This window comes from Phacochoerus africanus, chromosome 1 (assembly GCF_016906955.1).
Source record: "Phacochoerus africanus isolate WHEZ1 chromosome 1, ROS_Pafr_v1, whole genome shotgun sequence".
Lineage (NCBI taxonomy): Eukaryota > Metazoa > Chordata > Mammalia > Artiodactyla > Suidae > Phacochoerus > Phacochoerus africanus.
In genome coordinates, this window is record NC_062544.1 from 150,400,487 (window position 1) to 150,542,968 (window position 142,482).

The following is a 142,482-nucleotide window of genomic DNA, read 5'->3' on the forward strand; positions in this document are numbered from 1 at the left end:
CGAGCAACGCCTCCAATCAGCATGAAGAGGGCGGTGCTTCACTCCCGCTGACGACGGGGCTCAGGTGATTGGCTGAGATCTCCCAGAGGCATGGGGCGGTGGTGCAGGATCAGTAGAAGCAACTGCACCGTGGGTCGTGGTCTGTGGACCTGGTTGGGACTCCGGACTCTTTCGGGGGCTCTGCGGCCAATCACCTCCCCTCTGTGTTTCTGCCTCAGTGTCTCCAACTTTGGAGAATAACACCTCCCTCTGAGGAGCCCCCCGGGGCAGGACTGAAAGCCCTCTGTAAACTGTAAAGTGCTTGCCAAATGTAAAGAGAAACAGCTGTGTCAGAACAGAAGGCACGTGTTTGGGATTTTAAAAAGGAAATGTTTATTTTCATGTTATAAGGTGATTACAAACTCTTCTAAAAAAAAAAGCAAAGATGAATTTAAAATATCGATATACGTATTTATCTAAAAAGCCAAAGAGGAAAGGAAAAACCCTGCAAAATACAGGGATTCATATCAGAAAACAGTTATACACAAAAGCTTGTATACTGCAAGAATGAATTACACACCAAAATTCTTATTCAAATACAAATGCTCCTCCTCAGAAGAATCTCATGTTGGTTGATTTTTTTTTTTTTACAAAAGTTTAAAATATCTTAAAAATATTTGAAGTTTAAAAAAAAAAAAAAGTCCTGATGAGCCAGACATATTTCTGGAAGGAGGCAAGACCCACGTTCTCAGCTTTCTCTTGGGCTGAGAGTCACAGTTGCTAGGGATTCAAGAATTAACTGGGTTAAAAAAAAAAATGGAGCCAACATCTCAGTTTGAAGCCAGACATACACCAAGATGCTCCAGGCCCTCAGGGAGCATGTCTGTAGTGAAACCGTGGAGAACAATGAAACACAGCTTGGGAACTGCAGTCTGAAAGCCAGGCATTGAGAGGGAGGGACTGGGGAGAAATGCTGTTTCCTGGCTTCTGGCTGCCCACACTCCTCTCCAGGTTTTGGTATCTGAGCTTTGCTTTCCTGTGGTTTTGTGCTTGTTGGACTTTTGCACAGTGATGTTTACAGCATCCACGTGGACAGACCGGCCTGGGGCCATCTGACACTGGGTCTGCGGGCTGGATGGGCTCTTTAGCTGCCTCAGGTGCTTTGCTGGCCTGTGTCTGCAGCATGGGGAAGGGAGGCAGTCTGCCTTAGCACTCAGGCTGCCCAGAGCACTGTCTCATCCCGAGGGATGGTTCTGGGAGATGCTGGCTGGGCCGCTGACCACTGTGCCCTGGCGCCTGGGGATATGAGAACACCCAGTGCTTGGCTGAGGGGGGGGGAGGGGGTCCCTCTCCTCTTGTGCTTCCTCACAATCTTGGGGTGTCCTGGAGATCTGGGGTGAGAATGTGGGACCAGAGGTACAGAGGGGGAGTGTGTATTGTCCAGAAATCACCCAAGACCACTTCCTGCTGCATGGGCATTTCCCATGTGGCCTCAGGCAAAATTCTGTCCCAGGGGCTCTGCCTCCTACACCTCAACTGGCTTCCCAGCTTAACAGGGGTCTAGTGTCTCACTCCCAGAGGGCTGCGGGGGCAGGGGCAGGTGAACCAGCGCTGCCTGCCCCACTGAGCCACAGCTTGGAGTCCAGATGGCCCCAGAGGATAATCAGGGGGTGGGGTGCTGCTCTGAATGCTGGGGACAGAGCATGTCCTTTTTCATAAAGGCTGCTCTTTGGTCTTCAGGGAGAACAGGCCCATTTGACCACAAGGGCACTGACTGGGGGGCCCTGGAAGCCTGTCCTTCACTGACTGTGCGGCTCCATAGCAGGGAATAATAGGGCCAAGGCCCAGCTCAGTGGAGCTTCTCCCTGGGTGAGATTACCTGGGGCCTCACCCACTTCTGCCTCCTAAAAGCATCCTTTAAACATCTCCCTTGCATCCCTTGTAGATCTGGCTGCCAGCATCAGAATTTCCAACCCATCCCAGGCATAGTGCCCAGAGGAGGGCGGACCAGAGTCATGAGCCCCAATCACAAGTTTTCTTTATGCAGAGACATAAAAGTCACATCATCACACATGGTGCTCACAGAGCAGAGTTCTGAGGATACAGAAGAGCCAGGGGCTCAGACAGGAGACAGGTGCCCAGGAGACTGGCGAGGATCAGGCTCGGGGAGGTGGCTGACCTTCCTTCCAGGCAGGGCCTGGCGAACTTGGTCTGCATGTGTCTTTGGTCTAGAATTTGGTCTGGGAATCTTATAAGAAGAGGCCTCTCTCCGGCCTCTTCCAGAATGTTGCAATTTGCCTACCAACCCACAACACTGTGGCCTCTCACCCGGGGTCTGAGCCCCCAGGGCTCCCTCATGTCACCTGTCCCCAGTCATCGACAGTGGTTAGTTAACGAAAGTTCCATAAGACAAAGGAAAACAGGTCACATTGCTACTCAGTAAAATCAGGGGAAAAACCCCCGAAACAATAAAAATCAAATCAGACACAGTGGCAACCATAAATACATAGTACAACAGGAACACAGGCTCGCTAACGGTGTGGAATAGGATTGGGTGTTTGGCAGAGCACGTGGTTTGGAGACAGCGGACTGTGAATGCTCGCCAAGGACGAGAGGTTCAGAACTGCCTCTGCCCTTGGGGGGACACCCAGGGCCCCTCCGCTGCTGGGATATGGGGATGGGGTGCCAGGACTCGGAGCACCCTGCTCTAAACGCCTGAGCTGGACTGCGCGCTGCACACCCTCGAGGCAGTCGCTGCTGTTTGTGTGTGAAAGTGTTTCGGTTTACTTTAGACTCTGAACTTGGAAGTTTCTGTTTAAATGGCACAGCTTAGGTCCGAATGCGGGCTGGGGTGGAGGCGCATCCGAAGCTGGTATTTTAAAGGTGGAGTACCTTCTCTCCTGGTTCAGGAGGAGTGCTGCTCCAAACAGGCTCTGGGTCAGGCCATTGCTGGGGTGCCCGTCCCTGAACATCCTGACTCACCCCTCATCCCTGTCCCACAGAGCGCATGCCTGACCGCAGCTTTTGTGGGTTCGAGGGAGCATTTCCTCATCTCCCAGGTCACCACCAGGGTGGCACAGGTGGCTGAACTTGGAGGAGTCTGGGAATTATGTGACCCCAATCAGAGGTCGCTCGTGGCACTCCCTGCTGGGTGCTGGGGTGGCCCGGGGCTGGGATCTTGAGCAAGAGTCTCCGGGGGACCAGGGCCGAGCCAAGGGTGGAGCTCCCCACTCCTGACACTGGCTAGAGCACCTGGGACCCCTCCCTCGATCCCCCCACCCCTCGGGTCATGCCAAATATGTCATGATGTCGGCTGGGCAAGAAGTAGAACCTGACAGGACCCCACCAGGTGTGACAGGCCCATTGGTGTGAGCCCTCAGCACCTGCAGTATGGCTGCCACACTCTCCTGGGTCGCCCCAGAAAGGACACAGCTCCCTCGTGGGCCACTGGCTCTGACAGGCCTCTGACTCTCCACCCTCCACCTCAAAATTATAGGAACTCTGCTCCACACACTGCTCTGAACATTAGAACTTCGCTGTCAGGCCTCATCTGTGGATCTAAGTGAGCCCCTTCGGGGAGGGCTGGCTTCGCTCCTCTGGCGTCCCTCTTGTTGGCCAAGACAAGTGTCATGAGGTCTCCTGACCGCTCTCCTTTCTCCCTCCCCTGCCGCCGTTTGCTTCACTTGAACCAGGTTTGTGAGGTACTACACCTTTAAAATGGGTCTGCTGTCCCAGAAAAATTCTCCCCTGCATTTGCAGGGGGCAGAACTTTCTGCCAGCTATATAAGCACCAAAGAATTGCTTTTGAAAACGAGATCTATTGCTGGCAAGATCAATTCAAGTGGTAAAAGTGTATGACAATTTCTACATGTATCCATAGTTATATGCTTAAAAAAAATACAAAGAAAAATTTACCAAGTTCTCATAAAATACATCTAATTCCATATGAAAGCTCTGCCTCGCCCCGGACATCTGCCCGTAGGGTTTCTTTTTGTACAAAATATCCTCAAATCAAAACAAAACACACACATCCACATTACACCACACACACACCACTCTCTCTGTGTGTGTCTCTCTCTCACACACATACACACACAGTAACATTTTCTGTGACAATTAAAAAAAAAAATCCTAGTGCAAATATAAAGCTCTGTAAACCTGGTCCTATGAGAATCTAATGTTAGTAAACAGCAGGAAAGCAGCCCGGAGGCTGGAGAGAGCTCACATCATGGTCTCCACTATGATGTGGGTGGGTTTCCTGAGGGCACTGTTGATGGATGAGCGGGAGCTGTAGGGCATGGCTCCCTCACGCTCCACGGCCCAGCGGTTGGGTTCCCTCGGGGCCAGCAGGTACTTGAGTCTCTGCAGAAGGAAGGGAGCAGGCACAGGGAGGCATGTCAGGGCGCCCGGTTTCCCTCTTTACCTCGGGTCCTATCAGGGTGCTGTTTGGCCTTTGCCAAACTACTACCCCTCTGGACCTCCCGCAAATAGAGAAGCTGAACTCGGGCCCCTCCAGGTCCTGAATGAGGGCAGAGTTCTGGGCTGTAGTGTGCCTTGCCACGCCCTGTTTACACACCTCAGGAATGGGGACTCGCACCTCCAAATTCTGACTTATTTCACCCATTCTTTCTCCCAAGCAGCAGAAATGGGCCTCCCTGTTACTACTGTCCCCCCATTTCTCTGATCTGCAAAGCAGGCAAGTTTCTGCAACTTGCATGTTTGAGGCCGGACAACTGTCATGAGTCTCCCATGGCTCCCACCATACCCTAGCAGAGACTCCAGGCTCCTCGGTCTCCCACGCCCTGCCTCCTTACAGATGGCTCCCCACTTCCCTGCTGAGGGCCTGGAGACCACTGCCTGGGTCTGTGCTGCCCCTCCCAACAGAAGGGCGGGAGGCTGGACCTCGAGAGAGTCCTCATACCACTTCTAGGCACGAGCAAGTCTGTCCCCCAGGCTGTCTGGATGCAGGGTCAGGGCGAAAGAGCCCTCCCTGGGGTTCCCAGAAACCCAACAGCAGAACTGGGACTTGACCTCAGGTCTCCAGCTTCCCAGCACCCCTCCTGCCAAGTGTCCATCCAGAGACTTAAACAGGAAGCAGCCTCTAGCAAAGAACCCTCTCTCTTAGGCAATCATGGTCGATTAGGTATAAACCAATTTTTAAAAGCTGCTCATTAAAAGCTCAATATTTCATTTGAAAATCTCAATATCCGTCTGCTCTTTCAAACTTGCAAGATTTGGCAACCTCAGGCTCACATGACCTTGATGACAAAGGCCAGAGCAGAGAGCATCACCACTTTCCCTGTACCCCCACATCTGTGTGGGTTGCACCCCGCTTCCCTCGCCCCACACCTGGGTGGGCTGCCCAGGGCCCTGGAGGAACCAGACCAGAGGCCCCAGGGACAGGGTGAGGGGTGGAATGCTAGAAGGAGGGATGGGCCCTGTTCCCCATCCATTCTTTTGCCTCTCCAGACATCTGTACAGTGGGTGTGTGCCCTGAAGTGAGGGCACAAGGAAAATGCCTCTGGGGGGCCCCCATTTATGTGGGAGGCGCAGACGCAACTAGGAACCTTCCAGGACAGAGCTCAGAGAGAAGTTCATGGCTGGGAGGGCCCTTGGTGACCTGTGCAGGTGGTAGGTCAGAGGCACATGGCAAAGAGGCTAACTGGCTTCAGATGAGGGGGCACTGGCTGTGACTGGGGACCAGATGTGAATTCAGGGTAGAGTCGAATCCTCTGCCCTCACACCAAGCCCACTGCCCACTGTGCCCAAACCTCTGAACCTGGGAAGGAACAGTATCTAACATTATTCTTTGCAGGGACACAAGTGGGTAACTTGTTGGCTGTCCCCCTCCCCTCCAGAGTGGAAATATGCAAGAGCTGTGGGCATTGGCCCATCAGGACAGACATCCAGCACCTTCTGTTGTGACCCTGATTATCCCTTTAGTTTCTGGGTGGTAGGGACATTCTGGAAATTCCTAGGAAGGGGCTGGGTCTGTCCCAGGCCCAGTATTTTGACAAATGAGAGGGCCAGTCAGCATTCTGGCTGAATCCTGGGGTCCTTCCCTGTGTCCTCTGAGAAAACACAATGGGTCTAGTGCTGCAGACACACCCAAGGGCCATCCTGGCTCTGACAGACCTGGGCCTGGCTTCCTCCCTGGCACACCCCTGCCTACTTCCTCTGTCTGGGGAAGGCTGGTCTGCTCCCCTTCTGCCCGGCCACCCCCCACCCCCGACCAACACCACCTTCAGGCTGTTCCCCTGCGCACAAGGAAACCAGGCCAGCCCAAGGGGGAGCCAGGGCCCCAGGACATCCTGGCTCCAGAATTTTAAGAGAATAACAATAAAAAAAGCCCAGAACAAAACAGTGCCGTCTTGGAGCCAGCCCAAGCCCAAAGGTTAAGGGAGATTCTAAGAAAAGGATTTCTTGGAAAGAGCCCCAACTTCTGCCAGGGCTCGGAATCTTCAGCACTGCTGGAGGAATTTCTGCGAGGATCGTGGTGGGAGGGAGCTGCAGGGGAGGAAGAGGGTGGGCACCAAGGCTGGAAGCCAGATGTTCTGCCTAGAGCAGAGGTAGCTTCTGAGGGCAGCAGATGGGGCCCCATGTCTGGTGAGGGGACATCAGCACGGGCTGGGGTGGCCCAAAATTTGGCTCCGGGGTCAGGGAAGAGCTAGGGCTGGGGCTCAGCCATCCTCCTGAGCTCCCTGTCTCTGGTGTCACCCGGGATGCCGGAAACCCAGCACCCACTGCTCCCATGACAAAGCCCTGCTCTCAGCTTGGCATCCAAAACTATCCCCTGGGAGTCACACCACCTTGCCTGCAAACGCAAGGGGCCCTGGCCCTTCTGCCACGTGTTCTCTGCTTGGAAAGTTCCTCCCCCTGCCCACGGCCCTGCCCTGCAGGTCAGCACAGAGCCCTCTCCTGCCCACCACCTCCACCATTCCAGGGGGCAGTGATGGGTTTGGGGCCCAGAGAGGGCAAGCAACCTGCCCATGGCCAGCACCCTGCCCCCACCCAATCCACCTTCGGGCCCCTACATGCTCACCACGAGGAATGGCCCTTCCGTCTGGCAGAGGCGGATGACCATGACCAAGGGGACACACAGAATGGAGGACAGGGCCAGGCTCCAGCCCAGCCCGATGGCCCAGTCGGGGTACACATAGACTTTGTTGTAGGTCAGGGGTACATACTTGACAAGAGAGAAGATAAAGCATCCCTGTGGAGAGAAGGGGCTGGTCAGGGGTCCGGGGACCAGGTCAGGCCCCTGGACCCCCTAGGGGCTCCTGCCCCAGGGCAAACCCGGCCAAGGGCTTCCCTGGTCAAAACCCTTCTCTGGCTCCCTGGTGCCTTCGGGCCTCAGTCAAGCTTGAGTTCCTCTCTCACCTACCTCTGCTTCTTCCATCATGTCTACACTCCAGCTACCCTTAATTCCCTCCAGCTTCTCAGCCTCTGGTCTGGGGCCTCTGCCCAGGGCAGGCTATTGGCTCTGACTGAACTTCTCTTTCTGCATCTTCCCTTCATCTGAAACTCTCTCTGGTTAATGGTCCTGCCTCGCTCGCCCAGCGCCCCCTCTCCCCCAGGCTCAGTCAGGTGGTCACTTTCCTTCCCAGAAAGCGTGTGGTTACAATTCATTCTTCACTCAGCTCCCTGACCAGGCCTGAATCAGTGTCTGTCTTGCTGTCTTGTTCCCCTGACACCTGGGGCAGCTCCAGGGACACACAGCAGGTGCACAGTAAATGCTAGCCACATAGGTGGAAGCCTTTCTGCTGCCTACCTGCCTCTGTCCCAGAGCCCCAGGCCCAGCCCCCAGGGCAGCATGTGGGCCTGTGTCCTGGTCCTGTTGGGGGTCCGGCCCAAGCTACACCCTAGCCATTCGTCCATGAACTATGGGAGGGGGTGGGGTGAGTTCTGAGCCCCAAAGCCTGTGCCACACCCACAGGGCCCAGAGAGGAGCACACAGGGCTGGCTGGGGGCCCAGGGCTTTGGCTTCTAGTCAGAACAGCAGTCTCTCAGTGTGGGCCCATGATGGCCTGGGATTGCTTTGCAATGTGAAATGACTTGTCTTCAATATCTAATAGTGGGGGCTTGAAGGGAGGACAAATCAATCTACCTAAGTGAGAACTGGTGACCGGGGAAGGGAGAGCATGAGGCTGCAGACAGCCTCCAATAGGCACCTACTGCATGCCTGGCCCTGTGGTATCTGTCCTCACGTGTGGGCTGTAGCTTGGGCAGGGAGGGTCCCCACAGAGGGCTGCCCTGCTTTCTCTGCCATGTCCTGTCCCACTTCCCGCTAGGGTGACTTCTTCCTACCACCTCAGAATGCAGCCTTCCTCTGATCTTTCCAATCTGCAGGGAGGGAGGAGGACTCTGATGGTCAGAGTAGCGAGAGGAGTTGCCCATAACAAACGTTCAGTGAGGATGAGAACTCGGGATTTGAAATCCACTAAATTCATGACTGACAGTAAAGTCACCAAGTGTGATTAGTGGCTGCTCCAAATGACTTATGGGAAGAACATGCACCTCCATGAAAAGGCCATACCAGTAAAAGTAACAACCAAAGGCTGGGGCTGCCACTCACATCCCACATTGGTCAGTCTCCATGTTTTACAAACAGGGAAACGGGGGCCCAGAGAGAGAGAGGACACAGTGGCCTGGGAACAGCGGGCCCATTTATCCCTCAGCACCTGGGTCCTAAGCACAAGGGACATTTCTGCTGTCTGTGCTCCCCATGGTCTGGGCCGAGGCCAGCCCAATAGACGTCTGTCCCTCAGGACTTCCAAGCTCGAGCCTGCTTTCAAATGCTGGCGGGGGAGCAGCTTTTGGACATTCCTTTTGCCAGAGCCTCTTGTAGAGCCTAGTGGGTGCCTGGGCTCCAAGGCCACATCCCAGGCCAACAGGCATGGGAACCCTGGTGCCCTGAGGGACATGCAATCACTGCCCTCAGGTCCTGGTTCCTGGGAGAGTCCCTCTCTGATGAGACAATCCCCTCTCCAGGTGCAGCCCGCCCTGGTGTGGGAAACACTGCCTGTCCACGGTCTAGATGCCTCCATTCAACATCTCCAAGGCCCCCCAATATAACCAGTGATCCCAGCTGTGCCCATGAACACCGGCAGGGTTTGGGGCAAAGTCATGTGCTCTGTGACAGAGCCTCTGAGGTTTCTCGATGTGCCTGCTCACGTTCCACTGCCAGCAGTGCCCTCCCCACTCCCTCCTTCATGAGGGAACTGTCTGAAGCAGCCTGGCCCCCTCTCCCAAGCAGAGTGTCCCTGGGCTTGTCAGGGGCCAGCACTGAGTGATACTGAGTAGACTGTGGGTTAGTGGGGAAAACTGTCTAGCCCCATGGAGAAAAGGCTACTGCCCACGGCTAGGCAGGAGGGACTCACAAGACAGAGAACAGGTGTGACCACGGCCCAGCAGTACTTCATCCAGGGCCCAGGCCGATAGCCGATCATGTCCTCGATCCCGTCATAAAAGTTATCACTGCCTGCAAGAGAGTGAGGCAGGCAGATGCTGAGCCAGTGTCCCATGCAGTACCCACCCTGGGAATCTCACGGCAGGGGCTTGAGGGCCCCTCCCAGGCCCCTGCACCTCACATAATGCTGCCCCCCTGCCACAAACAGAGACCCAAGCCTTGGCAGATGTTTATATGAAATAATCTAAAATTCACATGTCACAAGGCATCTGATATTTTTCTGGCAACCTTAGGCAGATCCCAAATCCTGCTGTGCCCATTCCAAGGTCTCAAGAAGGTCAGAATGGACCATTTCAGGACCGCAGGGTAGCTCAAAGGCAAATCCCTGCGTGGCCCAGTTGTATGCTGGTCAAAGCATCCTTGCACACATTGCACCTTGAGCTTGGGGAGAACCTTTGGTGTGGTTGCAGTCGTATTACTTGTATAGGAAGATGCGGCCTTGAGAAGAAAAGTCCAGGCCGGGAAGGCTTTTGTGTTGGACTCAAAATGAATTCCTACTAGGGTTCTGTTTCTGAAGCTTCTAAACAGAGGAAGCCCAAAGGAGAGACTTGAGAAAGGGTATGCAAACCAGCTCTACTCACCATATATCCAGGCAATAGCAAAACATTCAAAGAATGCAACCCACAAAAGGCATACACCGCTAGCTGCATAGTAGTCAAAGAGTTGAAACACATACATGCCACCCTGTGAAGAAAAACCCAGAGAAGGTTTGATTTGTTACTTGGTCCTTAATCCCCTCAATATAGAAAGAGTTCTGGCCTATCAATAAGAAATATAAAACCCAAAGGGAAAAAAAGGGCAGAGGTCCTGACGACCAGAGACATGTTCAAAAACATGCTTAACTTCATTCGTGTTTGACGAATTTAATTAAAAAGACACACAGGTAGAAAAATGAAAGTGAAATATGTCCTGTTTAGCCACAAATGATGGGTTCACTGAAGGCTGCTTCCAAAGGAGGAGCTTAAAACCCAGTGTGGCCAACACCAAAGCCTTCCGTGAGGTCCAGGTGCTCAGTGAGTGAACCTGTGATCTGCCTTTCAGGGGGGTGTTTCTTTCAGACACTTTGAGAAAAGCATTTGTTTTTACCTCTCTAAGGAAAATGGCTGTTGCGAAACCCTGAATTAGGGGCAAAAGCAACCCTGTGCTGGAGTGTATGGGGAGAGGTGTGGGAGAGAAGGCCCAGGCCAGGCTCACATGTTCACATTATTTAGTCCGACAGCCTTTTCTCCCTGGCCTGCTTCTCCTAGACACGCTGGGCCACTGCTGCCCTTGGCACTCTGGCTCCCTTCCTCTCTTTGCATCTTTTTCTATCTTAATGGCCCCTGCCTGCCCGTTGACCAGTGTACACACTTCCTATCGAGCAGATGGGCCCCAGCACTGCGCCTGCAATGCCTACTGGGAGGGCTGTGCTGACCCTGGAGAACATTACCCTCTTCCCTGCAGGCCTGAGAGGGGCCACGGCACACAGTCGTGGGACAGAGCTGTAGTTAAAGTGGGTTTCAGCAGAAACACCCCTTCTTCAGTCCTCCTGGGATGAGGGAGGGTCAGAGGGCAGTGGGTGGCCACCATGTTGCCATGGTAACAGGGCAGTGGGGCGGGGCGTTTGGGTCAATTGCTGGGTCCTAGTGTCCCCAGCATGGGCTGAACCCTGGGTGGGGCAGGACCCCTGAAGCAGGAGGTTTGGGCTCAGCCAGCCTGGTCCTATCACCCAGCAACTGCCTCCAGTGGTGAGGGAAGAAGGGAGGTGGTATGGCTTTCCAGGAATCTTTGAAACATATTTAGAGAATCAAGGGTCCTTCCAGGGGAGGTAACCGGCACCAGGGGAGAGCCACATACCTCCGTCACCATCGTCAGCCCCAGCAGGTAGCTGATGCAACATATGAAGGCGATGAAGATTTCCCGGCGGAAACCCTTCCTTAGGAAGGATGGGTAAAGATCAACCAAGGATGTGATCTGTCCTTCCACTTCAACAAACTGGGGAGGAAAGGAGAGGGGTGAGTGGCAGAGGTGAGAGAGGAGGCCTCACCCTGGGGTCCAGGCCACACTGTGAGCGGGTCCAGGCCTGGTGAGCTCTCCACGTCTCCCCGTCTCTGACCACTGCTCTGAGACCCATGCTGACCCGCGGCCCCAGCACACTCGCTGGCGTGTGTGTTGACATGGCAACCTCCCACTTTGGTCTGGGTCCTCTCTGAAGCCAAGGGTGGTGCTCCCTCACTTCTGGGCCCTCCAGTGCCCAGCCGGGCCAGGAACACAGGCCGCAGCCAAGTTGGGCCTCACTTCCCCACCCGAGTCACCCAGTGGTTTTCAACCCTTTGGGGATCATATGGGCCTGTGGGAGAACTTTACACTTGTGTGTGCACATGACCACATGCCCATGAGTGTGAGCCAAATGCTGCCTGTGACCCCAGGCACACAGCCCTGGGATCCCAAAGGTGAAACAGCCCATTGAAAAGGCCTGTCCATAGGCAACATTCTAGGGTGACTCGTGAGATTTCTAAAACTTTGCACCCGGCGATTTATCCCGGAAGTTTTTCCACACTGACACATGGAGCTGCCTCATTTCCTAAATGGGGTGTAAAGCTCCAGCCTGTGGATACAGCTCATCATGGATCTAACCAGTGCCTGCGGATGGTTTCCAGCTTCTGAGGCTGCTAATCTGAGCAGGACTCTTCCTGTACATCTGTCTTGGGGAGCCTGTGCACAAGAACCCGTAGCACAGTCTAGACGTAAACTTCCGGTTTAAGGGATGCAGATGCATTTAATTTGGGTGGCAACAGCCAAACTGCTCTGCCAACCTGCACAGCCTCAGAGGCCATCTGATGCCTTTAAGAGTGGACCCCTCTGCTCTTTCATCTGGAAGAGGCTCTGGGCCAGGATGTTCCCCAGCCTTCCTACAAGACATGGCCAGCAGCTACTCTGAGCCTGTCCCAGGGGAATTAGGAACACACAGGAGCCGGTGCCTTTCACGTGCCCAAAGGGGCCGGGGAGTTGACTCTTCCTCACCAGGGGAAAGATGGTCAAGAGGCCTTTGGAAGGTGTCCAAAGACAACAGGGGGCTGGTGCTTTGAGCTCTGATTGATGCGTTAGCCAAAGGGGTCCTGAGTCTAAATCACAACTGTGTTACAGCAGACCCCCTGCAACTCTAACATGAAGCTTCAGGAAGAGTTAAAAACAAAGGTTCTTTCTTCCCCCTCCCCCTTTTTTTTGGTTCTTTCCTTTTTTGAGATTGGAAAATTAAGGACAGGAAGATCCAGTGTCACTGAGAATCAGGGCCAACTCCAGCACAAGCCCCTCAAGTCCACGTTCACTGCTGGAGGACATCGCCCCCAACCAGCTTCCCCAGGCCTCCCTCCCTTCACAGCCATGTGACCCAGACTTCTTTGAGCCTCAGCTTCCCTCTCTGTAAAATGGGAGCATCTTGCCTACTCAGCAGATGGGAGAAAGATGTGACATGATGAGAGTAAAGTAACAATTAGGTGATGGCTGTTAAGGCGTGTCAGGGGCTGGGATGGGTGAGTACCTGGGGAGGGGCCCCCAGCTCTCTTCCCCTCCTGCCATTTGTTCACAAACTGTGCCCCACTCCCTGGGCAGGCTGGCTGCTGATGGCATTTGCTGTTGGGAGGTGACATTCCCAACACCTCTCCCCAGGATGGGGCCAGCAATACAATGGCCCCTCAGCCAAACACAGTGCCCCCCAAAGGCTAGGACCCCCTCTAATCCCTGCCTGACACTGGCTGTGGATCTCAGCATAGCCTCAGGAGGAAGACCAACTAGCAGTGGCTCTGGTCCTTCACCAGCGGTGTGTAGTCTCTGCCAGGTCTGGTGCTCTCTTGGCCTCAGTTTTCTGGGCTCTGGGGATGGAGCCTATGCAGGCATCGAGACAGTGTGTGGATGCAGGAGCTGATGAACCAAAAAGCCAGGGTGGGGTTGGTGGGTAGGGAAGGAAAAGGGAGGGGCTTGTGTTTAATGAGTTTCAGTTTGGGCAGATGAGAATGTTCTGGGGAAGGATGATGGTGACAGTGATGTAAGACTGCGAGAGGACTTAATGGGCTCAATGGGACCCCTAGAAATGGTGGTGACAATCAGCTCTGCATGGCATGTGTTTGTCACCCATGACACAAGGCTTGGCCTGGAGCACAGCTGCCCTGACCCTGTCACTGCCCGTGCTGTGGACGCGGTCAATGGCATCTGCAAAACCCTCCCCGCCATGTGCCTGAGTTCACGGAGCAGAAAGATGCAGAGCAGGGTCCCCAACTACGCCCAGGCCCCAGCTTCCCGGGTTCCAATCCCGCCCTGCCCCTTCCCGGCATGCCAACAGGCTGGTGGTGGTTCAGGAGAGTGCCAGCTCCCTGCAAGGCTGGCTCTGAGAGCACTGAGGCCCCCCATGTGAGGACCATGGTGAGCCTGGCTCAGCCGCACACCCTCCACCAGGACCCCCGGCCTCCCAGGGAGAAGTCTAATGAATAACCACCTCCGCTCACTCGGAAGCAGTTTCACAGCCCAAGAGGCCCATGTGGGCCCAAAGAGATGCCACACTTTGTCACTGATTAACCTCTTTCTGTTTTTGTTTTTTGCTTTCCCTTGGAGCTCTGGAAGAAGTTATAAAAAGCCTTTTGCTTGGGGCCTCAGAAGGCCAAGCTCATTAACTAGGAATGATTGATGGAAGCCTCTTGTTTACACAGCTCAAGCCCATCAACACCCACACGAGGATTTTGTTTTCAGTCTCCCAAATGTTTTCCTTCTGTCTTCTCTGCTAATCCGGGTCCTCTTTTTGCCAAATCCTTCGCTCTGCTCTTGACCTTGCTAATTGACCGCCTCCTCTCTGCTGCCTGACCTTCTTAGACCTGGTTGTGAATCCTGGGGACACATTTTTGAACTGGCGGTGGGCAATGCCCTCTCCTGAAGGGGTATAGGCCCCTGCCTCTCACAAGGTCCCCACTATGAGGCAGCCTGAGCCCCTGCCTGCACAAGAAGCTGCCTTTCAGTGACAGACCTCAGATGGTGGCCCCTTGGTGACCCTGGGCCCACGAATGGCTGCCCTGCAACCTTAACTCTCACTCCCAGAGCCACCCCTGTGTCCTAAACCATCATTTCAAGAAGGCCGCAGTGAAAATCCACATATCTGCAGGGAAGGGTGTCCCATGGGCTCACTGTCACATCCCCCAAGCACCACTGACTCCTCCATGCCAGGCACTGTGCCTGGCACTGCACACAAGGCAACGTAAATACAATCATACCCGTTTACCAGATGAGGAAACTGAGGCTGAGAAGGCGCGGGGGGAACATGTTCAGAGACAAAGAGCAGCGTGGGATGTGTTTCTCCAAAGCCAAACACAGCCCCTAGGGGGCTCTCACGGACACTGCTGGGGAGGCAGTTAAGAACCCTGCTGGGCGGTGGGGGAAAGGCAGAAAGCCGGGATGCCCAGAGAGCAGCATGAGTTTGAGTGAGGCTCCCACGGCTGAGTGTTTACGAGGCACCAGAGGACCTCGGTTTCACTGTGGGAGGCAAGCTCGCCTACCCACATGCTCCAGGAAGCAGAGGGCATGGCGCAGGGTTCAGGCTTTTCTGGCCCCTTTTGGACTCTCAGTGACGGCCCGGCCAATGACCACCTTGAACCCTAGACAGAGGTATGAGCCCATTCCCAAACAGCCTATGTGATGTGTCACTCCTGGGCCTTCTGAGAGCTCCATGCCCCAGGCCAATGCCACTTCTGTTCCCAGTGCCCTTCCAGTCCCACCCATGGCTCCCTTTGGCCTGTCCCCTGTGGCTGTCCACCTCCCCTTGCTGAGGACAAAGCCTTGAGTGTTGGGACAGACAAGGTCTTCCAGGTGCCCTGGGTCATCTCCCCTCCCAGGGTCCTGCAGGAACACTTTCTGGCCAAATAGGTGGCAGGTCTGACGTGAGGGTGTGAAGGGCTCCCAGCAAAAAGGGAGCTTTCCAGATCCAGGTTCCTGGGGGGCAGTACCATCTGGGGGGCCTTCCCTCACTCTGTACATACCTGGCTATCCAGTCCAAGCAAGAGAAGCATAATAAAAAACAGGATGGACCAAAACGTGGGCAGCGGCATCATGGTCACAGCTTTCGGGTAGGCGATGAAGGCCAGGCCAGGACCTGCCGGGAGAGAAGAGGGGGAGGGGGTGGGAACGTCAGTGTCTGAGCAGCCTGAGCCTCAGAGCCACACCAGACACTCAGTCCAAGCCCCAAATGCAGGGTCTGTCTCACTCTGGACTGGGACACATGGGGCACAGGTGGGGCCCCGTTTTAGCATCTGTCTCCTACGCAGCAGCACAAGTGGCCTCCTCTCACACCAGATTCTGAGTGGTTATTGGGGTGGGAAATGGCGCTGAGCCTGGGACTCAGTCCACCAGCTTGGAAAAGGGGGGTCTCCCAAACCACAGAACCATACCAATGTTTGCTGGAAGGAAGAAAAAATGGGGAGTATTCTGGTCATCTGACTACTGACACCCCATTTGCAAAGAAAAGCTTTCTGCTAAAACACTGCATGAGTGGCAAGAAAAAGAATACAGAACCATGCCTTGTGGGGCCGACGTCTCTTCTAGGTGCATCTGTGCACCCACTGGACCAACAACACAGCCAAGGCCCAAAGCCAGAGGGCGGCAAGGGCGGGGCAAGACCCCAGGCTGGGAACCCCGGCCTGCAGCCCAGTCCTCGACCCACCACCTCCTAGCATCACCACGCACGCTGGCAGGGCGCAAGAAGCAAGGGGCAGGTTCCCATAAATGAGCCCCAAAAGGCTTCTGCTCGGATTCTCGGGTGCTGACCCTGCCTCCCTAGGAAAGTGGTCTGGTCTCCAGGAAGGGCCCTCAAGGAACTGGAGGTGGGAGCCCCACCAGCTCTGCAGGTACCTCTGGCTGGAAACAGCCTGGAAGCAGACGCGGGGCAAGGACTGAGTGTAACCGAGACCTGTGGGTCCACGAGATGGTTGGGAGCCATAAAAGAAAGGAGGCCTATAGAGCCTGGGCTGAAAAAAAGAAAGTAAAATCCACAAAAAAAAAAAAAAGTCAAGAAATGTGAAACAAAAAGGGCTGGAGGGTAGGCTATTCAAAACAGGTATCAGAAACCGAACGTATGGTCTAAGAATGGAAAAACAACAACAACAACAAAAAAAACCTGAAATAAACTGGAGCCAGAAACCACATCGCACAGCGTTAACGACACGTGTGGCGGCGAGAGCCAGTCTCTTTATGTCTGGAGTCCCCCCCCCCCGACGTGTCCGTGACCATGACTGTGACCATGACCGTGTCTTCGGAGGCGGCGATGGTGGAAACCCCCTAGAAGTGGTGGAAGGGTATTCGTCCCAACCACAAGGCCCTAGCTGGAGCAGGAACCGCATTTCCACCCAGCTGGGGCCCCCTGGCCGGACTGGTAGGCAGCACTGGTGAGGAATTGATCCAGCCGCAGCGAGACAGATGTAAAATGGGGCTCCCACCCCACCCCCGCCCTGGGCCTGAAGGTTCCGTTTCTGTATTTCAGTTTTGCCTTTCTTATGCCAGCCTCTGGGGGAAGGTTTGAGCGCCCTTCTCTGCAAGCACACGGGTGGGCGCTAGAGAAAGACGCTGGGAGACACCACAGCGGCTGGAGTCCCTCGGGCTGCAGAGACGCCCCAGCCCCGCGCTATGCTTCATTTGCACTCCGCTCGGCTAAATAATTATCTTGTTCCAATGCACGTCACTCCATATGGTGCTTGTTAAAAGCTTATTAGCGAAATAATCACCCTTGATGTGTCGGCTGTTCAGACATCACCGTGGGGAATAAGTGACAAGGTCTTTGAAGTGGACAGGAATAATCAACAACTTAGTTTAGTTTAGCTTGACGATGCATTCATACATGAGTGTCTAGCTGTCCACAGCGAAAGATCTCTTTCATGTATCGATAGGTTATCTCCCACTGCCAAATTCCCTCCATGCTCCTGGTGAGTCCCATCCATCAGATTGGTCTGCCAGCCCTCACTGAGAAAAGCCATCTGCAAAGGAGATGTCCCTGTCTCCCCTTCATCACACTGCCAGGGGCGTGGCTGTTTCACTTCTGGAACTACTTCCTGCATCCTCGGTCTCTGGCCCACCTTTGGGAGCACTCAGGGAAGGAAAGCTGCATTTGAAGGTTCGGATCTGGGCCCGGGGGCAGGGGAGGCTGTGTGGACTTGCCAATCCCCTCCTGTGGCACTGGGGCCGGAGGATGGGGCAGGGCAGCCAGCATCCTTGCCAAGGGAGGGGGAAGCTGCTGGGGCTCTGCAAGGTCAGAGGAAGCCAGGTCGTCTTACATGGGGAGGTCCAGACGTTGTTGCTTGTGTCCAGGGTGGGGTGGGAAGCTGGAGGGGAGACATTCTCAGGGCAGAGGGGCCTTCCCAGCACATGCTGGGCATCCTGTCCAGAAGATTCCAGCTCAGTCCCTAACCATCCCAAGCAAAGACCTTGCCCTCAAGCTGGTGGCCTTGTCCGCAGAGCCGACATCATAATGCCTGATTCTGAGGTATACCTAACCTCAAGACTAGAGTCCCTGGCTGGGGAACCAGGACCCTGGCCCTTGCTTCTGACAAGGGCAAGGGTGGTGCCATGTGGGGGCCACAGATATGCCTGACCCTGCTGTGATCCTGGATTTGGAGCCTCAGGCTCTCCTCTGGGCCTGGGAAGAACCTCAGCCCAGGGCCTTCATTGCCTCCAGAGGGCCCCTGAGAGGTCATGAGAAGTCAGGAGGTCAGGCTGGCAATGACTGTCCTCAAGTGACCTGAGCAAGAGGGGGGGAGGGCAGAGAAGCTGGAAGGGTCTGGGGCACCTAGGATTCCCCCTTCCACATGGGAGCCCCTGCAGCTTTGGAGCTGCGGGTGCAGCCCTGGGAGCACCCACAGGCATGTCTTAGAACCAGGGCACCTGTGCTTCTGAGGCTCTAGGGTCCTAGCAGCTGAAGACCTCACAATTCTCAGCTCCATAACTATCTTGTTGGAACCCCAGGATCCCAGCCTAAGACTCTGTGATTCTGACTCTCTCCATCTGCAGGTATCTTATGGAGAACAGCCCACAATGGAGCCCACACCCCAGGAGAGTGATGGCATCCCACCACCTACCCCCAACCTGGACCTGTCACCGTCCCAGAGGCTATCTGGCACACCCATGTCTCTCCCCACCAGGGACCTACGGTGGTGCCTGACACAGGGCAGAGACTTGGCAAATGAACACACATGGGTGGAATGAATGAATGGGTTTGCTTAGAGGGGGCGCGCTAGAAGCAAAGTGCAAAATACAGAAACCAAAGCTGAGAAGGTGGTGATGGAATGCCGATTGGTGGCTGACTTGGGCCTGAGTTAGGAAAGTGGTTTCTGTTGCTGAAACCAGGAGCTTGCTGGGGAAGGATGGGGGAGGGGGAAACGACCACATGAGAGCAGCTAAAAATTCCCCAGCTTAACCAACCCCCATGTTTGGCTGCCACTTGGGCAAAATTGCAATGGAGGTATTTAAAATTCAGCTTTTGAACTCTTCGATACTTGGGGGATGTCTTGGTGGTGGTGGGGGTTCATTTCGGAAACCAGGCTCATCCCCCCCAAGCCCCCTGGGGGTCTGGCTTCATGCCTGCAGTACTCGGCTTACACACTAGGTGGCAGTGCCCACCACCACTGCCACCGATACCACCATACCTGACTCAGCCACATCAGCAATGTCCACCCCTTGCTCTTGTGCCATGAAGCCCAGGATGGAAAAAATTGCGAAGCCAGACACAAAACTGGTACCACTGTTCAGGCATCCCAGCAGCATACAGTCCCTATGTTACACATATGTCAGGGAGCAAGTTAATTCACAACACAAGGAAGACACGCTCCCTACTTCTCTTTTTTTCTTTAAACATCATCATCATTCTAAGGTCCACAAGGCCCGCTGGCGCGACACTTGCCTGTACGAGTTGTACTTGTACTTGTTGTAGCTCCCCAGCGAGGTCATGGCCCCCAGGCAGATGGCGTAAGAGAAGAATATTTGGGTCCCAGCATCGATCCAAACCTAGGGCCGGAGGTGGTAAAGAGAGAGAGAGGAGGTGTTAGAGCTGGGTACCTGGAGGCGGCGGTGCTGGCCCTGAGGACTGTGCCTCAAAGTGTGCAGATTCTTGATGCAATTGGAGTGCCTGTGCTAGAATCCGAGCAGCAAGGAACCCCGGAGTCTAAGAAGCCCCTGGTCACTCAGCATTAGGGTTAAGAGGCTGGGCTTCTGAGGCACAGGGATCTGGATTCCAATGATGGGACAGTCATGGGCAAGTAGGTATGATGCCTGGAGCCTCATTTTTCACATCTGTAAAAGGAGCTCCACTGCAGGGCCCTATGGTGCTATTTTGCAAGTTCCAAGAGTTAAGATTCAGCCCAGTGCGAGACCCAGGGTGAGACTTTAAGTCAAGGCTGCCAGCATGACTGTAATTACTATTGTCTGGGGACCCCGAGTTGGGAAGGAAATTCCTGAATGGATTATGTAGGCAAAGCTGTTCTCCAGAAGCTTCATCAAGCAGCCCCTGAAGGTCCTGTGATGATGGTCAAGCCCCTCCCTCCTCCCCCTTCCTGGGACAAGAGGATAGAGGGGAGAGATGGGATGCAGCAAGAGCCCCTGGGGGCCACCACAGGGCTGAGGACCCTGGGGACAAAGGAAACCTCCCCAACCTGTCTCCACCCTCTGCGGTCATGTGGCTAAGTGCCTGGAGGTGGATGAATCTGCCCCCCAACCCTCCGAGAGGTCACCACCTCTGAATCCCATCCTTAGCTGCCAGGCCACCTCTCCCACCCTGAGACACAGCCCTCAAGGCCACTGCGGGCTGAGGAGACTTCTCTCCTTTACCTGGTGCAGCACCTAAAGGGGCCTCTATAATTTGCCAGCCTCAGAAGCCCTCGACACAAAATGATACACACCGCCGGAATGGTCCATGAGTGCTGCGAACAATCTGCCACAGCCCAGTGGAAAAGTACCAGGGGCCGATGGCCTGGCTAGATCTACATGCCGAGAACTTTAGAACCCGCTCCAGCTTACTCTCCCCGCCCCCGGCCCTGGGCAGGAGGGAGGCCAGGCTGCCCCGCAGTACCTGTGGGTCCTCCAGGCGGCTGATGTCAGGGTACAGATAGAACTTGATGCCCGCGCCTGCGCCCGGCAGTGTCAGCCCACGGACCAGCAGCACCAGGAGCATGGCGAATGGGAAAGTAGCCGTGAAGTAGACAACCTGAGAGGGACAAGAGGGTTCAGGGGGGCCTGTGGCACCTGCTGCTTTTAAATTTGAGCATCCGCTCCAAAGCAAGGGTTCTGGAGCTGAGCTTGATGTTTCACTTGCTGGATGACCTTGGGCCTATTGCTTACCCACTCTGGGCCTAAGGTGCCTCACCTGGAACTTGGGTATGATTCCAGGACCTACCCCTCATAGATTCACTGAGATTCTGTGGAAAAAAAATCCTATAAACATTTAGAAAATACAGTGGTGGACAAGACAGAGGACAAATTGCCCTGCCCTCACAGAACTAATATTCCAGTGAGTGAAGAAGAAAATGCACAACATAAACCTTAAGTGTGTGTGCAAAAGGCATAGGTCAGTCATTGGCCTATAGCACACAGTACAGGTTGGCTAACACTACACCTGCTAGTGTGATGCATGGTTCAGAATCAGTTAAGTGTGGGTTTTAAATTCCCACTCTGTCCCCTCATGTGCTGTGTGATCTTAGGCACGATGTTTAACCTCTCTGGGCCTGTTGCCTCATGTGTAAAATGGAGATAAGAATAACAGAAGGCCCTCATTAAGGGGTATGCTGAAGATTCAATGGAATGATGCTTGTAACACCATCAAAACAGCGCCTGCACGTAGGTGCTCAAGAAACGGGGCCTGTTGTTGGCAACATGGTTGTGCAGGAAGCACATGAACTTCAGGAGAGGAAATGAGGCCTCTAAAGCCTCGATGGGGTTGGGGGTGGGATGGGGAATACCTCCGCCTCCCTGGGTCATGTCCCAGACAGGCCTAGGTCAATGCAAGGAGGAGCTCAGAAATGACCTGGGCTGGGCCTTTCCATCCCCAAGGGCTAGCCCCACTTTCTCTCCTCCTCCTGTCTCCAAAGGCCTCGGACATCCTGTGGTCTCAGTTCATGGATGGATCTTCCCATCTCTTTCTTCAACATAAGTTTCCAGGCAGGGTTTATACCTGGGAGGAGCTCGAAGGGGCCTGGCTCAAAGGACAGGGAGATCCTTATGTTTCCAGCAGGGCTCTGGCTAAACAACGGCTCCCCTGGGTGCCGGCCCACTTCACGCTGACCACGCCCCCAAATCTGTATGCTGGTCATCTTGCTGCTGGAGGAGGAACTGTGGCTGGGTAGGGCTCCTGGCCTTGCTGGGGCCACCACTGTGCACAGGGCCTCTGCTCCAGAGCAGGCGGAGATCAACACCTCGCTAGAAGCCAAGGCAGGAGGCATGTGACCATGCTGGGCAGGACATGGTGACCGGCAGAGATGCTGAGACTGGCGCACAGATCTCCCAACTCCTTCTGAGGGTCTTGGGGGCTGGGAAGGAACCACTACAAAGTCAATGTGCCCGTTTTACAGGTGAGGAAACTGAGGCCCGGTGAGCAGGATGAAAGTGCCCATGGTGTTGAGAGGGCAGTGTCAGGACTCTGCAGGGTGCACTTCTGGGGCCCAGGCAGGTATCTGGCACCAAAGGAGGGTGACAGAGCCCTAAACCTCGCCCAGCTGTCAGAGGAGCCTGGATAGAACACAGGTCTCAACTGCTGAGCTCCCTTTGAATAGAAACAGCCAGAATGGGGCTCTGGAAAAGGGCCAGAAGGAAGATCTCAGGGTCCACCAGGCTCAGCTGCCCTCGGTTCATATCACCAGCCAGCACTTATTGAGCACTTACTATGTGCCCGATGCTACTCCAAGTGCAGGAACTTTCATATACACATGGTCCTGCCCTCACCCTTGGAATAGGTTTCATTACTATCTCCTTAAATGTGAGGAAACCAAGGCTCAGAGAACCCGTCATTTGCCTGTAGGTCACACAGCACTTAAGTGGTAGAGTGGGGACATCCCCAGAGCCTCCTCTAGTAGCAAGAGCACAGTAGTAAAAAGCCCTTCAATGTCTGGCAGTTTGTTCAATCCTCCCAAAGACCACAGGGAAGCCGGCCCCCCAGAGGCCTCCAGGGCTCGGGCTGGAATTCAGGCTCAGCAACAGGCTTGCAGTAAGACCTTGGGCAAGTTACTGCCCCTTTCTGGGCTTCATTTCCCCACCTGGGGGGGCTTGGGCCAGATGGGCTCTAAGGTTCCCCCTAGTCTTGCCGCTGGGCAAGAGGGGTGGAATCGCTGAGGGGCAGGGGACCACCCAGACGGGGGTTTGTAGCCACCTCTGCACTCTCCCAGCGGGATGGCATGGCCTCAGCCCCCTGCTCACACTAGCAGCGGCCCTTTTCCCGTCTCTCCCCTGGGCCTCAGTTTCCCCAGCCGCCCTTCCTGTCTTCTCCGGGGCAGATGTGGAGGGTGAGGGTGGGTCAGGAAGCCATAGATGGGGAGAAAGAAGAAAGAGGACCAGTCTGCAGGCCGTTCCTCCCTTCCTGCGGACAGGCCCCGCCTGGGAAGACAATGGCTGCTGACAGCAGGCTGAGCAAGGGCAGCCACTTCAAAGCTGGCGGGCCCCCACGCTGGGTGATTGGCTGTGGCCAGAGAGCTTTGTGTCAGGGACAGGACACCTCCGGGGTGGGGGTGGCTTCCCTAGTTTCCACGTATTTAATTTGTTTCACAAGCACTTATGCAGCCAGACGCTATGCTAACAGCTTTATGCATGTTAACTCATCCTCTTGGCTCAAGGTAGGACTGTTACCAGCTGCCTGTCTAGATGAGGAAACCAAGGCCCAGCAAGGTGACATCAGCTGCCTGGGGTCCTAGGGGCAGTAGGTGGCAGAGGTGGGATTTGGTCCAGGCTGGCTGGCTTCAGGTGTGTGTGTGAGTGTGAGTGTGAGTGTGTGTGTGTGTGTGTGTGTGTGTGTGTGTAGACATCTGTTCTTCCCCAAACACACAACAGGACAGCCCACCTGGTCACACCACCTCAGCTGCTTCTTTGGAAAGACACCCTTGTTTTGCAGAATTTTCCACTGAGGATAAGTCCCTGAGAGCCATTCTCTCAGCTTCTCTATGACTCCCCCGGGATCCTCGCGGGAAAGCGGCTGGTGCCAGCCGCCGCCAGTGGGCCTCTGGCAGGGGCCCAGCAGGCTTTGCCACAGGACATGGTATTTTTCCACTCTTGCTGGCAAACCTCTGTGGTTCCTCTGAGCCCTCGACCCAAAAGCCCTGTGGCTCAATTGCCCTGGAAACTTGCAAAGACACGGCTTCCTCATTCCCTAGGGCTGGTGGGGAGAGGGTGGCCGGCCAGGCAGGAGAAAGATGGGGCTGGTCTTCTGAGCTTCCTCTGTGGGGAAGGCCTGGGCAGCACAGGTCCCACATCCCAGAGACTCAGGGCCATGGGTCTGTGCCCTGTACTTGGGTGGGTCCCCAGAGTCCTCGCAGCACCTTGTGAGTGGGGGTGGGGCATCGCTGGCTCATTTCATACAAGGGGAAATCATGGTGCAGAGGAGGGAAGGGACTGGCACCTTGTCATGAGGGCTGTGGGGTAGAGCTGAGATACCAGGTCTGGCCCTGCCGGCTGCCCCTGCTGGTTTCTAAGCATGGCACTGAGGTGCTGCCCTGGAGGCTGGTGATGGAGAGGCCAGGTGGGATCCCATCCTCCTGGCATCCATAGGGCTACACTGCCCATGTAAAGGACTGGGCGTCACACCCAGCAGAGCAGGGACAGGCAGCATCAGGCCTGCACAGGCTGACGGCGGAGAGCAGGAGATGGGTAGGAGGTGGAAGGAGGATGCAGGGCACTGAGGTTGAGAGCTGGGCTGCCCGGGATCAAATCTCAGCTTGGCCACTAACAAGCTGTGTGACCTTGGGCAAGTTAATTAACCTCTCTGAACCTCCATTTCCCCATCTGTAAAATGGTAGTAGTAGCCATACATACCTCAGACGTGAGGAGATTAAATGAATTAATAATGAGAACAGTGCCTGACACACATGTGCCACAGTGTTTGCTGCCTTTATCATGATTTGTTGAATGAATTAAGCCACAGCATATTCTGGGCTGAGTTTCAGACCCTCAGAAGGCTATTACAAAAGAAGGAACTGAGACCCAGAGAGGCAAAGTGACCTGAACTGGGAATCTGAGCCCCCCAGGTCCGGGTGCTCCCTCCTTTCACCCCTTACAGGACCAAGGTCAGCCACTAGAGCAAGGCTGTGGCCAGGATGAGGCCCATCCTGCTGACCGTGGGCCCAGCCCCCCACAGCAGCCATGAACCTGGTCTTTGGCCAGGGCTGGAAGTCAGGGTGGGTGGGGGGCGGGCAGGCTGTGGCTTGAGGAAGTCCCCCCAGCCTCAGTGTGTTTGTCTTGGCTTCTCCAGGCTGGCCCTGGCTCTGCTATTGTTCTGGGAACCACACCCACCCCTGGGGGCCTGGGGCCTGTCTCTGGGGGCAGGCAGAGGGATCTCTAGGCAGTCACGTCTTCACCCCGCCAAAGGTGCAGCCTGGCACCCTCTCCTTTTCACTTTGACTATGTTCTCCCACCCCCTGCACTTGTCTCAAGCTTGCTCACTGTTGCCGGTGGACATCAGCCTCATCCGTCAGACTGGGGAGTCCCCGAGGGTCTGGTCAGACATAGCTGGGGTCTCTGCATTGGTTGATCTCTCTCTAGACCACACAACTCACCCTTCACTTCCTTCAGTCTTTGCCTCCAAGTCACCTTCTCGGTGATCCTTGGCTGGCCACCTAGTTTAAATTGCACCTGACACTCCAGTTTTCCTTCCCACATGAACCTCCTGGAGCCGTTGTCACCATCTGACTCCTACAGAGTTTACCCCTTCCCCTTGTTACGACCAACAAATCTATCAGCTCCTGAACAGTAGGGAATCTGTCTGTTCTGTGCCCCCTGGACCCCACCCCTACATCAGCACCTGGCAGGCAGCAGCATAAGTGGGCATCCCGCAGTGCTGCTGGGACCAAGTCACAGAACTCCCTGACAGGCTGGCCTCTCCGTGAGGAAAGAGGCAGAGTGAAGCAGGGCTTGGTGCTCACCACCCAGCCTGTGTGCCAAGCACTGTACTAGGTGCTTACACAACTCGCTTTAACCCCCGCCCATTTTCTGGATGAGGAAACAGGGAGACGTGACCTGGGACAAGTCCCTTAACCTCTCCCAGCTCAGTTCCCTCAAGGTTTAAAGAGAGGCGGTGATAAAATGGCTTGCACACAAGATGGAAGAGGAAACAGGACAATACTGGTGGACTTGAGCTCCAAGGAGCACGGGACTAACGCTCATCCCCTCTTCCTGCCTGGCTGGGTAGGTGATGTTAGCGGGGGTGGTGGTGGGGAGGTGTGTGTGCTGCTCAGACTGCTGAAGCTTGGGCAGCTTACTTTCTGCATGGGTTTTAGGGTTGCAGATGCTCTGCTCCAAGAAACAGGCAGACAGGGTAGGGGGCTGAATCTGCCTCTGCAACCCGGGACCCACATCCTGTCCAGCAGGTGCCTGAGGACCTCCTGGGATCTGTTCAGACCCATGACTTTGCTGAAGGGACTCTATTGGGAAAATATGGCCCTTAATTCTAAGTTCTGCTCCATCAAAAGCCCCTTTTCAGAAGGACTGCAGCCTCTGCCCATCACTGTCCCTCAAATGCCACCTTAACTTACCCTTTTGACCTCTAAGGGCTTTCTGATCTTAAGAGATTTTCCCCTATGGAAATTTGAATACTGGGGGTCAGGGATGATGGGGGGTGGGGTGCGCATGTAAAGACAGATCAGCCAACACCTTTGCTGTGACCTGGTGCCCTGGGTTCATACCTGTGATCCCAACAGAACCTTCTGCACAGACTTGTGTCATCAGAATGACCATGACATCAGCCTGTGTCTCAGTCACCAGGAAATTTCTCAGCTCTGTTAATGGGTAACACTTTAGTTATAGGCTAACATTTTCATTATTGATAATATACCAGCTATACCTAAAACCTGAATTATAAGCCAACACTTTAATTATCAGCTACCACCTCTGTTAATAGCTAACATCTCGGTCATCATGTAACACATTAAGCAGCAGCAGATACTCCAGTTACAGCTAACACTTGGGTTAACAACTAAATATCTTGGTTATGAGTGAAAGACTTAATCATCAGTGAAAGCTTTCCTTAATAACTCACATCTTAATTACCAGATGAAATGTAAGTCATAAGATAATTTAGTGAATCTGACTTAGCAGCAAAAATCCCAGTCAGGGCTGCTCAAGCCTCAGTGTGTACTTGGATTATCTGGGGATAGTATCCAAGAGTAGCCTGTGATTCGGTGGGTCTGAGGGCAGCCCACAGGTCCGCATTTCTAACAAGCTGCCAGGAGCTGTTGATGCCGCAGGGGTCCACGTGGTCAGTGAACAGCTGGTCATGAACAACAAACACAGCTCCCAGCTAACTTATCAGGAGCATCTCCACTCATGCTAACATTTGCACTACCGCCAGCTCTTTGATGTGGGAACCAGTGGAGTGCGGGAGCTTGTGTAGGCTCCAGAGAGCTGACCGCTCCGTTGGCAGGAATTTTTCAAAGTGGTTGTTAAACCATCGGTAACTTAAAGTTGGACCTGATGGAATGAGAGCATTTACATCACTGGATGGGCAAATGCCACAAAGCGGGGCTCTGTGATCTCTGGGAGGACTGGTTTATCAGGACCCGTTTCGTGCAGGGGGGCCTGCGGGGATGGGAGGCGGCCTCTGAGGAAGGCCAGTCTCCACGAGGCAATGTGTGGGGGTAGGAGCCCAACTCACCTTCCCCGTGGACTTGACGCCCTTCCAGATGCAGAAGAAGCAGACCAGCCAGACCAGAAGAAGGCAGAGGGCAAGATCCCACTTGAGAGCGCCCAGTTCACTGATGCCGGAAGACAGGCTGAGCACGTTCCGCCTTCAAGCAAGCAAAGCCACAGTGAATCAGGGCCCAGACCCCTCCAGGCTGGGGTTCAGATCCCAGCTCCAGTGCTGCCTGGGCATAGGACAACATGCCTCTCCCAGCCGTGGAATCCATGGTCTCAGGAAGTGCATGACATCTGTGTCACAGTTGTGGGGATGCCAGCCTGGGAATGGGTTTGGACTCCTGGGTCAGGCGAACCTGGGTTCTACCCAGCCAGGCCTTGGGCAAGTTAAGAAAACGCTTAAGCCTCAGTTTCCTCATCTGTGAACTGGGTACCAGCTCCCGCATGATTGATTCTCGGCAGACCCTTCCATAGCGTCGACTGGGGGCCAAACTCTGGGTTCAAACTGGGCTATATGGAACCACTGACTTGGGGCTGGTTACCCAACCACCCAATCTCAGTCTTCATGTATATATATATCATGTATATATATTTTTTTTGGGGGGGATGCATATGGAGGTTCCCAGGCTAGGCGTCCAATTGGAACTACAGCTGCCCGCCTATGCTGCAGCCACAGCCATGCCAAATCTGAGCCACATCTGTGACCTACACCACAGGTCATGGCAACACTGGATCCTTAACCCACTGAGAAAGGCCAGGGATCAAACCCGCAACCTCATAGTTCCTAGTCGGATTCGTTAACCACTGAGCCACAACGGAAACTCCTTCTCGTCTATAAAATGCCAATAACCACCTTCCCCCAACACGTTCTGTCATCTCCCTCTTTTATTTCATTCACCGTTTCTTATCTGGATCCCTCACTAAAAGGTAAGCCTCCAGAGGGGAAGGCATGTGTTCTACCCGTGGCTGCGGGGCACTCACCTGCCTCTACAGGGACAATGCTGAGGAGAAAACCCACAGAAAGTGCTAACTACTGGACCTGGGACACAGCCAGCACCGATAAGCCCCACTGATTGTTACTGTCATGGCACTGAGCTACACAGGGCAGCTCCAGGCACCTGAGAAGTGCCCCTTCCTCCCCTGTCCCCTCTAGGCTTGTGGCTCAGAGGACAGGAGTGGACAGTTAGAAGGAAAATCAGCAAAAATCAGCCACCAACCCTGCCAGCGTCACACAGCACCGCCTGGTCTCTGGAGTCCAGGAACCCTGCTCATCAGGGAGATACTCTCCTGAGAGGCAGGAGCCCCCTCAGGGCCCACAGGGTGCTGGTGGCCAGGAGACCACAAAACCTACTGCCATAAACTGTCCTCAAGGCCCCAGAGCTCCAACTGCTGTGACAATGATGAAGGGAAGCCATGTCAAGCAAGGGGACATTGGCCACCACAGTCACAGGAGATGGGGGCTCGTGCTCCCCTGGGAGCAGCTGGGTTCCCTCCAACGAGTCCGCTCCTGTCCGAGGCCCAGTCTCCAGGAGGGGAGGCAGGAGGGGCTGCAACCTCATGCCTGCTTCCTCTGTGGTAAAACACGACTGCCAGCTCCTGCCCTCAGACCATCCCTTGACCTCATCCAGTCTGTGGAGTGGTCCCCTTGGTCAGGACTCGGAAAGCCCATTGGCCCAGAACATTCTCATTGCTTTTCCTTTTTTCCCAAAGAAGCTTCAACATGAGGACCTAGAATAAATGCAAGATTTCCACCTCAACTGACATTCAAGCAAGGCCATTCCTTGGTTCATGGCCACTCGCTGCACCTACAACACCACATGCACATAGTAGGGACTCAATAAGTCGCTGGTGAGTGAACAAATGAAAGGACTCAACTGCAATGAATGCCAAGTTTGCATGTCAGTTCGGACCCGTCCATGAAACACTTCCACCCAAAACCTTAGGAATGGGCAGTCTCCTTCTGTCCTTCTCCTGCCAGTCACCCCAACATTAGTGGGCTCCCCCTACACCTAGGTAACATCAATGAGGCTTTCTTGATTTATCTCATCTGGTGCAAGGACTAGAAGTCATTTGCCCCATTTGACAGAGGAGTAAAACTGAGACTTGGAGATCCAACCGCCCATAGACACATGGCCAGCAGCAGAGATGCCATCCTACGCCCAGGCTCTCTGACCCCTGAAGCCAGTGCTCCCTGGACCCCACCACACTGCCCCTCTGATTAACAAGCTCTATAGACTCAGCAATGGCAGGGGTCATCTGCAGCCTCAGGGAAGGGGGCGTCCCTGCGAGGCAGGCTGTCAGCCAGCCATGTCCCCTGGGGCCCTGCCAAGCACAGGGATCTGGCGGTGCAGCAGCAGTTTTAGAACAAAAAGCCCTTCCCCGTGCAGCCTCCAGAGCTCGGTGCCTTCAATGAAGGCTGGGCAGCGGCCAAGGCTTCCTTGTGAATGGGCAGCATAAGGGAGGTACCTCGCGCCCTCTGCACCACAAGGGCGCCCTCCCTGGTGCTGGACCACAAGCATCCCTCTGTCTCCCAGGCCAACCTCTCACATTGGATGTCACCCTTGGGGGAAGGTCTGTCTTGCCTACCAGACTTCAGACGTCATGGCAGGCACACAGTAGGTGCTCAGCCAATGCTGAGCAGTCACCCAGTCACAGGCAGCCTTTCCTTCTCTCATTAAGGACAAGCTAGTCCTCAGCTTAACCCCCAGAGCTGAGATCCCTCCCACACGCAGCCTGCCCTCAGGTCACCAGCAACCTTCTGCCATCTCGCATCACAATGCTTGGTGAACCAGTGATGGGGGCTTAGCGGGCAGAGGAGGTGTGCAGTGGAACAAAGACCCAGAGGCTCCCTGAGCACTGGAGAGGGGTGCCATCCCCGGGCTGAGATAAGTGGTCAGAGAAGGACAGCGTTGTGGCTGCCCCACTGTGTGGATGGGGGCACAGAGCCCAACCCGCGGACTCTGGCAGGACACAGGGGACAGCAGTGCAGTTGCTGCCCATGGAAGTGGGGCAGGGGGAACTCCCTTGGCAGTGCATATGTTTAACTACTTGAATGTTTTCAATGTGCACGCATCACCTTTATAAAAATTACCTCAAATTCTTTTTAAAGCACTTGCAATGGGCCATGCAGATATTCTGGGAATGGAATAAGTGGGTCTCAACCATCAGGGGTTGTCATAACAGAGCCCGATGTGGGCTCGGGGCCAAAGTGACCGACATCCTGTCCAAAGACATCTCAGGGGTAGCCGTGGAGGCTGGAGAGTGTGTGAATCCATCTGAATCCCTTTTTGAAGGGACCCAGTTTGAAGGACCCTTTCTCATTGGACCCCCCCAACCATGGCCTCAGCCACAAAGCACAGATGGGTATCTTTTGGGCCTTCCCCCTCTGGTGCATGGGAAGGCTCAGTAAACTGTAGAGTGCCATGCCCCAGAGGGACTGCCATGGTGCACTGCCCCTCAGTGCCTCCTAACACCCACCCCCCGAGGCTGTACAAGTTATTCCAAATCCAGCCACATCACCTCAACACTGCCACCGTCCCTGTCCGGGCCCGAGTTGCTCCCCAGGGCTGTTTCAGCAGCCTTCTCACTTGTCTTTCTGCTTCCATGCTCGCCCCTGTCTGTTCTTATCCAGAGAGAACTTGGCAATACCTACGTCTGCTCATGCCCACCTCTGCTCCACATCCCCCCATGGCTCCCACCTACCCGCCCCATTCTTTATTGCCTCCCGAACAGGGCAACCAAATGCTCTTTCAGACCCAGAAGTCTTACAGCATGAAGGTGATGGCTGTTAACCCCAAGGCTTGGGCCACAGGCGTATATGGGATGTGTTCAGGACAAGCTCCATGTACAGTGGTCCCATCTCACCCCATAGCCTTCCCTTCTCCTTTAGCCACACTGGCTTTTGGTATGATCCCTGAATGGGTCCAGCATGTTCCTGCCTCAAGACCTTTGACCTGGCTATTGCCTTGGCTACATATGACATGACATGCCACTTCATCCTTTCCTGGTCTCTGTTCACATGCCACTTCACCAGATGACCCACCCTTGGCCTCTCTATGTAAAAAGCATTCCTGGTCACGCAGGTAGTACAGGCAGGGCCTGTGTCTGTCTTGACCACTGCTGGATCCAGAACAGTGCCTGGCACAGAGTAGGTGCTCACCAACAAGTAGTTGAGTAAATTAATTATACCCGTTTGCTTGATGGGGAAACTGAGGCTCAGAGAGGTTCAGGAAATCACCTGAAATTATCCAGATTAAAAAAAAAAAAAAAAGTCAAGGCTGGGCCTGGTTCCTTTTTTCTGATGCCACCCTGGGGATGAGCTACCCACGTGTTGGGTGCTGGGCTGCCCTTGAGAAGGGCCCCAGCACCCTAGGCTTCCCTGCATCTCTCATACAGGGAGGGGGAGACTCAGGGGTGAGCTGCATTCTTGTCCAAGAATAGTAATGATTCATTCCAGGGTGGGATCCAAAAAAGAATCGCCTGGATGTCTGTTCTGAGTCGGCCGCCCCGCTGCCGTCCAGCCGGCACTCAGAGATGTAAATACGTCCTCCGAGTGGGCCAAATCGTTTCCTTTTGACTGCCGGCCAGCCATTTATTGGCGATGGCTCTTCCCTGGAGACTGGCGGAGGCAACAATTATAAAAGAGCCCATCCGCCCAGAGTGTGGGGCCACACAGGCCTCTCCCTATCGCACCCCCCCCCCCAGACAGCTGCAATGGGAGATTGGCTGAGCAGGACTTGTTTGCAAATATGACTCATTCCTTTGATTCTAATAAAGTCTAATGATATGTGCCGAGCTCCCAGGGGGCCCTGGAGGAAGGCACGGCTCCAGGCTGATGAGAGCATTTGGGCCGCCTGCCTTCCAGGGTCAGGGGTGAAGTGGGACCTGCAGGACAGAGGGACCTCACAGTAGGGATGGCAGGATGAGGCTGCATGGGGGCATAAGCTTTGCTCCCCATCACAGAGTGACCCTGTTCAACTGCAAAGCCAGTGAAGTGACAGTCCGAGGGTCTGGGGCTTTCAGGAGGGAAGGGCATCTCACCGGCTCCTGCTGAGGATGGTGCTTTATTCTTTGCAGACGGGTTGAGTGTGGGGATCCAGGCCAAGAGAAGACCCCATGTGTAACCTGAGAGTGGGGCCACACACACATGGCACAATGTTACCTGTGACCGTGGACTTGCCCTACACGTACAGCTGGTGGGGACATAGACACTGGAGGGGTTGCCCAGTGCTGGAGATCAGGGCTCTCTGCTGCGTCCAGCTGCCTGTGCAACCTTGGGCAAGTAACTTAATCACTCCGGTCCTCAGGGTCCTTTGTCTCCTTCCTTCAACCCTAAGCCAGGCAAGGAGGTGTTGGGGCCACACTACCTCTGAGCTCTGGACATGGGGTGGCTGCCCTGAGGCCGTGCAGCTGGGACCCTGGGCCAGAGTCGCTATTGCTGCTCAGGGGGATGGGAGCCTTGCCAGGGCCCTCCACCATCTCCTCGTGTGAAACAAGAGAGGGAGGAGGGGCTGGCGGGGATGACCAACAAGGTCCTTCCCACAGGGAAGGCTCAGCTCTGTGCAACCTTGTCATCTCAGACCTAAGGTGGTTCCTGAGTGCTGGCGGGCCCTGTTTGTCAAAGGAAAGGCCATCTGGGGAGCCAGCATGTCTCGTGCAGGTGAGGGAAGCGATGCTGGGCCTGGTTGGGCTTTGGCTCGAGGGTCAAGGAGACCAGCCTGGAGAGGATGCTCACTGCTCTGCAGCCTGAATGGGTACCAGCCAGTGACACCTCAGTCATGTCCCCGCAAGCCTCTCCCAATGGAAGCACCAGAGCAGTCACTGTGGGGCCGGTGGCTGTTTCCAGGGGACATGATATAAGCTAAGTTTCACCCCAAAGGGAACCCACATACCGATGGCTATGCTCACTGAGGCCCTGTATACAGCTGGTGCTTAATATATGCCCCAGCCTCTCTCTCACCAGTGTGCTCCGAGAACAAGTCCAAAAAGCACAGATTCAAGCATGTCACTCCCCCTCCCTTCTCCTATAGCTTCCATGGCTCCCTCTCCTAGAGGACAGAGCTCCAACTTATCAGCCTGACATTCAAGACCTCAGTCCTTCTCCCTCGTCTCATGTGTCCCACCATCCAGCTAAACCAGTGACTTGTTCCCAATCAGATGCTTTCCAAATGCCTGCCTCAGATGGCTATTCCTGCTGTCCAGAATCTCTTTTTCTCTCTCCTTTACAGCCTAGTAAGCTCCTACAAAGCCCAGCTCACATGGCCCCTCCATTTGCAGATAGGGAAAGGAGGTCAGAGAGGGGTGGTGACCTGTTGTTCCAGGCTACACTGCCAGGTGGATGCAAACATGGAATCAAAAAAATGAGCACTCAGTGAGCAGTCGGTGTGTTGAACCCCTCGCCTACTCCTCCCTGGCCAGGCAAGAGCATATACGGAAAGGCCACAAGAGGGTTTGAGCTGAGAAGGGACAAGTCTGGATTCACAGCTGACTGCAGAGATCAAAGGTCAGGCAGGCAGAGCCATGACATTCAGGCTGGGTGCAGAAGAGGAGTGATGGGGTGCCATGGGAGGAGGGTGATAAGACTCTGGGGTGCATGTTAGAGGGGAGCCCAGAGGACAGCAAAAGGGTGTGGGGTTTGAGGTGGAAAGGGGTTTGGGGTAATTCCCAGGTATGATCCCCACCTAAAGGGCCTTGGCCAGGATGGGGTGAAGGGACGGGGGTGAGCCCCTGGTGCAGTGTCATGGGGGTCGGTTCTTTCCTTCCTTCTCCATGTGCCTCAGAGAAGGCAAGGCCCCTGTAAGCAAGTGGTAGGCAGGTCCTCTGGCCCCAGGCCTCCTCCCCTGTGTACCCCAGTCCTCCACAGGTCCTAGGAGGAGAACAGGGTCCCCGTGATGTTCAGGAAGACCGTGGAGCCCTGCGAGGGCCAGGGAGGGTGCAAAGGCTGCAGCAGGAGGACAGACAGGCAGGCGGCCAGCGCTCTCTTGGCCACACTGGGCTTGGGAAAGGGCTGCAGGACACACCAAAGGTAAATGCTGTGTCTCCTGGGCAGGAAAGGGAGCTGAGGTGCTAAGAATGGGAGTTCTAGAAGGCAGGGACCCTAAGATGCCTCAAGCTGGGGGACAGGCAGCAGCAAAGACCTCACTGCTCATGTCAGGTCCTTCTCAGAAGCCCTCGGGCCTGAGATAGAGGGGACAGCCCCTTTGTAACGGGGGACATGTGGGAAGGGGCCATTTTTACTCCCTCTGAAGGTGAGTCCCTCTGTCCCTGGGGACAGTTTTATTCACAATGAGGCCACTAAATGAGTAGTAATGGCCCACATTTATCCAGCAGACTCTCAGGACAGGACAGGCACGGTCTCGTTCCATTAGGGCTGCCCTACAATGCTGGGAGGGCGGGGTTATGGTCCCCCAAGTACAGCTGAGGACACTGAGGCCCAGGCAGCAGAAGGCACCTCCCCTGGCTGGAAGTGGCAGAGTGAGGGCTCGAACCTAGGCATCGAGGCCCCCTGGGCACCTGAGTGGCTGGGTGAGTGCCAGTGTCCTGGGTGGGGCAGGCTGTGCAGGCATAGCAGAGAATGGACTGGGCTGTGGTCTCAGGCCCTGTTCAAGTAAGAATGAAGTGCCTGCCTTTCTCTGTCTATAGACTCAGCTCTCCAGAGGCGGGGGGTGCAGGGGTGAGGGGAGTTGAATGGGCCTGTACTGGTCTTTGCTTGCAAGTGGAGAGTATGTACATATAAAGAGCTCCCTTCCCAGGAGCCCGGGGACCTGTGAGCATACACTGAAGGCCTGCATGGCAGGAGAGGGACACAGATCATCTAGGTAAGAACTGACTGACACTTTCTGGCCTAAGAGCCCCAGCCCTGGCCCTAAGACTTGGCTGGGACCAATCAGCAGGTAACTCCTGCTTCTGTGGGCCTGCTCCTGGGCCGGATTCTAAGAGGTGGAGGGACACCTTGAAACACAGGTCCACACTCAAAAGACGGGGGTCGGGGGGTCTCCTCTCATGATGATCAGCAACTACCTCCTTGTGCCCTGCCCCTGGCACTCAACCCCACATGAGGCCTCACCTCAGTTATCTCCAGGATTGAAGGGGCCACTGAGCCCCCAGTTTAATAGCTCATGAAGAGCAGGTAAAGCAATGCTCTCCAAGCACTGTGTTAGAAGGACTTTCCTGTACATCAGCTAAAAGTTACCCAAACTTCTGGTAATTCTGCCTTTCTGATGTTGGGCCTGTGTCTGTACCACTGCAGCTATTGACCATATTGTGGTAGACTGTAAAAATGCCCATAATTCTCCATTCCTCTCATAAAGAGACACAGCCTATTCCCTCACCTCCTGGGTCTGGGTTAGTCTTGTGGCTCTCTGTGGCTAAGGGGACATCAACAGAAATGGTATAAGCAGAACCTTGAAGAGTGCTCCATCTGTTGTTTGTAGAATGCCGAACTGCCTATGAACAAGCCCAGCCTAGCCCGCAGGGTGATGAGACCACAGGGACCAGGTGCCTGTGGCACTCCAGCCAATGGCCAGTGACTTCCAGTAAGAGCTACCCTGAGGTCCTACAGCTGACCTCCCCATGAGGGAGCCCAGCAAAGACCAGAAGAACTGCTCAGCCAAGCTCAGCCCAAACTGCCAACCAGCAGAACCATGAGCCAAATAAACTAAATGACTATTGCTCAAAGCCACCAAGTTTGGGGATGGGTGTTATGCAGCAAACACTAACAGATACATACTTTTCACTCTATCTACATACCTTTTCACTGGAGTAACTACTTCAGCTTCATACATGCATTCTTCTCTGTGCAATAACAGGTTTGATATGATAACTATATTTTTTTCTCACATACATTAGGACAACTATATAATTTTCAGACAACATAAGTACATATACCTGCCTTTGGGAAACAATCCTCACAGAGATCCCATGGGTGTAGGAATGATTCATTCCTCTCATTTAACAGTTAAAGAAACTGAGGCTCAGGAAGGGGCAGTGACTTGCCGAAGGTCAAACAGCCAGTAAAATGGCAGAACTGGGATTCAATTCCAGGCCTGTCTGAGACCAAAGGCATGAATTTGTCTCCAGATCTGTACCCCCCTTCCGCCCCCCTCCCAGATAGTGGCTCCCATGTCCCTGGTGAGAAGATGAGGGAGTGGGCTGCCCTCTGCCCCCACCCATACCCCCCATCCTCCAGCAATGCCAGCCTTACTCCCAAAACTCGGTGACTGGGGAGGTGAAGTTGGTGGTGCTGAGGGAGATCCACAGGCTCTTATTCCTGCGCAATGTGTCCTCCAGGCACTGGGGCGTGTTCCAGCTGTGGTTGCAGTGGGCCCAGGGGAGCTCCGACTGGAAGGAGTTGAACAGGTAGTATGTGGCCCAGGCCAGGATGATGATGTAGTATATGTTCAGGAGGGACACGATGACGATGGAGGCATAGCCGATACCTGCAGGTATGGGCAAGTGAGGTGAGCATCACAGGAAGCCACATCCTCAACAGAAGACCCTGGTATTTCCAGGCCTGGGGCCACCAGGGGCCCTTCGACAGTGACCAACAAATGAATAACTGGATGGGTGGATAGGTGAAAGAATGGATGGCTAGATAAATTAGATTGTTGGATGAAGTGAAGGATGTATGGAAGAGAGATAGACCAGTGAACAGATGGTTAGATGGATGGATAGACAGATGGGTGGCTGGATGGATGGATAGATGGATGTTTGTATAGACAGACTAACAGCTGTATGGATGGATAGATAGATGGATGGATGGATAGATGGGTAGATGGACAGATGAATGGATGGTCAGATGGATGGTTGGCTGGCAGGCTGGTTGGTTGAATAGATTGATGGACAGACAGATGGTTGGTTGGATGGATAGATAGATGTTTAGATGGACTGATAGCTGAATGGATGGATGCTGGATTGATGGATGGATATTGACTTGGTTGGATGGATGTGTGGATGGTGGTTCACTGGAAGGTTAGGTGGATAAATGGATGGATGAATGAGTTCATGGAAAGATGGAGGTTGGATGGATAGATAGACTGTCTTAACTATCAACCAGTTTAGTGAAAGAAAGGTTTAATGAACAGATGGATGAGTTGATTTACATGGAAGACTGAATGAATGGACTCACACATTCTCTCACCTCTGCCACTTACAATCATGACAATATTATCTTATGAGAGCATACTAGGCACTAGGCAAAGGACTAAATGTTATAATAATAATAAAGCTACCACTGATTTTGGGCTTACTACACGTACAAAGCACTTTGACATGGCTATGTCATTTTGTCTTCATAGCAACCCTAAAAGGAAGCATATTATTTCCATTTTATGGATGAGGAAATTGAGGCACCAAGAGACCAAGTGGCTTTCCCAACATCACAAGAATTAGCAAAAAGAAGTGGGACTTGAAGTCAGACAGAAAGCTTCCTGCATCTGAGGGCTTCCCTTCTGCACTGTGACAACCCAGAGAGGCGAGAAGAGCTACGTGGAATAAGCGGCATTTCACGTGCTGGTTGCAGCTTGCATCAGGCTTGGTGCCAAGTAACTTGCATGAGACGCCAATGGACCTGGCAAACCGAGCTCAACAAAAATGTGCTGAGCCCTGAACACTAGGCCATGGGCACCTTTGTCCATACTCACCAGCAAACAAGGGGCAGATCTTTTCCCAGCAGGTGATGCCCCCTTCAGAGGTATACTGGCCTATGATTACCTCCAGGAAAAACACAGGCAGGCCGCCCCCAAACAGGAAAATAAAATATGGTATGAGAAATGCACCTGCAGAGAGAACAAAGCGGGGGAGGGTCAGGTGACAGCTGTCACAAGGCCGAGGCAGCAGGTCTGGCTCCCAAGCCTTCCCGGCCAGTGGAATCAGAGAGCCCAGGTCGGGGATGGGGATGGGAGGGGACAGGCCAGACTCCCAGGCCTGCGGAAATTCTCCAGGCCCTGCCCACCTGTCCAGCTGGACTCCCCCTTCTGAGGTGTCCCTCTACCTTCTTCACATCTACCAGGTGCTCTAAGCCTGAGCCTTTGCTTAAGCTGTGTGCCTGCCTGCCTTCCCCATATCCATCCATCTGAACAAGGGCCGTTCAGCCTGGCACCTGTCTCAAACGGGCCCCCGTGTCACAGCCTTCACCTGGCCTTCCCCTAGCCCCCTCTAAGCCTCCCCCTACGCTCCCTCTAGCCTCTCCCCAGCCTTCCCCAGTCCTGCCTAGGGCAGCAAGCTGAGAAGAACTGGCTGGGAAAGGTGTGGTGATGGGAGGCAAAAGGTGGCCTCTCCAGCTGGGGGTGGGAGCCAGGGAACAAGGTGGGGGCGAAGAGTCGGGCGAGGGTTCCTACCTGGTGATCACTAATGGCTTCAGCGGGTCCATAAACCCCTTGAAACTGTGGGCACCTTGGGTCTATATGTATGTGCTTTGTTCTGGGGGGCGTCTAGGGCACTCATCAGAGTCCCAGAGGCACCTGAGACCTACAAAAGGTGAAGAAACCAGGATCGAAGGCAGAATTTCCCTAAAGGTGGTTCTCCTGATATGGGTGGCACACACACAGGCCGGGCTCTGCTGGCAGACCAGACCCCAGTCACAGCTGCCATGGAGGGCTGGGAGGGAACGGCTCCTCCTCCCCTATTCTTACTGCACCAGCAAGAAAGTCTCCACTGCATGCTGCCTCTCCAACAGGAGAGCATCCTAGCTCAGGGCCTTCAGCAGGTAAAAAATCCAAAAACCAAAACCCCCAACCAACCAGCCAACCAGACAGAGACCTTATGTTTAAAAAATGCCTTCACCGGGTGAAGGGCTCAAAAGGGAACAGCTTCAGGTTGTAAGATAAATTCGTCCTGGGCATGTCATGTACTTTGGACTGTATATTTGAAAGCTTTGGAGAGCAAAATCTTAACAGTCCTCATTACAAGAAAAAAAGGAGTGTAACTTGTGATGATAGACATTAACTAGTCATACTATGATTGTTCTACACAGAGACGTAAATCATATTGTAGCCCTTAAGCTAAGACAGTGTTTTATGTCAATTCTATCTCAATAAAATGTGGAAAAAAATAAACATTAAAACAAAAAGTTATCTTCACTATATTTTTTTTCCTTGATGTCTTTCTAGCATGGCAAATGACAGTGGTTTTTTATTTAAGGTGGAAAACAAAACTTGCTTTTGAACTCCATTTAGTGTACGTTAGAACAGCAAAAACAAATATTAGGAAAGATATGAAGTAAGGAAGACAGGAGGTGAGGAGATTGGAAGAAATTTACAAAGGGGGCGTGTGAACATCTGAGGCTGAGAGACATGGGCCTGGCCTCATTGCTCTCTTCAGAGATGGTAAACTGGAGGATCAGAGAGGGTAAGGGATCTGCTCAAGGTAACACAGTAAGACTCTGACAGAACACGACCTGATTCCCATATTCATTTCCTGCCTCTGAGATGGGGCAGGACAGGGATGCTGCAGGCTGATCGGGGGAGGTCAAGGTGGCAGGCTGGAAAGCCAGGCGTGGGGAGGCCAGCCATGCTGTGGCCCTTCTTCTGCATCCCAACTCTCAGTCCAGCCCAGGCTCACCTCCACCGTTTTTATAGCAGAGGTATGGAAAACGCCAGACGTTGCCCAAGCCAACGAAGCCACCGGCCACGGAGAGCACAAAGTCCATCTTGCTGGCCCACTTCTCCCTCTGCGGGGGCTTCCCCTCAGCCTCATCCTCAGGCCGTGTGCCTGGGCTCTTTCCTGGGGATGGCTTCAGGATGTCCTTGTGGAAGTCTTTCAGACACTGCAGCTTCTCCTTGGTGGCCATGTCCTCCTCGTTTTCTGTGGGGGACAAAACAGACCCGATTGTGCCATCAGTCAGGTACAGCCTATGTACACGTCTTCTGCACAACCCCATGGGCTGGTTTGGACCTGCCTCGGCCTGAGGCAGGGGGCCTTTCCCCAGCCCATCCCATTGTCTGTCCATTCTTCTGGCCCCTCTAGGTGGTCAGGGACCTAGGGATCTAGGGAGTGACAGGTGCCATCCCCCTAGAACCTGCAGGACAGAAGCACCGGACCCACACCTGTCGTCCCCGAATGTCACACCCCATCCTCCACCTGTAGCACAGAAAAGCACGCATCCACCCAGCCCTGGCATCCTGTGTAGAACATGACATCCTGAAGGCAGGTCTAGGGTACCTTCTAGACCACAGATAACCTGCCTGCATTTTCTAGAAATCATCTCCAAATTTCAGATTGGCATAGAAAGCTATGCTTCCCATCTCACTGACCACCCAGCACAGTGCCTGGACCATAGTAGGTGCTCAGCCCTCCCTGTTCAAAGAACGGGTAAGGATGACCTAGTGAGGAATGGGGTTTCAGGTGGGAATGGAACATTATTTGAAAATGGGGTTTCCATCAAAGTAAGAAAGTACAGTCACCTCTCTGCAACATAAGAAATAAGGGACCTGTAAGAGTGCCAGTGAATCCCATGTGTCCAGCACTTTCCATCCATGCTCTGGCTTGCTCAGACCCTGTATCACCCAGGACCCTGCCCTCTGACTACCTGTGGGTTCGTCAAATCTCTATGTGCCAGGAACCATCCCCCATCACTTGCAGCCTGCCCCTGCTGGGATGCCGTGCAGAGGAAGTCTGCCACCAGCCAGCGCAGAGCCCTCCTCTCTGATGTCTTCAGGCCTCCGGGTCCTCAATGCCCTGGCAGCTTGGCCTTGAGGGCAAGAACACCAAGAGTCCCAGCCCAGCAGGAGGTGCCTTCAAGAGTCTGCCCCAGAGGGCCACACAAACAGGTGCAGGATAGAAAGGATGATGGCAGAGGTGACCCACTCAGAGCCAAGCAGCTCTGGACATAAATTGCTTGTCTCTATAACCCAAATCAGTGGCCCACACTGAAATATCAGTTTCCAGAGAAAAGGGGATATGTCTAGGTCCTCTTGAAAAACTGGAAGGTGGGCCATGTTGGGTTCACGTTCCTTATATACAGGGACCATCACCCGGACACACCAGGGCCAGCTGGCCACTTGGCTCCCTGGACCTTCCATTGTCTGAGTGTGGCTTGTCACTGGCTGAAAATGCCCCCAAACCTTCGCCCCCTCGTTAAGGTCTCCACCTCGACTACAATAGGCTCTGTGGGACTGGGACCTGTCAACTGTTTTGTCCACGGCTGACTGCCCCAACCTGGCACACAGTAGGTCATCAGGCAAGGACTGCTGGATAGATGGTCCCCAGAGTGGGTCAGTAAGCAGCCGGGGCCAAGTACCAACCCCAACTCTGCCGTTTGCCAACCCTGGGACACAGACATGGCCTGGGCCTCGGAGCCCTGCGTGGCCAGGAGGCGGTCCAGGCAGTGCAAGGTGGGGGCTGTCTGAGGACCTGGGAGTGGCGAGCGGACACCCTGGCCTGGCTGCAGCAGCCGTGCTGAGGAGCAGAGGCACGCAAGCATGACAGAACCCCCGTTTCCCCCACACCTCCTTCCTCTCCCTGGCTCGGGGTGGGGGACCCCGATTGTTTCGCTATCTGGTGGACAGCAGACCCAGAAAAGCCTTCCTGGAGGCGCCGGGCGGTTCACTGGGCCTTCCTCTGTCTCCTGGAGTGCAGACCAGCGGCATCCGCACGGCCTTTCTTAGCCCTGCTCCCTCGGGGCGACGCGGGGGTTCTGCGAACACGCGGCTACTGTAAAAATAGCCCGAGCGGCCAGCATTGTTCCAGCCCTCATTTGTGCAGCCCCCGATGGTTATCTGGGCAGCCCATTGTGGGCGGCTGGACAGCAGCATAATTGGAGGATGTGGGGCTCCACTCCCTGCTAGTGGAGATGTTTTTCAGGGAATGACCCCTGAGCCTCCTCACCAAGAAGAGCTGGATCCGCCCTTTCAGGCCGTCCTCCGATCTCAGGGCTGAAGGCACCTCACAAGGGCAGCTGGGCAGAGGAGGCGGCAGACACTAGTGAAAGCCGCTCTGCGTCCTGGCTCTGCCCTCTGGGCCCCAGGCCCACTAGTCACTGGGGCCTGAGAACCCTCTAGAAACATGAGGTGGAGGCAGCAACAAGTTACCTGGGACCCTTCGTTCCAGACTCTGTTTCCATACAGGATGGGGCCTCCAGCCCCTTTCCACACTCAGGACCCTATTCTCCCGAGGCCTGTAGCCAAAACTAGGATGGGGGGGCGGAGACTGCCATGTCCTGCAGGGGGTGGGGGTGTTTCCCCACTCCTCCCTGCCAAGGTATACCTAAAGATGTGTTCCTCTGTCACCATCACCTGTCCTACCTGGCTGCTACCATCCTGGCCTTCAAGAACACACAGCCAAGCCAGCAGCCATGGCCTCATTAAGACTCACTCACGCCTGGATGAGGTCAGGCGGAGGTGCAGACACCCCAATTCTCCCTCAGGGGAGCTCGTTCCAAGCCCCTCTAGAGTGTCTAATGAGCCCTGTGCCTATAGAAGCCCACACCAGCAAGGCCCCTGGATTCTGCCTCTTACACGTTCCTGGCATCCACCCACCTCTCTCCATCACCATGGCAACCACCTTGCTCCTGGCCCTATAGCCTTGCACGGGCAGCCCCAGGAGCCTCCTCACGGGTCTCCCTGCTGCTTGTCTGCCCACCCCCGCCCCCCGCCACCATCTGTTCTCAATACAGCCTCTGAAAGCAACTTATAAAGCATACAGATCACAATGCCCTCCCATCCAGCCCTCCATCACTCCCAGAACTCAGGAGCTTCTTACCACAGCCTACTGGGTCCCAGCACAGGCCCCTTCTCCTTGGGACCCTGGTCCCACAAAACTGCTTTGGTTTGGCCCACTCCTCAGGCTGCACCAGGTCCTCTGGTAGCAGCCTGGTGCCTACAGGAATCAAAGAGTGAGCCCTGGCCTAGAAGCCGAGAGCCACTTTCTGACTGAGTGATCTCAGGCAAGTTATTCAACCTCTCTGGTCTTCAGTGTCCTCATCTGTAAAGTGGGGTAACCATGGCTACCTCACAGCAATGTTGTGAGGACTAGATGAGGGGGTGTGCATGGCAAGTAGTCCTTACCTAGTAGCTGCTAGTATTACCATTATTATTATTGCTGTCATCATTACAGGAGCCACTCGGATCGCAGGGTATGTAAGGCTCAGTCTTACTTAGGATGAGATCAGCAAGACCCAGGGAGGCCAAATGACATTCCTGAGGTCACAGAGCCGAGAGTGACAGTGACATGCTGGTCTGGAGCCCCCAGCTCTGCCTCTACGGTCTCCCCTCCAGCCTAGCATGACCTCAGATGCCGCCTCCCTGGAGTACCTCATCCGCGTCTGCAGCGTTGAGATGTGGCTCACTGTCCCTACTGACAGAGTCGGCTCTTTGGAACGAGCCCCCTCCACAGGCGTCCCTGCAGCCCGCTGCCTGGCTGGCCTGGCCAAGAGCTGCTTTCCTTGGCACCCCGCCCAGGGCTATTTTGTAGTGACTGTGATACATTATTCCCCATTTTAAGAGCTTCCTTTTTGGATGTTACAGCAACAAGCGACAAGAATCGGTCGCAAAACAGAGGCTCCAGGATGAAGGCTCCCGTCTTGCCCTGCTGAAACTCTCCTAGTCTCTGCTCCAGCCAGGACTGGAGGCCAGAACCAGTCGCACCTGAAGACCAACTTGCAGATCACCTGGTCAGCTTTGGCGCATGTCAGAGTCTACCTAGTGCCAGCAGCGTTAGGGTTTGCAAGGTATTACTTTGCTTCCTCCCAATTTAAAACTAGCAGCTTTTTGAGCATGTTACTTTGCACTGAGCTGTCTATAAAGTTTTCTACAGTCAATCCTCAAACACCCCCCACCCCATGCTGCAGAGGGGATTTTTAGAACCTTTCAGATGAGGGGAGTTGAGGCTCATGCAGGGAAGTGAGTAGCACGCCTGAGGCTACACACAGGAAAGAGGCTGGAGGCAGAAGCTCCAGCCCAACACTGCCAAAGGCACTAGGGCAAAGACTGGGGAGGAGGTCTCAGCAGGGTGTGCAGATGGGGACACTGAGGCCAGAGGGGAAGGGGGCACAGAGGCACAGAGCGAGCGGCAGTGTGGGGCCGGTGGCCCCAGCTGGGTTCTGATTTGAGTTGCAGATGCTGCCACGGCTGCCTGCCCTGGCACCTGCCATCTCGGCCCAAGGCTTTGGGGGAACCAAGCTCATGGCTAGATCCCTTGTCTGCCCTTTCCAGAGTGGGCGTCCCTCCCCTGACCCCATGCAGTGTTCTTGACTAATAGAGGTCATAACTAATCTGTGTGACCTGGTGTGGGTGAAAACCTTCTCTGTTTCTCAGTTTCCCCTTTGGTTAAAAAAAAAAAAAAAAAGGTGGGGGGGGGTAAAATTAAAACATGCCTCCTAGGGATCCAATGGGATGATGCCTGTAAAATACTCAACACAGGGCCTAGTACCTACAAGGGATTAGTAACTATTAGCTATTACTGAATAAACTAGCTGACCACATTGGGATTTTATGCTACTATGTGACAGGCACTGCATCTTAAGTGTTTAAAAAAGGAAAAAACAAAGCAAGCTGCATTTATTGGGCACTGTCTGCATGCACATTTATTTAGCCCTGTGTGAAGCGCTTCACTAGCATTTTCTTAGTTAACCCCATCCACGGGTGCCGTGACCATCTCCCTTTTGCTGACAAGGCACAGAGGGGTGAAGTTACTTGCCCCGGGCCACAGAGAAAGTCAAAGGCCACAGGAGCTTCAAAAGGCTCTGGGGTCTGTTTTGGCCTCCAAGTTCCCTGTCCTCAACCATTTGGCAGTTGGGGAATCACTTGCTTTGGCTCTGTCACAAACTGAAACTGGGTCTGGTGCCTTTAAGCCAGCTACAGGCTGAGTAGCTGGACTGACAAATTAGGGAAGTAGATGAGGGCAAACAGGGAAGTGAGGGGCCACATGACCCAGACAGACAGGGCAGGGCCCAAGACCAGGGCAGCACTTAGTACCGTGGGAGCCGGCTGAGCAGGCTCATGGAGTGTTGAGGCTTGGGGCAGGATGGGTAGAGCCACGGACCCCGGGCTTCCTCTAACAAACAGGGTCCCAAATGCCTCTGATGGCTCTAAAGTAGCTCCTTCAGGCACTCTCTCCATAGAATGCAGGCTGAGGGCAGGCTCAGTGAGGAGGAGGTGGAGGAAGGCTGGGATCGACTAGTAATATCTGTCACAGGCATGCTCCTTAGTACCATCCTGGCCCTAAAGTGTTTGACAGTTAAGCATGAAAAAAAAAAATGTGTTAAGAGCACTATCTCACTACTTAGGGTAGCTGTTTTTGAAAAGAAAGCAGAAATCAATCCAAAGAAGGTTTTTTGTTTGGAAGCACAAAAGACCCAGAGTAGCCAAAGATATCCTGAAAAAGAAAAATGGAGCTGGAGCAATCAGGCTCCTGGACTTCAGACCATACTACAAAGCAACAGTCTTGAAAACAGTATGGTACTGGCACAAGGACAGAAATAGAGATCAGTGGAACAGGATAGAAAGCCCAGAATTAAACCCATGCACCTACAGCCAACTCATCTATGACAAAGGAAGCAAGAATATACAATGGAGAAAAGACAGACTGTCCAATAAATGGTTCTGGGAAAACTGGACAGCCACATGGAAAAGAATGAAATTAGAACGCTCCATAACACCATACACAAAAATAAACTCAAAATGGATTAAAGACCTAGATAGAAGACCAGACACTATAAAACTCTTAGAGGAAAACATAGACCAAACACTCTCTGACATAAACCACAGCAACATCTTCTCAGATCTACCTCTTAGAGTAATGGCAGTTAAAAACAGAAATAAGCAAATAGGACCTAATTAAACTTAAAAGTTTCTGCACAGCAAAGGAAGCCCTAAACAATACAAAAAGACAACCCACAGAGTGGGAGATAATCTTTGCAAATGAATCAACTGACAAGGGATTAATCTCCAAAATTTACAACCAACTCCTATCACTCAATACCAAAAAAACAAACAAGCCTATCAGAAAATGGGCGGAAGGTCTAAACAAACAACTCTCCAAAGACATACAGATGGCCTTTTGGTTTTTTAACACATGAAAAGATGTTCAACATCACTCATCATTAGAGAAATGCAAATCAAAACCACTATGAGATACCACCTTACACAAGCCAGAATGGCCATCATCAAAAGTGTACAAACAATAAGTGCTGGAGAGGGTGTGGAGAAAAAAGGAACCCTATTACACTGGTGGGAATGTAAATTGGTGCAACCACTGTGGAAAGCAGTATGGAGATTCCTCAGAAAACTAAATATAGACCCACCACTTGATCCAGCAATCCCACTCCTGGGCATCTACCCAGAGAAAACCATGACTCAAAAAGACACATGTACTCAAATGTTCATTGCAGCACTATTTTCAACAGCCAAGACATGGAAACAACCTAAATGTCCACTGACAGAGGAGTGGATCAAGAAGATGTGGTACATATACACAGTGGAATATTACTCAGCCATTAAAAGGAATGAAATACCGGCATTTTTTTGCAACATGGATGGACCTAGAAATTATCATGCTAAGTGAAGTCAGCCATACGATGAGACACCAACATCCAATGCTTTCACTGACATGTGGAATCTGAAAAAAGGACAGACTGAACTTCTTTGCAGAACAGATACTGACTCCCAGACTTTGAAAAACTCATGGTTTCCAAAGGAGACAGTTCGTGCGGTGGGGGGATGCGCTGGGGTTGGGGGATGGAAATGCTAAAAAATTGGGCTGTGAAATGTAATAAATTCATTGAGTAATAAAAAAAGGCTTTTTAAAGATGCTTTTACATAAAAAGGTACACATTTAAAAGATTGAATCATTTGATGGAATCATGTGGTCTGTATCCTCTCTCTTGGTTATCTATTCCTAAGTCAGGCTAACTCAAGCATGACAAGCTCAGAGGCCTCCAGGGACCTGGCAGGCAAAGGACAGGGTCCAGTGGGGAAGGGCTGCAGCATAAGGGAGTCTGGGTTCCAGGCGCTGGCAGCTCTCAGCTCCAGCTCCAGTGGCTGCCTTTGGGATCGGGGCCACTGGGGCAGATGCTCCAATTTCTGGAGAGGTGTTGAAATCTAAGATGTACACGCATACACAAATTCCAGTTTCTACAACATCATGTGGCCACACACCCAGTGTGTCCTCTTTGGTCAGATCATGGGCTTGGGTCATCCCAGGCAGCCTCAGCCAAGGGCAGGGCAGGCTCGGCTGGAGATGCTGACCAGCCTGGCCTCCGAGTCCTGGTGGCTCGCCCCAGTGAGGTCAGCCAGGAAGCCCGGCATTGTTTGGCCAGGAACAAAGTCGAAACAATGAGTGATGGTAATGTGGTTCTAGTGAAAGTGAGTTCTGTTGGGGAATTGTTTTCAGCAGGATGACTCTGGGGATAGGGCTTGTTATCTCCCAGGCTCAGTGTCTATAGGCAAGGCCCACCCCCACTTCCATGAGATAACTGCAACCCCTCCCCCAAGAAGTCTTGTGTCCATCCCCGGAGACCCCCACTCCAGGACAGGTACCCTGCCTGGCTCAGGCTCAGCCTTCAGCCTACAGGAGTGGTGACTTTGCCCAAGCCTCAGGGAGCCTCCCCTTTCAAAGATCAGGAAGCTGAGGCTCAGAGAATGGGAGGGTCTGTCCTAGGTCACATGGCCACCAGGCAAGGCCAAGATTTGTACCTAGATCCTGACTCCACGCCACTGGTGCCACCCCAGAGCAAGGTGGCTTCTGCACAGGGACCTACCACAGCAGGTTGTGCTTATTGATCTGTGGTTTGCAGGACACGGGGTGAAGGTGAGCAGGCTTTACAAAGAACTGGCCTCTGGGGCAATGCTGGGGTGGGGGCAGGATGTGGGCCCAGTGTACAGCCACCTCTCCTTCTCCTCACAAAACCTGCAGGCCAGCGGGGGAGGAAGGGGTGGGCAGTCTGCTCTGGGGCAGGATGGCCAGTGTTGCCCTGAGGGGAAGGCCAGCTGGGCATACAACATGCCCCAAAAAGAGGTGCCCCAGGCCCTGGCCAAGTAGGCACTGAGTCAGAAAGCAGGATCTAGGTCCAATTCTAGTTCTGTGGGCCAAGCTCCCCCCGTTGAGCATCTCGGATGTTTGAGGATAAGACCAGGCGAGGGCAGCTCTGGCCAGCGGTGAGCACTGAATAAATATTTACTGAGAGCCTACTCTACTAGGTACCAGGCGCTGCTCTGGGGACTGGGGGCTCGGCGGTGAGCCCTGGAGCTGACATTCCACGAGGGGAGACAGTCACATAAATATTTACAGCTGGGATCAGTGCACAGAGGACAACCAAGCAGGAGGAGGTGGAGGTGGAGGTGACGGGTGCAGAGAGTCAGAGGCCCCTCTGAGGAGGCGACATTGCATGATGGCAGACGCTCGCTGACGACTGGCTCCAGGCAGGCCCAGTGTGGAGCCCTTTCAGGTTCCTCTCACCGGCCTGGGTGAAGGAATGAGGCCCAGAGAGGAGAAGTTGCTTGCCCAAAGCCACACAGCTGGGATTCAAACCCAGGCAAGTGGGCTTCAGGGTCTGTGCTTTTTTTTTTTTTTGTCTTTTTGTCTTTTCTGGGGCCACTCCCATGGCATATGGAGGTTCCCAGGCTAGGGGTCTAATCGGAGCTGTAGCCGCCAGCCTATGCCACAGCCACAGTAATACAGTATCCGAGCCGCGGCTGCAATCTGCACCACAGCTCACAGCAACGCCGGATCCTTAACCCACTGAGCAAGACCAGGAATTGAACCTGTGACCTCATGGTTCTTAGTCGGATTTGTTAACCACTGAGCCACTATGGGAACTCCCAGGGTCTGCGCTTTTAACCACATTGAAGCTGGGTTCTGCGTGGCAAATATCCGGGGGAATGGTGTTCCCAGAACAGGGTGTGAAGAAGCCACAGTGGGCATGGCAAAGGAACAGAGGGAAGGCCAGTGTAGGACAGAGTGAGGGGCAACCTGGAGACCAGCTCAGAACTGGATTCATTCAGTGGGTGGTGGGAGCCCCTGGAGAGCTCTGTGCTGCTCCAGAGAGGGCTCAACCTGGGCAGCTCAAGACCCTGTCTTGTCGTGGCCGGTTAGCTCTGCTGCTTAGAGTGTGGTGCTAATAAGGCCCTGCCAGTCCCTGAAGGCCAGGCGCCCTCCCACTCAGAGGGGAAGCCAGGGCCTGTGCTGCGCTTTCCTCTGTAAGCTGTTGGCAGTAGGGACTTTCTGGTTCAGAGCCTGAGTCCCGAGCCCTGAGGCCCCCTGAGCCACAGGCCTCCTCCTCGTGAGCCCGAGCACCTGGGATATGCTAAAGCGGCTGAGAGGCACCAGCCAAGGATGGGTGGCCAGAGCTCTTCCCCCTTGGCCAAGGGCCAGAGCATGGGGGACCTAGGGAAGAAAATGTCCTTGTGAGCCTTGACCCTTCGCCCCTCCGTGAGTGGAGCCCATGGGTTTGGAACGCACAAGGTCAGCCCCATGCAATCAGGGACAAGCCACTTCTCTGTGGCTGGCCCCAGAAAAGGCCCCACCTGCCCCACCTTGACCAAGCACCTTCTGCCCTCAGGATGCTAATATCCAGGGGGTGGGGGCTCATTCCGTCACAGTATCACAAAAATGATTCCAAGTTCAGGAGGAGGCAGGAGTCAGGCATCTGGCCTGAGCGAAGCTTTAAGGGGCCAGTCCCAGGACACCCCTTGGTGGGGCTGCAGCTGGGCTGGGGCTGGACTCCTGGGGGAAGCCTGCAGAGATCTGCCTCAAGGGACTTGGACCCCAAATGCCACCAGATTCCCAGCACAGGGCATAACCATGGCGCAGGTGAAGGGGAGGCCACTGTGGCTGCCGGGGGCCTGCTTTCAGGCACAGGGCGGGTGAGTCAGCAGGCAACGGCCTCCTGGCACTGAGTCACCAGCCACAAGCCTGTCACTCTTCTCCCCATCAGCTTCCCTACCACCCCAGTTTGCCGGAAGTGGGGGTGGACTGGGTCAACCATGATCCTGAGGCAGGCTCTGCAGAACCCAGGATTATTTCTGGAGACCACAGAAAAAGAGACGTGAGAAAAAAAGAAAGGCTCGGTTTCTACTTCCTCAAACTTCCCCCTTTCAGCTCTAAGAACCCTAAAGTGCTGGCTGTGAAAAGCAAACAGGGGGCAGCCCCTCCCTGGCTCTATAGAAACTGGAGAGGGTCAGGCCCTCGGGGGCAAGGCCAGCGAAGGACGGGCCTGTGGCCCAGTGCCCAGAGCCAGCCACCCCCAACTCTGTCACTAGGGCCCGGCCCGAAGTCAGCTCCATGGAAACCAGCCAGGGCAGTCTTGGCTGTACGGTGTTGGGCACATCACCACTCTCAGCCTCGCTGAAACCACCTGTGAGATGGGCATCTTGTCCTCGAGCACCGTTTGTAAACAAGCTCCCCGTTCTCATGTCCCTCTTTCCAATGTGCTTCTCCTCAAGGACGAGGACTTTCTTTTTCCTGCCCAGCTTCACCCTTACCTCTCCCTTACTTAGAAATTTAGCTCAAGGGGCAGTCACTGCCTGTGGGATGAAGCAGCCTGGGATGCAGCAAGGCAGCAGGGTGATCTGCCAGCAGGGTCTGCCGCTGCCCCCACTGCAGGGCATGGGGGCTTGTTGCCTGGGCTTTTGCTCTATTTGTCTGAAGTCAAGTGTCAGGCATCCCCCACCATCCAGAGCCCACTCAAGATGCCCAGGGGCTTCTGGGCCACACAGCGCACGCTGCCCCACACCTGGGCTCTGTTCCCTTGGCCCAGCACCCCATTCCCCAAGTAATTCATAGGCAATCCTCCAGGACGCTAGCCCCGAGGACCCCTACCCCATGCCTTCCCTGGGCTCTGCGGGACTGCTTCCCACCACCCAGTACAGGGCTCGGCAGGATGAGTATTTGTCAGACAGAACATTTAGGACTCCGGACTTTGGGGACACTCAGTATAGGAGTAAACCTCTTCCACCAGGCAGCTGTGAGGCTGCCCCGAAGAGGGTGATGGGGCAAGAGCAATCTTGAATGTTGAGGATGAGGGCAGGGCTGTGGACAGGGAAAGGGGGCCATATACACCCTGCACCAGAGAGCGCGGGGATGTGTCCCCACATCTGAGCACAGCTCCCGCCGACAGTCCAAACTCCACAACTCTTTGCCTTTTGTTGAAGGATGAGCCCCAGATCTTTAGGAAATCAGTTTTCATTAAACAACATGTTCCCTGAGCACCTTCCAAAAACTAGTTGGAAGGGAATTCTCCCTGGTCCCCTAGAGGTCTGCCCAGGGCTGGGGGACCCACTGGATGGAAGGCTCTTGGCAGGGGCGAATGCATGACAACTTTCTAGCCAAGCCCATGGCAGATCAACACAGGAGACACAACCTCCCTCCACAGAGCTGGAGGGGAAGCCGAGGGTGGGAGGGGGGTGGGGACACTCCTGACACCCCCAACCCAGTGGAGCACGGGGGTGCCAGAGGTGGAAAGTAAAGGTCTTATTGCAAACCTGGGTGAACCGGATTCATATCTAACACCGTCAGGTTGGTGAATGCTGGTGCAGCAGCAGTGGTGACTTCCAGGGCCACAAGATGGTGCCTAACAGCAGCTACTGCTCAGCTAGAAGAAAAACTCAGCGTTACAGTCCGCATGGGGGCGGGGCAGACTCAAGGGAGGACGGATGTTCCTCATGTGTGGTCTTCCTAAAGTGCAGACCACTTCCCAGGGCAGCCCCACACAGCCCCACGTGCCTTAACCTTCCACTGCACCTCCACTCAGGCCTCCACTGCATTCACCAAGAGCAGCACGGGAAGGGGGGCGGTGGCAGGGCACCTCCTGATGGCCTGTCACCCCATAGTGCCACAAAACAAGGCCACCCAAGTGCTGGGAACTCCGCAGAGCCATGCCCCGAACTCTGCTCCCACCAGCCTAGCCAAGCTTGCTTCTGGCAAACCCACTGCCTGCCACGTCATGCTCAGCTCAAGAGCTCTCAGGGGCTCCCAGCTGCTTTAAGAATAATCCTCTGAATTTCCCTACCTGGAATCCCAGACTCATTATACTTGACTGCCTCTGTCCCCAGCCTCTGCCACCTTATTTCTCCCCTGGTCCTGTACAGCTCCCAGGCCCCCTTGTTCCCCCAACATTACCCCATTCCACCCTATGCTTTGTTTATGGTGTGCTTATGTTTAGGTGGATCCCACCCAGCTTGACGGCCTGGCCCAAGCATCACCTCTACCAGGAATCCCTTCCCGCTGACCCCACGCTTTCCCTCGCCTTCTCCAGCCAGCATCCCTCCCACCTCCATTCTTCATGAGCTCTTGTTTAGAACTGTGCAACTTTGGACAAAGTTTGAAGTTCTTTGGGGGACACCTCAGTTCTGCCTGTAAAATGGACCTCCTAATCTGAAAGACCAGCCCTTGCTGAAGGCTCTGGACTCTTGGGCAGAGAGAATAGACATCCAGATCCTCATATGTGCCCAAACACCAGTATCACCTGGTGCTCTGGCTGACCACGCAGATGCCTTCCCCCTTGCCACCCTGACCCGTGCCCACCTGCCCCCCACACACTGACTGAGTCTTCAAAGCCATTAAACCAGCCTCCAAGCAGTGGTGTGAATGGATTGGGAGATACTAGGTAAAATGCAAAAGAAAATCAGCCAATGAAAAGGACTCTTGGTGATGACAAACACATGAGCAGGGACTCCCCTGCCAGACTGTCAGCACTTGGGGGCTGGGCTGGCTGGGTTTCACCTCTGCCAGTCTCATTGGGCCCAGGACAACCTAATACCATCTGCCCCAGACTCGCTATTCCTATTGCCATTGCCGCTTACAGCCTCCTGGGGGACAGGCACATTTTGCCCCATTCTACTGAAGGAAACTGAGGCTCAGAGAGGAAATAGGACCTGGCGCAATCACACTCAGTGAGAGAGTGAGAGAGCCAGGACTGAACCCAGGACAAGGCCAGAACTTCTTGTTATCCATTTGCTAAAGTAAAAAAAAGCCTTTGAGAAGGGGAGGTGAGGGCTGGCAGGTGCCTGACCTGGGGCCTCTGGGGCAGGAAGCCGAGTGGCATATATCTGATCCTGGGAGACAAGTATCAGAGACTCCTCTGTCTCAGGGCCTGGCTTTGAAGCCTGGCAAAGGGCAGAGTCCAGCTGAGCAGAACTCAGGCCACATCTCCAAGGACAGGGACAAGGTGTAGGGCACACAGTCTGGGACTTTGGGACCCCCTGGCTGTCACTTTTTTCTAAGGTGGAGAAGCAGGTGGGGTGTGCCCCAAATGCCAGCCCCCAAGCACGAGGCCCTGGTGGCTACTTGACCAAGGCAAGGCCTGCCCTTTCTGGGCTGTGGCTTAGACCCCTGACCAGGAGACCCCAAACCTGGAGGTGTCATGTCTGCCCCCTCCATGCATGTGCACACACAGCCCTTTCCCTCAGCGAAGGCAGGCCCCAGCAGAAGAAACCATACATCATCAATAACCCTCTCTGCCTCAGTTTCCTCAAATGCAGAATGGGGACAGGAACACTCCTTGCCTCTTGGGGCTGCTGGGATTAAATAAGTGAGTACGTGTGGACGGGTTAGAGCAGCATCTGGACCAAGTCTGCAGAGTCAGGATGGTGACCAAATTCATGTACATTCTTCCCAAGACCAGCGGCAGCCTGACCCATAGCCAAGGCTCTGCTGGGTGTCTCCTGTGTGCCAGGCCTGCTAGGCACGTGACAGATACCAGGGTCCAAACGCAGGTCAGCCAGCTCTGAGACTTGGGGCACCATTCTAACTTCCTCTGCTCCTTCACTGTGGGTGAGCCTCCAGTCCCTACCAACATAAGTGGTGACTGAGAAACGAGGGGGTCCTCCGGGCTGGTGGTCCTCTGGACACTTTCCTTGCCTCCCTCGGGGGATCTGAGAGCATCTCAGGAAGCTCCCCACATATGGTGTTGGTGCCCTTCGGGCCTCTGGGTGCTGGCACCCACTAAACCGGGGAGGCGGAAGTGACAGGGACTGGGCCTGGACTACAGAGCAGACAAAGGCTTTGCGCCAAACACTGTGGGGAAGTAGGGCTGTGGAGTGGCCCCCAAAACCCATGGTGGGAACTCTGGACCAGCTACCTGGAGTGGAGTGGACAAGCTGCCTCCCTCCTTCAGCCTGGTGACAGCAGAGACACTGGGCAGCTGTGAAGAAAATCGTCATGAGGGGAAGGTGGCCTCACTGGTGTCCCCCAGGATGGCCGAAGCCAGAGAAATCAGATTCTGGCAGTCTTGAAATCCCAAAGTCCTAGCTAGAGGGCTCTGGGTACCTGAGACCCCTCTCCTGGCCATCACTGAGCAACAGATCAGTCCAGGACCCAATGCCCTGAGTCTACAAATAAGGAGTGTGAAGCCTGAACCCCTGGGAAGTGGGCTTGCCAGGAGGCTGGGGTGACCCTGAGTGTGCCTGTTCCCTTAGCCAAGAGCGGCATCAACCTCCTGGGGTGGAGGGGCGACCACAGGAGCTAGTACAGATGACTGCTCAGCACGGGGCAGGGTGTAGAGACAGGTGACATTAAGACTTCCTGCATGAGGACAGTCTGTTCACTTGGCAGCTGATCTCAGAGAAGTACTGACCAGCAGGAGGGTGAGACGGAGGGCTGGCCAGGCCCAGGCCAGGCTGGGGTGCAGCCCCTGCGACCCACGCACAGCGAGGTTAAGGCCCGCGTGGGAGGCTGCCAGCGCTTTCTCAAACACAACTACCCCGCCTTCTAACACCGCTGTCTTCCTACTTGTGCGGGTGGGAGTGGGGGATATTAAAACAGTCTTTCTTCCCCAACATAGTGGTGAGAGAGCAGATGTCACTTTTATAGAACTGCTGTGAGGGGGTAAAAAGACAAGTGTGCCAGCCCAAGGGTGGACCCACTCTGCTCCTCATCCCCAATTTGATTTCTGTGCTTTCACTAGTTCATGGCATCTAGCACCATCATCTGGTTAATGCACCCATTTTATGGGTGGGGGAACTGGGGCCCAGGTGCACGAGCTCTAGTCTCCAATGTTTCAGCCCTGACTGAGTTCTGCACTGCTGCCCCCTTTCTCGCTAGCTCCTACTGTTTGGAGGTCCAGGACCAGTTCAACTCCTTACTTATTTGGAGACCTCTCTCCCAGGTTTAGTCAATCCAGAGCCCCAAGTCCCACAGAGGCCTCTGACCCCCAGGGAATGCCCTGCCCATCACCCATTGACCCACCTGCAGTCAGCTCTGGGCTGAGAGGCTCCATCAAGCAAGGATGTGGGCTGAGGAGGTGGGTAAACAGAGGGTCCCACTGGTGGTCGGGGGTGGGTGACCTGGGTGAGTGGTTCCAGCCCTGGGAGCCATGGTCTGCTCCAAGCTGGACGCCTCTGAGGAAGACCCTGCTCCCATAGGCCCCCAGTGGGACCACGGGGTCAGAACACAAAAGGACCAAAGGGCTCCCGTGTTTGCCCCTGGCTCCCCCTCAGGGGCAGTCTCCTTGGACACTGTCTCCTAGGCAACCGCAGCTGTGGGAGACCTCACAAGCTTGGCTCACAGAGGGAGGCTCTCTGGAGGGACAAGGGCTCTGTGAGTAGACGGACACTGGTGGACAACCAAGCATGACTCACCCCAGGCATGGGGGACAGGACGCATAGCAGGCCTGAGAAGTTACAGAAGATGCCCAGCCCCTCAGCTCTGGGCCTCAGAATATCTGCTCATGAGGTCACAATGCCCCTTCCAACACAGCCCTTCCTTCTCCAGAAAAATGCCACAAATTAGGAACATTCCTTAGGAGAACCAAAGCCACAGAGAACGTGCCTTTATCACAGAGCTCTCCATCTCTACACACCATTGCCTGCCAGGCCCCAGGGCTGGCACAGCTTGGTGCAATTTGCAGGCTCTTCCAGGCCCTGGAAGGCACATCCCTGCTCTTCTCCATCCTCAAATGCCACCTCCTCCAGGAAGACTTCCCTGCCCATCTCCAGTGGAAAGAGGTGCTCATCCCTCAGCTGTAACCCTCAGGTCTTCTCCCTGTGGTCTGGGTGCTCCAGGACGGGGGCCCGCCTCCTCCCAGGAGGCAGCGAATGAGGACCCTGGGCTACTATTGTCATAGCAACCCTTTATTCTAATTCCAACTGTTCTTACATCCTGGGAACAATAATAATTGTCGCTAACATTGTGTGCCTCGCTCTGTGTTGGGCACTTGATATGGTTCTAGCTAATAGTAACTTTTACAATCATGCTAAATATTTTTCTTATTTGCTTACATCACTTTTCACCAATTATAGCTGCTCACTTTTCTCCTATAACCAACCCAAAGGAAATGAGACTGGATAGGATTTTCAGTCTGATAGGAGAAAAAGCACACTTAAAAGGCCTCCAAGGGCACAGTCAATTCCCAAGAGGAATAATCCCAGCTCCCTGGGCTGAGCACCTACCTGGCTGGCCTGGGCCCCATATGGCACTTGGGTTTGGTATTTCACCCAATTCTTACCAACAACCCTATGAGATGAGAAAGCTTGCCCATATGAGGCTCAGAGAGATTGATTGACTTAACCAAGGTTGCAGAACCAGGAAGAAGTAGAGCTCGAGTGTCCCTGCGTCCTTGACCACAAGGTTCTGGGCATCTCCTGGCCATGACCTTGGACACCAGCAGGTCCCTCTCTTCACCTGACACAGGAGGAAACTGAGGCTGGCAGGAGGTGGGGGAGTCATTTTGCAAATGGACCAACTAGGATTTGAATCCCCATCTCTTGACTGGGCCCAGATCACACACAACTTCATGGACTGTGACCCAGCGGGCTCAACTACAGAACATCAGCAACCCAAACAGTCCGCTTCCCCAAGACTCTGTGCCCAGCCAGTCCGTCCCCTTAAATCAGGTACAGGTGCTGGGATGGAAGCCCAGGCCAGGAAGAGTTTAATCCTGTAAAGGCAGCCTGCCCGGAGCTCAGGTCCCAGCGTGCAGCTCATCTCAGTGAATGGATGAAAGGAAGGGATGGCGCGGGGGCGGGGCACTGTCTCCTCGTCCCCACTGGGTTTGGAAATGTAACTGCCTCCTGCCTGCACCCTCTCAGCCCCAGGAGCACCCCCACCTCCTCTGAGCCTTCTCACCCTGACCCCCTGCAAAGTGTCCCCTCCACTGCAGCCTCTTCACCCTGTGGAGACCCTGGGTCAACTGGAAATGTCTCCTTTTATGCCCTAGGGGCAAGGATACCTGAAATCTGGACCATAACTAGAAACAGTGGAGAAGTCCCTTGTCCTTTTTAATTGACTCATCTATTTATGTGGTCAGTCAGTTCCTGCTGAGCCCCAGATGGCAAGTTCTACAAAACTCCCCCCACAAATAACGCCAGTGCAGAGGATTCACCTGGCCTCTCCAGCTTTCTTTCTTTCTTTTCTTTTTTTTTTTTTTGTCTTTTTAGGGCTGCACCTGCGGCATATGGAGGTTCCCAGGCTGGGGGTCGAGTTGGAGCTGTAGCCGCTGGCCTACATCCCAGCCACAGCAATGCCAGATCCAAGCCGGCATCTGTAATCTACACCACAGCTCATGGCAACGTTGATCCTTAACCCACTGAGGAAGGCCAGGGATCCAACCTGTGTCCTCATGGATGCTAGTCAGATTTGTTTCTGCTGAGCCATGACAGGAACTCAGACCGCTCAAGCTTTGTTCTCTGAATTCCCAAGGGTGAGCCCCCACCTTCCACCCCCCTGCCCAGCCCGAGACTCTGTTCCCCAAATACCCTTTGCCTAGTTCCACCCTTGCCTATTCTGTGTCACCAGAGACTTTAATTGGAACCTAGCTCTGCCACTTGTCAGCTGCAAGCAGTGACTTCAGGAATGTCACTTCCACTCTGGGTCTCAATTGCCTCATCTGTAAAATGGGCCCCCTCACATTACACGAGGGAAGGTACAAACAAGAGCCTTAAACAAGACTTTTAGGAGAAAGCTTCCCCTGAAGGAGAAAGACCAGCCACCTTTAATTACTTGCAGTTAATCAACAAACTCTGACTACGACCCTTCTGAGCATCATCAGCTAAGTGCTGGGAGAGACAGAAGCCAAGGCCCAGGGTTGATCTGTCATGCAGGGAAAATACCAAATAAACAGTTTCTCCATCTGATGTTCAGTGTCAAACCAGCAGCCGAGTCCGCTGGCACTGCCATGCCCTCCCCAGGCACTTCACATGCTCCCTAAACCACGTGCATCAGCAAAACTAGGTTAGACATCTCATTAGACTGTGTTTCCTCTTGGGACCTCTGGCCCTGCCTGCAATCCTCCTACAACCATGTTTGGGTGAGGGCTAAGTTTGTCTGTCTTTCTTCCTCAGCAGAAGCCACTTGTCAAAACAACAACTAAACAACAGTCACTACATTTAAGGGGTACCCTAAGCGTTAAATGAGGACTTGGATCCCAGGCTGGTTCCCCAAAGTGCATCAAGACCAACCACTCAGCAGGGCATCTGGACTCACCAGGCTGGACCAACGCCGATGCAGCTCCTCCCCCTGCCTCAGCACACGGCACCCGGCCACGCCAGGCTCCCGCAGCACCGGAAGGCCCACTCCACGCCTTCCTGCTCTGCCGGCCTCTCCACGGACTGGTCCCTCGCCTGCACTGCCCTTCCCTTCCTGTGCCTACCTGGCATGCTCTGTCATTCGAGGCCTCTGGGGAAGGTTTGTGAACTCTGGGTTCGAAAGCATTTTCAAGAGATCCCACTGATGGACGCCCAATTTGGAGCATCCCTTGCTGTCCAGGGAGTTGCCAGGCTCTTCTCCAGCACCCCCCCCCCGCCGCCCGGCGGGCGGCACAGGAAAAGTCCATCAGCCTCTGATGACTGAATGAGCAGACTTTCAATTCTGGGTTTTCAGGTGCTTAGTTAGCAGTTTTCCCTGAACTTCCCCCAACATCAAATATTCTTGCCAGGGCCTTTCCCTCACTCAGCGGGGCTGGAAAGGTTTAGAAAACATGCGAATTTTTCACATGGACTGAAAAGGCCCAGGGAAAGACAGAGGTCTGCACCCCATGACCTTAGGGTGGGGGCTGTGGTATCTATACAAGGTGATGGTCATTAACAGAACCTGCTGTGGTAATTGGTTCCCAATTTACACCCATCAAGCCATCATGCTGAACAGCTGAAACTCATACAGGGACGAATGTCAATTACTCCTCAATAAAACTGGGGGGGAACCAACAACATTTAAGGTAATTTATACATTAGCCTCACCCACTGGATTGTAAAATTCTAAACACATTGACTGCGTGTCTGTCTTATAGCTGTATCACCAGCACCTGTCATGATGTTTATGCATATGAAATAAAATTACCTTATTTAAAGTTAGGGTTAAAAAAATAAATACTAAAAATAAAGTTAGGGCTGAACCTTCTCCACAGACGCACCATGAACCCGGTCCCCACGTGTGGTGCTCTTAGGCCTGGCTGCACCTTTGTCCCTTAGGGCAAGAGACTTCCCTAAAGGTCCGTACTGTTTATAATGTGAGTGACCCATCCCAGAAATCACTTCCTATAGCTGTCATCCATAAGCTGCAATAATAAGAAACACACCAAGCTGCTTTCTCCTACGTGGTCCCCACTTAACACAGGGGGGCAACAGATGCCTACGCAGGGGATAGGACTCCCCCGAGGTCACACAGCCAGGAAGCTGTAGAGTTGAGACACCCAATGACATCAAGGTGCTGTGTGACCTTAGGCAGGGCACTGCACCTCTCTGAGCCTTAGGAAGCTAGTTATCAGAAAGGCTCAGAGGAGAGGTAATTCATGTTGCCAGATTGTTTTCCTCCTCTACCCTGAGGTGAATGAAGCCTGCTTGTACGCTGACTGCATGTGGGGGACACTTCTCCCACTGTGCAGCAGAATAATGGTTTGTGTGATTATTTATGTGGTCTTCCCCCTCCAGCCTTGTTCTTCATTCTATCCCCACTGCCCAGCACTGTGCCTGGTATACAGTGGGTGCTCAAAAAATACTCACCGAGTGAATGAATGAATGCATGAATACTGAATAAATAGTTCAGTTCATTCAGGTGTGAGATCATCACAGGATGGGTGCAGGTCTGAGGGAATAATCTGGAAAGGGCGGCAGGACCCCTAGCAGTACTTGTGGAAGGAGGGCGGGAATGGAGTTTGCGGAGCCGACCAGGCCGGTCTCGTACCTGGTGGCCTTGGCAGCATCAATGGTCACCTCTCCAAGCCCAGCCTTTTCACCCACCAATCGAAGCTGGTCCACCTCTCTCCTGAGGCTGCAGCGTCTTCAGTAAGCATCTCTGCATCAGAGCTGGACCCTGGGAAGCTACAGGACTGGCCCCTCTGTCGCCTGGAAGAAGAGACAGAGGCCCAAGGCAGCAGCAGCATGGAGTCTGAGAGGGCCAGGGCCGGGTAAGAGCCAACAGTCTGAAACCTCAAGAAGCAATTTGCAGCAGTTTCTGTGGGAAAGACCTCCCTGCGCTGCTGGATACAGGAGGCTGCAGGAGTGAGCTTGTCAGACTCAGCAAACATTGTACTGGACACACTTACACTAAAAACACAACTAGCTGTTTATGTGAAACTGGAATTTAATGGGCACCTGCATTTAATCTGGCAACCTTATCTGGAGGGTCTTGATGTGTTAGTTACCCCCATCCCATATCCAGCACAAAATATGAGACCCAGGAAATAAAAGGAATCAAATACCTGGGCGCCTGGCCTGGAAACCTCCACCTAAACACAAATTCAATACCTCTGGATTTAAGAGCCACACTCTCTCCCATAGCCATGTTCCCTTCTTTCTTCCCACCAGAGGAAGCCCCTTGCCCCGTAGCTGCACAGACCTTTCACATTCTTCTTAGCTCCTCCTTTTATCCACAGTTTTTTCAAAGTTGGGTATCCCTTAACAAGGAGTTTATGGAGATAATCCACATGCCACTTCTTCCATCCTGCCCCCTGCACAGGCATTGCTAATGGATAACGGCATCTTCCTACCAATCAGGACTCAGCCTTAGATTCCTCATCAGAGACCAATCTCTCTGAGCCTCAGGAACTTAATGGACAAGACAAAGAGCTCACATCAGGGAAATGGTCGGGGCAGGCAGGATGCCCAGGAAAGTGGGGATGAGGGTGCACGGAGACAAGCTTTGCTGACAGCACTCAACCCCCAAAATGTAAGAGCCAAGTCCCCCTCGCTGTGGCAGGAGGGAGTCAGGGAGACATGGGTCCTGGTAGAGAGGAGGGGAGGAGCCAGAAGGGGTGGCGGTCTCAGGTCAGAGGGCAAAGTGAGGAGGGTGGGAAGGAGGGCAGGGGGCAGGCCACCCCAAACTCCCTCGGGGAGGGGCCACGGAGGGTGTGCCACCGAGGCGGGGGCCCACACCTCTCCCAAGTATGCAGTATCCAGAACCAGGGGTGGAGGTACGGTACGGGGGCAGGTGTACTTTTGAGCCTTTTACAGGGAACACCCAGCTCAGAGAGGGGGACCCCTCACACTTGGGCATTGGCTCCAAAATGAAAGGGCTGACATTCGTGGTCAAATTTCAGTGCTGCCACACCAGCATCCACCTCAGGGACATGATTCCAGACCCTTGGGTAACACACCAGGAAGCCCTAGGACCCAGAGGGGGGAAGTGACCTGTCCAGGATCCCCAGCAGGCTGGTGAGAAAGTGGTAAATACAGGAGACCAGCCTCTCCAGAGACCCGGGGTTGGGAGGGGCCTGCTTCGCTTTCAGAGCCTGCCTTTCTGGACCCCCTGGTTGAGCACAGGCTAAAAGTTGTATCTTCCAGAAACTCTAAGGTTTCCCCACAGTGGGACACTCTGGTTTTGGATAGGCCCTGTCAGTTTCTGGAACAATCAAATTCCTGTGATACTGTAATTTACAACAAGAAATACAAAGTTGGTCTTCATCCCCTTTTCTGGCACAGACCTCCTGGAACCCTCAGAATTTCCTCAGTGGGGAGAGTCACTGAGGTGTCTTTTGCTATGTTAATGAGGCGGCTGGAAGGCAGCAGGGAGGGGCTGGTTGCCAGGAGAACCCCCCAAAGAATAGAGGGCTGGACCTTACAGCCCCTGTACGTCGCGCTCCCTAGGGAGCGCACAGGACTGAAGGTTTAGTCTATCAGGCCTAGGTAAGGAAGCTTCTTAGAAACCCAAACTTGATCCTCTGGTTGGGGACCACATGAGGTTCCGGGACAGTGGCGCCTGGAGAGGACACGGAAGCGCCTGTGCCTTCCCCACGCCTTGCCCTGTGCATCTCTCCCATCTGGTCTGATTAACAAGGTTCTCTCCTACACTGGTCATCTAGTAAATAAAGTGTTTCTCCAAGTTTGTGAGCCCCTCCAGCAAATTAATTGAACCCAAGGTAGGGGCGGGCAGCTCAGATCAGAGCCATCCAGGCTGAGGGGGGGTGGGCGGTCTTGTGGCTCTGAGCCCTTCACCTGCAAATCTGAGGCTACCTCCCCAAACCGCAATGACTGAAGTTGGAGGACACGCAGCTGGAGTTGGAGAACTGCTTGGTGCTGTGGGGGAGAGAACCACCCACGTTCGCACAATCATCTCTCTCCCTGAAAAAATCCCGTGCCCCTCTAAGAGCCAAGTCAGGAAGAGACACCCAAAGAATCTTCTCTCCACCTGAGCCCCAAGCTTTCATGCCACAGGTGAGGCAAGGAGAGGGGATCCCATGCCCAGTGGTTGCTTTGTGGAAGCCTCGACGCCAAAGACATGGTTTGCCCTGGTCCGTCCTGACACGTGGCTGACCTCGAGCTGACCACTGCCTCCCTGAGCCTCAAACCTCTCACTTGTGACCTGGGGACAGTAAGACAACACCAGTGTTAAAGATGGAAGACTTTTCTGAGAATGCACATGCTAGTACTGTCATTCATATACTCAGAGCACCGGGAATACCAAGTATAATGAGAAGTACCACTTTCAGTCACTGCTGGGTGCTAGTCGCTAGACTGAGAGCTTCCAGGCTGCTTCTTCCCTCGTCCTCACAACAACCAGTGAAGGAAGAGTCTACATCATGTCTATTTTGATAGAGGATCCTGGGGCCCAGAGAAGTTAAGTGACATGCCCTGGGTCACACAGCAAGGTAGTGGCCAAAAGACATTTATACCCAGACTCATTGCACAGCTGAGATTAGGTCCTAAACACAACTCCTCTCTCCCTAAAGGGTGTGTTCATCAGCCTCAGAGGCACCGCAGAATTCACTGCATTCACTGAAGGCACATTCCCTAGGAACTGCCACCTCTCTCTCAAGGACCGAGGACCGTCACTGATGTCCTTAGGGCAACTTCTGGAGGGTCAATAATTTGGCAACAAGCGCCAGTATTTTAAAAATGCACACCCCCTTAAGGCTATCAATTCCAATTTCCTGAACAGACCAAGGTGCAAAATGTTGATAGCATCCAGTTTTGAAAGGTGAGAAAGTTCCTGAGATGGACTGCACAATGAGGTAAATATACTTAGCACTACTCAACTATAGACTTGAAAATGGTTATCCAACACTGACCTACTCTACAGCACAGGGAACTACACTCAGTATTTTGCAATAACCTATACGAAAAAAACATGGCAATGAATATGCATACATATATATACACACACGTACATATATATAATTGAATCACTGTGTTGGACACCTGAAACTAACCCAACATTGTAAATAAACTATACTTCAATTAAAAAAACCGATTCAGGGAGTTCCGGTCGTGGTGCAGCAGAAACAAATCCGACAAGGAACCATGCGGTTTCGGGTTCCCTGGCCTCGTTCAGTGGGTTAAGGATCTGGTGTTGCCATGAGCTGCGTTGTAGGTTGCAGACTCGGCTTGGATCCCAAGTTGCTTTGGCTGTGGTGTAGGCTGGCAGCTGTAGTTCTGATTCGACCCCTAGCCTGGGGACCTCCATATGCCGCAGGTGGGGCCTTAAAAAGGCAAAAGACAAAAAAAAAAAAAGATTCGGATGGCAAATTTAATGATGTGTGTATTTTACCACAATTAAAAATAGAAAGAAAAAAAAAGATGTTCACAGCAGAGTGGTTTATAAGAAAGAAAAATTGTACAGGCCAATCTCTCATCACTAGGGGATTAATTAAATAAATGATTGTTTACTCAAGCAAATCAAAACAAATTAGAACGGAGGGGTGGGGGTCAGCAAACTGTGGCCCCTATGCCAGACCCAGCACTGTTTTTGTAAATAAAGTTTTATTAGCACAAATCTCCATTCATCATTTGCATATTGTCTCAGGCTGCATTCTAGGTGCAACAGCAGAGGTCCAACCACATGGCCCACGAGCCCCAAATACATACTATTTAACCCTTTAAGAAGTTTGCCAATCCTCAAATTAAAAGGCCCAAGATTCAAAAACACTCTCAGAATATGCTTGAGGCTGTGGTGGGAGAAGTTGGCTCCTAAAGAGCCATATTATGAGTTCATTTGGAAAGGAAAATTTTAAATAATGTACAATCACCCACACATGTTTATAAATGTACCATGAGGTGGTTTCCTCTAGATGGGAGGAATAGAGATGAATTTTACTTTCTTCGTTTGACTTTTCTGCACTCTCCAAGTTTTCTGTATTAAAAATGCATGACTTCTCAACGCTAGAAGACATATCATACAACTAGGTGGAGGTGCCAGCGAACACCATAGCAGCAGTCACACTGCAATTGCAACGGGCCAATTCAGCACACTATAGCCCTTAGACTTACACCAACCTTGCATGTCAAATGACTCAGTTTTGTTTTGTTTTTTTAAAGTATCACTTTTATAATCAGGGTAAAGACCAATAAATGCCATTTTCTCATTGCCTTGGCCCTTCTAGGGAGTGTGTGCTAGACACCCCTCTCCCCCACTGTAGTTTACAAGCTGGGGTGGGGGAAGGCCCCATGAATCCTCATCATAAGTCCAGAGAGGCTTCTCTTTCCTAAAATTCCAAGGCCCCCAAAATGGTGGAGCTGACTTAGGCTGAGTGGAGAGGGGGTTGCTCAGGGGATCCCACCTGGGAGATGAGAGGAGAAATGCTCTTGGATGCTGGGCCCTGACCAAACCCTGCTGGGCCCACGGTCACCTCCCCCTCCTCCTGGGGCTGTTACTGTTCCATTTCACAAGTGGGGAAGGGAGGCCACGGGTGGCTCCCCTCTCAAGGTCACACAGCTGGCTGGGGGGTGGAGCCAAGATTTGAAGCTGGGCTGTCTGACTCTCCAGCTCCATGGACTTTCCACTACACGGTTGTCCCTGGGGTCAGGAATACAAGTTTTGGCCAGTTCATCAATAACTCAGGGTCTGCTGAACAGCTGAGACATGTGCATACACTTTCTATCTCTGCAGCAGCACTTGGCCCTGCTGGTTCCTTAGTGACCACCATCCCCTTTCTCAGATGGGAGCCAAAGGTTGCACACCCCTCAGAGCTCAGACTTCAGAGATGACAGCTGTCCTCTAAAGATGCCTCCCTTCAAATCCTGCAGCCTGCCACATCAGGGGGCAAAAAAAAAAACAAAAAAAAAACTAAGAGGGCTGCTTGGAGGAGGCGTCAGATGGGCCTCTCAGCTCCCATGAAGTGTGGACAGATAAGCAAGCCCTGGAAGAGAGGCACTGTGGCTGGCCTCTGCTGCCTCCAAAGCCCCAGCCCCCAGCACAAGATGTTCTGCATCTGGAAGCAAAACTCACATTCCAGCTTCGAAGCAGCAGGCACCTGGCTTCCTGGCTGCCCTCGGCTACTCATTAACCAGCATGAGGCCTCAGGAAGGGGCTGGACCAGAGCCTGCTGCCAGCCTGGGGGAGGGGAGGGCCATGCTGGATGGTGTGGGCACCAGTGTCAGACCAAACAGGAAGGTTTCAAGTGCTGTGTGACCTTGAGGTAACCAGGGGAGGGGGTCAGTTCACCTCTTGGCCTCAGTTTTCCCATCTGTACAATGGGAACTGTATCAGCGCCCACCTCACGGAGCTCCCGTGAGGACGGCAGGAGGCCAAGGTGCCTGGTGGTGCTGGATACAGAGTAAGCACTCAATAAATGGGTCATTTGTACAAAAGGAACCATAGCACCCATCACAGGACTGCTGCAGGAGAAAATCGCTGCTATCACCCACTGACAGAGTCTATGTGAGCATGTGGTTAGAGTTCCATAAATGGCTGGCAATTAGTCCTTTTGATATTTATGGCAGTGGTGACTCTGGAGGCTGACCTGGTGCAGGGCATCTCTGTGCCACTGGGCAGCTGGTCAGGGAAGTGTCCTGAGCCACTAGGGGCACGCCCACCAGATTTTCTGCATCTGATGTCACAGCCTGAAGAACAGGTCTTGGTGGGGCTGGGGGCTTGATGACAAAGTCCACCACTGACAGCAAGAGGCCAGTGGTTTTCGGGCTTTTCTCCCAGTCCTGGCTTCCTAGGGACCCCAATCATCCAAGCCGCAGCCCTGCAGGAGTTTGATCCCAGGGAGAAATTTCTGCTCAGGAAGCCAGGGTTTTCAAATTCCACAGCAGGATGTGCCAGTGGGTCATGAAATCAACTCGGAGGGTCAGGGCTATGGTTTTTATAAAAGAGACAGAACAGAGGCTGCCAATGGTGAAAATACAAGGATTATTTCGTGAAGCTTTGGTTTTAGTTCCATGTGTGCATGAGCACATGTGGCATCATGTCATGAAATGTCTGTCTTACAAAATGTCATGACACAAAGACTTCTTCAAAAGCCCCTGGGGTGAGAAGGTTTGAATCATGGTGTCCAAGACATGTGCAGAGAAGGGACTGAGCCAGGTTCCTGCCCTAGTAAACCCCTTTTAAAAACACTATTGTGATCCTGAACTGGGGGGAGGAAGGGAGATTGTATAAATACTAGACAATTGGCAAAATGTCATTAAGGTCTTAGATAACAGAATTGTGTCAATGTTAAATGTTCCAGGGCTGGTCACTGTATGTGTTTATATAAAGAGAATGAATGGCCTTGCTCTTTTGAAATGCATGCTGAAGGATTAGAGGTAAAGAAAGGGGCATCATGCCTGCAACTCCCTAGTGATTCAGCAAAAAAAAAAAAAAAAAAATTTAAAGTGACTGATTCTTTGCTCTGTGTGTGTGTGTGTGTGGGTGTGGGTGTGGGTGTGGGTGGGTGCACCTGTGACATGAGGAAGTTCCCAGGCCAGGAAATGAATCTAAGCCATAGCTGCGACCTGAGCCACTGCAGAGAAAATGCCAGATCTTTAACCCACTGAGCCACAAGGAACCTCCTTGGTGCGACTGTTTTTACAGCACATATTAAAGACATGAAGCAAATAAGGGAAATGTTAGCAGTGGTAAAATCTACGTGAAGGATAACACAGCAGTTAACTGTAACATTCGGGCCACTTTTCAGAAGATTTTCAATTTTTTAAAAATAAAATGTTCAATAAAGAGACAATTGGGAGAGCAGCCCCACCCGATTCCTGGAGCAGCCTGTCTATGGAGCCACGCAGCTCACCCTTTCACACGCACGTGACCTGGAACTTTAGGATCAACTCTGCGAGGGCCCCTCACCACCCTGTGGCAGAGCCAGGCTGGGGGCCAAGCCCAGACTTGGAAATCAGCGCTCAGCCCATTTGCAGGACCACCTCCCTGCCATGAGGGTGCCCAGGTGGCCCATGCACCTGCACCTAGAGGTTTCTTGTGGACAAGATCCTGGGGCCTTGGGGCCCTGTGTCCTCCTCTGAGATCCTGGGCACCCACTGCGGGTCATGGCCGCACATGGCAAGATGCCAAGACCACAGGGAGGTCAGATGCCACTTACATTTTGGAGGGTCCTCAGAAAGGGCTATTGTTCTGGACCTATTAAGGGAGAAGAAGCAGAGAAGGAAAGGAGAGACCTGGTCAGGTGGTGACAGGTAAGGGTCCAGAGTCTATTTGCTGTGGGACCACCTGGCTCACAGAGCTGGGAGGGGCCCATCCATACCCAGGGGGTGGAGTGGGGAAACCCAGGCACCCCACACACTCCCACGCTCCACACCCGCTCTCTTGCACACAGCACATGTTCACGCATACACACACACACAAACCCTCACTTAGAGGCAGAGTCCCTGACGCTGTCGGGGGCAGGAGCCAATGCTGGGAGGGGCAGGCAACACTGCCCTTGGTCTGGAGGGAGCTTACTCCTGCTGGCTGAGTAAGTCTCTGCTCCTGAGAGCCCCCAACCACGTGGCCACATGACCAGGTCTGTCAGTGGCTATGCCCAGTAGCACAGGGACACACCATGGACAGGTGGAGGGGGTGATATGCAGTGAGTTAGAGGCTGAAAATCACTGTGTGAGGAAATCTGTCGAACTTGGCGGAGCCAAGTGGTCCCCAAGGTGACTGACCCCAAAAGCCTTTCTTTCCTTCTTTCCTCTCTGTTTTCCTTTTATATATATATATGTATGTGTGTGTGTGTGTGTGTGTGTGTGTGTGTGTGTATATATATGTATGTATGTGTATATATATATATACGTATGTATGTATGTATGTGTATATATATATAGACCACCTCTGTTCTTTGGAACATGGTTTGGGAAACAAAGCAAGTGGGGGCAGATCACTTCTGCCTCTCATTCCACCAGCAGAGCTGTGTTGGAAGGTTCCCTTGGTTTCCTGGAATAAAAAAATGCAGAAAACCAGGAAATGTTTCCTTATCAAGGAAGATCTTACACTTCGATGAACAGTTAAATGGATCAGCAGGAGGGAAGGGGGAGCCGAGAGGCCTACAGGGCTGGGCACTTGCCTCTTTATACCTGCAGCCCTGCCCTTGGAGCCTGTTCCCCAGACCCAGAACTGGGTCCCAGCAGTCTACAGAGCCCCTGGTCCCTCAAATGGGAGCTCACTGCTGTTTGGGCCCCCACGTTCACCAGGCTCACATTGCCACCCACTGTGTACGAGGCACTGGGGCTAGAACACTGAGTCAGTAGTTCACTGAGCACCTACTATGTGCCAGGCACTGGGAACACGGTAGTAAACAAGACAGATGAGGTCCCTGCTCTCCTGGAGCCTAGAATCACGTGGCAGAGGCTGACAAGGATGCCATGGAGGCTTCATTCTCTGGGTGGATTAGTAATGTCTGCAGCAGTGTGGGTAGTGGAAGCGACAATGTGTTCATTGTTATCCAGGACCATACCAAGGGAAGAGGGTCAAAGGGAAAGATGAAGTTAGCGAGTTCAAAGCAGTTACAGGCACAGTGTTAAAGGGACCAGAGGAAGGAGAATGTAATTCTATCTGAAGTGAGAACTTAGCAGTTGCATGAGGCCAGCCCAACTCAGAGGAAAATGAAAATGACACCAAGTCCCTCTGAGTCTAGCTGGTATGCTGGTACCTGGGCTCCCTTTTCTGGGACAGCTGGCATCTATTCTCCTTGGAGACCCACACATGCCACTCTCAGCCCATGGGAATCTGGGTGGGCTAAGTTCATCTCCTACTTCTAGGGGTGGGCATGGGAGCTGGGACCAGCCAATCAGAGGGCTGTCATGACTGGCTCAAGGATGGGGACATGACCAAGAGTGGACAATGAGAATGATGACAGAGACTTACGCTGAAAATACTGGGAGGAAAGAAAGCTCTTTATAGGCTGGGATGGCTTTGCTGCAGGGGTACACCCTGTATAGCTGGGGGCATCCCAAGGGGAATGAGCCAAGGGGGGCGGGGACATATGGAGTACAGAAAGGGAAAGAAACTAAGCCCCAGTAACAGCTCTTAGCATCTGGATCCAGCCGTACCTGAAAGTATGACTCTGGGCTTTTCAGTTAAAGGAGTCAGTAAATGTTCATTTTTATTTATTTATTTATTTTTTAAAGTTTGAACTGATTTCCACTACTTGCAACCCTAAGAGCCCAGACCCAAACCTGCCTTGAATTTGTGGTATAATTTAATGTCTGCCCCTTTGTCTCTCTGACACCCAGGCTATTAGAAAAGAGAGGCACAAATGAAATGACATCTGAGGTCCTCCTGCAGTCCTGGCACTCTAGGCAGTTGCAAAGCGTGGGACTGACCCTCCCCGACCCCTGGTCATTGGGCTGGAGATGGAGAAATCAGCCCCTTTCAAAGTTAAGCCTAGAGGGCTTGTAAACCCAGATCACTGGGCACTACCCCCAGGTCTGAGTCAGTGGTTCTGGGGCAGGGGCCGAGATTCTGCATTCTAACAAGCTCCCAGGTGATGCTCCACTGCAGGTCCAGTGACCACATCTTGAGGAACCAAACTCTAAATAGATTCTACTCTGCCCAGTTGCTTGGGGCAGGTGCCCAGTGCAAAAATCAAGGTCCAGCCAGACAGGAGACCCTCAGTGCCCAAAGCAGACAAGGAAAAGTGCTCATGTGATTGCAAAGATAAGCCAGCCTTTAATCTACTAAAGCACCAAGCCCCAGTGTCCACCTGTTCCACTGCTGACCCTCCAGCCAGCCCTCCATCCTGGGATTTATCTAAATAACGGGCAGGCAAAAGAGTGACCAGGTGCCTCCCTGAGCTCCAGGCAGGCCCCACGCTTGTCCTCCAGGAGATGTGAGCTTCCTCCAACAGCTCCCCTCACCAGGCTGCACGCCAGCGCCAGCACCAATCCCAAGGCGAGCCTGGTCCTGACACACTGCCTTGGGCCGCCCCGCTGTCAGCAGGGCCTGGCTGGCCCTGGCTCTCCCTGATTTACATCCGACTTGGCTCCTGAGAAAAGGCTCCTGTGGCTTTTGGGCCAGGGACATTGTTCAGCAGAAAAGGGCTTTCCCACCAGCAGCCTTTCCAAGGTGGCACTGGCCCAGAGGGCTTGGCCGGGCTCAGCCACCTCCCAGCTGTGTGACCTCTGGCAAGTTACCTGCACTCTCTGGGGCTTTTTACATGCAAAAGAGCAATGATGGTACCTTTTGTGATGGTTAGAAAGATGATGCTTACTAGGCACCAGACCTGGCTTACAAAGAGTGGCAGGTGCCCCAAAGCCATGATTTACCTTCTTTACTCCAAGTGCAGCCTCCAGACCAGCAGCGGCAGGCACCACCTGGGGGCTGGTTGGAAGTGCAGACCCCCAGGCCCCGCCTTAATCCTCCTGCCTGGGAAGGGGCATTTTAACAAGATCCCAAGGGAGTTCTACATCTCCCAGTGTAGCTACATCTTAGCGCGCTGGTCTAAGTTATAATTACTACCGCTGCTGTTGCGACATCCCAGGACAGAGCCAAAAAGTACCAACAACCCCCAGGCATGGGGGAATGGCAGGCAGGGGTCAGAGGTAGTGAAATATTGAAAGAGGGAAGAAAAACTCTCCAGCTTTCCCCCAGCTTCCCAACTAATGACAAGCTCCTGACTGCTCGGAAGAGGGGACAGCACACAGGACTGAGCCAGTATGTACGGGGTATGGGACTTTTAACTCATGGCTCGGCTCGGATAACCGAAAACATTTCCGGTCTCAACTTTGGGCCTTTCAGCAGAGATTGGCTGAACCTCTTACATTCAAGGAGACAAATCACGTCTTTCTACCTGGAGCTCACAGCGGAGGTTGGTGGAGGGGGCTGCCCTGGGAGGTGCCTCCTGCTGCAGCGGGCACCCCCCACCTCCATCCAGGCCCCCCATGGAGCAGTGCACAGGTGGGGGCAGGTGGTGGGTGGGGTGGCTGGATTACTCCTGCTCCAGCCCTGAGGTGTCCCCATTCCAGGGCTGGGTTCCAATTCCTGAATTCCTCTTCCCTGTCCTGCGGGAAGGTTCCCACCTGCCGGGATCTGCACACAGCACATCCCTGCCTTCAGGCAGGCCAGGAGTGGTGGGGGGCTGGGCACTGCAGTGGGGGGGGCTACTTCGTGCAACAGAGGTCTATTCAGAGAAACAGAGCAGACAGAGGCAGAGGCAAAAAAAAAATCTAAATACAGGCTCAAATTTATAAAACTCTGAGTGGACAACACAAACCACACAGGAAGCCCAGAGCCACCCCCCAGGAGTCCATTTTTTTCAGGCCCAGGACACTATACTCTTCAAACAACCCACTTGTGAGAAGTGGAAGCAAAAAGATATTCTGCTCAGTCCTGGTGACAGAGGCTGGCAGGTTGGGTTGTTTTTTTTTTAATCTTTGGGTCTATTGTGATCTATACTCTTCTACCAATAATGGAATAAAAACCCAAGGAAGTGTTTTTCATTAAAAGCCCATTGCTATAGCTCTGCTCAGAGCACCTCTGAGCGTCAATCCCCAAATCTGGTGTCCCCTTACAGAGCAAAGGCCAAGACATCCTGAAAACCAACAGGACTACATTGGGAATCCTTAAAGGGGGCCACAGAGCAGCACGGGGGTGATGGATGACGTATGCCCCCTAACAGAGAGAAGGGTCTTTCCCCTGCTTCACTCAGCAGCAATTTCCCTCCAACACGAAGTTTCCTTCCAGGTTAGGACCAGAGAGAGGAAAGGGCTTGCCTCGGTCACACAGCAAGCCAGTGGCCAAGGATTTCGGTGCCCTGTGATAACTCGTTCATCCGTTCCATGGTCAGCTCCATGAGGGCCTGAATTGGTCTGTCTTGTTCACCTGTCGCATCCCCAGAGCTTAGAACAGGGTCTATCTAGAACAAATATTGGTTGGATAGACGGATGGTGCTGGCTGCACACAACTTTCAAACCTGGTCCCACTCAGATGTTCCAACTACAGGCTCTCATTTCAGGACAGAGGGAATGAGATGGCCTTTATTGGTGCTCTGAGAACCACGGAGTGCCAGGTAGTGCTGGATTCTAGGCATCTGTCACTCCCCTGAGGTGCCTGAGGTGGCTGGATAAAAGGACCACAGAGGCTCAGAGCAGGGAGGAGCTTAAGTCCACTCACACCCAGATAACCTTTGCTGAGTGCTCACTACATGCCTGGCACCACTTGGGGCTCAAGGGAGGCTACAGGAAGCAGCGCAAGCAGACCCTTGATAGTGGGAAGGAGGAGGGGAGGGGCTCTCAGGCAGGGGTACAGGCTCGGTCCAGGAGCAGAGCCAGCCAGAGGACAAGGAGCAGAGAGAAGTGGTGGCAGGTGAGAAGCAACACTGGCCAGGAGCCAGATTATGAAGGGCTTCGAACACCAGGCTGTGGAGTTAGTCCTTGATTTCACAAAGCACTAGGGAGCCACCGAGGACTGGGGAGCAGGACAGTGACATGCTGAGAGCTGACCCCAGGAGGCATGGAGGCTTGAGGAGCTGTTATCTTGGGTTGTGGGTGGCATCCACCTGGAGATAGCACAAATGTCCTTAAAATCATGGCCTGAGTCCACCATCAGGACTGAATAGACAAGGCATCCAGGTGCCATCTGGCTAGGGAGTAAAAGGGCAGAGCCTTCAGGACCACCCCCCGCTTCTGGAGCCCTTCCCCCACTAAGCATGACAATGCTGAAACCCAAGGCCAACCCCACCCCACTGCTCCACCCTGCCACCAGGTGACAGGCAATCTGGCTGAGTGAAGGACTTTCTGCAGGAAAGGGGATGGTGGATGCAAAGGAGAGTGGTGAGAAGGGGTAAACTCTCAGAATGTCCACACAAGGGACCCAGCAGGGATGTGGTCCCAACCTCGGAGCTATGGGCTCAGAGGGCAAAGTTGAGGGGCAGTGTGTGGCCGGGGGGACCCAAGGTGGGCGGAACCAGAAGAATGCAGCTGTCCCACACTCCAGCAGGGAGGCTCACCAGCATTCTCACAACTGCCCCAGTTTGAATCCACCAGAGCTAGGAGCCAGGCTCCTCCCTGAGCAGGCAGCCCTGCAGTCCACGAATCTCGGGTCCAGAACTCGCAGGCGGCCCTTGCACAGCCAAGCCCTAGGGATCTTTCAGATCAGTACAGCTTTGCCCTTTTAGCCCTGGCCCACTGCTATGATACAATCAGGATCTGAGAGTCGTGAAGAGTCATCAGAAGTCTGAGACAAGAAGTAAAAACCCCGTCCTCCACTTCACCTGTTTAACATCGGCCTTGAATGCAGGCAGGTAGGGAGAACAAGTTTGTGAACAAGGCCCTCTTGTTGATCCATGCTTCACTCAGACCTCAGTCTCTTCATCCATGAAGGGGGTGGGCAAGGAGGCTTAAATGCATGATACCAAATCCCCACACTCCCAGCCACTGGGCCCTCCTCCCTTACACCTTCCCTTGGGATTCTTCATTTAACAGCCCTGATACAGCTCTTCTCCCCTCCCTGAGCCACTTGAGCCCAAGGGCTGTTTTATCTCCCCATCCCTTCCTCTGGCTGTGGCCCTATGCCTGACACCTGCAGTGGAACGTGGCTGGGCCCTGGTTCTGGTTCTCCTTCCCAGGTCCCTGCCGTGTAAGGGTGGTAAGTCACTTTTCTGAGACTGGATGAACTTACCTAGAAGATGAAGGTGAGGACCCCCCAGCTAGGCACAGGGCTTAAATGTAGGGCGGGGCTGTGATGAGTAAATATGGGTTCCTTCCCATCTCAGAATCCTGAGTGGCCTTGGGATGTTTCTCTGCTCACCTTCGAGGCAAACTCAAAGCCATAAGGTAGGCGTGTTTCACTTACTGAGCTGGTGGCACTCAGGGTGATTAAGTCAGGCCAGACTTAGTCATTGATTCCCCAGTGCAGGATAGCTGTTCAGAATGGCCAGGCAGATCTGTATGTTCTGACAAATGACCTGTCCACAATAGTCTGTTGTTTGAATAGGATAAGTAGCAGAACCAAGAACAGTTCGTTACCAACAAAACAGAACTATGGCTAGCTTGCCCAACAGATCTTAATTAACCCCTGGATCAAAAAGGAAATCAAAAGTGATCTAAAAAGTGATTAAAAGGAATGTCTGTCCACCTAGATAGCTGAGGGATACAGTTAAAGCTGTATGCAGAGGACAATGTATAATCTTAAAGATCTTTATTGTTATTATAGGAAGAGGTAGGTGATAGATGACAGATGATCACACAGATTGAGGATTAGACTATGAATTGTTTTTAATTTGTACAGTTTTGTATTGTTTGAGGTCTACTGTTTTGTAATTAAAAGATACTCTTTGACAGTTTCTCATAAAGCTAGCAAATTACCCACCCTACATCCCAGCAGTTCCACTCCTAAAGAAATGAAACTATCTGCCCACAAAGACACTTGTACACAAAGGCTCATGGAAGCTTCATTTACAATCACCCCAAACTGGAAACAACCCAAATGTCCATGCACAGGAGAGTGGATAAACAAACTATGGGGCATCCATGCAATGGCCTTACTCCTCTGCAATAAAAGGATGAACTATTGATACGCTCAGTAGCACGGATGGATCGCAAAACATCGGGCAGAAAGAAGCCAGACACAAAATATGCCCTACAAAGGCATTCATATGAAGTTCTAGGCTTGGCAAAGCAAATGGCGATAGAAATGAGAAACTGGTTGCCTTTGGAAGGGGAGGAGCGTAACTTTCTGGGGGAGCTGGTAAATGTTCTATATTTGGATCTGGATGGTAGTTACACAGATCTATAAATGCACAAGACTCAATAAACAGTAACTTTGCATTTCACTGAATACAGATTATACCTCAATTTTAATATATTTTTTAAAAAACTTGCAAGAGAAAACTTTTAAAAGTACAGATTCCTAGGCTCCACCCCGAGGATTCTGCGTCCAGGCCTGGGAACCTGAATTCGTTAGAAGTAGTAGCTCAGGTAATTCTGATGCCTGACTAGAGTTAATGGACCCGACCCCTGCCCCCACACCCACTCTCCTTTTATTATGTTCAGTGACTTGCTTGTAGGTTGGTTTTTACAAGAGAGAGTTGGTTGACTTACAGACCTTTAGAAACAGAAGAGAAATTTCCATTCTTTCTGCCCTCTCTTGGCCACCCCTAACCCTTGTGCCTCAGCTCAGGTTTCCAAACCAAGCCCCTGAACAGGTGAGGTGGGCAGGAAACCCTGAGAGAAGTCTTGTCCAGGACAGACATAAGGCGCCAGGGCTGCACATGCTCCAGGGAGGTCATAGGCGCAGTTAATGGCCTGTGTACCTGTTAAACGGCATGTCCGGGCCTTCACCCCATGTTTACAAAAGAGCTCAGGGCAATTTTTGCTGGCACAGAAAAAACTTTGTGCAGTGGCCTGGCCACCTTCTGGCCTGGACCCCATCTAGTTCCTCACTCAGCAGGAGGGTCTCCTGGGTTTAACTGGCTTCTACTCTGCTGTTCCCAAAGCCAGCCTGATGCTATCTCTATCTCTGCTGCTTCAGAATAAAGCCCAGCCCCGTTTCCCCTGCGCTCAAGGCCCCCCACCACCTGGCGCCTATTCCTCTCCCCAGCTGGATCCCTGTGAGCCCTGTTGTACAAACACGCTTGGCTATCTCACACCTCACGCCTGCCATGCCCCCCGCCCCAAATGCCAGCCCATTCTGTTCCTCTGCTCATAGAAGTTGCCAGCTCCAGCATCACCTCCTCTAAGAAGCTGAAATGCCTCTTGTCTTGCCATCTTCAAACACTCAGTGATGGCCCCTCATGGGCAGCATGGAGGCTGCCACACTGTCCATCTTCCTCTGGGCCACGAGCTTCTCAAAAGCCAATATTCTACCCCAAATTCAGTGTCCAGCCAGAACTGACAATAGCAAGGTTTATTAACCCAAGACACGAAGCACATTAAAAAAAGAGCTCCCATCACACCTCAGGGCCACCCTGGGCATTTCCACATCCAGAACTCCTCCCCGGAACCCGTAAATTCAAACAAACACTGGCCAAGATAAGCTGGCCAACACAGAGGAGTGAGATGTGGCCCTGAAGAATCTCGCTTATGACCTTCTGCAAAAGGAGGGGGTCAGCCACATCTGCTGGGTGACCTTGGGGTTCCAAGGTCACCCCAAATTCCCACCCAGACTTCCTCCACCTGTGGTCAGCCTGCATTCCAGGTGCTCCTTATAATTTATTTTTCAGCTCTTTCCTGTATACGGGAATGTGTTTAATGACTCACAAGTGTCTTATCATTTTGGGACCTTTGGAAAGACTTTCAGATAAAGTCTGACAGGCTCCCAAATCCTTTGACAAGCGCTGACAGGCAGAGAGTTAGAATGCACCATCCCCGGAGCCCATGGCCTCGTGCAGGGCAGACCCTGAGTAGGAAGAGTGGCAGGACTCCCTGAGAGGGCACAGAGAAGGGAGAATGGGTAAGTGGGGGGCCCACACACTCACCCTCTAACCCTGAAGACAGGGCACCTCTGTCCCTTGTCTTCCCAGGTCCGGGTCCAATTTCAAGTCTCTGAGACATCAATGACTAAAGCTCCACAGAGCCTGAACTCACAGCTGGCCAAGGGAAGGCCTTTGAAGCCCCATCCTGCCTCTGTCCAATCAAGGCCAGGTCCTCTGGGCGGCTCTCAGTCTGACCATCTGTAAAATGGGCACTACCTGATCCCTAGGGCCTCCCAACTCTGCAAATCGGATGTGACTGGATCTCCGCAGGATGATATGGGAAGGCTGGGGCCGAGGAGATCGAATGCAGCTGCGCCACAGGTCAGGACAAGGGCATCTCGAGGGACAAGAGCTTGAGTGCGCCTTGGCCCCTGCCACCTACCACAGTGACCCAGGACCTCGTGACACTCTCTAATCGGCAGCTCCAAAGCCGAGCCCGGCTTTACAGCTTACCACAGGCTTATTCAGCCTCATCTCCCTCAATCCCCTCAAGGACGAAGTGAGGCTGGCTTTGGTGTCCTTGCTGCCTAGACAGTGAAGCCGAGGTTCAAAGAGGCTGGGGGCATCACCCAAGGTCGCCTGCTGACTGAGACAGAGGAACAGTTCTTGGGCTCAGCTCCCTGAGGGAAAAGCTCTTGCCTCAGGTTCTCAGCTTACATCATAACCAGTTTACTCCTCCCATTTTACAGAGGAGGAAACTGAGGCCAAAAAAGGTTGCCCAAGGTCAACAGAGGGCTGAGCCAGGCTCAAGACCTCTGGCCATTCCACCAATCCTACCCCCCTATGCTGGGTTCTCAGCCAGTGCCCTCGGGCCCCCTCCAAGCCCCTCAACACCACCCTGATGAAATTCCTTCCCCCGCCCTGCCCCCGCACCTCCTTGTGCCCACCCCACACTCCCAGATGACGCCCTGGCCAAGGGAGAGGCGGGTGGTTGCTAGGCGCTCACCCGCTCTCTCATAAAAATAAACTCCTTCTGGCTGGGAGACTCTAGATGAGATCCCCTCCCCTCCAGCCAAGAAAAAATTAAAAAGAAATTAAAAAAGATATTCTCCATGACATTTATTTGAACGTCAGCAGTGCCAAAGCAGAGGCCAATTCACCAAGTCCAAATGGAGCCACGTGCCACTCAACCTCAGCCCCAGACCCTCTGATTTATGTCCCCAGGCAGGAAACGGGGGCCCGGGCTGCCTCCCAAGCCTTTGGGGCTGGTCCTGGGGGAGGCTAGGATCTGGCAGAGGCCGGACAGTGACCAAAATAGCCAGGCCAGTGGCCCTGCCCAGCACACACCTCCCTGTGAGTGCCGGGGAGGACAGCCACAGGTTCCCCCCCAGTTCAGGATGGAGCCTTGGAGAGCCTCTCTCCCACTTCCCTGGTCGGAGGGGGACTAGAACCTCCAGCTCAAAAGCGGAACCCCCAGAAGGAAGGGAAAGGTCTAGAGGAGGATGTGTCCTGCTGTCCCTGCCCGCTGTCCACTTGGCTCCCAGCTGTCCCTCCGGGCCTCCATCCTGCCACTCAAGGCAGCTGGAGGCTGGCACTGCCACCTGCACGCTGCACATGGACAGCACCCTTGGAGCCACGCCGCCCTATCACCTCTACCCACTCATCGCCTGTCCTGGAGAACCTGCTGTGGCTGTTTGGCCCTCCACACCGGGGACGCTCTCTCCAGTACAGCCGAGGACACACAGAGTGTCTGCAACCAGGGACCCAGAGAGAGCCACACTTGGGGACACACATGTGCTCGGCCAGGTACCGGGAGATGCAATCACACACACAGGTTCACACAGACACACTCCAGGATGAACAAGGGTACACATCCGAAGACAAGACACAGTCACACAGGTTATCACACACACTAGAATACACACATGCACAGCCCAGGACACAGAACAGCAAGGCAGAGGGACACACAAGAGCATGCTGCTAGGGACATGGAGAAATGGACCTTCAGAAACACACACACACACAGATAACACACAGACCCTCAGTGAGATTGAGACCGACACACACACACACACGCACGCACACACACCACACACCTGCCTCCTGCACGAGAAGCCCGAGCCCTTTCGCCGGGAAACAATAACAGCCTGAGCGGGCGACCCTCCGTCCCTCCCTCGGTGGTGAAAGGGGCGCTGGAACGGGCTCCGGGGGCGGGGAGGAGGTCGGGCTGACTGTGGCGCGGAGATGGGTAGGGGGCTCCGCTCGCCGGGCTCCCTCTCGCTCGGTACCTGGGGCGGCCGCGGCGTTGCGCTCGGCTGCGCTCGGTTCCGCTCGCCGAGGTCTGCCCGCCGGCTAGATCTCTGGCTCGCGGGGTCCGCGCTGCGCGCTCCTCCTCGGCGGGGCTCGGCCTCTGGGCTCGCGGGGCTCGGGGCTCGGCGCTGGCCAGCGAGCGGAGCAGCAGCCAGGACCCGGAGCTCGGCACTGGCGGCGGCGTGGAGGAAGCGGTAATTTATAAGCGGCTTCTTCCTGACCTCGCGTGTCTGTTGTCTGAGGAGGCAGCTCTCAGCATCACCCATCCTGCTGGGTGGAAAAATACCAGCTTGGCCGGGCCGGGGGCGGGGCGGGGGCGGGGCCCGGGCGCCCAGCCCCGCCCAACACGCGGACACACACACACACACACACGCACACACACAAACGCACACACAGGCACGCACACACCGCACACGCACGCGCGCTCGGGCTCGGACACACAAAGAGCCCGGGCTCGCCGAGCGCGCGCCCACACCCTCCAGGCGCGGGAGAACCGTCTCGGTGCCCGGCTTACCCCATTGGAGCGCTCTTTTCCAGGAAACCCTCTAACCTCCACTCTGGTGCCAAGGGGTACATTGGGTCCTCAGTCCTCTCCTGTCTCCCCTCCTTTCCCTACACCGAGCCAGAAACCCCACTACCCTGCCCCTCCACCTGGCTCATGGGAGTGACAAAGTCCCAACCACTCTACTGCCTCCTCCTGGGCCAGCATCCAGTTCTCTGAGCCTCTGTGTGCGCCTCCAAAACAGAGCACAGCCACGGTGTCCTCATTGCCTCCTCCAGGCCTTATGAAGACCCAAGGTTAAGAGTGTAAAAAGCTCCTAACTGCCAAGCGAGTGTCTATTTTTAAATGAAAATGGGGAATGTGCCATTATTCTTGTTCTAATTTACCTGAGTGGGTCCTCAGAAGCAACATTCCAACCCTCCTGCTCTGTTGGTGAGAATGTAAACTGGTACAGCCACTATGGAGAACAGTTTGGAGATACCTTAGAAATCTATACATAGAACTTCCATATGACCCCACAATCCCACTCTTGGGCATCTATCCGGACAAAACTCTACTTAAAAGAGACACGTGCACCCGCATGTTCATTGCAGCACTATTCACAATAGCCAGGACATGGAAACAACCCAAATGTCCATCGACAGAGGATTGGATTCAGAAGAGGTGGTATATATACACAATGGAATACTACTCGGCCATAAAAAAGAATGATATAATGCCATTTGCAGCAACATGGATGGAGCTAGAGACTCTGATCCTGAGTGAAATGAGCCAGAAAGACAAAGACAAATACCATATGATATCACTTATAACTAGAATCTAATATCCAGCACAAATGAATCTTTCCACAGAAAAGAAAATCATGGACTTGGAAAAGAGACTTGTGGCTGCCTGATGGGAGGGGGAGGGAGTGGGAGGGATCGGGAGCTTGGGCTTATCAGACACAACTTAGAATAGATTTACAAGGAGATCCTGCTGAATAGCATTGAGAATTTTGTCTAGATACTCATGTTGCAACAGAACAAATGGTGGGGGAAAAAATGTAATTGTAATGTATACATGAAAGTATAACCTGACCCCCTTGCTATACAGTGGGAAAATAAAAAAAATTATAAAAATAAATAAATAAATAAAATTGAACTCAAAATTAAATAAATAAATAAAAATAAATAATAGAAGGAAAAAAAAAAGAAGCAACATTCCACATCCATGCCCTTGTGAGGCTTGGAGAAAGTGCTGTGTGACTTCAGGCAGGTACCCCTCTCTGAGCCCAGGGCACGCCTTTACTTTCACTGCCTCTCTGCACCTGGGAGGCTGTGTGGATTTTTCCACTTTTTAGACTGAGATTGAAAGAAAAAATCCCAAACGGGGCCCACAGAAAGCCATCCTTTACGCCAGATCTGGCCCAGTGCCTGGATCCATCACCTGAATGTGACTCGTGACACCCTCTTCCAAGCAACCCCAGAGGGTGGACAGAGATGCAAGAAGTAGGGTTCCGGAGCTGATCCTTCCTCTCTCCCTGGCTTCCTCATTGAGACCCCTGCTGTCTGGCTCCATCTTGACTTTCTACCTCTACTGCAGCTACAGCTAAGCCAGACCCTGGCACATGTCCTCTACTGCCTTCCTCCAGAGCATTCCCTGCCCTTCTCGGCTGGCCCAGGCCCACTTTCTCCAGGAAGCACCAAGGGACCAGCTGTGCCTCTAGCATTCCAGCTACCCCAGGTGGCATCCACTCTGGGCACCTCAGCTCTCTCCTATGAGTTCAGAGAGCCTGCACCCCTTTTACACAAAGCCTGAGGCAGGGCAACTGAATCCCCACACCTCTCCCTTCTCCTGCCATGAGCAACGCTGCCCCGTGAGCTGAAGGAGCAGACCGCAGGCAGGACCTCCCCAAATGACCTGCGTGTGTCTCACTGCACACAGTGCCAAGGGGAGGTCACAGTGTAGGGAAGTGACTCCGGCATTGAGGTATGAACCACCAGGAGGTGTGGACGAAGTCAGAGGGTTGAGGGGAAGGGAGGGGGAGCACGGTCCAGGCCTGCCTGCAGGAAAGAAGGTGATGTGGGCCCAGCTGAGGGCTTCAGAGAGTGGGCAAGGCAGTGGAGGCCACTGGACCAGTGAGGAGTGGCTTGTCCAGAGCTGCAGTTTGGAAAGGCCTGCTGAGTGGGCTGAGCTTCAGGGGGGGTGCTGCGTAATGCAGATGGGGTCAGCACAGGAACGTGGGTGAGGCCCATCCAACCCTCTGTCTTTTCCCTCTGGACCATCACCTCCACCAGGGATAAGACCTTGTCTCTTGTGCCTCCATCGAGTCCTAGGCCTGGCACACAGTAGATACCCAACAAATGCTTGTTGTATTTATTTTGTTTAACAAACCCTTGTACAGCACTTAGCTACATGTTGGGCACAGACATACAAGTATCTTAACTCACCAAATCCTCACAACCACCCTACGAGGCTGGAACCATCAATCTCCCCCATTTTACAGAAAAGGAAATTAACTTGCCCGAGGTCTCTCAATGGGCCCTTAGTAGAGCTGGAATTCAAACTCAGGCCATCTGGTTCCAGAAGCCACACTCTTAAATGAAGGGATTCTAGGGTCCTTAGTGTTTGCCAGACAAAAACCCAGCCCCAGAGGGCAGGAGAGAGAGTGGGAGGTGGTGGGGCAGGTGACAGGAAGTGCTCCAACCTCCACCCCAAGGCAAAGCAGCAAGAGATGGAGACAGGGCTGGGGTGGGGTGGGCAGAGCTGGGGACCCCCCAGCTTCCTTCCCTGCTTCTGCTGGGACTTGGGTCTGCACACCCGCTCTCTGAGCCTCATTTTCCTCATCCGCAGTATGAGATAATCAGTCCTGCCTCATCGAACCATTGTCACAAGAAATCTCAATCCAGGGGGGGTTCTGCACTGAATCCAGTTCCTAGATGTACTTCTTTGGGTTTTAACATATTTTGAGTTAACTGCTATGAATGAAGATTTTGGAAGAGCTGACATTTTGCAAACTTGAATGTCTGCTTTATCTGGAAAACATGGCAAGGCGGAGCCACCTCAGGGCGGTTATCTACTGACACTTGGAGTTGAAAGGCATGACCACCCCTTGCGTGGGCATGGCTCCCAGGGGCAGCTCCCTGTGGGGGGCTGGGTGTGAGACCCGGCATCCTCTGGGCACATCCCACCCTCTTGCCAGATGAGGGGGCCGAACCTCCAGGATGAGGCTGTGAGCACCAAGGAAGCAAACGCGTTGGCAGGAAGAGGGACTTTCAAGGAAACCCAGGCAGAGGTTTCCTTCGGAAGCCACATTCTGGCCTGAAAGTCCATGGGGACTCACCCTTCTCATTCCAGGAACAGAAATCGATTGTGGGAGAGCTTGTGGAATGCCCTGGACTCAAAGGCAGTGAATGAGATTTTGAAAAGGCTGCTCGATGATGCTTTTCTCAGCAGCTGGCAGTAATAAAGTAAAATCGATCCAGGGCTTTGAACAAAAAACCCTTCGACCCTTGCCAGAGAATGTTTGTCTCATCCGTCTACCAGGCGAGCAACAAGAGTTGTTGAAATGCAGCTGGGGTCCAGCCATGCTGGGCTGAGGGTCTTCTGGCAGCCCCCATGCCTCTCAGACTGCCCATTACTCCCTGAAGAGAGGAAGGGATGGTGGCAGAGCTGCTGAGCGGTCCCCATCCTTGTCACTATTCTCATGGGCATAGCGTGTCCACACCTCTCGATGTGGATGGATAGACGGAGGCACCACAGAGGCTTTATCAGCGCATCTCAGCCTCAGGAATTGGCCTCCCCACCTCCCCCTGCTGTCAAGTCCCAGCTTCATGTCTCATGGGCTGTGACCCAGGGTGAAGTGGGTGACCTCTCTGGGCCTTTTTCCAAATTTGTAAAGCCAGACTGCTCAGAACCCCTGTGCCCAGGTTGACATCAGGATTAAATGCAGTAGACCCATGTGGAAGGCTGGCACACCGTCTAGCCTTTGGTTAACCAGTCAGTTGCCCTCCCACCGATGCATCCTGAGTTTTTCCATCTCCTGGCCTTTGCCCACACTGTTCCCTCCCCCATTCTGTTCCTTCTCCCAAAGCACATTGCCCACTGCCCTCCTGCAGCCTAGATCTCAGCCAGACTGGGAGCGCCCACAGGGTAGGGGTCCCCAGCGGGGCCCAGGCCCAGAACACAAAGGACCTGGGAAGCCCTTGCCGGATGTGGTCTGTGGGCGACAGGTCTCCAGGGCACACTTCCTCCTCTCCGTTGAGGGGAAGAACAAAACTGCCCCAGGGAAGGGGAGGGTGTCAGAGCAGGAGACAGACCTGCAGCAGAGGGACATGTGCCTCTGTGTGTTCACCCACCAACACAGCTCAGCTCTCCATCTCCTCAGCCCTCCAGGCCAGCCCACCCTCGTCCCCTTTTTGGTGACTGCAGGCCTCCTCCCATGCTCCCCACCACCACCCGGGACCCTGGGACTCTCCCCCACCGCTGGGGAAGCATGAATGGCACTGCGGCTGCAGAAAACCATTCAGCAGTTTCTCATAACCAATCAACCAGCACATCTAGGCCTGGGCAATGACTGTAGAGAAATGAAAACATACGTTCCCGCAGGACTTGTACAAGAATGTGAATGGCAGCACTCTTGCTAAGAGCCAAAAGCCGGAAATAGCCTGGTTGTACATGTCCACAGGGCAGTGAAGACAGACAGATAGATGGAGGATGCCTGGGATGCCCAAGCCAGAGGGTCCCCCAAACCATGGACCACCATTTAAATTTCATTTATACAGACTCTAAATCAGGGGTGTGAATCTGTGGGTTTGGAAATAAGAATAGGGATTGCCCCTATTTGGGGGGAGGGCAGGGCATGACTGGAAGGACCACCTTTTGAGGTTGGAAAGGTGCCATCTCCTGACCTCAGGTGTGCATACTTTAGCTCTGAGGGAATCACTCAGTTTGATGAATGCTTCAGGAAAAATCAAAAGAAAGAGCCCCCCAAACACTGAGCTCTCCCTGCTTTGAACCAGCTCATGCACGGCTGGCTGGCACTGCGCCCACACGCCTCCCAGCCTCTGCGATCACCCTACCCCAGCTCTATCACTCACCTCTTCCTCCTCACCACACAGACCCCTGGGCTTCCCTCAGACCCTGAGCTCCTGTTCAGGGTACCTTCCCCCTAGCCCTTCCTGGCTGGCTCCTTCCCATCATTTAGGTCAAGGTCTCCTCACCCAAGACCTGGTTATATTTTTGCCCTAACTTGGAGAACCATGTGAATGTACCTTGACTGTTTATACGTCCATATATTTATATGGCCACAGGCCTGAGTCCACGGGGTCCAGCACCGTATTCCCAGGGTCCAGAGCAGTGTCTGGCCCATGGCAGGTGCCCCCAAACCTCTGCTGAATGAATAAATGGGGCTGTGGCCCCCACGTGTGGGGGTGCCCCTCCTACACACATCCACAAACTGCAAAACTACTGTTTGTAGCTGGGGTTAATGCCCCCACACCCCTACCTTGGGACTGCATTCAACCCCACAGGGAGCCTCTCCCCAGAGAGACCAGGATTCAAGCCCTGAACATCCCTAGTGGCTCTGTAGACCTGCAGGCCTCTGCTGCTCGGGGCCTTGGTCTCCCCGTCTGCAGCATGAACAGTTGGCCAAGGTGACCTAGATCAGCCTCCTCAACAGCAAAGTGCACACGGTCTCCTGGGGACGTGTCCGCAGGTAGAGTCCCCTGCATGGTCTGGTGTGGGGCCCAAAGTCCTGAATTTCTGACGAGCTCCGATGCCCCTGCACAAGCGTGGCCCCCAGACTAGTAGCAGTGCCTGGAACTTGAGAGGAAGGCCCAGGCCCAGCCCTGCCCAGCCCTGCAGAATCCAGAATTCTGAGCTGGCAGGGCAGCACCTCGAAGCTGCAGTGCTTCTCCACCTCGGTGCCCATCGCCACCACCCAGGAAGCTTAGCAGATCTTTCTGTCTGGGTTCCACCTTCCGCAATCCTAGTTTCATTGGAAATGAGGCATTTTCTAGGCAATCCAAATGTCTCGTCGGAGTGGAGGGTCCTTGAATTGCTAGGCCTCTGGGAGCACCCCCGTCTCCCCGGCATACCAGGCAGGCCTGATTCCCCTGCATTCCTGCCTGGGCTGCTCACTGGCTGCCTTCTTAGATTTGGTTATTTTTCCCTCCCTCCCCAAACACAACAATTCAAAATATTCCCAGCTCCCAGACAATAAACAAAGCCGAGGAGGCAAGCTCCCTGACTGTTTTGTTCCCACTTATGGCCTGATCCAAGGCTGGCCTGATTGGGCCCTCAGGACTGGTCATCTGAGCCAGATGGGGTGGGCCCCCGGCACGCCAGCCGCCCCGTTCCACTCCGGGAATCCCAGAATCTATCAGCTCTAGGTGACCCCAGGCGCCCTCCGTGGCACTTCTCCAGGGAAACAGAGGCTCAGAAAGGGCAAGTGACCTGTCCTAGGACACAGAGCAGTGCTGAGAAGACCCCTCTTTTCTGTGGTTTCTGGCCGTTAGGGCAGCTGTGTGGGCTCTGGGGGTCCGAGAGACCTGTGTCTGTCCTAGGCTCTGCCCCTTACCAGCTCTGACCTTGGGCAAGGGACCAGTTCCAAATTGAGCCTCAGATTGTCCATCTGTAAAATGAGGAAGGCACTGGAGCCCCTTCCAGGGTTACTGTGAAGATCAGGCCTGCATGAGGTGGGCCCTCATAATCATTCCACCATTCTGATTATTTGTGCCAAGATGGTGAAACCAGCTGTGAGCGAGTGGGCAGGACAACCGTGTGGGGGGACGGTGGGAAGGGTCCACAGGCGGCTGTGTGTCAGATCTCAGATGCCTGACCTGGAGGGAGAGGCTCATTCTGGAGGACAGGAAGGGACGAGACAGAGCCAGGTTACCAAGGGGGGGTGTCTAGCTAGGCCCTGGGGGCGGAAGAGAGGCCAATGCTCTTCTCGGGGAAGTGGGGAAACCATGACACCGAGGGGGGAGACGCCCGCCACATGGGCCCTGATCTCGTCTCCAGGCTGCTGTTACCACTTGTGCATGGATCCTGTCTGCAGCTTTAAGCCTGGCCTTCTCCACGTGTGTACTGCAAGCCTTGGGCCTAGCACATACCTCAGTGTGACACGTGGTTGTGCTCTGTGGGTCAGTAGTGAGAAAACAGAGGACACCTGGCCATCCCCTGTACCAGTGGGGCCACCCCAGGGCTGCAAAGAGGCCATAGGCCTCTGTCTTGGTAATAAGTTCTTTTTTTTTTTTTTTTCTTTTTTAGGGCCACACATGCGGCATATGGAAGTTCCCAAGCTAGGGGTGGAAGTGGAGCTGCAGCTGCCAGCCACAGCCACAGCAATGTCAGATCTGAATCATGGATAATGACAAGTTCTACGTCAAGCTACTGCACTGTTCAAAATAAAAGCTATCCAGCTCTCACCTTGGCAGGTGTAGTTTCATGCTGAGCCAGGGGCCAGTTCTGAATGAAAAATTCTCAGACTCCTTGGAGTTCTGGGAGAACCCACCCTCTGCCTGTGGCCATGGCTGGTGCCTCCCTCCTCCCTCTCTTGCCATGCCAGGGTTTGACCTTGCCCTTGAGCAGCTTTGCACACATGTGTATACAGACAACTCAGCTCCAGTTCCAGGTCAGCCACACCTGTGCCCCCTCACAGAGCCCCGCTGTCCACCTTGGGCCTGGTGCACAGCCGTGGACTTCTCCATGGCTCCATCTCAGGTGGATGGCTGGGGTACCAGGGCATGCTGGCCCTGGGCACATCCCTCCCTTTGGACCTGCAGAATCTGGGTCCTGGGGGAAGGGGTGCAGCCAGGGGAGGGTCCCAGAGAGGTCCTGTAAGGTGTGGGCCCCTCTGTCTGGGGTCGTAACAGTATCACTTGCACGCAGTTTTTGGGAAGATGAAATGGGCTGCGAAAGGGCTTAGAATAGGGCACAGCTCAAAAAAAGGCACAATTTGCATTATGGCTGGTGATGCTGAAAACTCCCAAGGCCGCTGAGGTGTGGCAGAGAGGACAGGAGCTCGTGGGCTGGCAAGTGGAAGGGATCAGTGTTTACTGTGCTCCCACCATGTGCCAGGCACTGATCCAACTCACAGACGTGATCTTGGAGGAAGGGACCCATTTCACAGCTGAGGAAACTGAAGCACAGAGGTGGTGAGCCACCTGGCCAAGGCCACACAGTGGAGCTGGGATCGGAACCCTAGCAGCAGAGCAGGCAAGGGAAGCTTAGAGATAGAGAGAGAGAAGCCAAGGGAGAAGAAAATAGATTCCACCTGGTCAGATACAGGGAGAACAGGGATGCTGTTTAGTATGCGAGCATAAGTGACAGGATGTGGGACAGCTGCATGCACAGACCCTAATATCTGATATGGATAGTCCCATGAAGCAAGAAGTAAAAAACCTTGTGGTTATTCCTTGAACTATAACCCTCTATTGAAGTATAGTAGTAATTATAGTATAGTTGCCTTGAAGTATAGTTGTAATTCTGCATGGGCTTCACTTGGCTCTAACTGCTGCAGGGTTAGGACATACAGGTTGAGTCTATTTGCTTGGCCTTCAGAGTTTACTGCCCCTGATCTGTGGCCACTCTGGCATGACCTGGACTGCTGGATGGGACCAAGAAATCTCATGTATAAATTCCTGGAAAGCACATAGGAGTTTGGCTCAAATCCAGCCTTGGCCATCAATGCTGTGTGACCTTGGGAAAATCACTGAATCTTTCTGGGCCTCAATTTTCTCAAACATAAATGGAAGATGGGCTTGATGGGTGATGGCCGCCCCTGGAACCCGGGTCTTTGGTGACATCTCAGCATGAGACATTTTCAGGTAATAAGGGAGTTTTCTCTGCTTGATTCTCATTTTCTCTTTCTGATACATCAAGAAGTCTCTGCTAGATGCTGGTGTCCTCAACACCCTTTGTCACCTGCTCATCTTCTTTTCCAAAAAATGTCCCCTAATCAGAGCTGCCAGGCAACGACATCTTGCTGGACGGGCCAGTTTTCATGGTCTTTCTTTTTAAGGTGCCTTCTATTTAAGGAAAGCATTGTGGTCTTCCATTTATAGCAGAGATGGGAGATTTACTTTTTAGAGAAATGTGTACAAGTTTTTATTTAAATGCTTCTGCTTGAAGGGAAAATTAAATGACTAATGATTTAGGATGTGTACTGGTTTCCTAAGGCCGCCATAGCAAAATGCCATGGGCTGATGGCTCAAGACAGCAGAGAGGTCTTCATCTCCATGGCCAGGAGTTTGGATCAAGGTGTCAGCAGGCCATGCCCCCATGTGGCTCTGCTGGAACCCTTCCTTGCCTCTCCCTGGCTTCCAGTGTTTTCTATCACCCTCTGTTTCTTGGTTTGCCTCCGAGTCACCCAGTCCCTGCTTCTGGGGCCATGTGGCTTTCTCTCTGTGTCCAAATATTCTTCTTCTAATAAGGATACACTTCTAATAAGGATACTTCTTCTAATAATAATACACTTATTATTGTATTGGATCAGGGCCTCCCTAATGACATCATCTTAACTCGATGACATCTGCACAAACCCTATTTCTCAATAAGGTACAGGGGGTCAGGATTTCAACATATCTTCTGCAGGGACACTTTTCCACCCATATGTGAGTTGGGGCAAATGCAAACTTGCACATGGAGACCTAGTAGACCGAGGTTTGGTGGGTGGGAGGGGTTCTGCCCAGGCCAAAGGAACATGGGAAAGGGAGCCGGGGCATCTCAGGCAATCCTGTCAAGCCCTCTCTGAGCCTTGGTTCCCTGGGGTTTTCAAACTGGGTTCCCAGTGACCCCAGGGGACCTGGGGAGGGGTGGGGTGGGAGAGTCAAATGGGGCAGGATTCTAGAAGCCCCAATATCACCACCACTTTGTTCCAACCATTATAGGGACAGTGGCAAAATATTTTGTTAGACAAAAAGGCACCAAAGTAACTTAAAAAATAAAAACACTTAACAACCATTGGGTTAGTGGATCTGTGCGACTCCTCTCAGCCCAACTGGTCCTGATTTTAAATTCCTGCCCTCTCCTGGTCTCACTGCTCCCTCTTCTCTGGGAACAGTCTCTGGGCACAGATTTCACCCTCAGGAAGGTCTCAGTCTCAAAGCTCTGCCCTGAGCCCCACCAAAGAAGAACACAAGCAGGCAGCTCAGCCCTGTTCCAGCCCCAGCCACCTTCGCGGTCCCTTACCTTGCTCCGCGGTGTCTCTCTGCCTGGGGAGCTGGTGTCCACTGTGTCCTCTGCTGGAGCCCTTCTTCCTCCCCTCTTCACCCGGTTAGCTCACTCAAGCTTGCTCCACCCTTGGAGAAGTCTTCTCTGGTCCTCCTAAACCAGCAGATAATCAGTCTCTAGAGTACAGTTCACCCCCGGCTACTCCCCGGCCTCCTCTCTTTTACGATGCCTGATCCCCAGGAACCCACCTCCTGAGCTTGATTCTTCTGGTCTGTTGTGAAGCCCAAGAGTCCACGTTTTAACCTGCCCCCACCTCATTCTAATACGAAGCCAAGATGGAAAACTGCTGAGCAATAATTTGATCTAGAATCTCTTCTCTGCAATTCCCATAGCCAACATTTTCTTGAAAAATGGAGTTGAAAAAGGCCAGTTTAGTGGGAAAGTTGGAATTTTGTGAGGCTGTTGGGAAACTTGAGCCCAAGTGCCATGAGCAGTCACAGGCGTCACTGTAGAAACATCCATCTGATTGGGGTGCTGCTCTAGCCCCCATGGGGGATGTGTACTCTGTGGCGTGCACACCACACTGCCTTTCTAATCCACAGTCACAGTGGGACTCGGGGTTGGGGAGAGTATGGGTCCCCTAGGCTGCAGCTGGTAATGGCATACATTTCTGAACAATGTGGCCTCTGCCCAGCCTGGAGGGAAGCAGTGTCCATGCCTGTCTTCCCTAACCCTTCCCACCTTCCTGTGGGGAAAGTGTCAATCCCATTTTATGGAGGAGGAAGCCGAGGCTCAGAAAGTGCAGTGGCTTGCCTGAGGCCTGACGCTTATTTAGAAAGCAGGGCTGGACTCCATGCAGACAGGCGCAGAAGCCATGTTGTCCTCAGCATCGGCCCTTAGGATGACCCAGGGAAAACATTAAGGACTCGTGTCGGTGGCACCTGTGTGCCCTGTTGGTCTGGGCAAGGACTGCTGCCGGCCATTGGCTCCTGGGTTCAGTGCAGGGCCTGGCACATGCCAGTGGCTCAGGTTCCCAGCAGGACGGACTGGCACGGTGGGAGCCAGGCAGTGGAGTGGGGAGGCTGTGGTGTTCCCCTGCCTCGGAGGCCTGCCCTTGGAGCAGTGCCCTGCTGCCTTGGCCACCCTTCAGACCCGGGACGGATTTAGTGTCTTTAATCCTCCTCTTGAGTCAAGCGCCTGCTTGTCACCGGCCTGCCTGGACCCCTCAGAGCAGCTTCTTCTCCGAGGCCTGCCTTTGTGAGCTCAAAGGCCCACAGGCCTGGGTGTGCAGGATAGTCGGTGGGCTGGGATCCACTGGGCTGCTTTGTCCCTACCGGCCTCCCTTGTAAAATGAGGACTATCTCTGCACAGACCAGGAAATGACCTTGATGCTTCACAATCCTCCCCATCAAGACGTGGGTCTGTCCCTACTGTCCATGATTCCAGACTGGCCCTGTGGCTTGCTGGGACTCAGAGAAGGTGGTAGGAGGGAGGGATGCCATGCCCGTTTCAAGCCTGGGCCTCAAGAGGCCTTGCAGCTTGTGCCCTTGCTGTCATGGAGCCTCTCCCTGACACATGAAAAAGCCCTGCTAGTCCACTGTGGGTGAGAGACCACCTGGAGAGAGGCTACCAGCTGACCACAGGCTTGGGCCAGCAGAGAACCACTAAGCTGAGCCAATCCCAAATTGCCAACCCACAGAATTGTGAGCTGAATCAGTCATTGTTTTAAGCCACTTAGTTTTAGGATGTCTGTTACGCAGCTGGAGCTAACTGATACCTCCTATTCCTCCTCTGGCTGGTGAGGAGTGAGGAACACTTTGACAGTGCCTGTTACAGAGAAGACGCACACAGAGAGGATGCTGATCTCCCGCTCCTGTGCCAATCGTAAAAGAAGGAAGGGGAGGCCTCTTGTGAGTTTGGTGATTTTTACTGCCAATTTCAGTTCACCTGAGATTGGTCCCCTTCCCCATGTCTTGTTGCTAGGGGACTCCTGTCAGTGGCTTGGGGTTAGGTGCCCTTCATGCCCTCCTTGACCAGTGTCCTAGATCCCAGGGAATCCAGGAGAACACCTGGAGAGGGAGCATGTTTAGAGAGAAGGGAACCCCAGCTTCGAAGGAGAGGACCTCAGAAAAGGAGTCCCTAAAGGGGCCTGAAGACAAGGGGGGTGGTTTGAGGAAAAGCAGGAGAGGGTGTGTGCCAGGAGCCGAAAGAGGAGCGTGGGAATCATGAAAGAGGAGAGGGTAACAGAATTGGAGGATGAGGATTGACAAGCACCAACTGGAAGTGTCCACCTGGAGACCAGCCATCAGTGGTGCTGGAAATGGGATTCCATGGAGAGCAGGGGATAGAAATCTGAACACAGAGGCTCAAGGACCGAGCAAGTGAAGGCAATGCAGTATGGACGTATTATGTTCCCAAATATTCTCTTACATTTGTATTTCTTCAGCTTCTGTCTAGGAGCACCTCCTATGCCCTGAGGGGCTGTGGGATACAGAAATAAACAGCACAGTCTATGGCTTCAAGAAACATGAGATCCAGGCGCAGACACAGAGGTGATGGATGAATGAATAAATGAACCAGTGAATGAGTGCAATCTTTTTGAGTAGAATGCCCCCAAGGGCCAGCCCTTCCCCTCAGCAAAGCGTACTGGGTCCAGCACACCGGCCCTGGGGTAGGACAGCTCATACCTTCAAGCTGGGTGACTTTGGGCAAGAGGCTTTGACCTCTTCACCTGTGGTGGAGCTGGGAGAGCTGCCAGCACTTCAGGCTCTTTGGTGAGAAGCAGCAGAGAGACCCCAAGGAGGGAGGGCTCAGTGGATAGCACATGGGCATGGGGGACTCCCCTGAGCTGGCAAATCCCTCAAGGAGCAGTAACTTGGATTTTTTTTTATCTTCATGAAGCACTTTACAAGGTGAATGCCCTTTGTTGTTGTTGTTGTGTTGTTGTTTGTTGTTTCTTTGTTTTGAAGGGAAGAAGAGAATTGGGAATGGGTTGTATGTGGGGAGGAGGCAGGAAGGTGGGGGGTGGGAGGGACAAAAGGGGAGGGTAACGGTGGCAGAAGGCTCCTGAACCCTCCTGCCTGCAGTCCCTGTTTTCAACTCTCCAACCCTGACCCTGTCTGTTCATTTCATTCTCAGGGAGCCCAAAGTGGCAGGTGCTATTAGCACCGCATCCTGCCAACAGGGAAATGAAGCAATCCACCCTGTGTGACAGAACCTGGGGAGCACAGTCAGCACTGGAATCCTGGCTCCTGATTCCAGAGCCATCAGGGGAGGGAGGCTGGCTGAGCCTGGCAGCACCAAGAGCTCACAGCCTTGGGTGGGGCAGGAACTGCCACAGACTTGCTATGGGCTGGCCCTCTTCTGACCCTGGTAACCCCACCTGTGCCAGAAAGGGCTGAGCCCTGCTTCCTGAATTACCCAGAGGGTCCCTTCTTTTGTCCTCTTCCTGATCCCCAGGCCCACATGCCCAGCTTTGTAGGGGATGCCCAGGCCCCGTCCTTCTCCCGGCCCCGCCCCTGCCAGAACCCTCCTCACTGGCTTCACATCAACTTGAACCCTGGGGAAAAGCCAACTCACATGTCACTCTCTTGCTAAAGAATCTTCAGTGGCTGCCTCTTGCCCTCTAAATGATTAAGTTCCTCCCTCAGCCCAGCCCTCAAGTCTCACAATCCTACTTCTCCAACTGGACCGCCACCATCTCCCCTAAACCCTTCCCCCAGCCACATGGAAGAATTCTCTTGCCTTTGGCCTTTCCTAGTGTTGTGTCTTAGTGAGCAGTCTCTCTCTGTGTCCATCCCCCACTCCCCAGGCCGAGCAGAGGGCTCCTCCCATGTTAGAGGACCGAGCTTGGTAGCCATCTAGCCATAGTGCATTTTGTGCAATGGGTCCTGAGCTCTGAGGCTGGGAGCAGAGTCTAGCCCTCTTTGCACCCCACTCCCCACTCCCCCAGCCTCACGGGACAATGGAATGGTGGTGGGGCCTCTCAGTCCATGAAGCCACAGGATATGAGACTCAGGGGAGAGCTGGTGTCCTAACAGGGGAATGTCAGGCCACCGAGTCAGCGTCTGGGCCTAAGAAGCCTCCAACCTGAGCAAAGCTGAGTCACCAGTGAGCCACCACTCACCACCCAAAGCTGCCCCAGAAGATGCCAGCCAGAGGCTCATCTGAGGCTGTGGTTGCCAACAGTTCATCCTTCTGTGAAAAGCTGCACCCAGTCCATGGTTCATAGAACAGCATTGTTCATAGATGGTCACACATAGTTCACAGAATAACATCGGTCAGCAGGTAAAGGAAAGCCTCATCTCACCACCAACTCTGGGAGCTTCTTCCAGGTGCCAGGTTTCCTTGAGACCAAAATTGTACCCATGTCTCAGCTGTGCCCCGGGTTGGCAGGAGGTACCAGACTGGGCCTGTTTTCTTGGCCTCCAGGAGGCTCAGATCTCTCTGCCTTGCCTAGGGCCTGGTACTGTCAGGAGGGAGCCAGGGTCTGGGATACGAGGCTAGGATAGAGGCAGGGATGGGGGATCCAAGAGGTGGCCCAGGGGTGGGCTGGAAGTGAGGTGGAGTCATTGGAGGCCACTGCAGGTCCCAGGAGGTCACACAGCAGCTGGGGCAAGGGTCCCAACTTCCAGGACATTGCGACCAAACCCCTTCCATAGCTGTGTGCTGTGGACAAGGCCTTTCAAACAATGCCACCCTCCCAGGGGGCCGCAGGAATTCAGTCCGACATGAAGCAAGCACAGTTCTCAGCTCCAGGCCCAGGGAAGGGGGCCCCCAGGAACAGGCACTGTGCTGCAAAGGGCTTCAATCCTTACAAGATGTCATTTCACAGATTAGGCTGAGGAAGCCAAGACTCTCTCCCCAAGAAGAGGCTCCTGATTCTTCTCTCTGAGGGTACAGCTCCGCGCCAGCCTCCTCCACCCTCCATCCTCTCTCAGCTCGCTCTGCAGAGCTCATGGCTCCCAGAACCTTCAGTGGCTCCCTGCCACCTGCAGAACAAAGGACAGGCTCTCCTTTGGTGCTCTAGGCACCTGGAAATCTGGCCACACCCTCCCTCCCAGCTCCCCTCTCTGTCCTCAGTGCCTAGATGTGCCCGGTGCTCTGCCACCTGACTCTGTGCCCAGCCCTGTTGAATCCCCTCCCTTCTCCAGACACCATCCAGTGCCACCCCCTCCAGGAAGCCTGTGCATTTCCTAGTTGATGGGACTTTTGGAGAGGCTGTGCTTGCAGCCTCTCCACTTACATAGAATTGGGGTTGGACCCACCAGGCCTAGGTAAATCATTCTGCCTCTTTGCTCCTCCCTTTTCCATCTGTAAAATGGGATTTGAGACCACTAGCTGCTCCATTGGTCTGTTGGAAGGATGAGAAGAAGGCACAGATGTGCAGTGAGCTCTGTCATCTCCAAGTTCCAGACCTAGGAGAGGCCCTTCCCCACATGGCCTCCACATAACTGCCCCCTCTGGCCAAGAGGACTCTGCTTTGAGGGAGGGAGTGCCAGCCTCCCTATCCCCAGTGAAAGGTAGGGTGGGTGTGCCACCAGGTTCTGGCCAAGGAAACATCAGAGAGAGTCTGCCGGGGCCTGTGGGGAAGGTTTCCTCCTTGAGAAGAGAGAGACAGCTCACTGCTTAGGGAGGCAGCCACCTCAGGGCACTTGGTATCTGGGGCTGCAGTGACATCATTTCCATGAGAGAAGGTGAGGAATTTTCCAGCCAAGGGTGGAAAGTCAGCAAATGCTGGGGTCTCTGCTACGGCACTGGGCTACTGAGTCCCCCTGGGGTTGGAGCTGAGACCAGAATGTGAAGGTCAACCATGTGGCAATCGAGGGGAAGGATGTTCCAGGTAACAGCCAGTGCAAAGACCCCAGGCAGGAAGGAGCTTAGTGTATCCTGGGACCAGCGTATTTGCATGTGTTTGTGTGTGTGTGTGTGTGTTTGTGTGTACTTGTGCGGCTGGAGTAGGGATAACAGCGGGGAGAGTGACAGGGAAGGACATCAGGAATGGCAGGGGCTCGATGACACAGGACCTCACAGGCCACAGCCAGCCAGATCTTTAGATTTTAATCATTACCCCAACTTTTATCATAAAAATGTCCCAAAATTTGAGATATTTAAAATATAAAATACACACTCACATATATATATTCCATCTAGGTTCAACCACTTAACATTCTGGCATATCTGCTAAGCGTCACATAGATGCGCTTTCCTTCCCCTTAGCATTTGAAGAAAACTTGAGGACTTCATGTCTCCAGACTCCTGAATGCTTGATCATGCCTCTCCTAAGAGCAAGGATGTTTGCTGCATAAGCACATTACCAGTGTTACTAGGGAAAAGTAAAATGATTCCCTAATTTTCAATCCATATTCAGATTGACTCCTGAATGTGTTTTGTAGCTGACTCTGCCTTCTTCCCTCTCTCCTTCCTTCCTTCATTCCTTTCTTCTTTTTCCTGGAACCAGAATCTAATGAAGGTTTACTTGTTGCATCTGATGATTATTATTTCAGATTCTTTTCAGCTAGAACAGTCTTCCACCTGTTTCCCTGGACATGGATTCTGTAAAAAGTTCATTCACTCAACTACCCCATTAAATCAAGGTTTGTCCCACATACAGCAAACAAGTCTTCAGTATGTGACTTGGTGAATTTGTACAGCTGTAATCACTAGCCAGATCAAGATAGAGAACATTCCCAGCCTCCCAGAAGTTTCCTGTCCTACTTCCAGGAGATCCAGCCTAGCCCAAGGCAGGTGAGGGTCCAAGTCCATTGCCACAGGTGGATCTGGGGTGTCCTAGAGTTCCTGAGATGTGAGGCCTCACCACCTTGTCTTGGGCAGGGCTGCTTTTGCTCAGCCTGATGTCTGGTGGTATCTCAGCTTCGGGTGGACACACTCTCCTCTTGTCCCATCAGGGTGACATTTGGGGTGTGTCTGGCAACAGTGAGTAAGACGTTAACCCTCATGAGGAGTCCAGGTCAGCTGTGGTGTCTGCTGGTTTCCTCGTGGTGTCACCTGATGTGTCCTGATTTCACATGAACCGAAATGCTTCGATATACCAGATCAGGACTTGGCAGGTGGGGATCTGCCCTTTCTCTCACATCCCACCCAGAGGCCCATGATGTCAGGTGGTCCCACTGTCCATGACCTCAGGCGGGTCAGGTGGTGACCCCAGAGCTTTCCACAGTTAAGTTTTCACTTTCACATCAGGGTCAGGGCAAAGACAGAACAGGGAGACCAGTGAGGAGGCTACTACAACAGTCCAGGTGACTGAGCGTGGCAGTAGTGGTGCAGGGTGACAGTGGAGGGTAGCTGCGCTGCAGCCCCTGCATGAGGAGTGCTCCCTCAATGTCAGCTAGCCCAGGCTGAGCTTTCAGAGGGCAGAGGCCATGGCTTGTGCACCTCCACATTCCCAGCACCCAGTGCCCATCCTGGGCCTGGCAGAAAAGGCGTCCCAATCACACCTGGGTACACCTGAATTGGGGGAAACATGACTTTGGGGGTTTGATGCTGCAACAAATAAACAGAACAAGAGTCTGACCCAGTTACCCAGCAGGCCTTGTAGCAGTTTCTGATGAATCACACTCTCAACCTTCTCCCCAAGCACTGTGAATCACCAGGGAGGCCTCTGTCTTTGGGGAACATTGACATTGTCCCAGGGGAAAAACAATGTTGACAACAGTCAGGTCTGCCTCTTGGGGACAGAAAGTTCCCAGTCTGGGGCCTGGGACAGAGAGCACTCTCCCCCTCTGCCAGGCTCCAGCTCTTCCCCCTACCCCACCTGCTGTGGTCCAGGGGGTGAGGCTCAGGCCCCTGCTTGGCATCTTTACCTGGCAACCTGGAGGCAGCTACTGCCTGCATCCCATGGCTCAAGGTTACCTGTGTCAGTTACCTGTCTCTGTGTAACGTTACCCCAAACAACAACAAACACTGGTTACAGCTGGTGTTTTCTCTGGGCCAGAAACTCCAGAGGAGCTGAGATGGTGCTTCTGGTCTTCAGCCTCTCGTGACAGAGCTGTCAAGGTGTTGTCAGCTGGGACTGCTGTCATCAGAAGGCTTGACTGGGGCTGGAGGCTCTGCTTTTCCTGGCAGCCAACTCACAGAGATGGCAGTCAGTACTAGCTGCTGCTGGGAGACTCAGCTCCTTTGCACAGGCTGCCGCCCCCACGGTGGCAGGTCTCCCCAGAGGAAATGGCCCCAGAGTGGGGCGGAAGCTGCAATGCCATGTGACTTAACCTCGGAAGTCACATACCATCATTTCTGCAATATCCTATCAGTTACATAGCACTGCTTGGTGGGAGTGGCTGTGAGTGGTGAACATCAGCTGGCGAGGCTCTCTGGGACCTGCCTTAGAGTCACACAGGCAGTTGATTGCAATGAGCAGGGGGGACCTTCTGTGTACTTGCCTACCTGCCAGTCATCCTGTGTGCCAGGCCCTGGGCTAGGCCTTGGCCTGCAGTGGTGAGGAAAGCAGAGAAAAACACCATTCATTCAGGGGGTTCCTTAGGTGTGCAAGCCCCATGGGCTATGCAGGGATGAACAAGATTAGCAAGGGCCTCATACACCAGTCAGGGCCTCACATACACAGATAATGTGCCAGGAGCACAGGGACAAAGTGCAAGGGGCCCTTAGAGAGAGAGAAAGCTCCTGGCTCAGGAATAATCAGGGAAGGCCCCAGGAGGAGGTGGTGCTTGAACTAGTTTTTACATCCATAACTAGGTAGGTGGGGAACAGTATCACACAGGGGTCAGGCCAGATGTGGGGACAGGCCCATGCCTCCTGAGATACCCCTCCCCCCCGGACTCTTACTTGACACAAAGCAATTCATATGTGATATTGTGTGCCGTGGCCTGAGCTGGCCACTGGGATCCAGCAGTGGATGAAACAGAGTTCATGGTGCTTAAAATTTTGGTCCTGTGTCAGAGAGAGGGTCTGGAGCTTCCCCTCTAGTAAAATACTTTTACTATTTTGCTAATAGTAAAAGTAGCTCTATTCAGGCCAAGCAACGTCCACACGTCATCTGACTATAGTGGGCACCGTCATATCTCTGTTTGACAGATGAGGAAATAAAGCCCAGTCCTGGATGGACTGGCCCAGGTCACAGAATCAGGCCAATTTTCAGGCCTCGTAAGTGGGTGCTAGCCCCAGAGAATGCGGGCGAGCGACTTTGGCCTGGCTCTCTGGAATGTGCTGGGCTGAGGGTGCTGGTCTCCCTTCCCCACCCGCAGAAGACCCTCAGGCTGGCGGGGGGGGGGCTCCCAATGTGGGAGGAGGGCTGTGAAGTTGTGTGGTCAGCCTCTCTGCTCAAGATCAACCTTATTTGAGTTCCCATTTTGGTGCAGCGGAAACGAATCTGACTAGGAACCATGAGGTTGTGGGTTCGATCCCTATCTTCACTCAGTGGGTTAAGGATACAGTGTTGCCGTGAGCTGTGGTGTAGGTTGCAGATGTGGCTCGGATCCTGTGTTGCTGTGGCTGTGGTGTAGGCTGGCAGCTGTAGCTCCAATTGGACCCCTAGCCTAGAAACTCCATGTGCCATGGATTCAGCCATAAAAAACAAACAAACAAACAAAAAGATCAGCATTGCATTACGACCAATAAGTGGGGCCTGTTGCATTGCACAGGGAGGGATTTTCAGGGATTGCGGTGGAGCAAAATGTCCCTGGGCCTGACCTCCCACTGTGGGGAGAACTGCAGAGGCCCTGGGCTCCTTGGGGGGTGGCCAGGGGCTACCCCAGCTTTAGAGCTCTGAACAGAGCCCCAGGCAGGCCCTCCCCTCTCTGCACACACAAAGACCACAGAGGCTGAGGCCATCCATGGCGGCTGAAGGAGCACCTGGTCAAGCCAGGTGTTGTGCTGAGTGACTTATGGGCATATTGCACTGAGTCTGCGTGGCTCTTCATTCAGGGGCATCCCCATTTCACAGATGAGGGAGCTGAGCTCGGTGAGGTCAAGTCAGTTGCCCAAAGGTACATGAAACCCCAAAGCAATGCCGGTCAAATATACCTGCAGAAACCTGCTCTCCCCTCTTTGGCCCCACATTGTCCTGTCTCACTGGGCTGGAGGATGCACGAGAGGGACCAAGGAAGCTGAGAAGTGTTACATGTTAACAACCATGTGCCTTGGACAAATTGAACACACACCTCTGGGCACCTCTCAGTCACTGCAAAGGTAACAAGTCTTGAACTTGGTGTTTCTTGTTCAAATGTATTCATATTCTTTTACTATTGTGTGTATTTATGTGTGTCTCCACAAATAATATGCACCAAGTGTTGTGTGTGCCTTTAATCTTTATATAGAGGACCACACGAACACTTTCTTCTGGAACTTGCCTTTCCTCCCTCTGCGGTGTGTTTCTGAGGAGCAGTGAGTTGGCATGTGCAGCTTGGTACATCCCTTTTCCCCTGCCGTCCAGTGCTCCATGGAAGAGCTCTTGCTCAATCTGCCACTCCTGTTTTACTCCCACTGGTTCAGACTTGATTCCCATATTTCAGATGAGGAGGCAGGCTCAGGGAGATCCAGGAGTTTGTCTGGGAGTAGCAAGCTTCTAAGGGGCAGAGTTCCCCCTGTGGAGTTCCAAGCGTTGGGGCCCGCATGCTCCTTCGTGTTACATCCTGTGAGTGGGAGGGGAAGAGATCGTAGCAGCCTTTGGGGGGGTTTCTGGGCAGATTGCCAAGGGGTCAGCAAGCACCTCAGACCAAACCCATCTGTGGGCCTCTTTCTACCCCAGGGGCAGCTCGGGGTCACAGCATACACGTCACAGGGGGAATTGTGTGGCTCCATGAGACACCTCCTGCCCCAGATGCTGAATGAGCCAGTCCTGAGCCAGACTCCACCTGATGCCTCAGGTTCTTCCTCAACAGGATGTGCGGATCATGCTCAGAGCGAGGCTCGACCATTGTTTAGAGCATCTAAGGTGCTTCTACTCCAGCTTTGTCCAGCTTCATTCATTCATTCATTCATTCAACAAACATGTGCCAGACACCTGCTACATGGGGCCCTGCAAGCCCAACAGTGACTGAGAATGAGGAGCCAGGACCAGGCAGAGGGCATGGCCACAAGCCAAGGCAGACAGGGCTTTGATCACAGAGGGAGCACTGGCCATGTGACCCCGGATGGCTTCCCTTCTCTCTGCACCTCTGTTCCCTCCCCTGTGGGAGGGGAGTTGTGCAGCACCCAGATCCTCACATGGTCACAGGAAGGTAGGACCTTCTCTCCCCAATCTGGGCAGAGCACAGCCTTCAAGGGCACCCAGGGCCACAGGCTGCTGGTGCCGTCCCCACACTGGGCAGGCCTGGGATGTGGCCGTGGACACAACTGGGTGGTTGGCTCATGCCCCAGACATGCAGGCACATCGCTCCAAGGAGGCAGGGGTGGGGGGGGTGGGCACTAAGGAAACCCCCTCCTTTGCTGTGTCCTCCACCCTTCCACCTCCACCCTCCCAAACTCCCTGGAAGAGGCAGCTGCTTCTCTGAGTTTCCACAATTGCCCTCCTACCCAGCAATGACCGTCAGTCCTTGGCCGCTGGCACAGGCCCCACCCACCCTGCCAGGGCGGCTGCTGCCAAGGGAGCCTGCCCACCCTCACGTCGTCACTCAGGCAGGAGGCGCCAGTTTGACACAAACACGAAACGGGCAGAAGAGCCAATTCCGGTCATGAATTGGCTGAGAGGCGGCTCAGGGCTCAGACCACACCAGGCCCTGCTGGTCCCTTCCACCACTACCCTGTTGGATTTTCTCTTTCTTTTCTTTTTTTCTTTTTTCTTTATAGCTAGTTTACAGCGTTCTGTCAATTTTCTACTGTACGGCATGGTGACCCAGTTAGATATACAAGTATACATTCTTTTTTCTCCCATTATCATGCTCCATCATAAGTGACTAGACAGAGTTCCCAGTGCTACACAGCAGGATCCCAATAGCTAATCCATTCCAAAGGCAATATTCTGCATCTATTAACCCCAAGCTCCCAGTCCATCCCACTCCCTCCTCCCCACCTTGGCAACCACAAGTCTTTTCTCCAAGTCCGTGAATTTCTTTTCTGTGGAAAACTTCATTTGTGCCATATATATATATATATATATATATATATATATATATATATATATTAGATTCCAGATATAAGTGATATCGCATGGTATTTGTCTTTCTCTTTCTGACTTACTTCACTCAGTATAAGAGTCTCTAGTTCCATCCATGTTGCTGCAAATGGCATTATTTTATTCTTTTTTGATTTTCTATCTCAACCTCCATCTTCTTCTGCCTCCCGTGTCATTCTGCCTTCAGAATGACCCATCGTGACCCATCATGAGGCAAGGCAAGCGGCCCACCCCCAAGGGAGATAGGGCAGGTCCATCCGTGAGCTTGGGAATCGGGTCAGATAGCTTGAGTCTGACACTGGCCCTGCTGTTCTTGGGCTGTGTGACTCTGGGCACACTGTGGGCCCAGGCTGAGCCCTGGCTGGGAGATCTGACCTATGATGGAAGGGGTAAGGCCCTGCAGAGGGATGGCACCAAGGTCTGGGACAAGGGGGCAAGCGTGTCCCAGCCACTGTGAGGGGCACACACCCATGTCTCCTGCTCCCTGGGCAGCCCTGGTGGCAAGATCACAGCACCAGCTGGCGAGGATCTTGTAAGCCATTTCTCCAGAGCGGGCACTCATGGAGTGGCACCTCCTCAGAGAACCCAGGCTGAGGGCTGATGGGCGGGAATAGGAATTGTCATGGCTCCCCAATGGGGACGAGGAAGGCCACGGCCCCTGTCCATGCCAGCTGGTTCTGGGCATTTCCAACATGATCTCACTCAACTTCATGGTGGCTCTAGAAAGCAGGTGTTATTCTCCCATGCTACAGATGGGAAAGTGAGGTGCATGAAGATTAATACCAGGAACCGGGTACCTGGTTATCCTCAGGGATCTGCCCAGGAGGGGACTAGCTCCATTCTTACAAAGAGGGGGCTTGACTCAGGGCCATGCTCCAGGAGGACCCTGTGTTCCCTTGAGAAGGGCAGAAGAGCAGGACATGTGGGACCTCTGATTGTGCAGGCCAGAGAGGGGCTGGACTGTGGATGCCCCAAACCAGGCCCTGGCCATGGCCCCCAAGGGCAGGCAGGGTCATGTAGACTGAGAGATGGAGGCCCATAGGCACCCACAGGCCCACCTCTCCTTGGAGGCCCACATGTTTTCTTGCCTTAAAAGTTCGAGGAGCCTCTACTTCACCAAGCAGTGTCCCAGGCCCTTGGTGCCCAGCCCCTCCTGCAAGCTCTGGGTTTAACTGCCATTTCCAGGTTCATCTGCCATGGGAGCTAGAGGGAAGGAGAAGGGACCCAGACCCCAGGTGCCCTGTGGATGGCCCATCCCTGAGATGATGGGGGTGGGAGGCATTTCTTACTCCTTTGCATATGCTGAGTAAACTTGGGCAGGACTCAGAGGTCTCAGTTATCCTGCCTATAGGACAAGGTAGTCTCTGAGATGTTCCCAGGAGGCTATTCTGTGTACAAGGATGTTTGAATGTCTAGGAGGCAAAGAGCCATTGATGTGTACCTCATTTATCTCAGAGATGGGATGGAGGGGGCGGGGGAGAGAGGCAGACACAGCCAGGGACAGAAGTGGAAGGAACAAAGGAGGCCTCCAGGTACAGGCATAGAGGTTGGGGGCGGTAAGAGAAATCTGAGTGGGGGCACAAGGGAGCCCTTTCAGGCCTGCCCCTCCCCGGCAGCAGCCACAGGACCCATAACACAAGGCGGCTGTGGTGGCAGGCCTGCTTCCCTGCCCACTACATACGCTTGGGCCTGGCAGGATCCTGGGGTGGGGGATGGGGAATGGAGAGGCCGTGTCAGCTGTGAACCACCCCATTCCCCCAACTTACCCAGGGAGTCAGATTTCAGCAAGTCCTCCCTTCTGCATGTCAGGGCAGGACTACCTACTCCCTGCTCTTGAGGCCCACTTCCTGCCCATGATCTTTGTCCTTAGTGGAATGCCCACTGTCCCAAAGCCATGTCCCACCTCTGCACCAAAGTAAGGATCGTCTTCATGCCTAGAATGCTTTGAACTTCTGTTCCTCCTCATATAAGATGCTGTGATGTTTCATTTTATGTGTCAATTTGGCTGGGCCACAGTGGCCAAATATATGTGCAAACCTTCTTCTAGAAGTTTCTGTGAGAATGTTTTTGGATGAGATTCACATTTAAATTGGCAGACTTTGAGTAAAACAGATTGCTCTCCATGATGTGGGTGGGCCTCATCCAATCAGTTGAAGGCCTGACTAGCACAAAAAGACTGACCTCCCCTGAGCAAGAGGGAATTCTGCCACAGATGGCTTTCAGACTTGAACTGTAATACTAGCTCTTCCTCGGACTCCAGCCTGCTGGCCCACTCTGTAGATTTTGGACTTGCCAGCTTCGATGATCACATGAGCCAATCCTTAAACTAAATCTCTTTCTCTGTATGTATACCTTCTATTCGTTGTGTTTCCCTAGAGAGCCCTGACTAATACAGATGCCCTTCAAAGGACATCTCCTCTAGGAAGCTTTCCTTGATCCTAAAGCAGAGTCTTCCACTTTCCTGGTCTATCATAGCCCTTCATGCTGCCTCAGTTATGCATTTATCACATTGAATCCCACTACATCCTAAGTTGAGAGTGAGTCCTGAATATTAAGGACAGAAACAATTCACCCAAGTTCTCAGCCCGGCCCAGAACAGCACAGGGCCTGGCACAGAAGAAATGCTGGTTGGATGATGGAAAGATGAATGGATGCATGCATGATGGAAGGTAGGAAGGAAGAATAGATAGATGGACAGATGCATGGGTATATGGATGGTGGATTGATGGTGAATGGACGTGTGAAAGGATAGAAAGGTAGAGGAAAGGATGAATGATGGATGGACAGATGGGTAGATAGGTGCATGAATGGATGAATGGGTAGATGGGATGGGTGTTTGGGTAGATGGATGGATGGTTGGTAGATGGGTGGCTAGATGGTATATGGGTGGGGGCTGGATGGATGGATGGTAGATGGGTGGGTGGATGGATGGATGGGTGGGTGGATGGGTGGGAAGATGGATAGATGTGTGTATGGATGGGTGGAAGGATGGATGGGTGGATGGTGGATGGGTGGAAGGATGAGTGGGTAGGTGGGTGGATGGGTGAATGAGGCAAAGTCACTATAGTCAAGGAGCTCCCATGTGGGTAGGAGGGCTACTCTTGTTTGCAACTCATTTCCAGCCCATGCAGAAAGGCTCAGGCATCCTAAAAAGATTCCTCGGGAGAGTAATGTCTCTTCGATCAGTGGAAGCCCCATTCAATCCCTTCTACAGAGTCTCTACTAGGTGCCTGGCCTTGTGTGAGGAACAGGAGAGGCCAGTGGGTGTGGAGTTTGAAGCGAATCCAACCTTGGGCTCACCTCTGCTATGTCCCAGTCACTCTTCCCCTCTGGGTCTCAGTCTCCTCATCTAAAATAGGTCTATGGGAGTTCCTGTCGTGGCTCAGTGGTTAATGAATCTGACTAGGAACCATGAGGTTGTGGGTTCGATCCCTGGCTTTGCTTAGTGGGTTAGGGATCTGGCGTTGCTGTGAGCTGTGGTGTAGGTTGCAGACGCGGCTCGGATCCTGTGTTGCTGTGGCTGTGGTGTAGGCTGTCAGCTGTAGCTCCAATTGGACCCCTAGCCTGGGAACCTCCATGTGCCATGGGTGTAGCCCTAGGAAAGACAAAAAGACAAAAAGACAAAAAAAAAAGGGTCTATATAGATATCACAGCATCCAGTGGCTAAGTGCATGCATTCTGGAGCTTGACTGCCTGGCTCTGTCTCTTGTTAGGGTGGGAACTGGGCTGGCCACTCCCTGATCCCCTGCCCCAGTCTCCCCATATGGGAGTCCTATGGCATTGTCTTGAGGATTAAATGAGTGAATGCATGTAATGTGTTTGGAACGGTGCCTGGCACACAGTCCTTGCCCATAATTACTAGTCGTCACCCACGTCACAATGCAGTTGCAAAGAGAAAATGAGATCATGCCAGTGAAACACTTGGCTGGATGCCTGGAGCATGGGAACTGCTCCATAGTCATGACCTCCTTGATCTCCAACATGATTCCGCTTTTCAGATGGGGAAACCAAGGCCATGGGAGGACAGGCTTACCTGACACCAGGCAGCACTCAAGTGGTGGAAGCCAGGATTCAAACCCAGGCCTGGACGGCCTAAGCCCAGCTCCATCCAGAAAGCCCCAGGCTGTAAAGTATGACTACATTTTCAGCAGGTGATGGGCCGGGGTGGCCCAGGAGACCTCTGGTTGGAGGCCCAGCCAGGAAAGCAGGAGGCATATCTGGGGAATCACACGTAACGGGGCCTGGACAGGGCCCCAGTGGGGGCAGTGGAAGCGCAGCCCAGACGGGAAGGGCAGGGAGGTGCTGCTCAGAAGTGGGGTCTAGAAGCCACACTCCAGCTCCGGCCTTGGTGGAAGGAGCCAGGACCGCTTGTGGGCCATGGGGCTGGCAGGTAAGAGGCGCTGGGTCACCCTGCCAAGGTAGCTGTGCACAAAGAGCAAGGAATGAGGTGACATTTCCATATATGCTAAGACCAAACACAGGGCTAGCAACCACTGTGCAGGAGGCAGGATGGCCTCCCCTTTCAGACTCAGACAGATGATGATGCTAATAACATGGCCATGGGATGCTGATGGTACACCAGCCCCATGGCTCCCAGCATCACCGGAATACCACGTGAAGAAGCAGGGCTACTATTCCCATTTTGTGGATGTGGCAACTGAGGCACAGAGTCCAATGACCTTCCTAAGGCTACACAGTGGGTAACCCAGCTCTGACAGGCCTCTGCTACCCTTCCGTGCCCAGGCGACACACCAGGTGGCAGGTAATGCTCTTGGTTCCATATTGCAGGACGTCAGAGAGGTGGAGAAAATGGGTAGAAGGGACAGATGGGCATTCTCAGTGAGGGACCTGGCTAAGGAAAAAGCTGAGGGTAGGGGGAGTAAGCAGAGGAGGGTACAGGGCGCCATGGAATTTTGGGTTAATTTTCTGATAAGCGTTTGAACAATCTCTCACCACAGTTCATGAGGGAAGAACAGTGTGATGCACACTTCCTGGGTAAGAGCATAGTCCACCTCACAAATGGGAAAACGGAGGCATGGGTCAGGGACAGAACACCCTGGGGGTTTTGGAATCAGGGTGGTGGTAGGGTGCTGGTGGAAGGAGGATGGGGGAGCACGCAGGGCCTGAGAACTGCTCCAAATAACAGGACAAAGCCTGGGAAACCTGATCTCCTGTTTACCAGCCCGGAGATTAAAGGCAGTGCTGCTGGGGGTTTACTGGGGAGGAAGGCAGGTAGCAGCAGGCCTCCGGAGTGGGGAGGGCTGGGTTTTCCAGGCCAGGCCTGATGTCTGCAGTCACCAGGTCTAGCCCCACACATGCTCTAAGTCAACTCACTTTTAGTCTTTTTTTTTTTTTTGCCTTTTCTAGGGCAGCTCCCATGCCACATGGAGGTTCCCAGGCTAGGGGTCTAATTGGAGCTGTAGCTGCCGGCCTACGCCACAGCCACAGTGACGCAGGATCCGAGCTGCGTCTGTGACCTACACCACAGCTCATGGCAATGCTGGATCCTTAACCCACTGAGCGAGGCCAGGGATCGAACCTGCAACCTTATGGTTCCTAGTCGAATTCATTAACCACTGAGCCACAACAGGAACTCCTCAACTCACTTTTTGAAATGTGATCACAGCAGGAGGTAACCCTGACTGTGCCCTGGGCCTGGCTCTGGGTACTTTGTACACATCAACCACCATAAAGGCCCCCTTGGCAGGGTGGGGATCCAAATGCTGTTCTTACACTGTATGGGGGGGGGGGGAACCAAGGCAAGAAATGCCTACAAACACAGAGCAGTGGGGGGGCGGGGAGGCAGGGCTGGGATTTGAACCAGGACCATCTATCTGGCCCCAGAATCCCGGAGCTCAACCTCTCTGCAGCCCGACACCATTGCTTAGGTCAGCATATTTAAAAAGGAAAAGCCATGTCCTGTCTGAGCAATGGCTGCTACAACCAGAAGGGCCAGAAACACAAATAAAGTAAAGACAATATGGTTTTGTAATCCTCTCTAGACTCTGTTACCTGGGAGGCCTGAGTCAGAGATCTGCCTTAAGTTTGCTAAAAGGACAGAACAGCAAGAGGAAAGAGAGAGGCAGTCAAGATACCAGCCCTGCTCCATGTGCTCCAGGCTCAGTTAGAGGAACCGAGGCATTAGCTTAGCAAAGCACAGAGCTCTCACACAGACAGCCCTTTAGGGCCATGTCAGGCTCTGCATCCACAGCCCATTTGATCTGAGATGGCGCTGAGCCCCTCTACTTAACAGGTGACAAAGGGGAGGCTCAAAGGTATAAGTCACCTGCCCAAGGTTGCCCAGCCAGGGTAGGGTGAGCAGGGGCTGCCTAGCCACCTGGATCTCTGCTCAGACTCCTCCTTGTCAGATCAGTCCACTCCACAGGCACCCACAGGGCATCCATCCTTCACTCAGCTCAGGGGCCCAGCCAGGGCAGCCCAGCCTGAGCCCTGTGCATGAGGCAGGGCAGGCTCTGGGGAGCCCACAGCTGAAAGGGGGACACGCAGAAACCTGCTGAGCATGGGCTCTTCAGAACAACACATACACCATCTCCAGGATCTCAGGGAAGCAGCCTTCCATGTGGGCTTGTCTGGGAGGCAGCGAGGATGTCTGCCTGTGACAGAGGAGGAAAGAAGTTCATGGAGGGAGAGTCTGCCCAGTGAGGACAGAGCAAAGCCAGGTTTAGATCCCCATCTGCGCAGCCTCACCCTTGCAGACTGTGTTGAAGACCCCTTCCTTCCAAGGCTAGAGCCTTAGGGGGCCTCCATTTCCTCCTCCCTTCCCCTACCAAGGGCTCCCTGTGCCCACATAGCTGTCAATCCATGGTGCCAGGAACATAGCACAGGTCAGACACAGCCCCAGCCCTCCAAGAGCTGTCTGGAAGGGGACGAACCCCAAACTCAACCAGCCCATGAGGTGGCTCAGGGAGGCAGCTAATTCAGCCTTAGTCAAGGAAAGCTTCTTGGAGGAGGAGGCAAAGCTGACCTGAGTATGGAAGGAGGAGCAGGAGCTGGCTTGGTACCAAAAGACTGGAGCTTTGTTGAACACTGAGAGCACATGGAAGTCAGCCTGCTGGGGGCAGGAGGACAGTCACGAGGAAATCAAATAACCAGCAAGACCTTTGAAAAACAAGCACCCCTCCAGGGAACTAGGAGGCCCAGGGGTCCCAAGCCCTCTCCAAATCTGATATCAAGGCACCTTCCCTGAGTACCTTGGCCCTGGCCTGGGCCCAGCAGGTGCCCATAGAAAGCCTAGTCACAGAATTGCAGAGCAGAACTGGAGGACCTTTTGTGTATGTCTGCACGTGAACAGGGGAGAGAGGGAGGTCCAGAGAGGGCACTAGACTTGCCCAAGGTCACACAGCTGACATGGACTCATACCCAGCTCCATCATCCCTTCCAGTCCTCAGGCTCCAGCCTCCAGTGATAACTCAAGGAGGCTGGCTGTCACCATGTTCCTCCAGAGATTCACTGGGTACCTGCTCAGGATGGATCTCGAGGACTCAGGAAGAACAATGGTGGTGATGGTGACAGCAGTGATCATGATGATGGCTAACCTTCCTGGGCACCTACTGTGGAAAGGTTTCCCATGTATTACGGCCCACCATGTTCACAAACTTCATGAGGTGGATACAATGACTCTTTCCTGTTCACCTGGAAAGAGGCCCAGAGGGGTAAAGTAACCGGCCTAAGGCCCCACAGCAGTGGCTGAGTCAGGATCTGAGCTCAGGCTGCCCAGCTCTGGAGCCCCCCATGAAGTCATAAGTCTATTTGTTCTCCTAAGTCACAGCTGGCGCTTAGAGACCCCACAATACATCAGGACAGACAGACATGTCAACTCTCTAGTTATGTGGAAGATGTCCTCTGAGGAGACAGTGGCCCAGGTGATGATGGCTGGCCACCCTGTGGAGGATGGCGTCATCTCCAGGCATGGATGGTACCATGTCCTCAGTTGTACCTTTTCCTTAATAACTCTTGGCCCTGAACTTGTAGGTGCATTTGAGAGGAGTTGACAACCTTGGCCAGATGGGGCTGGCAGCCCTCGGGCCAGGTGGGGCCAGCCCCCCAGCCAGCACACACACCCTGCCAGCACCTGGCCCCCCACCAGTGCAGGCACCTCTATGCAGTCCCTGCCTGATGATGGCCTGGGGGTTGGCAAGCAGGGCTCTCAGCCTCCAGGTGTGCTCTGCACTCACCTATCTCTACCAGACTTTTGGAATGTTGAGCCTGGTGGGCGAGGTCTGTGCAGGGTGGGGAGGGGGTGTCCAGTGGGGAGCTAGGGGTGGTACTGAGTAAGTGACCTCTGTATTTGGACCCTGCTGCTAAACGTCCTAACTGAAGAATTCTGGGCAAGTCTCTGTATCCACAGAGCCTTAGTTTCCTCATCTGTGAAGTGGGGATGCTGATGCCAACCCCACAGTGTGTACTGTGGGTACTGAAATGAGAAATTTGAAAAATCACTGGCACATGTCAACCCTCATCCTGCCTTTTTTCAATCACCGCCCCCCACGGCTCCCACCTCATTTGGGGTAACAGCCAAAGTCCACGGCGGCCCACAAAGCCTCTACAGTCCAGGCCTGTCACCTCTGAGACTCACCTTCCATCACTCTCCCCGCCACCTCCCTGCCTCTCTACCATAACTGCACTGGGACACCAGGGACACCCCTGCCTCAGGACCTTTGTACTTGCTCCCCTAGCCCAGTATGCCCTCCCCCCCAGTAGTCACATGATTCTCACTTCCTTGGCTCCGTTCAAAGTACTGTCCTCAGTACAGCCTTCCCTCTTTTTAAAATGGCACCCCCTACATGTTCTCAGTCCCTTTCCTGATTTATTTTTTTCTAGCACTTACAGATTCCTAATATGTCATGTATTTTATTTATTCGCTTGTCTTACTATTTACCCCTTCCAGCTCCATCTCTACTCTATGCTCCAGAAGCCCCTTTGCCCCCTGTCCCCGGGGCCTTTGCACATGCTGTTCCCTCTATCAGGAAGACAACACTTCCTGCCTCTGATCTAGCTAATTCTTCTTCATTGTTTAGGTCTCTGCAGACCTCACACTCCATTTCTAGCACAGTTCAGATAGTGAGCCCTCAAGGGTGGTGGCCATGCATATTATGTACACCACCGTGTCTCCGCTGGTTCCCCCAGCCCCAGCATACAGTTGGTGTTCAATAAATGCTCAGTGGAAGCAAGAGAGCTAGCCTCAGATCCTACACCCCTGTGTCTGTCCACACCGCTGCTCTCCTCTTAGTATGGAGTGCTGTTATCATGAACCACGAGTGTGAACTGTACAGCCTGTTAGTGTCTTCACGAAGCCCTTTGGTGTGACTGTTCCCTAACTGCTCCTGAGACCAGTAGCTCACCTCAGAGAAGGGAGGGAACATATTCTGGGTCACACAGCCTCACCTTTCCTGGCCAAGGAGACAGAGCAGGTGTCAAGGCTGGAGCCCCAGGGAGACTCACATGGTACAGCCGAGGCTCAAGGGGAAGGGAGGGAGCCCCATAGATGTAACAGACAAAATAGGGTGTCGGTGGCTAAACCATGGGGTCTGAGGATTCCTCAGATTCTGGAAATGTGAATTCTTTGGGCCTAACTGGCAAAGGGAAAGAGGAAGTTGAACCCAGGCCAAGAAAGAAGAGGAAATCTGGGCTGGTTCTGCCCACCCCAGCAACCTCAGCCCTCTTGTAACCTCCACATGGAGTGCATGCATGCCACAATCCATTGGACACCCCCAGAATAGTCTAGGCCTTTCCCGTGATCGGAAAGGTGGATGCCAGGCAGATCCTTCTTTTCCAACAACCCTCAGAAGACGTGACATTTTGTGGGCCAGGTGTTCTTAGAAATTCCACCGTCTTTCCTGACCCAAACCTCTTCAAAATCATTTGCGGCCCATCTTACGGTTTTTGAGCACCACAGAGGAATTTGCAAGATCACTAACATTCAGGGCTTTAAAGTTCAAAACCTGTTAAATTGTGTGTTCAAATTGTATGTTAAATTTAAATTGTATGTTACATTGTAAATGTTTCCAGTATAGACAGAAGTCCCCCCCAACAGCTTATGCACGTTGCTGAACTGTCCTGAGTCAGAGCCATATCTCCTATCAAAGCACTGGTGTAAGTCGGTGAGGGTCACTGGCACCTGCCTTGCACTAATGTCCCTGGTTATGTGCTGAGTTCTTACATTTACCCTCCCCTCTGAAGCTTCTCGTTTTCCAAGAATCACCACAACCTCTTTAACTGCACAGGCTCTTCTGATGATATGACCCTGACGTTCCTCTCTTCCTGAGAGCCTGGGTGGCCTGTGACAGAGAGAGAATGATGCTGTGTGACTTCAGGGCTAGGTCATAACAACAACACGCCTTCCATCCGGTTCTTCTGGGACACTTGCTCTTGGAATCCATTCACCATGCTGTCAGGAAGCCCGAGTAATCCGAGGAGATGCACGCAGGGAAGATCCAAGGCCCCAGACTCCTGAGCAGAAAGGAGAACTGGAGTTGACCAGCAGAGGGGATGGGGAAAAGGCATTCCAGCAGAAAAGAGAACAGTATGCGCAAAGGCTCAGAGGCAAGAGAGCTTGGTGCACCTGGACAGTGCCAGGGGTGGGTGGAGCATGCGGTGGAGGCTGGAGGTGATGGGGAGTTTGGCTGTGGCCAGGTCACAAGAGAACTCCAGAGGCTGGCCAAGACAGAGGGACTGGGGAAACATGGAGGGTAGTTACAGATGATCACAGGGCTTCAAAATGATCTGCTTGGCTTCGGTGGAGAAGCTACTTGAGGGCAGAGCCAGGAGGAAGGGTGGGAGGGAGGAAACGAGCACCACTGGGGGCCGGGAGTGGGGTGGTGGTGGTGGAGATGGAGTGAGAGAGCATTATAGGGGGTGTGAGGGGTGGTGGCATCCACTGGGTCCCTTAGCCAGGGCCAGGCTCAGTGCATTAATTATTAAAGCCTATGTGATGGTCTGGGGGGAGGGGAGGGAGGTACACTGGAGGGTGTGCCAGCCTCTGACTCAGTGGATGGCCACCTGGGGTCAGAGCTGCAGGCCATACGTGGTATGAGTTCCAGAGGCCTGTAGTTCAGGCCGCTTGCTGTCCCTCCCCAGCAAAATCACACAGACAACACAGCTGTGGTTATTGAGTTCCTCTTGCATGCCAGGCATTGGGGAGAGTACCAAACCATTCGCCCATGTAATCTCGGTGGCCTTTCCATGAATATGAGATAGGTGCCCAATGTGCAGATGAGGAAACTGAGACAATAGAAGCCAGCATCTCACAGAGGCTGTGGAATCCACCAGCCTCAGGGAAGGTGCTAGCAACAGGACCAGGGTTTGTGGGTCCAGGAGGAGCGTTTGGAGGGAGGATGTGGGCTCAGAGACATGTCACTGGAATGTCAAAAGGAATGAGTCTGAGTCACAGTCTGGACAAGCCCAATTCCCCAGACTGTGTTCGAAGAAAATATCCCACTGCTAATTCAAGGATAAAGTTTGGAGAGCCAGGCCTCAGAATTGAGCTGTGAGAGGGGCAGTGGCTCAGGTGACTGTCGGGGGTCAGGAGCGACTCCTGAAGAATTTCTGCCCTAGGACCCACTGCCTCCTTGCTGGCCCGTTGTGGAGTTGCAGCTTTATGGAAGTCTGAGCCTGGGTCTGTTCTTGATTGATTAAATTGTCACCTGGGGGGCTGCGGGGAGCTGAGGGGGTGAGGTATACAGTTGCATGGGCTGCATTCTCCAGGCCACGTGCCTCTGTTGGTCCCCTTGACCCGTCTTTTTGACCTGGCTGCCTGGCAGATCTCCTAGGGAGCTTTATAAAAGCCAATGCCCAGGCCATGCCCCAGAACCAGCATTTTCAAAGTTCCTCAGTTGACTTCAACGTGCAGCCAGAGCTGAGAACCGATGTGAAAAGCACTGCCTTTGGAGTCAGATACACGTAGGTTCATCTCCTGACTCTGCCTCCACACTGGGTGACCTTGGGCTTGTTTGGCAACCTCTCTGAGCCTTGGTTTCCTCCTGCTAACTGCAATGACAATCTCATCATGGGGCTTAAGGGATTACATCATATAATTTGGACACATTGCCTGGTACTTGGAGATCCAAAAAAGGCAACTAAAGTAATATTCATAGCAGTACCCACCTTGCCAAGTGGAAGGGACACTTTGCTTTAGGACTTAAAAAGAGCATATGTTAAAAAGGCACTTCTGGAGTAGTTCCTTTGTGGCTCAGTGGTTAATGAATCCGACTAGTATCCATGAGGACATGGGGTCGATCCCTAAGCCTTGCTCAGTATGATAAGTATTCAGTGTTGCCGTGAGCTGTGGTATAGGTCACAGATGCGGCTAGGATTCCAGGTTGCTGTGGCTGTGGCTGTGGCCAGCAGCTGTGGCTCAGATTCGACCCCTAGGCTGAGAACTTCCATATGCCACAGGTGTGGCCCTAAACAGCCAAAAAAAGCACTTCTGGAGTGGAGCTCAGAGGCTGAAGTCATGACGTTTCATCACAGTGAGACTTACTTGATATTTTCCTCCTTCATGAAGATTCTGAAACAAATGCCATTAGTATTGACGTGGGTAGTTAATTAGATGTCTATGCGGGGTTTCTCTCTGAAGAAACAGCAGATCCTGCAGTGTTTGACTCACTGATGTCTCTGCAGAGATGGGCTGAGGCTCTCACAGGTAATTGGAAACTCCTCTGTCCTGGACATGACCTCACAGAACCCTCCCGAGGGGCAGGATGGAGGCAGAGGAGGTGAGAGAGCAGGCCCCTCATTCTGGTGAAGCACAAGCCACCTGTCAGGTGCATTATGAACAACGCTATGAAACAAGTGTGCATCTGGCGCTTACTATGTACCATATTCTGTTGTAAACATGTTACAGGTATTTCCTCATTCAAACTCAAAATAACCCTATGAGCTCGGCACTATTATTCTCCATTTTGCAGATGGGGAAACTGAGGCACAGAGCAGTCAAGTACCTTGTCCAAACTTGTGCCTGGAAGTGGCAGAGGCAAAATTTGAGGCCAGGCCTGCCGGCTTGGTGGAGCAGGTGCTGAAGCGCTGCTCTGGGCTTTCATTGTCAGTGTGTCCCCAACCTGTTGGGCTACACCCTGAGGGTGGTGCCAGCACTCCACAGGAAGGAAGCTGGGGTTTCAGGACTGAGGCCCCATGGCCACTGGCCAGCAAGAGGCAGAGCTGGGATTTGGCCAGAGTCTGTCTGACTTTAAAACCTATCTTTGACCATCTGTGCTCCTGGGTTGTCTTTCTTTCATTCACTCACTTGTTTGTTCATTCATCTCTCTCTCTCTAATCAACAGTTATTGAGTACCTACTGTATACCTGGCCTTGTTCTGGGTGCTGGGAGGGCAAAGATGAGATAGGTCCTCTGCCCGTAAGGCCCTCCCAGGTGACAGGGCAGACAAAAAGAAAAACCCTCAGAGTTTGGAGAAGAGAGAGGCTGATTCTGTTTGCAGCAGCCTCAGAGGGGCAACCCTGAGGAGGTGGGCATCACCCAATTTTCAGTTGGGCATCAGGAGATGAATAGGAGTTCACCAGGGCCTGGCTAGGGGGTGTGAATCCCCTTACAACATGGCCACAGATGGTGAACTCTGCTAAGGGGGAGACAGTAGACAGGGTGCTAGACTTGGATCTGTCGTGCTGGCTCCACCACTCCCTAGACAAGTAACCGTGGGCAAGTCACTTCCTTCTAGGCCTCATTTCCTTTTCTGTAAGACAGGGATCCTCGTGTCCGCATGTCAGCCCCATAACCAGTCGATCACTGGGCCCTGTCTTTTTTGTTCGCAGGAGCTTGTCTGGTCTCTTCCTTTGCACCCTGCTTGGGCAGGGCTCTCACTCTGGCTCCCTCCCCATCTCCCAGCTTCCTGGCTCTCACCTGTCCAATCCATCGGGAGCTTTCTGGGATACATTTCTGACCATGGTGCTCCCTGCTCAATGTCTGGGACTCTATCACTTCAAGGTCCTTAGTGCTCTGGGCCTCAGAAGCCAGCCATGCCTGCCCATCTGGCTCCTCACCCACCCCTCGTTGGCCAGGCACCTGGTGCTTAATCCATGGAGCATATGTGCCCTCCTCTGAGGAGGCCAAAATGTTGTCATGCCTCTGGGCTATGGCACATGCTGTTCCCCTGCCCGAGATGCTTGTCCTCTCTGTGTCTGATGAATCACCAACTAGGTTAAGAGCTATGGAGATGAGATCTGAGCAGGGAGACCAGAGAATTTGGAAGGATGGGGAAAGAAGGGGCAGTGGATACTGCTAACACTTTGCCATAAGCAGGATTCTCATATAAGCTGGCAGCCAGACCCCAGACCCCAGGGGTGGGCACTAGGCTATCGAGAGAAGGTGAGATAACCAGGCAGGATCCCCAGTACAGTTTCGAAGCTGCCAAAAACCTGGAATGTGAAGTTCCATCCCATCTTGTCTGTGGTTGGGGAAACATTCAGCTGAAAACAAGTACTCTCATTACTGATTAAGGGCAAGGTCAAGGACCTTCTAACCCAAAGAGAGAACCTTGTCCTGAGGGTTGAGACTGGCCACATCCCTCCTGTAGGAGTTCCCCAGGGACCATGCTGTGTGATGCTCCTTTGGTCACTCCCCCTCTCTGTGCTATTGTGGCTGTGGCCTCCTGCTCAAGCAAGATGGGACCTCACAGAGAGGTCCTTGCCCACTAAAGACTTTTCCTTCAGGCCCTGTTCAGGGATTGTTTTCAAGGTGCTGGAACATGTTGGAAGCAAACAGATCCCTTGGGAAGGCCTGGCTTCTCCTTGGAACTTCATTTGATGACATCCCTTAACTGCCAGTGCCTGGGAATGGCTTCTCCTGGGAGAAGTGGGGCTTCTGAGAACTCAGACATGCAGATTTTGGAGGGGCTGATCCAGGACTACCTTCTCCTGCCTCCCTGTCCATCCTCGGCCTACAAGAAGCCCACAGTCCAGCTGGAACTGGCTTCCCTGTAATTCCCCTTCCTCTGCCACAATGGGCCTTGGGCTTCCTCAGCCTGGAGTCAGCCCTGGGGCTTGGGGTCAGAGGCCAGGCCCCTGCTTCCACCCTGCCCTGGGTGAGTGGTCTCATGCTTTCCCCCCTTCCTGGAGATCCTGCTGTTTTTCCACTCTAGCTGGAACATCTTCCTATCCTGGCACCCAGGCTGAGCTACACTAGGAAGCCAGGAGAATTGTGGGCAGTGAAGCAGGAAAGAAGCATATTTAAGGGGGCAGTTCTGAGCCCTCCAGCATCAGGTTCTAATCCTAGCTGCACCACTCACTTCTTAGCTGTGTTGCTTTGGGCAGGTGTCTTAAATTCCCCAGGCCTCCATTTACTCATCTGTCAGATGGGAACAATGAAAGCGTCTAGCTCACAGGGCCATTGTGAGGACTGAATAAGACACTCCGTGGTAGACCTTTCTGGGGCTGCCCCTTCACAAGGGGCTGCCCTTGCATGAGGGGGTCTTGGCCAGCCTGCCTCCACCTCATTGCCAGCACTCAGCCCGAGGGGCTCATCCCTTCCTCCCATCAGGCTCTGCTCTTTCCAGCCCCCCAGCCTCTGTAAGTTTGATTCCTCTCCCTGGAATGCTCCTCCCTGCCTCGGCCGCCAACCCCAGCTGTCCTTAAAGAGGGCACTGCTTCTGGGGCCTGCCTTTCCTCTCTCTCAGGCAGAACGCCTGCCATCTCCACGCTGGAAAGGTTTTGAGGCAGGATAATGGGGATCTGGGCTTGATGGCAGGGCTATGTCCAGATCACAGGACTCAGCATGAGACACTTCTGCTCCCTGAGCCTCGTCGTGCCTCATCTGAGACCTGGGGATGAGAACCAAGTTTTTGTACTGTGCTCTTTCATGTCCTGGGACCCACGGAGGTGACCCTGGTGCACCTGTGCAATAGGTGCATTTCCTGGAAAAGAAAAGCAGTTGGGCCTAACTAACCCTTGGGGCCCAAGCAGTGGGGTTACATAAGTTCCAAAACTTATTTTTTCCCTTTAATTATGACAAACTTCTGGAGCGCTGAGTGAACGGGACCTGGCCTCCATTCTTGCTCCTGCAATTGTTGGGACACACACCAGAATTAATTTAATTACCACCCCAGGCCTCCTTCCAGGTGGCTCTGCCAGGGTGCCTCCCTCTGGATTTCACTACAGCTCTTGTCGGCATCGCCAGTGCGGCTGACTTCCCTCGGAGTCAGCGCTCAGGGCCCAGCCCCACATCCTGACTTTTGTTTACCCCCTTCTACTGGCAGATTCCTCCCTAGCAGCCCCGGCACTGGGAAGCTCCCTGGCAGGCAGGTGGGAGGCCAGGGTCTGGGTGCAGGTGCAGAGGCAGCTCCCTTGGCAGCGTGGGCAGAGCCAGGATGATGCCCACTAGAGAGAAGCTAGTATTTAAGGAACAGAAGGCAAATCCTTTTGGCTCCAGGGAGGGAGGGATCTACATGGTTCTACAAGCTGTGTTCACTCTTGTGTGTCACTAGGATCCACGAGGAGCCTTGCATCACAGTCTCAGATGACCCCCGGTCCTAATCACATCCTGGTTATGACACAACCTCAGATGTGATGTGAGCCCCACTCCTGTCATGACCTGGACCTCAACTCCAGTCACACACCAAGCTCTAGTTCTGGGTCCAGACAGCCCTAATCAAGTCTAAGGTCTGAACTTGTTCTCAAAGTAAGACCTACTCCTGTTGAGAGGCTCACTCCTCATCCCAGCCACAAACTGAGCCCAGGCCCTACCCATTGCCCGGGCCCCAACTCTGCTCCTGGTTGTGACTTGGGCCTTGACTCTGGTCACAGATAGAACTGGGTTTAGGTGGGTGCCTCATCCTGGTCACAGACTGAGCTCTCGCTCTGGCCACAGACTTAGGCCTGATCCTCACCTCAGATACAGCCCTGACCCTAAGCATAGGCTCATCCCAAATCTTGGTTCTTGGAATGAACAAGCTCTGGTCCTGAGTGTAGGCTCCATCTTAATCTTGCTCCTTGTCAGAGCCCAGACATTAACACAACTGAATCCAAACCCAAGTTATACATTGAATCCTCAGCCCTGACCTTAATCCCTAGATGACCTCTAACCCTAGCTCCTGGCAGAGCCCTGATTCTGGTCATAGATGGAGCTCTAATTCTGGTTAAAGGCAGACATGGGCATGTTCCCTGGATGACCCACCGTCCTGATTCCAGACTGAACCCAAATTCTGGAGGCCTCCAGACCACACTCCAAGTCCTCAGGGTAACCCTTTCCACATGTAAGCCTGTCCCCTAGGAAGGAACAAAGGCAGACTCTCAGTGCTCGTTCCTTAGACAAAAAGATGTCCCTGAATTCTGGATTATGAAACCAGCTTGGAGAGGTGACAGACAGGTACACTGACTCCCAAAAAACAAGGGACTGAGTTAGCAGGTGGCTCTCCTGGAGGAGTAGGGAGGTAGGAAGAGAAAATATGGAACTGGGGGCAGGGATCAGGCCATTCCAGGCCTCCTGTCTAAGTACAGCAGCTGAGAGTCTACAAAGTATTCTGTGAGAATCCTCCTTCCATCTGTCTATCTACTCACTCAATGAACGCTTCCAGAGCACCCAGTGGGTCTGGCTTTTATCTGTTCCACCACTCATTCAGGAAGCAATACTATGTGAAGTAAAGCCCACATTGGGTTTGGTGGGTGTCTCCAGGGTTGTAAATTACCCTCCACCATCTTGTTTTCACCAGTGCGCTGACAGTGGGTTCCTGGGCATTGGGAAAGGAGCCTTAGAGGTGGCAAGCCACCTTCCCTCTTGGTGTCCCTTTCCACTAGGTGAAAAAAATGACATGCCTAATGCAGGAACAGGCATACAGTTAGAGCTCAATTAATGCTGCCCCTGCCTTGACTACTGTTGTGAGGATGCAGTTGCAAACGTTACACATCAAACCATGTGTGATAGTGACCAGACACTGCCCAGGGAAGGTTGGAAGGCTGGAAGTCTGAGCCTTAGTATTCCCATCTGCCAACATCAGGGCTAGACAATCCCTCCACTCCAGCCATCTGGGGACAGTGCTGGAGCCCAGGGTGAAAGGCAATGGCAACATTCAGGGCCCAGACACCCCCCATGTGATTTCCAGTGCTCCAGATGTTGATCTGCTGCATGGCAGGGTCCAGGACAGAAAAAAAACCTGCCCAGCACTCTCCCTAGGTGGGGACCCACAGGCAGTATCTGGCCACAGTGCAGCTGGCCAGCCTGGAAGTCATCAAGATCACACTGGGGAGTTCCCGTTGTGGCGCAGTGATTAACGAATCCGACTAGGAACCATGAGGTTGCGGGTTCGGTCCCTGCCCTTGCTCAGTGGGTTAACGATCCGGCGTTGCCGTGAGCTGTGGTGTAGGTCGCAGACGCGGCTCAGATCCTACATTGCTGTGGCTCTGGTGTAGGCCGGTGGCTGCAGCTCCGATTGGACCCCTAGCCTGGGAACCTCCATATGCCGCAGGAGCGGCCCAAAGAAATAGCAAAAAGCCAAAAAAAAAAAAAAAAAGATCATACTGGCCTTGACCCAGGTTCAGCAGATGTGGGGTGGCCTAAGGAAGTCACTACTCCCGTCCCCTTCCAGGCCACAGGCCACAAGTTCCCCAACCTCTCAGGGCAGCGGAAGGAGCATAGCCTTCAGGGTTTGGGGGGACAGTGATGGCCTTGGGGTGAATCCCCATCCAACTGGCTGGGTAACCTTGGCTGATGTGTTTCTCTCAGCCTTAGTCTCCTCAACTGGGAACTGGGTGGATGGATGAGATGTCACTGGAAAGTAGAGGGGACAGACACATGTGGCTCAGGCAGAGTACACAGCAGGTGCACTATTAATGCAGGCAAGTGTCAGATCAGTACAGGCTCAGATTTACTTACTGCTCTTCAGGGGGTGTCAGTGGCATCTGAAGCGGGAGAGGAGGAAGGCTGATAGGACTGGGATCCTGTACTGCTTTTCCTCCAGTGGGCTCTTTCTAAGAAGTCGTTTGAAGACAGCAGACTGAGGCGGAAAATTCTTACAAAAAAGTCAAGACTACATGGTTAGATGAGCTTCCAGGGCTGAAATGCTATGATTGACAAAGGAGCTACTGTGTATAGGCTAGGGTGGGCTTGGAGGCGAGGAGAGGACCCCAGTATAACTGCGGTGCTTTTGGGACTTAGAAGCAAAGATCCCCCATGGGTCGCACCCAGGCTGGGACAATACCAACAGCCGCCACTTAAAACGCCTTCTCTGCCCTCCACCTGCCCCTGCTGCTAAGCAAGCCAGGCTGAGCAGAATGTCTGATGAGCAAACTGGAAGATTATCAGCCAGATGGGCACTGCTGCTTCTGCCTGTGTCACAGATGGGGAAATGGGCACGGGGAAGCAACCCAACTTTCAAAGGTCACACGGTGGCTGAAAAGTGGATCCTAGATTCCCAGGCAGGGCTAGCAGCTCCAGAGTCCTGGGCTGGCTCCCAGCCCACTTGACCCCTGATGGCTGGGTGGCCCCTGGATGGTACCCGCCTTCTCACATGTCGCTAAGGCATCCAGCCTCAGGGGCTAATTTGTTCTGAGTTTGGGGGGTTTTTTGGCAGGTATTTTGTTCTGGTTTGTGGACAACCCCAACCTGCCTTGATTACACCAAAGGGGGAAGAAATCTGGCCAGCCTTTGACACAGGAAAAGGGGGAACAGTTGTGAATGAGGAGGAAAGGGAGACCAGGGTGGGTGAGGGGTCTTTGGGCAGGGGTGCTCATGTTTACTGAGCACTTACTATGTGTGAGGCACTTGGCACTGTGCTCTCAGGTGGGTATGACTGTCCTCATTTTATGGATGAGAAAACAGACAAAATGGCTGGTGAGCTGTCAAGATGAGAGTGGCATCCAGGTGTGTGTGGGTCCCTGTCCAGTGCTCTTTGCAGGGCCTATGAGCCTGGTAGGCCCAGAGCTGTTTCCTCCAGGCCCCCTCCTGTGGTCTTCAGAGATCTGCTCAGGTATAAAGAGTTACCAGAGGGGCCCTCTCCGGGCAGCATTTCAAGACCTAAGGATGAGCCTCCCTCAGGACCCCAGCAAACAGCAAGGATCCCAAGACTGTCCTGCATGGGGCAGCGTGTGGTTCTCAGGAACACCGGGGCGATAGCCACACAGACCTGAGTGCGGGTCCCGGCTCCACCACCTACTCCCAGTCACCAACCCAACCACATCCTTTATCCCTGCTGGGCCTCAGTTTCATGTTCTGTGAGATTGGAACAAGAAACAGGATGGGGAGGAAGGAGAAGCTAGGAAGAGGAAAGCAGTAAAAATGCAAATGGACTATGTGTCGGTCAGTCTTTCTGACCGTCCCACACAGACTCCAGACTTGAGAAGGGACACTGGAGGTCAGGGAATACAGGCTGGGGGCCCTCCTGGGAAACAGAGGCTCCACCCTGCTGACCCTCCAGGACAGGTTCTTGTGGAGATGGGGCCTTGGGGATGGATGATGTGGGTGCCCTGCCCTCATGGAGCTTGCAGTCCAAAAGGGAGGAGGTGGACACTGCTGCCCAATGTGTGGGGGTTGGGGGCAGGGGATGGAAAACAGACACCCAGCTCAGTCTAAGAAGGGAAATAAATAAATAAATAAATAAATAAATGCTCCATCCATTCACACCCTGCAGAATAAGGCAGCTTAGACCTAGTGCATCTGCAGTGGCTCAGAGCACAGGCTGGGGATATGAGGACACAGTCACTCCCCATCATTGGACACCCATTTATAAGGCACCTACTATGTGCCTGGCATCCTGCCAGGTGCTGGATGAACGGTGAGCTGCAGCCTTTGAAGGGAGTTGGAAATAGCAGTGAGGTAGGAGGCTAGGACCTTCAGAATTCAGAAGGGGGTGGGAACCCCGACCCCTCCTCATGGGCTGGAGATGTCAGAGAGCCAGAGCCTCAGAATTTCCACCACTCTCTCCGGTTTCTTCTCCACTTGATGCTCCCCGCAAGGACACCATGCAGTCGCCTGCTATGTCACATCGCTCCGCTCACTAGTCTCTTTCTCTTCATGTACTAAACTCTTGGAGATTTGCCTCTATGACCCACTGACACATCACAATCACCCCAGAACATAGCAGCCCAGAATAGCAACCACTTTATTAGCTCTCTCAGATCTGGGTTCTGGGCATGGCTACTGCTCTCCTTTGGACTCACTCAGGTAGCTGCAGACCCTTGGAGTCTCATGGTGGAAGATGCTATCCCTCCCGTGGGTCTGGGGCAGCTTCTGTTGGCTGAGCATCTCCAGCAGGCTAGCCTGAGCCTCTCATTGGACTCAGCCTTTCCAGAGCAGCCTCCATGTGCAAGAAACTTCTAAATCTCTGAGGGCCCATTGGCCAAAACTTATTACCTCTTGTCTTTTTGACAACAGCCATACTGACAGGTGTGCGGTGCTATGTCATTGTGGTTTTGATGTGCATTTCCCTGGTGGTTAGTGATGCTGAGCATCTTTTCATGTACCTGTTGGCCATCTGTAAGTCTTCTTTGGGAAAACGTCTGTTCAGATCACATTTTAACATAATCGTCTCTCTAAATGTCCTGCCTGTAAACACAGTGACATTCTGAGGCGCTGGGGCTAGGACTACAACATATGAACTTGGGGGACATTATACCCCTTTTAAGCCTAGAGTCTGATGAGTTTTGATAAATATACACACCCATGTAGTAAACACCATTATCAAGATGCAAAGTAACAACACCCAAAGGACATTACCATGCTGTTATTGTGCAAACAACTTCCACCTCCCACCCCTCAGGCCACGAACGATTCCATTTGCCTTTTCTAGAACTTGACATAAATGGGACCATGCAATATGCACTATTGGGGGTCTGGGGTATCAGCAGAATAATTGGGGTCACTCCGCTCTGCACATCAGAGCTTGGCTGCTCTTATTGCTCAGGAGTGATGCTTTGTGTGGATGGATCCCCATGTGTCCACCCATCAGCTGAGCGACCCCAGATTGGGGTTATTAAGACTAACGTTTTTATGAACGTTTGGGTCTGTCTTGTGTGGCCATATATTTTCATTTCTCTCAGGGATCCCCATCTATGACGGGCTGAATCATTGGCCTGAACAGAAGCCAAGTTTAACTTTCCACTGTTCTCAGGGTGACTGTGCCATTTCATGCTTCCACCAGCCGTGTTCGGGAGTCTGATTGTTATGCCTGCTCACCAGCATTAGATTCGGTCAGCCTTTTCACTTTAGTACCACAGCCACAGCAACACTGGATCTGAGCCGCGTCTGCTACCTACACCACAGCTCACGGCAAGGCCGGATCCTTAACCCACTGAGAGAGGCCAGAGATTGAACCTGCTACCTCATGGTTCCTTGTCAGATTCGTTCCCACTGCACCACAATGGGAACTCCAATGTTGAACATCTTTTCCATGTGCTTATTGGCCATCAGATATTTTTTGTCTTATCCATTTTTTAATTGGGCTGACTTTTAAAAATTATAGAAAGAGATACATAACATAAAATTTACCGTTCTAACCATTTTAGTTGTGCAGTTCAGTGGCATTAAGTCCATTCACGCTGTTGTGCAACATTACAACCATCCTTCTACAGAACTTTTTCATCTTTCCAAACTGAAGTTCTGTTCCCATCGAGCTCCGGGCCTTTGAGGTCAGTACCCAGTGCCCAGAATGCTTTTTTGTGTGTGTGTGCATCTTGTTTTCTCTTAGGGCCAAATCCACAGCTTATGGAGGTTCCCAGGCTAGGGGTTAAATCAGAGCTACAGTTGCCGGCCTACACTACAGACACAGCAACGCAGGATCGGAGCCATGTCTGCGACCTACACCACAGCTCACAGCAACGCTGGATCCTTAACCCACTGAGTGAGGCCAGGGATCAAACCCACATCCTCATTAATGCTAGTCGGGTTTGCTAACCACTGCACCACGATGGGAACTCCCAGAATGCTTTTTCCTTTTCTCCAACATAGCTTCTGTAGCCTTGGTTCAAATGTCACCACCTCTGGGGACCCTTTCCTGGGGCCAAGGCTTTCCTGGGAATTTTCCTGGTTTTTGTAGGGGCCTTGACTGGGGCTCTGTGGCTATAAATAGGATCTGACTCTGGACATGGCTCTCCATTAAACCTTTACTGAATGAGTGAGTGGGTGAGCGAATGAATGAGTAGGTGAGTGAATGATTGAGTGAGTGAATGAATGAATGAGTGAATGAGTAGGTGAATGAATGAGTGACTGAGTGAGTGGGTGGGTGGCAGGTACAAGGCCACAGGCCCTCTTCCAGCCACCACAGACCTTGCTTAGCCCCAGAGCCACATGTGCTGACACTCCACAAGTTACACAGAAATACCTGGAACCCAGGACTGGAAGTGCAGTGGGCCCTTCTGGGGCTTCTGTCCTGCAATCCTGGGGCCCTGGGTTCTGCTTCTTGCTCTGGCCACCACAGGAGACCGCATCTTCCTGGGGTCAGATGGGGACGCCCTGCCTGGATAAGCAGGGTGCTGGGGTATCATGCCTCAGCCTGCCATCCTCCAGCCACGGGCACCAGAACGCCAGTATCTGCACTTCCTAGGGGCAGGGCTCCAGCCTACCCTCGATGGCTCCCACCCCAGCCCTGTCTTCCCCAGTCTGCCTTGTGGCCTCTCTAGACCCATGTCCACTGCACTCACACATCTGCATGACCCAGCCCTTGAGGGCCCCCTGAGCTTGCCTCCTACCATTGTCCCAGCCGCCCAGGACATACCCAGCTCCCTTCAGGCCTTTACACTGGCTGTTCCCTCTGCCCGGAATTCTCTTTCCCAGCACTGTCTCAGTGCAAAGGTCACCTCCTCAGAGAGGCCTTTCCTGACTGTCTCTGAAGGTGAGAAGTTGGCTCAGCCCTGCTGCACCTTCACTCTGGGTGGTCTTGATGCCTGGAGGGGACCAGAGTCTCATATCATGAACATGTGGAGAGCACAGGGCCCTGGCCTGCAGGACTCTGGACCCTCCATCAGCCATGTTCTCTTGGTTAAACCTCGTAACAAAATGATCTGCCCTTTATTGATTCCCCTGAAAGGATAGTATCATAAGCCTGATTTTATGGTTAAGGACACTGGACTCAGAGAGGGGTGTGGCTTGTTCAAGGCCACCTGGCAGCGGTGGGGAGTCACTGCAAATCCATGCTTGCCCACACGCCTGCTGCCTCTCCTGGCTAAGTCTCTGTGCCTTGGCTTCCCAAAGATTTGCCCCTTTCTCCAGAAAACAAGCCCCACACTCCACAGAGCAAGGCAGAGGGCAGCGGAGTCAGAGCCGGTGCCCCGAAGGAGGTTGTGGGACTGTGAGTCAAGGACCTGACCCAAGGCCACTTAGTTGAGCTGGACGCTGGATTTCTATTCCATTTTGTGTCTGTGTCCCCCTCAGTCTGGCAATGCCTGGGGGGCCTGGCTATAATGTGAACAGAATCAGAAGGACCGACTTGCCCTGTTTGTCCCAAACATTCCCAGCCTGAGCACCAAAAGTCCCGGCAGGCCTGTGAGTGGCTGGACAGCTGCTTTGGCTCCTGAAAGCCCTGCTGGGCTTGGGGACCAGGGATGAAAGAGAGGAAAGAGGGGGACTGGGGTTTCAGGGGCTTGGAATGCCAAGCACAGGATGTGGCCATCAGGAAACATTGTGACTTCTTTGGAGCTGCCCCCTGGAGGAAGGAGACATTGGGAGACAAAAACTAAGCCCTGGAACACTCCTCTCAGCAAGAGGGGGCCAGGGGCTGACCCTCTGGCCCTGCCAGCCTCCTGGCATTGCCGACACAGTGGGTTCTTTCTTCAGGAAGAATTCAGTAATGAGACACCAAGCAATGCCCCTGTACAGCCCCTACCTGAGGGGCTTTGTGAAGGGTCGGCAGAGAGATGAGCAAAAGCCCAGGCTCTGTAACTGAAGTATTCTCTGGCCTGTCCCCCAGTCAGAGGCCAGGGATCCTGTCTGACTCCTCCCGAATGGGGGTGGCACATGCCTGTGGTTTGGGGCACTGGGGGCTGAGTTCAGCTGGATTCTTGGCTCTGAGCACCAGAAGCCCACGCAGTTGCCCAAGGATGTAGGGAGTGGTCCTGACAACAGATATGCCATCTGCACCCCTGTGGTGGCCATTTCCTCCTCCCGCACAGCCTGTAACCACCTGTTTCGTAGGTGGAGACATGGAGGCCCAGAGACGGTACATTTACACCTGCCTGTCTGCACTGCACTGATGTCCCTATGCCCATGTGCATGGGACGAAGAGGAAGAAAAAACAGTAGCCATTAACACATCAGGTGAGTGTGGGATGGTCTCAGCTTCTCCACTGTTCCTCGTAGGAGCTCAAGAAGACAGATCGCATGGTTAAAACAAAGCATGAAAACCCTTAATCTAGTTTATTGATTTCAAAGTGAGGTCCTGGGACCATCACTGTAGCATCTGGAACTTTCTGGAAATGCTCCTTCCTGGGCCTGCCTGATTCTAGAAGTCAGTGCCCTGGGGGTGAGGCCGTGAGCAGGGTGTTAACGAGCCCTTGGGGCACTGCTGCTCCCTCCAGGTGGAAGCCCTCTCTACTAACTTGCCAGGACACTGGGGCCAGGAGGTCCCGTTTCTCCTCCATAGAAGTGGAAACTCCTTGAGGGCAGAACCATATCTGACTGTCCTGAGGCCCCATCACAGGCATGTGCTTATTAAACTCAGTCTAGTTTAACAAGCTCTCTCCGTGCACTTGCTGTGTTGACCACCTTGCTCTTCCCTGGTGTCTGGCAAGTTTCTCCTTGGTCCCTCCTGGGTGCCAGCTGGCCAGGAGGACAGTGGTCAGTAGTGCCCTTGGGGGGGACACCAGGGTGGTCTAGCCCATGGTGTCCAGCCCCACCCAGTATTTCTCCCATTGACAGGATCTTTTCCATGAGGAACTGAGGGCATTGCATAAACTCAGAGATCTCTGATCTGTCACCTCTGCCCTTTACGTGACCGTCACACTCTGCGGCCGCTCTTCTCTCCCAGCATGTCCGCCAGTCAAGGATATCTCTGGGTTCAAAGTGCAGCCCTTCAAACTGAGGCAGAACTCTGAGCCTCAAGGCTCCTGGACACATCACTCACTCTCCTGGGTAGACATCTGTCCCCGAATCTCCAGGCTCCCTTTCCGGGGCCAGCAAGGTCTCCAGGGCTTTCACTCCACCAGGGGGCTTGCAACCTCAGAGCTGAATCTGCCCCCAGGTCATGTGAGGGTCAGAGACGGCTGCAGTCTGGTGTGTGTGCCTGCCCCGCTCAGGGCCCAAGAGCACCTGAGTGCATGACAATCCTGGAGCCCACGCTGCCACGTGACACTTAGGCACCTCTTGCTAACCTGTGCTAATGAAAGGGATTAAGCCATGTGGGACTCAGCACTGGGGTGGTGCTAAACTGCTCTGCTCTCCCCCCTCACTGCCTCGGTTCTGGATGACTGTGCCAGCCTCCCCCAGGCTCCCCGCCTCCAGGCTGCCCTCAGCACAGCTGTGAATCCCCCTGGGGTGCCCTACTTGTTCCAGGACACCTCTGAGTCCTCAGCCAGCATTCGAGGCCCTTGGCAGTGGGACTCAGCTCCTCCCATTGGCCTTCCACGTGCCCAGGGACCTGGGCTGCATAACCCTGACAAACACACAGGCTCAGGAGTGTGAGCCTTTGCCTTCCTGTCTCCACTGCCTGGGGTACTCACTCAACTCATGACTCGGCCCCCCTGATGGAGCCAGTGCCCTGTGTGCCACACGCCTTGGGTGCCCTGTGGCTGAGGGGCAGAAACCTGGTTCCTGCTCTCAGAAGCCTCCAGTCTGGGGAGTGGGACTGACACAGGACCCCCGGAAAGTGATGCTTGAGCAGGGGCTGAGGTGGGAGTGAGTAGTGCAGTGGGGAAGGAGGGGAGTGGAAAAGTATTGCAGCCAGGGGGAGCAGCACTTGCAAAGATGATGGAGCAGGAGAGAGGACAATGTTGCCTTCATGGTTGTGTGACTGGTGCTGGTGCTCAGAAGGGCTCCATGCTTAGGGGTTTAAAGCTCCCAGTTGCTGCCTTGAAGTTCCCAGTAATTTTCTTTTTGAATTTGTGTTGCTGAAGTCCAAGTGGTACTGGGGACTGCCACTTGCCATGACATTAAAAGTCCTGCCCACAATCCCACCCCCCTGCCCCCCAGGCCCTGCACGGTGACTGCTGCTGCCTTTCCACCAGGGCCTGGGCATCGGCACAGAGAGGGTGGCAAGCCTGCAGCGGCTCAGAGAAGGGTGAGGCAGTGGCAGCACCAGAAGGCACTTGAGAGCAACTCCAGCCAGGGATCAGAGTACCTAGCACAGAGGACACTGCCTGGCAGAGGGTTGGGGTGGCAGGCCTGGCTTCACACGTTTGGTTCACCACCCTTGTCCAGAGTATGGCGTTGGGTTAGGCAGCCTGCTGAGGGGGACCTGGGAGTGCTGGGTTGAGGAGTGAGGCTCTAGGTGTGGGTGTGAGTCTCCCACAAGTGTCCCTTTGCCCGAGGGAGAGCAAACAAAAAGGCCATGCCAGGTCAAGACAGAGATGGGTGTAGAGAGAGAGACACTGCAAAAGAATGGAAGAGCGTATATATAGCTTAGGCCCTTTATCGATACCTTATTCCCGCCTTTGAACTGGCCTCCCTCCTCAATTACGCAGCTGGCCGTAGGGCAGGACACTGGAGGGACCGGGGCAGGCAGAGTGGCCGGAGAGGGAGATGGTGAGGGAGCGGATCTCTGCCCATCAGGCCCGTGGGCAGGGCTTAGATTCTCTCCCCAGGCAGGAGTGGTCAGGGGAACATGATACCATTTACCAGGAGGGGCCCAGGGGCCCAGAGGCAGAGGGCACCTTCCCACGGAGCGCCCAGGAGCCGGCCAGGCTGCAGACCTGATTGAGGGTCATGGCGTTTCCTGGGAGGCAGGCAGGCCTCAAAGCAGGTACTCTTTGGGTTCCAGTCATGGTGGGGAGTAGCAGGTGGGAGGAGGGGTGACACAGATAATTTTGGGTCAGGAGCCCGCCCCACCTAACCAGTACCCTGGCCCCAAACAGCCCTTCTGAGCTTACCCATCAGATAAAGGCTCGTCTTACATCACATCTCTCCAGGCGCCAGCACTGATGCAGCCAATGTGCAGCCAAGGGCAGGGGTGAATTTCAAAACAAGAACAGAGCAGGGAGGATGCTGGAGGGGGCCCTATGTCTTCCCTCTGACCTTCCTACCTCCACAAAGCCTCTGGCTTTCTGGGCCCATGCTTTTTGGTTGAGAGAGACCAAAAGCAGCATCTTGCGGGCGGACAGTCCCCCTACCCCCACTAAGGCTGCAGGTCAAACACGGGACACACTGTCAAATTGGAATTTCAGATAAACAAGCAATTTTTTTTTTTTTTTAGTATTAGTGTGTCCCAAATATTGCATGAACATACTTACAAAAAAACAGTATTTATTGTTGATCTGAAATTCCAACTTTGTTGAGTATCTTTTACTTCTATTTCCTAAATCTGGCAACCGTACTCCCATTCATGCAGCCTGCAAACAGTAACCCTGAAACTATCCTATCAGCCCCCACAGTTCAAGCCCGAGTGAACATTTTCAGGAAGCTCCAGATGAGAGTGACTTAGAAATCCCACTTTCCATTTGTGCTCTGAGGCGTGGAGAGCAGGTGGCTTTGCCCCAGGTCATGTAGGCAGAGGGCTTCAGTCCTGGTCACTAGGGTGCCGCCTCACACTTTCCCCTGTGCCCCGGGCCACTCACCAGGTAAATGTGGTATTGCTGCCTCCAATTTGCAGAGAAGGAAACTGAAGCCCCAGGTTGGGGGCGGGGGGTGCTTCCTGGGCTCAAGGGGAGTCTAACACCAGGTCTATGAGAGACTTGATTAACCCTGACCCACACCCAGGCTCCAGCCTCCTCAGCACCTCTGCTCACTGGCTGAGAACCCCTGGCCAGGGGTTTCCTTTCCCTGAGCCTCTGTTTTCTCATCTGCACAATGGGGATAATGATAGCCCACCTCACAGAAGCACCCATGACAGAGGGAGAGAAACCTGTAAGACCAAATCTCCCACCCGCCTAGACCTGAAGCAGTGGCTCAGTCCCTTGGGACTGGCTCCCAGAGGCCTCCCCAACTTCCAGGCTATGAGGCTGGTTGGGGACCTGCAGGGAGTGGACCCCCCAAGGCAGACACAGGGCCAGTGCAGAGAGAACCAGGAACCCCAGGATCCACAGATCTGTCTCTCCTCTCTTCGGTGCACCACCTCTTCTGGACATTCTGCCCCTATGGCCACTCTGGCCACTGTCCCCTCTGCTTGTTATGCCCATTGCCCATCTGACCTATCACCCTCAGGCTGGAACCCACAGCCCCATTACTTCCCCCAGACTATTCACATCCAGCACAATTGCGGTGGTGTCGATGGCTACCCTGTACAGACCAGGCACTGCTCCAGCTCCAAGCAGTTCACAGGGACGGAGTCACTGATTTTCACAAAAGCTCTGGAACATAGATTCTATTTCCAGCCCCATGTTGCAGAGGGGGTCATGCAGCTGGTCAGCGGCAGAGCTGGGGCCTGAACCCAGCAAGTGGGGCTGTGGTCTATACCCAAGTCAAGACTCTGCTGCTTCACTTGCACCATGACTGTTCTGCCCCCATCACAGGCCCAGACACAGTGGGTGCTCAACACTCATCAAATGCAGGACCAGATGCGCCGTATCAGACCACATTGCCCTCCTGCGTCTGCCTACTTAACAGACTGTCAGCTCCTTGAGGTCAGGGCTGCACTATATTTGTCTTATGACCAGCACAAAGCCTGGTACACAGCAGGTGCTTAATAAATGCTTTATGTATATAAACAAAAGACTAAATGAACCAGAAGAGATGGTTTGGGGCCTAGAGAGACAAATGGGGGGGGGGGAGACCGCCAGGAATGTTCCCTGCAAAAAAGACCTGGGTGAGCAGAGCCCAGATGCCAAACTCATTCCTATGACCCTTAATTATGCCTCCAAACGGCTGGCGCACAGGTGGCAAGGGGTCTGCGCCCAACTGAAGGGGCGGTGCCGAGCTTGCAGGGTGGGTGTCCAGTCCAGTATGCTTAATGTTCAGTTACTTACTTTAGCTTTTTTAAAAAGAGCTTTATTGAGATATAATGATATTCCATAAAATTCATTTAAATTCATTCTATTTAAAATACTCAGTTCAGCATCTTTCAGCACAATTACAGAGCCATGCAGCCATCACCACAGTCTAATTTTGGCATATTTTCTTCACTACAAAAAGAAACCCTGAACCCACTGGCAATCGCTCCCCATCTGTCCCTCCCCTCAGCCCTAGGCAATCACTACTCTACTGTCTGTCTCTGGATATTTCTGCATATTTCATATAAATGAAATCATACAGTATGTGACCTTTTCTGACTGGCTTCTCTCACTGAGCACAATGGTCAAGGTTCATCCACACTGTTACTCTTCTCAGTACCACACTCCTTTTTATGGCTGAATAACATTCCACTGCATGGATAGACTGCATTCTGTCTATCCATTCATCAGCTGATGGACATTTGGTTTTATAACCACTTTTTACTACTATGAGTAACGTTGCTATGAACACTCATGTACGAGTATGTGTAGACATATGTTCATTTCTCTTGAGTATCTGCCTATGAGTAGAGTTGCTGGGTCATGTGGTAATTCTATGGTTAACACTTTGCTCTCTCTCAACTTGGGGATGGGGGGAAAGGACAATAATCTTTACCGAACAATTTAAAAATGCATTCCAACACCTAAGCAGTCCTGCAGCTTCTGCAAAACTGAGCCAAGAACCCAAAATAGAGGATGCTTCAAGGGATCAGGTGGGCCATGTAAGGGCTTTGCCAGCTGCTGTGTGACTTAGCTCAAGTGTGTCCACCTCTCTGGGCCTCAGTGTCCTCAGTCATGACAGGAAGAATTTCAAATAGAGCTTGAAGGGATTTTTGTGAGGATTAAATGAGATGAGAGGTGAAGACCTCCTGGCACACTGCAGGGGCTCCATACAAGGTGGGGAATAGCACTTAATGCAGCAAACACGGGTTTGTTTGTGCCCCAAGCTAGACAGGGTCATTTTACAACTGGGAAGACTGGGAAAGGCCTGGGGAGGACTGGGCTTTCCACAGAATCAGGGCACTGAATGCAGGCACAAGGCCCTCCCTGCCCTTCAGTCACACTTTAGGCAAAGGAGGCATTGAGTCAGCACATCCCTAAGACACATTGGAGGTTTTTACTTTGAGCCCTTCTCTTCCTGCCAACTAAAATGATCAGTGTCTTAGTTTTCTCATCTGTAAAATGGAACTTCCCTCATGGGTCAGCTGTGAGGGTTAAATGAGACCATGAGTGCCGAGTTAAGCTCTAGAGCCTGGCATGTATATAATATGCTTAGCAAATGGGAGCTCTTGCTTCGAGCTATGAGGAGGGATGCAGGGGCAGCATGAGGGGAAGTAAGAATAAAATGAGTGAGAACAGGGTAGCAGTTATTTACAAAAACCACAAGCCCAGGTACACCCATCACAGGGGCTAGAATGGGGAAGAGTCAGCAGCACGCTGGCGAGGATGTGGAGTGGCTGGTGGGAGCGCAAAATGGGGTGGGGAGGCACTTGGAAACTGCTAGCAGACTCTACCACAGCAGAGTGTCCACACACACTGGACTCAGTGGCTCCACCCCAGCTATTCGCCCAACAGAGATGTGTGCTCTAGTCTCAGAGATGGGCTTGAAGGATGTGCAGAGCTGTTGGTACTGGCTCCAGACGGGAAACGCCCACACCCCACCTCAGCAGAACCGAGAGTAGACTGTTGGTGTTTCCCTGGGGGAACTCTGGACATGGGTGAGCATGTGCGGGCCGGGATGGACTCTATACCAGCCTGGACAGACCTCACAGACGTGCTGCTGGGAGAAGGAGCCCAAAGAGGAATGCGGTGCATGAGCCCATTTGTAGAATGTTCAAGCACAGTCACCACTTAGGGGTCAGCAGTTGGGGGGAGGGGGTGGAGAGCAGACCTCCGTGGGCGAGGGCATGTGGTGGGGGCCTTCCAAGATGCCCATTACATTCCTGATCAGGAGACATGGCTCTGCTCAGGTTGTGAAAACTCAGACCGCTCTCCCTGTGTCATTTCTATTCTTTTTTCTACCAATGCCTTACTTTGAACAAGTTTGCTGAAAAATAGAAGCGCATGCATTTGGCAACCATGCCCCCAAGGGGCAGGCATTTCACTCTGCAGAAGGTCACCCACGATGGGGAAGGTGGCAAGTGCCCACTGAGAGGGGACGATGACACCATGCAGGGGGTGGAGCTTGCACTTGGGTTCAGGGGTGGGGTGGAGGGAGTCATTCACTCAGTGCTCGGGGTCGGGGGTGGGGGCGTTCATTGAGAGCTGGGGTTGGGGGGCATTCACTCAGGGTTGGGGGTGGGTGGGGGGCACTCATTCAGGACTGGGCTCCAAAGAGACTGACAAGGAGATCCTCAGAGGAAGAAGAGACAATCATTCTTGGCCTGGGCTATACTTTCTTGCCCAGTGTCTGCTGGGCATTTCCATGTGCCCACAGCCACAGTGTGTGCCCACCATGAAAGTCACCATGACCACAGGGCTCATGCTGACCACAGTCTGTGCCACTGCTTTGTGCCAGCAGTGTCAAGGCATCATGGCTGTGCAAACATGGGCACATTGCTCAAAAACAGCCTCTGATTCATCATCTCTAAGCAAGGACAGTGAGATCTCGCTGCCCAAAACTGGTCAGGCGAGGTGTGGATGCTCCCCAATGAGTTCCCTTGGCAAGGACAGCCACTTCTGTCATTAGCAGGACTATGACAGTTATAATTCCTGTTGTACAGATGGAGAAACTGAGGCTCATATAGGGGGTGCAGCTGCCCAAGGCCACACTGTAGTGGCCGAGCGGCCTGCCTGCCTCTAGCACATCACCTGAACCTCTCATCCAGACCTCCTTCTCGGGACCCCAGGGAGGACCCTTCCCTCCCAGCTGTGCCCACGTAGCGGCCAGAGGGGAGAGTAGGACCTGGTCTCAGCTGTTCCCTTGCCTCCTTCTGCAGTCCAGGCAACTGACTCCACCTCCTTCCTCTAACTCTAACTCTGGGGTGGGGGGTGAGGATGGGGTCTGGGCTTAGAGTTCAGTCCCTGGGGGGTGGGAAGGCTCTTCTCTGCATATCCTTGTGCATCAGATGACCAAGACCCTGCCCAGGCCTGCCAGGGACGCTAGCACCTCACTATGTCTCTCAGGACCTCAGTGTTCCTTCTGTAAAATGAGGTAGACACTGGCCTCTCAAGTCCCTTCGGATCCCTCTTTTGGCCTAAGAATCTTCTCAGGAATTGAGCCAGCAGCAGGACCCAAAACCACCCCCTGGCTGGCCTTTTGGGGACCGGAAGGGAGTTTTTATCTTCAGAGATCAGGGTAATTCCCGGAAGCTGCTGGTGGCCTGAGCGGGGCTGCACAGGTGAGTCAGGTGGACTTGAGTCCAATGCAGGGGAGAGGGCAGGTGGGTGACCTATCTCCCTCAGACAGACAGACTGACTGTGTGCCCAGCTTATCCCCCATATTGTCCTTGCCAGTCTTGCCGCAGTGAACAAAAATCTCCTCCACCCCAGGGTGGTCTCTAGAGAAGCCCTTGAAGGAAGAGGAGGGTGTGACTCGAGACCCAGCCAGCATGGCGGAGGCCGCTCCCCTCGCTTCTGGGCTGGGGCTGGATTCAGGAAATGGGCCCAAAGTTACACTGGCAGGAGGACATCAAGTTTCCCAGCAAGAGGCCAGAAGGAGCACAAGAAGCTGGTGTGCCTATGCGTGTGCATATGTGTTCATGCATGTGTGCTGGGGGACACAGAAAGAAAATTAATTCACACAATGGTGATCATTTCCTTCCTTTTACCCCTTTCAAGTTAGAATGAGGAGCACAGCCCACGGGTTCTCGACACTGGTACCAGCCTGCTGGGGAGTGAGCCCCGGGGCCCCCCAGCCACAGGATCCTGGGAAGTCCCCTCATCTGGAAGGTGAAGGGTGGTGATTATAACACCATTCCCTCCTGGGGCTGTTGTACAGGCAGATGATGGAGGTGCACCTGAGATGTCCCTGGTAAGGGCAGCCTGAGGGTGTGCTGTCATGATTGTGACTTTTTTAGGTCAACTAGTCCCCAACCTTGCACGAGCACATGGCCCCCGTAGACGTATATTTATTTATGAAGGATGTGTCATTGAACTAGCACATTATGTACATTATAAAACACATACTCAGAATGGAATTTTTAGAAGTATTAGGAATAGATCCAAGGTTCCCCTCTTTTCTTTGCTCACCCTGCTAGCCCAGAGCTCACCCTCCACCCAGAGAGATGGCTAAGGGGGCTGGGCCAGGGGTGGAGCCTGAAACCCACCTCCCTATCTTCCAACCCCTGTGAAGCCTCTAGGAAGGAATTCATTCAACCCCAGAAGGAAAAGCCCTGACAGGTTTTGCATCTTTAACTGGTAAACCTCACATCAGGCACCAGGTTCCAAGTACTTCCCAAATCCTAACTCCTCAACAAAAGAGTTTCTGTGTTAACTCTGTTTTAGCTGATGGAGAACTGAGTCCCAGAGGGGTTAAGTAGGCTGCCCACAGTCACACAGCTGGGGAGGAAGAAGCCAGGCCCTGAGCCCTTAGTCAGTCCCCAGAGCCTGGGCTCTCACCCACACATAGCCTCCCCATAGCTGGCCTCCCCTCCACCCCAAGGGCCTTCTGCAACAGAGGGCCTGACAATAATATTTTCACCATCCCCGTTTACTGATGCAGAGGCTGATGTTTGGCTAGAAGAAATGAGCTAACCTGAGCTCAGTGGGGAATGGGTGCGACTGGGACTCAAACTCAGGTCCATCAAAACTCCAAGCCGTGCTCTGAATTTACCACCAGCACGGCTGCCTCAGGAGACACTGTTTTGAAAAGAGCACTGGACAGGGAGTCCTGAGGCCTTATTCTAGCACTGACTCTGACACTGACTCACTCAGGCCATCTCGGGAAGTCCCCAGAGAGGGTCTCAGTTCCCTATGGCCCTCACGGCCACACTCTGCACAGGCTGCACTTTGCTGGTGCACACCCACCCATCCACCCACCTGGCTGGCCTGCAGAAGCCACCCGCTAGGGCTAAGGCAGGTTATAGAACACAAGTGTGGAAAGCAAGGGGCATAGGCCATTCCAGGCCCCATCCCATAGCACGTTTGACCTCTGTTTGCACACCCCCAGAGCAGGAGGCTTGCCACCTCTCACTTTGGCCTTGGTGATGCCCTACAGGGCAGTGGAACGAGCCTGAGCTGGCTGCCTCAGAGCACTTGGAGCTGGGCCCAGGCTCCGGTGTCTGACAGATCTGGGCTCAAGGACATAACATCTCTCCCTGTTTCCTGATTTGTAAAATGAGGAGAGAAGTAGCATATGTCTTGAACAGTGGCTGTGAGAACTGAAAAGGTTAATGCATGCAAAGAACCTAGGACAGTGCCAGCCACAGGGTGATCACTAGGTGAGTGTTAGTTATCATTACTGCTACCACTGCTACTTCTACAAGTGCTACTGATGCCAGAAAGATGTTACTGGAATCTGGGTTCTTGTTCATGGAGCTGAAGAATGAATTTCAAGAACACACAGATAGCAAGCAAGCAAAGTCTTTATTACAGGAAAGCAAACAGCTCCAAGGACAGCTGAGAGGGGGAAAAAGAGTCCCTCTCTCTATTGTCTCATAGGGGTTTTTATCCCTTAAAGATGGAGGTTACCAACATGGGGTCCAGAAAGATGTGTTTTTTTTCCCATTGGCCTTGCCCATTACCTATGATCAGTCCTTGTCCAATAGGGGTCCTAGTTGTGGAAATGTCCTGTAAGTCTTATGTTTTTTTTGCCCTTCTTTTCCCACAGACTGAGTCACAGGAGTTTAGGGATTAATGTCCCTCTGGGCATAGGTACACTCCCTGTTATAAATAAGGCCTGTGGGGATGTTACTCCCTGGAGCCCTTAAGCCACAGTTGTTAATCAATAACCATATCAAAGAATGCATGGAAGCCCATGCTCCTACACTGACTACCTGAGTTGTTATTCTGCCTCACTATCATTTTTCTGCTTCAGCCACTTACCACCGGTTCTCATCTGACCCTTAGACTTCTCTTCTGAAAAACTGGGATAATTACTCTTCCTATCTCACAGGGTTGCTATGAGGACTAGAGGTGCTAACACCTGCACAGGTAAACTACCATACAGTGACACTCATATAATTGGTGACCCCAAGGCCTAGGGTCAGAAGAACTGGGTTCAAGTCTCCATATCTATCGCTGTGTGATCTAGGGCAACTACCTTAATCTCTTTGAATTCTGGTTCTTCATGGCCTAGGATAGAGCAGGTACTCCAAAAACATGGTCCCTTCACTGCCTTCTCAGGTGTGATCCCACCCAGAGTCTCCTGCCTGCAGGGTGGCCCCCAGAGGTCACTGAGATTGCATGGGGGTAACCTGATCCACTGGAGGCTCCACAGGGGAAAGGTACCCCTTGTTCTCCCCAGGAAAGGCCATGTTATGGCAGCATCTCAGGAAGTCCCTTTAATGTCCAGAAGAGGGCATTTGCATTTAAAATAAATCCCAGTGGGGTCAGAGGCAGACAGTGAAACCAAATCAAGCAGGACCCCATGGTGGTACCCTCCTGGGTATAAAAGCCTTTCTGTATCCCCCATTTTTTGTTGGTAGGAAATAGGCCTCATGTAGCCTCCTTGACCTTCCCTGAGTTCCAAAGGGCAGATTCAAACATTTGCTAATCAGGGGAGGGAGGGGAGGCAGAGACAGGGAGGAGCAGTCAAGAAACAATTAGCGCAGCTATTAAAGCCAGATCCTGGACACACATAACAATATCTTGGAACTCTACCATAGGAACCAAGGCTCCCACCAGAGTGGAAGATGGTAACTTTAGGCTGAGCCCAAGATTCTTGGAACCCTGCCCTGCCACCAGCCAATCAGATGGAAGCCACACACCATGCAGCCCTCACCCCAAATTTTTCCCATGAAAACTTCTCCCTGAAAATAATTAGGGAGTTCAGGGAGTTTTAAGCAAGAGCCACTCACTCTCCTTGCTTGGCTCTACAATAAAACTTTCTCTGCTCCAAACCCTGAGGTTTGGTTTGTTTAGCCTTACTGTGCCTTGAGTGCACAGACTTCAGTAAAAGCTGGACAGGATGAGACCTGTGTGAGGCCTGGGTGCCCCATCTCCTGCCTGTGGCTCAGCACCCCACCCTCACCTGCTTACTCCCCACCCCTGACCTCTCAACCCGTCATGTCCCTATGCCCCACTCCGACCCCCTGGCCTTGCATGACCAGGCATGACAGCTGCATCATGGCATGGATCAATTCTTTCACACACAGGAGGGCACCACCTTCTCCTGACCCCAGGAATGTGGGAAGCCCTCGTCCACACTGAGGCATTCCAAGGCCACACTGTTGGGATTCCAACCCCCATGTCACCTGTCCTGAAGTCGCTGCTCTGCTAGACTGTGGTCTCATTTCTAGCTCTGTCCAGGGCATACAGCAACCAACTGCAACAGATGCCAGCTGCAAACAGCCAACTGGCTGTGCCAGGACACCCTGACGGCCCCCTGCCCATGTGTGTGATGCTCTGGCCTGGCCCTGTGCTCTCTGTGAATGGGTCAGCCTCCTTTCCTAGGTCCTGTCTCCCCGAGGCCTGGGCCACAGGGAGTCACTGCCTCACCACTGGTGGCCCCCGCTCAGGGGCCTACCCGTGGCAGTTGTTCCACACACCTCTATTCATTCACAAACTACTTACACGCAGGTCCCCGGGAGTACCAGGTCCCTGCTCCTTGGGGAGCTGATCCCGTGGTAGGGGAGGTGGTCAGCAAAATGGACCCAACTGGGTAAAATGATTGCAGTTGGTAGAACGTGAATGTCAGTATCCACAGGGCATGAGGGGGAGCACAAGGGAGCACCTTGCTATGTGGGTGAGGGCTCAAGGGAGGCCTTTGGGAAGGTGTATTTATGCAGGACCTAGAGGCTAAGAGGGAAGTGGACGCCAAGGATCAGAGGGAGGGGAGACCCAGGCAGATGGAATAGCATGTGCAAAGCCCCTGAACTGAGGCTGAGCTTGGGGAGCTGGGGTTGGAGGGAAGGAGACTGAGTGGCAGAGATGCCACGAAGGGCCCTGGGTCAGGAGTTTAAACTGTTGGTGAGGATGAAAGGGATTAGTTGGCCTCATTGTGTGTTGGGCACACTAACTTGTGTTCAGCCACAGAACTGGGCAGAGGTGGTATGATTAAGAGGGTAAAAGAAGGAATGAAGAACACAAAATTTCAGCTACTGCTTGCTCTAAGGGAGGAAGGAAAAGGCGAAGCTTCTAGGATAGTGATAAAGCCGAAGTTCTTAAGCATGGTTTGCTCTTCTCTTCTCTTCTCTTCTCTTCTCTTCTCTTCTCTTCTCTTCCCTTCTCTTCTCTTCCCTTCCCTTCTCTTCTCTTCTCTTCTCTTCTCTTCTCTTCTCTTCTCTTCTCTTCTCTTCTCTTCTCTTCTATTCTTTCTATTCTATTCTATTCTATTCTATTCTATTCTATTCTATTCTATTCTATTCTATTCTATTCTATTCTATTCTATTCTATTCTATTCTATTCTATTCTATTCTATTCTATTATTTTGCTTTTTAGGGCCGTACCTACGGCATATGGAGGTTCCCAGGCTAGGGGTCAAATTGCAGCTGCAGCTGCCAGCCTACGCCACAGCCACAGCAATGCCAGATTCGAGCCACATCTGTGACCTATGCTGCAGCTTGTGGCAACACCAGATCCTTAACCTGCTGAGTGGGGCCAGGGATTGAACCCGCATCTTCATGGATACCAGTCAGGTTTATTACTGCTAAGCCGTAATGGGAACTCCTGCTCTACTATGTTATTTTATTTTTAAAAAATTTTTATTCTTTTTTTAGACTTACAATGATTCTTATTTTTTCCATTATAGCTGGTTTACAGGGTTCTGTCAATTTTCTACTGTACAGGAAGGTGACCCAGTCACACATAGGTGTATACATCCTTTTTTCTCACATTATCATGCTCCATCATAAGTGACTAGATACAGTTCCCAGTGATACTATTGCTATTTTAAATGTGTTGACAGTGTGAATTATTTTAGAATTTTATTTTTTGAGATATGTTTGGTTGAAGGCAAATATAATCAGGAGAGCATAAATTGCACACACCTGGAGTATTCACTTCAACACATTCTCATATTGTTCACCTTTGTAATTATCACTTGAGCAAGACATGGAATGTTTCCAGCCCCCATCCCCACCCCCCCGAAGCTTGTGCCCCTTTGCAATCCCTCCCCAGCCCACAGAGATAGCAGCTGCTCTGCTTTCCTTCACCACATGGGAGCTTTCCTGTCCTGGGGTTTTGCAGAAACTGCTCCCACTCTGTCTGGGTCTGGCTTCTCCCCTTCTGTGTACTGCTTCAGAGAATCACTCACATTGTCATCAGCAGCTGATGCCTGTACCTGTTGAGCTGTGTCCACTGCACCTATGCTCCACTTATCCACTTAGCCAGGGAAAGACCTTTGGGTTGTACCCAGTTTTGCATAACATGAAGAAGCCGCTGTGAATGTTTTCGGACAAGACTTTGTATAGACATATGTTTTCATTTCTCTTGGGTAAATAGCTAGGAGCTGAATGATTGAGTCATTCTTGCAGATGGCTGCTTGATTTAAGATAACTTAAACATCTCCTTAGCTGCCCAGCTTTATAAGAAACTTCCTGACTGTTGTCCAAAGTGGGTGTACTTTTTGTATTTCCTACAGCAGAGGATGAGCAGTCCAGTTGCTCTACATCCTTACAGCCTTGGTGCGGTAAGTTTAAAAAAATTTTGCCATTCCGGTGGGTATAACATGGTATCTGGTTAAAATTTTAATTCTATTATTTTGTATTTCCTTGTCGTTGAGCACCGTCTTATGTACTTCTTGGCCATTAATATGTCTTCTTTTGCATTATCTGTTCAAATCTTCTGCCATTTTGTACATCTGTAGTGTGCATCTGGTTACTGTTGATTTGTAGTTATTTACTTATTCTGGTGATAAGCACTTTATCAAATGTGTGTGCACACACAGACAGTGAATTTTTTTTTCTAGTCATAGTCTTTTCTATTAGATGTCTTTTATTATTTTGTATCTTTTTATGAAAAAAATTATAAATTTGGATGAATTCCAATTGTTCAATTTTTTCTTTTAAGGTCAGTGCTTTTCATGTTCTGACCAAGAAATCTTTGCCTTCCTAATAGATACTCTGTGTCCTAAAAGATACTCTGTGTCCTATACAATTTAGGTTCCGCTTTTTACATTTAGATCTCCTATTCATTTCATAGCGATTTTTTTTTAACAGGTAAAAAGCTGTA

The 142,482-nt window shown here is 53.2% G+C and overlaps 1 protein-coding gene across 5 annotated transcripts; it reads right to left on the bottom strand.

The window, feature by feature from the left end:
* Positions 1-2,000: 2,000 nt before the first annotated feature.
* SLC6A6 (solute carrier family 6 member 6) lies at positions 2,001-79,706 on the bottom strand. 5 transcript variants are annotated; one of them, XM_047781747.1, is made up of 16 exons: positions 79,418-79,706; positions 67,881-67,918; positions 51,685-51,794; positions 39,830-40,072; positions 37,912-38,046; positions 36,474-36,708; positions 27,291-27,423; positions 20,517-20,651; positions 19,353-19,456; positions 19,099-19,223; positions 15,448-15,560; positions 11,285-11,422; positions 10,030-10,132; positions 9,360-9,460; positions 7,022-7,192; positions 2,001-4,341 (listed from the first exon to the last, which is right to left on the bottom strand). In XM_047781747.1, exons 3-16 carry the CDS (start codon positions 51,701-51,703, stop codon positions 4,201-4,203), a joined length of 1,896 nt encoding a protein of 631 aa, XP_047637703.1. In that variant the 5' UTR covers positions 51,704-51,794; positions 67,881-67,918; positions 79,418-79,706; the 3' UTR covers positions 2,001-4,200. The 5 variants fall into 5 exon arrangements, with proteins under 5 accessions (XP_047637703.1, XP_047637740.1, XP_047637722.1 ...); XM_047781784.1 differs by lacking the exon at positions 51,685-51,794; XM_047781766.1 differs by lacking the exons at positions 51,685-51,794; positions 67,881-67,918.
* Between the last annotated feature and the right edge of the window lie 62,776 nt (positions 79,707-142,482).

What these genes read in the sequence shown, in the direction of transcription:
- SLC6A6 (XM_047781747.1), bottom strand. An exon ending in CCAGTCACCGAGTTTTGGGA is followed by an intron (nt 27,424 to 36,473) that starts GTAAGGCTGGCA and finishes GCTTGCTTGAAG; the next exon opens with GCGGAACGTGCTCAGCCTGT. An exon ending in TGCTGATGTGGCTGAGTCAG is followed by an intron (nt 15,561 to 19,098) that starts GTATGGTGGTAT and finishes CTCTCCCGGCAG; the next exon opens with GTCCTGGCCTGGCCTTCATC.